We start from the raw sequence: 117,068 nt of genomic DNA, 5'->3' as shown, positions 1-117,068 counted from the left end.
CACACACACACACACACACACACACACACACACACACACACACACACGGAGACCCAGCGCTCCCCAAACGGGGACCTTCGCGGGCGGCATCTCAGGGGACGCACCGCCGTTCTTACCTCCCCGCCAGTCGTGGGGAAGAAGAGAGAGGCCCACCGAGACCCCCTCAAAGCCACAAAACCTAGGGAGAAGCGTACGCGGGCCATCGCACCGTCAGGGAGCCCCGGGTGCACAATGAGGGGGAACTCTGGGGTTGATTGGGGGCCGGGGGTGGGGAGACGAGCTAAATCCAGAAGGTTGGAGGCGGAAAGCAGAGTGTGCAAACTGTGCATTCATGTCCCACTTTTCACCCCACCGCCTGCCTACCACCGCCTTCACTCAGGGAGCGCTTCCCCCTCGGCGCACACCGAGCCTCCTCCGGTTTGAAACTCAGCAGCTGTTTTAACAATTGAAAAGCGGCCCTACAGGACCAGTGAGAGACGGAGCAGAGTGTGTGAAGCCATTAAGGCTGACTAGGTAATTATGATAAGAAGTTACCTAATTAGCAACCTGGCCAGGGCACAGAAAAAAAGGCGGGGGGCGAGGGGAGTAGTGAGTGATTTAGTGATCTCATTTTCCCAAATGCGAACCTAGTTTCCAGCAAACCTGGTTTTTAGACTCTCAAATTTTATGTTCTCAGAAAACAGTTTATTAAGATACAGTATCAGTATTGAAAGCATGAAGGATACTTGCCCTCTTCTTGCCACAGAGAAATGAAGATAAGTAAGATGCAAATCAGCCTTACCGAGGTCATATGAACAACTATGGTCTTTTTGTTAAATACCTGGTCACAGAGGGCAGTCCAATGAGGCTCCCAAGGTTTTGTGGCTCCTAGGTGAGAATACTGCCATAGATGGATTTATGGAACCGTTTATACTCCACAAAGTAGTTTTGCAAAAGCCATAGAATGTTTAAACGGCTGAAAGGGTTGTTGACATCACTGTGCAAGATTTTTTTTTTTTTTTTTTTTTTTTGCATATGGGACAATCAGGTGGGAAAAAGGGATCTCTTGGTGTCTGTTCAGAAGATCTGGAGAAGTGACTCCAACACTTAACAGATATGACCCAGAACAGGTCATTGGGCATTCATTAACAAACATTTATTAAGTGCCTACTGTGTACTATGTAGATATTGGTGCTGTGATTTCAAGGTAAGTCATAGTGCTTGCTGATTTTGAGGAGCTCACAGCCTGGTGGGGAGACTGAGGCATAAATGGAAATGGGATTATCACTATAATAAATATGTGTACCTGTTCCTGTAGGAACACTGGAAAGGAAACAGCTAATTCTTCTTTAGAAGGTACTCTTGATAGAGATTTTAGTGTAGAGTTCTGAAGGATGAGGAAGAGAATGCCAGGCAAATAAGGATAGAGAAGGAAGGGTATTCCACAAACCGAGAAAAGCAAGTGAAGAGGTTAGGAAATTGTCAAATTACACAGTGTGTCCTGGGAGCTGGGAGAAGTTAGGTGTGGCTGGATTGCAGGTGGAAGTAAGCATGGCCAGGCCATACCAGGATCTGTGGGCCCAAGGAGCCAAAGCTCTCCTGAAGGGGGTGCATAGTTGGGAAACTAGTAAGGGCTTTAAGCAAGGACAGATTTTATGGTTTCTAACTGTCATCAGATAAGAGTTTTAAAAAGTTTTGTCTGCTGTTGTTGTGGAAGACAAATAGGAGAGAGATGGCAGTGAGGAGGTTATTTCCAGAGAAATTTAGGTCAGAACTAAGGCAATGGCAGTGCCCATTGAGAGGTTGGGACAGCTCTAGAGATACTTAGGAAACAGAACATGCAGGACCTAGTGGTTGATTGAATTTGGAGGGTAATGGAGAATAGGAGAAGTTTAGACTGAGTTGGAGATTTCTGGGTGGGGCAAGAAGGCAAATGATGGTGCTGTTTGCCAAGAGGAACAACATATAGAGAGGGGCAGTTTGGGGAAGAACGTAATGCATTCTATTTTGTTCTATTTTAAACTTGTTGAGTTGGGGGAGATTGTGGAATATCTGAGTGCAGCACTATGTAGTCCACTGGAAGGAGTGTGTCTTCTCTCTGTTCCTAAAAGAGAAGACCCAAGCTGGAGGATCATCAGGAATCATCAGCATTCGGGTGTTTCTTGAAGCCAGGGAGAAGAAGACAGCCAGGAAGAGACTTAGGATGGAACATGGCAGAACACCAATGTTCTGTTCCTGCAGGGGTTGATGGGAGAAGAGGAGCCTGCCAAAAAAAGAGATGCAGACCAGAGAGGGAGGAGGAAACGAGGCGCAACTGGGTTGATGAAGCCAAGGGAGGAAGGGACCGTTGACCAGTGCAGAATGTGGCAGAATCACGACAGCCAGCCTGAGAAGCAACTGCTACTCTTTACCGATGTCTCTGTGATCTTCACCTAAGCAATTGTAGTTTATGGTCTACAGATGTGAAGGATCCAGATAAGAGCGGGTAGAGAAGGTGGGATCATGGGGAAGAAACTCATTTACCTAGCAGTTTGGACTTGAGGGAAAGGACAGAGAGTTCTAAGAAAAGCATTTGTGTGGAGGTTGTATGCTTGTTTGCTTTTCTTATGTGAGATACTTGGTCTTAATTGCATGAAGTTGAGGGAAAAGCAGGTGGAAAGGGAAAGGCTGAGAAGTTCCATGAAGTTCTCTGAGCATCGGTTCCCTCCTCAACATGGACAGGGCACCCTAACTAGTCTATGAATCTCACAGGGTTGGTGGGGAGTTTGAATAAACCAGAGGCGGAAATAGTGCTTTAAAATTGCCACTGAGAAGAAACCGAGTCTAAAAGATGTTAAAGTGACTTATCATTAATGCAGATGATTGTGACAGGCCAAATCCATGTGTCAAGTTCTATAAGAACTCTATGAAGAATATTTTTATGAAAGTTCCTAAAGATATTTTTGTTTTGAACAGAACATCACGATTTGCATGTATCAATATGCCTATCTTCTCAAAATGTATGTGGTGTGTGTGTGTAGATATCTTCAGACTTGGGTGATATGACATATTAGAACATGCGTTAGTCAGACAGACTTACATTTAATTCTAGACTCCGATAATTATTTGCTATGGAGTAAATAGGTTAGCCTCGCTGAGCTTCAATGTTTTCATTTTTTCAAGTATAAAAAAGGAACGAATTATATTTGACTTACAGATGTTTTGTGAGGGTTAGGTAGTATACCCTATTCAAGTGTTTGGCAGAGATTTGATTATTTATATCTGAAATTACTTTTAAACTATGATTTTATGATGATTCAATTGGGGGGGAAGCTCAAAATGATTATAAAATTAAGAATATCATTCAAGGCTATTTAAGAGAACTCCTAGTTCAAGCCTACATCCCTTAGGGGTTCATGAGACCCTTTCAGGGAGGTCTGCAAGGCCAAAGCTACTGTTACATTAATTCTAAGATTGTATTATTGTATTATTACATCAATTGCTTGTTTTACTGTGTTGATCTTTGCACTCACAGCACAGAAGCAATGGCGGGTAAAACCGCTAGCACCTGAGGATGGCCCAGGGCAGTGCAGCCCAACCATGCTAGAAGTCGTAGTGCCCACTGCCACAAATGTCACTTTCACTCAAGAATGTCTTTGATGAAGCAGAAGGATTTTTTATTTTATTAAATTTAAACTCTTGACTCTGTCCTCTTAGTATTCTGTGTGGTAAAATGGAAAGTACACAGAAAATTCTTCTGCGGCATACCAAAGCACAGTGTTGGTCTTGAATTGAAACACTTGTGTAATTAGGTTGTGAGCTAAACTAGCTGTTTTTTATTTCTTCTTAATTTTTTTAATGTTTATTTATTTTTGAGAGAAAGACAGAGCATGAGCGGGAGAGGGGCAGAGAGAGAGGGAGACACAGAATCTGAAATAGGCTGCAGGCTCTGAGCTGTCAGCACAGAGCCCCGTGCAGGGCTGGAAACCAGGAACAACGAGGTCATGACCTGAGCTGAAGTTGAACGTTTAACTGACTGAGCCACCCAGGCGCCCCTAAACTAGTTGCTTTTTAAAATTTTACTTATTTATTTTTTAGAGATGGAAAGAGAGAGCGAGAGAGGGAGAGGATGTTAAGCAGGCTCCACATTCAGTGGGAAGCCCAGAGTGGGGTTCAATTCCAGGACTCTGGGATCATGACCTGAGCCGACTGAACCACCCAGGTGCCCCAAGCTGTTTTCTTTTTTACTTGAAAGAGCAACTGACAAACTATAGGTATTCACACTTGGATATTTTGCAAACATTTTTTTTCAAAACAAGTTAAGTGAGCCTTGTCACTTCAAGGTAAACAACTGGAAGTATTTATTTTCAATGAAAAATATGAGCTTTCAAGTAAAAAATAGAGAATTTAGAAAACTTGTTTCTGCCATTATGAGCTTGGTGGCTTTCCCATATTTAAAATCTTTTGTAATTAGATTGTGATCATTTTAATTAATGTGTTTTTTGATATTGTGTAATGAAATATGTTGACATTTTGAAGATCTGCATAACTCATTGAACCAGTATTTTCCAAATGGCCAATTACAAATGATGTTATAAAATCATTCACGAATTAAATGTCCAAAGTACAAGATAGATCAAAAAATGGTAATATAATGGAGTATGAAATATTAACCAATTTGGTTTCATACTCCGCACTGCAATTACAAAGTTTAAGAAACTTTGTAGCATCAAAGAAGAATATTCAGAATTATTAAGAATCTTATTAAAATGCTGCTGTTTTCCAACCACGTATCTGTGTGAAATGGGATATTCTTCATCTATTTCAAACAAAACAACATATTGCAATACAGAGTAAATACAGAAGTGATATGAGAATTCAGCTGTCTTCTACTAAGCCAGACATTAAAAAGACTTGCAAAAATGTAAACAATGACACTTTTCTTACTAAATTATATTCTTTGGATAATATAGTCATTTTCAGAAAAAAATGTTATGTTAACATGTAGCAGATATACCACAGTTATTTTGAAATAAATTCATAAATATTTTTAAAAATTTATCTTTTAATATATGATATAATGAACACTGATAGCAATAACCCACATAAACCAAAGTTCCTTGTGATCCTCAATAATTTTAAGACTATGAAGTGTTCCTGAGGACCACCATTATACGGAATAAGTTCAATCATGAAAATAGATAGAAATATTATCAATAGATGGAAAATAATTGTTTAAAAATGGAATACACTGAAGATCATCAATACTATGATAGTATTCTGCCTATAGATTGGCCACCACCTCAATTATACTTGTACAATATATATCTCATTTTATACATATAGTTTCTATATGTATATAGTATATGTATAGTTTTTATATGTATATAGTATATGTATAGTATATGTATATATACATAGTTCTATATGTATATAGTATATGTATAGTTTCTACATGTACTTAACTCCATAGACTATTGTGGTTGGCATCACTACTCTGGGGACCTGAACAAAAGAACTGGAAGAAACCATTGTACAAATCCTGAAGCTTGTATAAACCAGTGTCATAGTCCTGGCCATACCACTGAATCATTACTGGGCATTCTTTTGTTTGTTGACTCACTTTCAATCCCTTCCCCATCCCACCCTCTCCATGGCAAAGATGCTTACACAGTTCTTGAAGTAGTTCTCAAAAATTCTTTTGAAATTAGTGATAACCTCTGATTTGATGACTCTTACACTGAACTAATGTAAAGTTGAAACGTTAAGCCACCTTTCATTCTTCTTAAGGGCAATCATTCTCATAATAAATATTTGTTAAGCTCATACTATATGCCATGCATTATGCTAGGTGCTGGAATAAAAGAATAAGCAGAGCTCTTGTTCCCCAAAGGCTGTAGCCTAGTGGAAAAATAGGTAATTACCATGTAATATAATAAGGGGGTGGGCTTGCTGTTCAAGTCCATGAGGAGGGTGGGAATGGGACGTTAGGGAAAAATTCTTGAAAAAAGTAACACCCAGAAACCTAAAAAATGGATCAGTCATCTTGGGTCAAAGGATAGACATGTGGAGTCAATGGGGTTTGAAGGAAGTAAAAACAGATATAGGGAATGTTACCTATTAGTGACATATGTTACATTAGGGAGTAACATATTTAGGGAATGTAACAAAGAGACCATTACTATGGAAAATTGCCTTAATTAAATCGCCTTAATTATAAAGGTGTAGATAAGATCAACATATTTTCCTTGAGTTTTAGTTTGTTTAAGAAGTTGAATGGTATATTTAAAAATTGCTATATTACATTTAAATACAATATAACTTACATCAGAATTACCATTATCTTACAAAATATCACTGGGTTAAAAAAATATCTAAAATTGTATTAAAAACCTCAAACATAATTTTGCATGAATTTTCAAAAATTAAGTTAGTACATGGCAAAGAAAAATTATTCTTTAAATAAATTCATGCTTTAAAATAAATTCATAAATTTGTTTCATGAAATTTGTTTATGTAGCTTTGTTCAAGGCACTGTACTCACTGCTGAAAGACATACTGAAAAATACATAGAATAGTAATTGTCCTGGGGCGCCTGGGTGGCGCAGTCGGTTAAGCGTCCGACTTCAGCCAGGTCACGATCTCGCGGTCCGTGAGTTCGAGCCCCGCGTCGGGCTCTGGGCTGATGGCTCAGAGCCTGGAGCCTGTTTCCGATTCTGTGTCTCCCTCTCTCTCTGCCCCTCCCCCGTTCATGCTCTGTCTCTCTCTGTCCCAAAAATAAATAAAAAACGTTGAAAAAAAAAAAAAAAAAAAAAAAGAATAGTAATTGTCCAGGACGACATTGCAAGAAGAGTTCAGACATTTTTTCTTTCCTTTCTTGAGACATTCAATAAATATTCATCTGCCAGATCCTGAGGATGTATTATTAGAAAGACAGATGTTGCCCCTGCCCTCAGAGTGCTTACAGCACAAGAGTGCCAAATTAGTTGGCTTTCAAATATCAGTCACAGCATCAGATACCAAGGGATAATTGTCAAGGGAGTAATAAAAATTATAAAATAGAATTTATTCACTTTAGGAAAGGTTTGAATTGACGGCAAAGAGGGTGAGAACATCAAAGCCACAGAAATGTTTTTGGGGAAGGTTCAGAGGAAGGAAATACCAAGATGCATTAAGAGGCAGTGAAAAGTATAGTTTGGCTAGGATTGATTTTGTTAATGGAATTAATATAGAAAAAAAATTGGATACATAGGCTGGGCAGATTGTAGTGACCATGTTAGAGGAGGTTTGGACTTGATCCTTTTGGCAATGGGTAAAACTTAAAACATTTAAAGCAAGCACTGTTTGCCATAGTTAAGAAGGACACTTCTGGTTTGCACAGTTTAAATGTTTTTTTTTTTTTTTTAAGATTTTAAGTAATCTCCACACCCAACTTGCAGCCCAAACTCACAACCCCAAGATCAAGAGCTTCCTGCTCTACCCAGTGAGCCAGGCAGGTGCCCTGAGGACACTCTTGATTTGTAAAAGAGAGATTCTTTTGATTGTAGTAAATGGGTTCCTGTTACCGAAAAAAATAAATAAATAAAAAATAAAAAAAAAAATAAAAATCCCCTATCTGTTTTACTTTAAAGTATATATTTGTTCATTCATTGCATTTCAATATATCTGTGCATTTCAATATATACATTAATATAGCAATTAGTAAAAGCAGCATTTTTGATATATTACACTTTATCAGTTATGTGCTGGAAAAACTAAAATATTTTTTAATGTAAATCCAGAAAACATTTCCTCCTATGTTCTAGAGGAAGGAATCTATTGATGACCTTGAGTCTCAGCCTTTGGTATTCCCTCACTATTCTTTGGTCCAGGTTGTTGACCAAATCAGCATGGATTGCTGTTTTCACTATCCTGAACTGGATGTATTATAAAGCAATGAAGAACAATGCAAGCCTAAGCTAGCAGCAATATTGTAAGGGTGCAAAAGATACATGCACACAAAAATAGAGAGATGAGAAAAGTCTGGAGTATAAAAAGGGCCGAAAGAAACAGGGGTGAGGATGCATTCTGAGCTGTAACAGGGAGTCCAGGGGCTTGCTTTTAATACGTTCCTATAATTTGGGATCATTTAAGAATTGCTGTGTTTAGGCACAGCTAAAAAGAAAACTCTTTCATGTGAGTAATTTGGCCCAAGTGCCTGACAGTTCCATGGTGGTGATATCATACTGCCTTAAGGCCACACAGACACAAAGCCTGGTTAGTTTTTAAATGTTGTGAAGCCGAATGGCATGAGATATACTGGAAAATACACAAGCTTCTGAGTCAGAGGTCTTGGGTATGATTTCCTACATTGCTCTTAATAACTCTGTCACTGTGTGAACTCGGAAAATTGTTTAATTCCTCTGAGGCTCTGTTTTCTTATCTGTAAAATGGGGATAATAAAATTTCCCTGATGGGGTTATTGTCAGAATTAGACTTTCAAATATGTAAATCGCCTGCTACAAAAATAGGCACTAAATAATTGGCAGTTCTTAATCCCTGAATTTCATTTGCCTTAAAATGCATAAATCATTTGCCCCTACCTAATTAGAAAACCATTTTTAAGCGAAAAAATAACATGAATGGCACATACAGGACTTGCTCATCAGGATGACCAAAATAAGTGATTTCATGTTTGACAAAATGTATTATATCTAGTACTTTCTCTTTATAAATTTATCTAGCTTATTACTTAAAATATCCAGTGTAAAGGACATAACTTTCCACATTTCTCAGATGAGAAAACAGATTTAGAGACGCGAGTGGCCAGGCTGGGGTCTGATCCAAAGCCTCTGCAGGCTGTCCTGATATATTACTTGGAGCCTTTCTAGTAACTATTTTCACAGATTCATTTTTCTCCTTTTGGTGCTGTCATGTTAATGGGCAATTTTTAAGAGAGAATTTTACCACAGAATTTGATTTGGTGGCTCCTTGTTGGTGCTCCACAAGAGCAAATGTGACCACACGTACCGTCTTCACAAAAGTGTGCCGGTTTATCGGCTCTAGCCACAAACCTCTCAGGTCCCAAGTTGGGAAAAGTAAACCAGAGGGAGGTGAAGTAGTCCAGACTGATTTAGCTGCCTGAGTCTTGTACTAGACAACCATTTAAACTCTCCCCTTGGGGCGCCTGGGTGGCGCAGTCGGTTAAGCGTCCGACTTCAGCCAGGTCACGATCTCGCGGTCCGTGAGTTCGAGCCCCGCGTCGGGCTCTGGGCGGATGGCTCAGAGCCTGGAGCCTGTTTCCAGTGCTGTGTCTCCCTCTCTCTCTGCCCCTCCCCCGTTCATGCTCTGTCTCTCTCTGTTCCAAAAATAAATAAACGTTGAAAAAAAAAAATTAAAAAAAAAAAAAATAAAATAAAATAAACTCTCCCCTAATGACACAGTATGGGTCCTTCCCTAAAGGTACTTAACAAATTAGCTTGTCTATGAAAAACAGTATGGATAGGAGAGTGCACATAATTTTTGCAGTCTTATCATGCGCAGCTCATAAAAAGTAGACATATAGACTATATGTACCTTTGACTCAACCAGTTTCCATTACTAGTAATTTGTTAACCCTAGAGATCAATTATTAAAAAAAAAAAAAAAAGTCATCCACATTAACCTTTTGACTGTCTAATCCTTATATTCCTTGAGTGGTTTCTATGTGCCTGCTACTGTTACTATTCAGTAGTCCCCACAAGAACCATTATCCAGAGGTATTATTATGATCCCCATTTTAGAGATGAAGCCACTAAGGCTGTCAGAATTTGTCATATTTCTTGCCAAGAAGAAATTTGAACCCAGGCAATACTTTTTTCTATGACACGCTCTTCTCCCCTTTTGGAATAGATTCAAGGTGTTCCCTCACAAATGTGGGGGAATGAACTAAATAATTAAAGAATGAGTCAACTCCAGTCATATCAACATCCATTTTTAGCTATTTCTCATAAACATTTTCCCTTTCAAAAAATAAAACTGTTCTTGAATAGAATAGCATTATGGAAAAATTCCATTCAGCTTCTTTGTGTGTGCTATCAGACTGAAATATAGTAAATTCCTTATTGGATTAGAGCAGTTAACACCGGATTTTGTCACATTTCTACTTTTAAATACCATGTCTAGGAAAGAAATGTCTTAATATTTACTTCATTGTGCCAAATCAGATCCTATTGTAAAACTAGATCAAATATGAATCACTACTCTGTAAAACTCAAAATCTGTATGTTCAAGGTAATGAGAAACAGAGGTGGTTCTCATTTTCCAAGCATAACTTCTCAACTCTCATTATGCTGTACTGAAGAAAAAAAATTGCATTATTTCAGGTCCTATAAAAGGAGTAAAGCCATTTTTTTTTCCTGGGCAATAAATTGTAATTTAATCACTGAAATTATTTTGGGAAAACAGCTTTCATTCCAACAGAGTCTGATGTGACTCTGAAAACTCCTGGTGTTCTAAAGGAAAATTCTGATTTTTGCTAATGTAAGCTTAGATGATATAACCTAAATCATCTTCATTCTTCAGATTAATCCTTATATGACATTTTCTCTCTATAAAATATAATCAATATGGAACCTTGATTTTTTTTTTTTGTCTTCCTAGCATTTTGTCAGTAGCTCTCTTTCTAAGTACATACATTTGTATTAACATGATAAACAGTGGTGGTGTATCAGTTCCAGTCCCCAAACCAACTGCACAGTCAAAATCTGAGGGAATTTCTGGTGTGATGAAACTGCAAGCCTAGGGGTTGGACATTTTTCTGAAATTTGAGGAAAATAACATCGTGAACAAATAGGTTAGAAACTCAGAGGTCATTTGAAATACCAGCCTTCAAAGAACTCATTTGTGCATCTGTCAAAACATAGGAAAATCATTCTGATTTTGAAAGAACTTTTCAATGACCTTATCTATGGAGGAAATTTCACATTGACTTATGAGGAATATGTAATTTGTGTTAAACACCAAATCTCATTCAAAAACTAAAGGTAATCTTATATCCAATCAATTCTAGACCAGAATTTTTGTAATTTGACAGAGAAAGTTCTTAACGGAATAAGTGATACAAATCCAGGAGGATCCAAGTGCACAAAGACCTTCAAAAGTGCTAAAATGTTTGACTCTATCTTTGCATGAGCAAACACATTTACAAACCTCCTACTCGCTCTTCCTCTATATTTTGAGGCAAGTCCAGTAAGACACATGTAGGAGAAGAAACACAATAAGACGAAGAATAAAGGCAATGGGAAATAGGGAGATAGAGGACAGGAGAGGGAAAAGAAGAAGAGATAGTGGTTAAGAGTTTAAAATAGAGAGCCAGGAGAAAGTAAAGACTGGTAGTAAACTGGTTAAGGTGAACAACAGTGGTAAAGACATGAGGCAGAAGATTTAAGAAGTGAAGAAGGCAGGAAAATAAAGAGCAAATGCATCAGAGAGGTGGAGAAATCCAAGAAAAAAAAGGGGTGATATACGACTTAGCACCAAATCTAGAGGTACATCATAAAGCCGATGATTATACAATGGAAAACAAAATGGAGTAGGTATTCCCTACAGTTGGGAAAGCTTCAAAGAAGAGCTTGATTTTCATCTGAGTGAAAGGAAAAATGATAGAAAGCTGGAGCAGGGAGGATCTTGAAGATCGAGGAGTCCTCTTGGTAAAAGGAGAGAAAGAAAATTGGATTGTATATTTGCACCAAGTGGGATTTGAGCCAATATGCCTTAAAGCAGAACTTCCCAAAAGTTTTCCATATTTAAACATAGCTTCTACTATTACTTGATTTGTTTAAAAATTTTTTAAACATTTTTATTTATTTTTGAGATAGAGAGAGACAGAGCATGAGCTGGGGAGGGGCAGAGAGAGAGGGAGACACAGAATCCAAAGCAGGCTCCGGGCTCTAAGCTGTCAGCACAGAGCCTGACACAGGGCTCAAACTCATGGAGTGTGAGATCATGACCTGAGCTGAAGTCGGATGCTTAACTGACTGAGCCACCCAGGCACCCCTTACTTGATTTGTTTAAACTGGAGACCTTCTGTTTTACTAAATAGCTTATTTAAAAGGGAAATTAACAACCTAATAAGTAATATCTGTTTCATATACTGGTTATGTTCTTCTTTTCTCATACACATTAAATAAATAAAATATTTGCTATGGATCCAATCTAAAGTGATATCTCATGCCATTGCTGCTTTGCATGCAAGGGAAGTGAGATAGCCCGAGGTTGAGAAGAAGCCAGAAGGGATCTCCTCTAATCCACAGTATTGGGAAGCTCCTGAAAGATCTAAGAAGACAGGAAATACAAGAGAGCAATGGGAAGTTCACCCCAAGGCTTGGAAGAAAGAGTGCAGAGATGAGAAAATGACCCCTTGACATCTGGTATTGAGGTCATTTCTGTCTCATTCTACTGATCAAAGCAATTCAGATTCAAGAGGTGAGGAAGTAGACTCCACTCCTTGATGGGATGAACTGTAAAGAATTTGTGGCACCTCAACTCATATAATCACAAGTTCAAAAACTCAACAGAGTCATCAATAATTCAAAAGAGGTGATATTAGTTTGGAAAGCCATTTTCATGTTCTTTTGACAATATAATATGTTTGGGGCTGACTTTTACAGAATTAGGTCAGGTAGAAGAGGACTATATCGACCGTTTTATTCTAACTCTTATTTTGGGGTGCCAATTCTCGTAGATCCTATTTGACATAAGTACACATATTTTACGGACACACACACCCCTCTAGTCTATTGTAGGTTTTTTGAACTATCTTTGTTCCAGTGAACCAGAAAATCTTTTTTATTATATGAGAGGGAAGAACCAAATTAAAGGCCAACTTCATTTATGTTAACGTAAACGCAAAATATCTTCTTTCTACATGACATCTTTCTGTGGGTGAAACACCTAATTCAAGCATCTAAAGAAACAAATGTTCATTTAAGAAGGAAAAGTAGTTCTACTTTAGAAGGGAGATGGAGAAAGGATTTATATTCCACTAATTCTTAACTAAGAGCAATACCGTAGTGTTTTATTGAACACTTCCAGAATATTATTGTTACCTCAAAAGTATAGAAGAGATTCATTTATACACTCTATTGACCAATGTTTAAGAGGCAGTAGAAAGTTCACAAGTCTTCCTAAAACAATGAAAGAAGTTTCATTTATTATCTCATTGCTAGGGCTTGGAAATGATGCTTTTCCTGAAGTCTAAACATATATGAGGCTCCCTTTTGAATACAAAAATGTGCATGTTGCATATCTATATATCTATATCTATATCTATATCTATATCTGTATCTATATCTATATCATCTATCTATATAATTTTGTGCCTGGTGTTTAGTTCTTTTCACTCCATTTTGTACCCACCTTCCTCTGCCTCCCCTGCTTTGTGGTGTTGAGGCTGGGACCCTGAATAACCCGCTTCTGCTTCCCCAGCTGCTCCTGGTCAGGTTTTGCTGCTGGGGGGTTGGGGGGAGAAAGGGAGGAGAGTGCAAGGCTGAAGTGAAGGGGGGGGGCGGAGCACATTCCTTCTGTGCTTCCTGTCTCAGCTATTTTCCTTCCTGTGCCTCCCTGCCTCACCCAGCGCCACTTCTAGCCTTGGCAGTGGAGGTATTTTGCAGTAGCAACAGTTGGTCCCAGTTCACTGTGTTCCTGGCCTGTAGAGCAGTCTGGTACACTCCCTCAGGGACACCAGGCCACCAGTCCTCAAGTGGTTTGGGTCGTGGGCGAGGGGGGCTCTCTCCCACATCTCAGAGACAGTGGTCTGAGCCTGACTGTAACTCCTCCTCGGAGTGGGCATCTCAGCTGCATCAAACCCCTCCATGCTTCTTCTATTCCAGGTTCTTGGCTTCAATTCCCCCTCTTCTCTTTGTGCCCAAGGGAACCCACTGATTTCTAACTTGCTACCTCTGTGAGACCTCAGTGTGCCTTTTACATCTTTTTGCCCAGTGTGCCCTTTCTGGTTCTTTAATACCTGTTTATATTAAATTCTGTCTTTTAAAAACATATCTGATTTGTGTTTTCTGATGGACCCTGACCGGTACACGTTATTTCTTGTATGGAAAGAAATTTGAATTTTACATTGGCTCCATTCTTTTTAAAGTTTATTTATTTTTGAGAGAGAGAGAGAGTGTGAGAGAGTGTGAGCTGAGGAGGGGCAGAGAGAGAGGGAGACACAGAATCCGAACCAGGCTCCAGGCTCTGAGCTGTCAGCACAGAGCCTAATGCAGGGCTCAAACTCATGAACTGGGACATCATGACCTGAGCCACCCAGGCGCTGTAATCGGCTTCATTCTTATTGAAGAAACTTTGTTAGTAAAGTGACTGAAGGGAAGCATAAATAAAATAATGACATAACGTGAATCTTGATCATTTCAGGCATGATTTCTGAAATTCAGGATGTCCCTCCTAGAAGGGTTTAAAGAAAGAACACAGTCTTCAAGAAGTTTCAAGGTTTACCACATTCACTTGGAGTGTAAGATTAGGGAGACTCCCTAATACGAAAACTGCATACTTGACATAATGCAGACCTCTCGCCTAAAGATTTGGAAGAGCTTTGTAATGTGGATACTTAAATTAATCTGCACAATAATCTCGTGCATATGGCAGGATGTAAATATCACATATGTGTCAGCCAAAGATTAAGATTGTTTCAGGGACTCTTGGGTGGCTCAGTCTGTTAAGAGGCTGATCACTCAGGTCATGATCTTGAGGTTCAGGAATTGGAGCCCCGTGAATTCCAGCCCCACATCGGGCTCTGTGCTGACACCTCAGAGCCTGGAGCCTGTTTCAGATTCTGTGTCTCCCTTTCCTTCTGCTTCTCCCCTGCTCAAGCTCTGTCTCTCTCTCAAAAATAAATAAACATTAAAAATTAAAAAAAAAAACAGGAAAAAGAAGATTAAGATTGTTCCAGGTATACTTGTTTCAAGCAAATGTAAGGGAAAATCCAGATACATCATTTTGTATACATCCAAGTTAAGCAAGGGCATGCAGAAGAAAAAAAATAAAACAATTGATTTCCAATGGATTGCAGCTGCAGTTAGAATGTGTGAGGATAGGGACCATTTAGTTGTTATGGTTCTGAGCAGAAGATGTAGCAACTTCGGGCTTCACTGGGCCCTGTGCTCCCTGTGGGGATCGTGTGCCGGGAATGATGGCCTTTTCAGACTTGTGACAAAATTGTTCTCAGTGACTAAGAGACTCTTAGTAGTAAATACAGTTAACAGTGTGAGTAGGCCAACTGTGGGTGTCAGCCCTGGGTGTTGCTGGTGTCAGCGGTGGTAAGTGGAACCTTGGGCTGGAGGAAGGTGTGGGGGGGGAAGTTGAAGAGTTTATTAATAGGTACATAATCAATTTCATATAAATATAATATCTATGGAAGTATGAATTTAAAACATGATGACGTCTGTTGTCCTAAATGAGAGATCTGAGTGGCTGCAAACAAGACTGGGAGAGGACTTACCTTTTACTGGGCATTTGTAGTTTTTGAATTTTATGCATAGTTTATTTATTAATTTATTTTATTTTTTTTAATGTTTATTTATTTTTGAGAGACAGAGAGAGACAGAGTGCAAGTGGGGGAGGGGCAGAGAGAGAGAGAGGAAGACACAGAATCTGAGGCAGGCTCCAGGCTCTGAGTTGTCAGCACAGAGCCGGACGCGGGGCTCGAACTCACGAACTGCGAGATCATGCATGACCTGAGCCGAAGTCAGGTGCTTAACTGACTGAGCCACCCAGGCGCCCGTATGCAAAGTTTATATATTGCCTAGTCAATATAAAAAAAACCACCACCAAATGTTTAATTCATACTTGTATTGCTCTCTTCAGTTTCCAAATGGCTCCAACTTACATAATTCTCTCTGCTCCTTTTAAAAAGTCTGTGAGGAAAACATCACAGGATTTCTCATTTTCAGCATGTAATAACTGACAGTGCAAATATCTGACTTCTTTCAGTATCATGCAGTCAGTTACAGTGTAGGCTAAAAAAAGGTTTTCTTGCTCCAAATTGTTCTTTCCATTATCTTGCACTCCCTTAGGTGTGCTGAGGATTATAAAACAGATTGGGTAGAAAAAAAAAAATCTGTCTTTACAAAACAGAGTTTACAGGCCAGTGTCTGGGCCACGTATCCCTGGATGCCTGGTGGAAACACAGTTACTGAAGCCAGAGTGACCTTCAGATCAGAAAACCATGCTATGTGAATTAAACTAATAATGTATTAAGTAATCATATCCCTCCTTTACTGGTCCAAGGCTGAGGACCTTATATACATTATTTGCAGTCTTAACCAACGTATTACAGATAGCTCTTCTCCCCATTTTGCAGTTGGGGAAATTGAGATACAGAGAAGTTAGATCACCAACACATTAAGTTAAAAAAAAATTGTAAGGCTAGGATTTGTCTTCAGTTTGTCTTTCCCAAAGCCCATTCTTATTTTTCAAAGTGCTGGGCTGGTTGCTCTGGTGGATTCACAGGTAAGTAACAGAACAACTGCCTTAAAGATAGAAGTGTACATTATAGAGAGGAGTGGATGACAGAGCAGAGAGAAGACAAGTACTGCGAAAACTGTATGATGAACCCGAATATAATAAAAGGAGTCTGAGCAAATGCCATAAGGGTTTAAGGGAAGAAACAATCTCAGCCTCCTTTAGATGAGCTGGATCTGGCTTCAAGAGAGAGCTAGGAGGGGCACCTGGGTGGCTGAGTCGGTTAACCTTCTGACTTCTGCTCAGGTCATGATCTCATGGTTCATGAGTTTGAGCCTTGCGTCGGGCTCTGTGCTGACAGCTCATAGCCTGGAGCCTGCTTCAGATTCTGTGTCTCCCTCTCTCTGCCCCTCCCCTGCTCACTTTCTCTCTCTCAATAATAAATAAATATAAAAAAAATTAAAAGAAAGAGAGAGCTAGGATGTGAAATAAACATTGAAGAACTACTGAGAAATTGAAATATGGAGTAGACCTGGAGTCATGAATAGGAGGAAAGTGACACATTGCAGATGAAATGTGTGGATGCTTTTATGGCTGGCCAGTGCCTGAAACATAAAGTATGCTAATAAAAATAAAATTTTGCCTGTTGGCCCCCACGGTCAGGCCTCTAAGCTGTGGGAGTAAGAGCTGAGATGCTGGTGAACAAAGACCCAAATAGTACAAAAATCAATCAATAAATAATAAAAAAAGATGTTGAATGAATGCATGTAAGTGACAAAGAAGGAAGAAAACATGAAAGCCCCTCTCCCCCAATTTTTTATCATTTTGTCTTGGATGAACTCTGAGTTACATTAGTATCTTATTGTGGTAATTATTTACTGCTTGATTATGATAAAAACAAAACAAAACAAACCTTAACACAATGAAGGCACATGAGCGTGCCAAAGTCATGCTTTGTTATGTTGGCCAGCTCTCTTCAAGCTCAAGGAGAATGGCAGAATCCAGAACTCCTGTTGCCAAAGTTCCACTTCCCTCAGGCTAGAGTAGTATTCCAGCTCTGCTCTCTAGATATATGGGACCTTTGAAAAGACTTTGGGGGTTCCACAATGAAGAGTTAAATTGCCTGGAAAACTCATCCATTGATTGTATCTGTTTTTTGTTTGCATGTTTGTTTTGTTTTGTTTTGCTTACCGTGGTTCCTGATAAGATTTTATTCTTTTTTTTTTTATTTGAGACAGAGAGACAGACAGACAGAATGAGGGTGGGGGAGGGGCAGAGAGAGAGACAGACAAAGAATCCGAAGCAGGCTCCAGGTTCTGAGCTGTCAGCACAGAGCCCTTTGCGGGGCTTGAACTCACGAACCGTGAGATCATGACATGAGCTGAAGTCAGATGCTCAATCGACTGAGCCACCCAGGAAGGTCTTATTCTTAGTAGTAGTGGTATTTCTTTACAAACCTAGCTAGACAAAATATGTCTGTCATTGAAATATATTCTCAATGTTGCAAGACTTAGAAATTCTGAGCCAGGTGGAGGGCATTCACACAAGGTGCAAATGATGGGAAATGAGGGTGGTAAACCACAACACAATGTAATGAAAAGCGTCCTGGGTAGGAAGGTATGGCAGTGGTTTCCACTATGATCCCACTAACGAGATGGGAGATTTGCTTCTATGTGGTAGGGTGACCTGAACAATGAAATCTGACCTCTTGGGACTCCTTTTTCCTCATCTGTACAATGAAAACTCGAGCAAGTTGACCCTCTTTTGTCCAGCTATTGGCAATTAGGTACTGAACACTTTCTAGGATTAAAGCACACTGCTACTAACTTATTTCTTTTATGCAGTTAGCTATTTTAGGCACTTAAAAATGTTACATTTGATGTGAAGCTATAAACTGAGTTGAAGAACTCACTTTAATTTGTGAATGACTAGAATTGTACACAACAAAGTAAAGTGATTTCTCTAGTAATTCAGTATAACTTATGATAAATTGCTTCTTCAATATAAATGTTACAATGTGTAAACACATACACAGTCTGGGTTTAAATTTATTGCACATACAGACTGTCCCCCAGCCAGTTCATTTATTCTGATCCTCTTAAAGGTGTGTTGACTACCGTAGGCTGACCCAAATGTTATGATGTGGCAACCTGTGCCGACTTGCCCATCTGTGTATTTGTGAAAATATAGTTTGATAGAATTGCCCTACTATTCCATGATATGACTTATGTGTATGACCATGTAATTGACTCCTTAGATGAAATCACTTCTATTGTCTTCTAGTCACATTGCAAAACAAAACAAAACAAAAAACCATGAACCAACCACAGATGGCCTTTTTCTCCAGTGTGGTAGGTTTTATTACTTTTCAAAATTCACCATATATTACATGTATATATATATATGTATACACACACACACACACACACACACATATATGTATATAATCTCTGCAATACATATTGTTCACTGCTATGTGCCAGGCACTGAATTTGGTACTGTGGTTATGGCTGTGCAAAAAATAGACACAGTCCCTGTATACCAATTCCTGGGCCTACTGGTGTTTGTAAATAGGCAAGAACAATTCAGTATAATCTATAAAGTGTAAGATGCCATTGGAGATACGTGGGGGGATAATCGGATCTGTATTTGTCAAGTTTACTCAACCTTCAGTGTGGAAAATGCATTGCCAGAAACCAAGACTAGAGGTGGAGTATCTGGAAGTGGAGTTAGAAGACATGGTAGAAATATAGGTGAGAAATTATGGTGGTCCTACCCAAGATAATGGGAAAGAGATTAGAAAAAAGGGGGCATATTCAAAAGCTTTGTAGTTGGTAGAATTGAATTTTGGAATTAAAGAGAAGAACAATCCAGGGAAAATACTCTGGTTTCTGGCTTGGGAAGCTTGATGACTGCTACTGCCTTTCAGTGTGATGAGGAACTAAAAAATAAGCAACAGGAGGGTGAAAATGAGTTTGTCTTGGAACATGTTGCACTTTGGGTTCTGGTGGGCCATTCAAGCAGAAAAGTCTAGTAAGTTTTATGTGGGTATAAAGCACAGAAGAAAAGTCTAGGATGGAGATCAGACAAAGATATTCAAGTCCCCAATCTAGTAACATCTGCAGTTGTAGATAAGACGACCATTCAGGGAAAGTGTGTAGGCTTAGAACAGAAGGCCAATACCAGAACACTGATTGAAGTCCACATTTTAACAGACAGGTTAAGACACAAGGAAATCCAGAAACATAAAAATGTCACAGAATTTCAAGGTAAGAGGGCACTTGAAAGAGGAAAAAATGGCCAAGTGTCCGTTGGTATAGAGAGGCCAAATAAGGAAAGGTTTAAGAAGTACCCACTGGATTCAGCAACCAGAAAGTCATTGGTGTCTTCTGTGGGAACAGTTGCACTTGAGTGATGAGGATAGAAGCCAGATCACATAGGCTTCAGAACTATGTGAAGGCTGTAGACATAGTGACAACATGTGTAAAAAACCCTCTCGAGAAGTTCAATCGCTAAAGAAAGAAAAGAGATAGAGTGCTAAAGTGTGTATAAGAATGAAAAGAAGGCCTTAGGAGAGACTTAAGCATCATTATATGCCCATTTGAAGAAGCCAATAAGGAAGGAGAAGAAAACAGCCAGTGGCAGGGGATCCCTAAGTGGATCGAGGGTATGAGATATTGGTAGAAGCATTAGCCTTTACCAGGAAGCGACAATTCCTCCAAGTAACAGGAGGAATGAGTGATGAAGGTTCAGATGGTTAGGTAACAGGAGTTAGTGTGATAAGAGCTTTCAAGACACAAAGATGAATATGCCAGGATTCTAGTCCTCTCTTGGTTTGGAGGAGGGAGATAAAATATATGCATATAAATCTGTTATTAAGTAGAAAGTGAGACATGACACAAATGACTTAGAAATAAAAGGCAATGCATGTCAGCCTAGAGAATGAAAAGGTTCTTTCTGAATTGGGATGGAGTGGAATCTCATAGAGGAGGTAAAATCTAAGACGTCTTGAAGTACGCCAGAAACTCAGAGGTGTAGACAATTATATAGCAAGAGAACAGTTTAAGCAAAGGGCAAATATCAATAAAATGAAGGTGGTGTTTAGAGAACAGTGAGTATATAATATTTGAGTGAAATATAAGATACATGGAATAGGTGATAAGTCTCAAAATGTAAGTGGGAGTTATGTTGAAGAAAGCCACTCACGTCAGACCAAAGAGTTTGGAGTTGGACTTGTTTTCAGTGACAGGTGGGAAGCTGTAGAAGAATTTTTTTTAATGTTTAGAAAGTTAAATATTTGGGAATCATATTAGACAGGTATGACAGCATATTAAAAACAAAGACATGGAAAACATGGAATACAAAAATAGCTATATTAGGAATTTGATAAATATTGATTGATGAGTGAAGGGGTAATTGGATGGATAAAAAAATAAACACAATTATTTTAACACTGGAATCAAGGGCTTGTGCTGTTTTGCATTTACTACTAGAATCATGTGAGGGGGCTGACTTCTGTTCTACATCTACCATATACACCAAACACCAACAGTGTGCGGTCATTTCTGTAACCAACTGTAACAACTGGCCCACAATCCCCTCGTAGGCTAATTTAGTTGTCTACCCTTAGGAAAATAAGCTTCTAGATGTTTCAAAGTAAAGTTTACAAAGTATGAACTGCTTTTGTATTTGTACATATAATAAAGTAAGTGAAAAACTAATATTTCAAACTTCATTTTGACAAATGATTTAAATGAAAAGTATAAAAATACTATGTTAGTTTTTGAAGACCTTAATATATTTGCTAAATTTTACTGTTAGGTAAATTATGCAAGGAAGAATATTTACTCTTAAAATTTTTTAAATATTTTTCAGTGGTGAAGGTTTTGAAAAACACTTTAAGAAAGCATTGTAACTATTTCAACTTAATTAAAAAAAATTTCGCTCAGCTTCTATAAAGAAAAAAACCACAGTATTTTTAATGACATCATGGTGACTCAGATTGCTTTATGAAATACCTACTCTTTGATATTTCCTATTATAAAGAGTTTGCCAAGGGGCTGATTAATTTCTCTTTATCAATGATCAAAACTATTACACTTGTGGGATGACATGTAGAGGAAGCTTGTCATTAAGTTGGAGGTTTGAGGGCGCCTGGGTAGCTCAGTCGGTTAAGTGTCCGACTCTTGGTTTCGGCTCAGGTCATGATCTTGCGGTTTTGTGAGTTCCAGCCCTGCATCAGACTCTGCATTGACAGTGTGGAACCTGCATAGTATTCTCTCTCTTTCCCTCTCTCTGCCCCTCCCCTATTGACGCTTTCTGTGTATAAAATAAACTTTAAAAAAAAAAAAAAGTTGGAGTTTTGAAGCCTTCAAGTAAAATGCTTTTATACTGCATCATAACTTGGTTTCCTCAGAATTGTACTTCTTAAAGATAAGTTAGTAATTAATTCTAAAGCTATGTTTAATTATAAAACATAAGATATTAAGTATATGCTTGAAAAGTATTAGTCATAAGTATTATAGTATGAAAACAAAAAAAAATGCTTTAGAAGCTGCCTTAAGTTTACTAAACTAAGGGCAAACCATGACAAATTTCAGTTAATAAAGAGAATTTTTATATTCATGTCAGCCACTGCAAACAGGAGCAGAATGTGATTTGCAACTCCACTGTGCCATTTGCATTAGCCAGTAGTCAAATAAGCCCTTTAAATACAGTTGTGTTGGGGCACCTGGGTGGCTCAGTGGGTTAAGGGTCTGACTTCGGCTCATGTCAGGATCTCATGGTTTGTGGGTTTGAGCCCCACATTGGGCTCTGTGCTGACAGCCTGGAGCCTGCTTCAGATTCTGTGTCTCCCTCTCTCTTTACCCCCCACCCCCACCCCAGCTCACATTCTGTCTCTCTCTCTCAAAAGAAAATAAACATTAAAAACATTTTTTAAATAAAAAAACAAAAATAAATAAATACAGTTGAGTTCACTGGATAAGAATATGTGAGTGGACAACAATACTGTGTTTTTGAGGATTTAACAGATATACCTAATAGACACTCATATTTAGTCTCTATGTGTGTGTTTCCACACTTGAGAGTTTTTTATTTTATTTTGTTTTTGTTTTTGCTAAGCCTTTCAGCTTTAAGATTTTTATTTAAGCTCTATGAGTTATTTTTGACTCATTAAACAAGTTCCTAGGATTCTCATTTTAAAGCAGGTTTTATAGGTAAGATATTTTCCTTTGTTTTCATTAAGCCTGTAAAGTATACAGGAAAAAGAAAATTAAAATAGAACTCAGCATGGAGGCATCTTTGCTAAAAAAGTCAGAGATGCAAAAGTTTTCAGAAGGTAAGCTGTCAAATGGCATTTGTTTTTAAGTGTTAATGTCATTTTTATAAAAAAGTTAGTTAAAAAAAAAAAGTAAAGAAAAGATATTATCTGTCAGTTTTTATGGTGTAACTTCCAGTGGGAAAGTTTTAGAAATGAGCTCTTGCCAAGGCATCACTCTCATTCTTTTGAGACAATAGTTCCATCTAGTGGACATTTTACTTAGAAACAAACCTTTGATTTCAAATTTTTCTTTTTCTTTTAACTAAGTCAACATTAGAAGAAACTAACTGAAATAATAGCAGAGATAACTTGTTGAACGAGAAACTAAATGATTAAGTTGGAAAACAAACAAAAATACCTACTTTTACATAAAACCCTTTCCTAAAAAAATTGGCTAATTTAATCAATCTAGATAGTGCTGGGGTGACTGAGGTGAGAAATAATTACAACTTGGTTAAAAAAAAAAAAGTCTGGTACAAGTGTTAACAAAAATACAAAGCAATAGAGATCTTTTATTTATTTATTCATTCAGCAATAGCATTTTATTGGATGCCCACTTAACTACACGCTCGTCACTTTCTAGCAAGTGGGATACTGACAGACAGTTGCTTTAGTCATATGGCAGGGGAGGGGCCACCTACTAATATCCCTGGCGGTCCAAAGTGAACCACTGGGCATATCAAAACTTGACCTCTCATTAATGGCTTAATTTGCAACACAATAGCAAAATAGCCAATCTATTTAGATGGTTCATTCAAATATTAATCATCTGGACATATTCCAAAATATTACCATGGTTGGATTTTTAAAATTGATTTGGCAAAGTGTTACTTCTAATTACATTATCTTTAAAAGCAGATTGAAGTCCTACAAAGTAAATGTCTGAACACTCGGAAAAAAAAGTAAGCCTGAAGTCATAGCTCTTGTTATGGTTATCCTCATGAACTTAAATGATTCTATGAATGGCTCTCTGTTAAGTAGATTTTTTTTTTTTTTTTTTTTTTTTTTTGGGACAGAGAGAGACAGAGCATGAACGGGGGAGGGGCAGAGAGAGAGGGAGACACAGAATCAGAAACAGGCTCCAGGCTCCGAGCCATCAGCCCAGAGCCCGACGCGGGGCTCGAACTCACGGACCACGAGATCGTGACCTGGCTGGCGAGATCGTGACCTGGCTGAAGTCGGACACTTAACTGACTGCGCCACCCAGGCGCCCCTCTGTTAAGCAGATCTATCACTAATTTCATTTCAAAAGACCCAAATGGTTGATTGAATCTTTATTTACTTTTAATTTGGTTTAAAATTAAAATGATTAAAGTTTGAATAAATCTTTCAAAATACACAGATAGTGTTTTGGGTGCAAGGGTGTTTGGATCTTAAGGCAGGGCATTTCTGGCTTTCTTTTATCCCTTTTATAACTTGACTATGACTGGCTCAACCCAGAGCAGACAAACTGACTACCAGGGGTAGTCTTAGGTTAAGTAGCATTTCTGTACCTCTTTTGCATACATTGGGACCAATTCTAGAGCCTCCCCATGCTGATCTTCCATTTAGATATATCCGATATCCCTCCTGGAATTCTCATATATTTGTATGGTGACAAAATGCCACTTTGCAATTGCAAGACAGTGGCTCAGTGATACTGGGCCTTAGAAGTCTTCTATCTAGGTGTCAGAAGTTAACTATCCTCACCCTTTCACCAGGACAGGAGGAGTCTTACCAACTGTCTTTGATGCCATTTAAGTACTGGAAAGTACATTACGATGTGAAAGTAATTCAGACAGATGTGGATAGGAGAGTCTTGAATCTCTAAAAATGTCTTCTCTAGTGATCTTTCTCTGTAGTAGAAGTTATAGCCTAGACCTGAAGGTAAACTTGCTGAATAGAGCTTTTAATAAAGTGTCAAACAGGTTAGAAACTTAAGCAGTGTTATTGTGATCTATGCAAGCGATTAAAATCAAACTCTTATGAGCCACAAGAGGAAACAGTGAGAACAAAGCCCAGACCTGTGACAAGCGGGGTGAAGGAGGCAGCGTGGTTGAATTAAAAGTGTAGGGGCTGGAGTATGTAGCCATTTGAAGATAATACTAATGGCTGTCAGTCACTAGCATCTTACTTGGCACCAAAGATTTGACTAGGTGCTTTCGGATGTTGTCTTATTCGTTCTCACAAAATTTTGTGCAACGGATATTATTACATTGATCCATTTAACAGATAAAAAACTTGAGGGCTATAGAAATTAAATTAGTTGCACAAGTTCACACAGAAAATAGGAGGCAAAATGACATTTTCTGTCTGACTCCAAATCCTTAGTTTGTTCTGCTCTACCAGTGAAACTATTATTTTCAACCTCAAATGAATATATATATATATATATATATATATATATATATATATATATAAAACTAATGGAACTTTATGGAAAGTAGTTGAAACCACTGCAGTATTCTATACAGAAAAAGCTTTACTACTCACAACAGCATTATTCACAACAGCCAAAAGATGGAAACAATCCAAGTGTCCATCAATAGGTGAATGGATACACAAATGTGGTACGTACATACAATGGAATCTGATTCAGCCTTTAAAAGGAATGAGACTTTTTTTGTTGTTGTTGTTGTTAAGGTGTGAAGTTCTGGCACATGCTACAACAGGGATGAACCTTGGAAACATGATGTGAAATGAGCCAGACACAATAGGATAAATACTTTGTGATTCTACTTACGTGAGAATAGGCAAATTCACAAATACTGAAAGTAGAATAGAGGTCAGCAGAGGCTGGGAGATGGGGAGAGATAGGAAGCTATTGTTAATGAGTACAGCATGGGATGATAAAAAAAAATTCTGGAAATGGATAGTGATGATGATTATGTAACATTGTGAATGTACTTCATGATACTGAACACTGAAAAATGGTTAAAACGGTACGTTTTATGTTGTATGTATTTTACCACAATTAAAAACAAAAAGAAAAAAGAACACTTTGTTGAGGATGAAAGAGATTTGAGGAACGTTGAAAGATAAAATCAGGAGCAGTGGAGGGGAGTAAACTGCACTTGTACATCCAGAAAAGTCAGAGGATAGAACTTGGAAGTTTCTGGTACGGAGTTGGGATCCACAAATTCAGCCAAGTCTGAGTACAGATAATCAAAGGGAAAAGGATAGACAAACAGGCATCGACCTACCTAAGAAAGTGCATTGATTGGCCTGTTAAGATGCAAATTAATTGCTGAACCTGCTCCCAACTCAGTCCAGGAAGAGGAAACATGTTACTTTGTTTTGCATACATTATGGCCTCAGTTATGTCTCCCCTCCCATTCACATGGAGGACCCTGACCTCCAGTACCTCAGAATATGACTGTATTTGGAGATCCTTTTTTAAAATTTAAAAAGAATGTTTACTTATTTGTTTTGAGAGAGGGAGAGAAAGGGAGTGCATGAGCGGGGAGGAGCAGAGAGAGAGGGAGGGAAAGAGAGAAAGAGAGAGAATCCCAAGCAGGCTCTGCACTTTCAGCACAGAGCCTGACACAGGGTTCAAACTCAATCTGTGAGATCATGACCTGAGCCGAAATCAAGAGTCAGATGCTTTACTAACTAAACCACCCAGGCACCCCTGGAGATAAGATCTTTAAAGACGTGGTTAATTTAAAATGAGGCCCTTATAATGGGCCCTAATCCAATCTGGTATCGTTATAAGAAGAGAAAATTTGGAACAAAAGAGACACCAGGGATGCTCACATGCCACAGGAAAGACCATGTGAGGCCACAGAGAGAAGGTGGATTTCTGCAAGTCAAGAAGAAACCAAACCTACTGACACATTGATCTTGGACTTCCAACCTCCAGAACTATGAGAAAATAGAATTTCTAATGTTTAAGTCAACCAGTCTGTGGTGTTTTGCTGTGATAGCCCCAGCATATTAAAACACTAAAGCAAGTATAAAACCTGTTTCTTGAGGTATTCTTGGTCTATGGTAGAGTAGTTTTATTGATGTAGGAGCTAATCCTTCATAATGCTATGCTGAAGAGAGACATCAGAAGGCAAAGGAAAGGTATAACTCTAATAAAAATGACCTTTGGGTAACTTAAAAAGCAGTTGTCTAGACAGGGAGGTGCTGGGACCATTTTCTACAGTTGACACACATTCCCTCCTCTGGAGTTTGACCCATATAAGGTGAACTTCCCTGCATCCTTGGACTCTTGCGGCTGACTGGATCAGCATCTCAAGGATCCAGGCATGTTCATTCCCTTACACCGTTCCTATGTAGACCTAGAAGTGGAAGCAAATGCCACCCTTGACAAATCACAAGTGGCTTGAATATTTTAATAAACAAATATTTAAACAAATTTGTTTAATAAACAAATAGTTATTATTTAAGTAGGAGTAAGCAAAACAATTGAATGAGAGGAAATGGCACATTACTTCAGGCACAATAAGAAAATATCTTTTTGAACATGAGTTTTTGAACTGATTAGAATTTTATACAAAGAAAACTGCTAGCCCAGGACCCTTTGGGGAGGGACAAATTCCTGTCTGGTGACTACCTTATTCTTTGCCTGGTTACTTGCTTGTGTCTTCCTTTGCTTCCTTCCATGAGAACTGAGTTCCTATTGTGGACTAAACACTGTGCTGAGGAGTACAGAAATGAAGTCTAGAAGCACAGTTCCTACCCTCAAGGAGTGCCAGTTGAAGTCATGGGAAGAGCCAAGTAAGCCAGTGATTTCTTGCAGGCCATTGCATCCCATCACACAGTGATACAGAGTCTTGTGAGAACACAGAGGGGGCACAGCCAGATAAGATGGAGGCTGGGGGAGGCTATTCTTAAGGCAGGGAGGGGGGATGCTTGAGCTTAATTTTCATGGAGAAATGCATTTAGTCATCCAACCTACAAACATTTACCAAATACCTATCATATACCAGGCATCTTCTAGTGTTTCCGAACTTGGGAGAGCATCAGAATCATCTGGAAGGGTTGTGTAAACACAGATTGCTGCTTGCTGAGGCAGAAGGTCTACAGCCAGGTTTGAGAATTTGCATTTCTAACCCATTTCTAGGTGATAGTGCCACTGGTCCAAATATTAGACTTTGGGAACCACTGCTTTAGACAGAGCAGTAAGTAATGGGGGAAAAGACAAGCAGCACCATGGGTAGGGTTGTGCAGTTTCAAGCAAGAAACAAAGCTTCAGGATGGGCTTTGGTGGCAATGAGCCTTGAAAGCCCCTAATGCACTTGTTAAGTCCTGAAAGCTACCTGAGGAAAGAAACACTTGTTCATTTAGTCCATTCAGCAGGGGCCCTTTGCAAAATATCTATCCTGTGTGTGAGTTTTAATCGTTGGTCTGCTAAAGGGACCACTTCTTTTGTAACTGGCACAAAGGCTTGGGGTATGCCAAGGCTGGAAACGATGTGCAAAGCAGGGCATGGGAGATGGAATTAGAGATCCGAGATCCTTCAGAATGTTCAGAGCACATAAACGATGGTGTAGCTAGGGCTCCACACTGACCAATCTGACTTCCATCTGTTGTCTATTACACTTAGCAACCTGGATCCCCTTCCACACACAGATGTTGTGTTAAAATGTTTCACACACACACGGGAACTGCCTCATCTCATCCTGCTTGGATCCATCCTATCACTGTGGACAGTTCTGGAGCTTACCTATTTACAGGCCACGTGATGCTGCTAGATATTAAATAGATGTCAGAAAAAGGCAAAGGTATGGGACGCAAAGGACCAATTGAAGGACACTAATAAAATAATGGCTTAGGTGGAAGATAGTCAATAAACAACGAAGACCACACAGGACCAAAATGCCTGAAGAGGACCGCAAGGACATGTGGGCCCAAGGTCTGAACTTGGGAATTTGTGTGAAAAGATTAAGGGGAATGACTGGCATGTCAAATCAATAAACAACAATAGAACAGGTGATTAGAGTGGCTGTATTTAGAGTTGACCTGAGAGGATTAAAGAAACTTTGCTTGAGAAGAAAGCCTATTAGGAGAAGACTAGAGTCCTTGGGCAAAAACCATTCTGAATAAGAGATTTAGCTTCAGTAACGAAGAGGGAAAAAATCCTGCACATGGAGATTTGTACGTTTAAAATATTTAAAAGAGGCACACAGCCTGCGGGTCATTTTGTGGGAACCATACTTGCTGTTCATCTCTCTGGTGTTTCCACTGCCTACAATTGTTCACCCCCATATTTTCAACAGGACTTGCAATGTCAAAGAATATGATTGTTAAAATGGATTTGGGTGAGAACAAGAAAATATTGAAATTTCAACATTTCTGTAGTGAAGGCAAAAGGCTTGAAAAAGATCATTTAACATCTTCTCTGCATTCCTTTATTAAGACTTCCAGCAACACAAGACTGTTTGTGTTAATGTGCAGGTAAAATCTGCTGTCTGCTAAGTATATCACACATGAGAGCTCAGCCTGCATCAGCTCCCTGGGGGATTGTTCAAACAGATCAGTAGACTCCCACTCCTGGAATTTCTGATTCAACTTCTGGGGTGTGACCTGAGAATTTGTGTTTCTAACAAACAAGCTCCCAGCAGATGCTGATGCAGCTGGCTTGGGGACGACATTTTGAGAACCATTGTTTGTAAACATTAATAATGTCATTTCTTCCAATGAGAAAATCAGTGTTTAAATGGCAAAAGTCACAGCTTGTGGACAGTTTGTGAAGCATTGAGGTAAAGGCACTGAGTTCAGACAACGCTTGAGCAAATGTGAGCACCTCTCACCCTGCAGGGAAGAGATCTTGCCAATTTTGCCCAGCCTGCTTACCAAAGATTTCATGCACAAGACGACAGGTGCAATATGGAAGCGTTTCATAAATTGTACCTCAGTGGAAGAGAGTTGATTACAATCTTAGGCAAGGCTGATTGGGTCATGCCAAGTAAATGGAAGACGTGAAAAATATAAGCATTTGTTGTGAATTTTCCATTAAGTGGTAAAAAAAGATTCCTTACAGGTAAATTTGAGAGCATATATTTGCTCCAATCACCAATCAGAGCAAACTTTGTACTACATATATCTTTGAACATGCAACTCTTTGAAGAACGCTGTCAGTTGGAAACAAGCACAAAGAGACTAGCACAGAATAGACTTCCTGGTGATGTCCACAAGCAGGTCTGGGAACCCATACAGATCTTAAATCAAAAGAGCCACCACTGAGATTCAGCAAGCTAGGCCTCACCCGTGCATTACTTAAGCATTCCTAGATTAAGTGGCTTGTTTGGCCCCAAAGAAATCACTGAAATAATTGGAAACTGAAATAGCTGTTACACACTGTCCTTCTTTCTCTGACTGCTGAACGCATCTCCTCAGTATCAGGTTTAACCCGATGAAATGATAAGTAGATCAGAACTACTATGGAATAAGCTCAAACCGGTGAAGGGGTTTCCAATATTCATCTGTGAGTGAGTGACCAACCTTTCCTTAGTATATATCAGTTAGATAAACTGGTCTATTAATAGGTCACTTTCAATCTACAAGCTCATTTGGGAAAGCAGTAGGTAATGGAGGCCTCATTCAAATGGGAGAAGCGTAACATAACACTTACTCTGAAAAATAGCACTGTTGGTTCTGAAAAAGAAAATGTGTAGGCACTGAATAAGTATCATAGGAAACATGACACAGTCTTATTAGGAATGCCGTTGGAAGTAGCTGTGGTGGAGGGTGGGGCTCAGTCCCTTTAAGAGGAAGGTTGGGACTATTGAGTTCCAGCGGCTCCTCTCATTAAAAGGGACTTAAGTGAGGACTCCTGACTGCGAAGGGGAGGACAGCCAGGCTGGGTGAAGGAGGAGGCTTCTGCTAACAAGCCTGGTATGGGGCCTTACACAGAAAAACCACACAATTGACTTCCTTTGTTGTTTCTACATGGACTGATGTATGGGAGAGAAGGCCCTGATGGGTTAGTTAGGGATATCCCTTTTGAGGAGCCCTAGAAAAGGAGCCAGATGGTAAAATAAAGCCTAGCCGAGATCAATGTGACACAGCCTCCCCAGCACCCTTTAGTTGTGGCTCTGTCGTTCTGGAAAAAAACGTGTTTGTTCCCCTTCGAGCCACATACTCTGCGTGTATGGTGTGTCTTGAATGTGCCCATATAAATGCAAAATGCTAAGGCCAATGTAGAGCGCTATTTAACTGTACACACAAAGGCACCTCGATTAGCCCTCCTCCCATGACGTAAGTATTTTCAAGGTTGCCATTCCTCACTCTGCATATGGGCTAGAGCCAGGTAGCCACAAATCTCAGATGGACTGATCAGGAAAGACTCACTCAGAGCCCACTTCAGTCAAGCAGCTTGTGTTCTGTTAAGCACTTACGGTGTGCTCAGCACCCGTATGTTGTCAGCTCATGTGAGTATTTGGGCTTCTCCACCATGGAGGATGATCTGGTCCTTACAGTTTAGTCCCTTCTGCTTTGCTTTCAGAAGATGTGCTCATCCTAAGTGAGTCCAAGGAAAAGAACAGATTCAAAGCTGGATAGTCATTATTGCAGTATTGTTTTCATCAGGAAAGTCTGAAGATGTCATGCATAAATTTGTTTGTCTCTTTTAGACCGAATAATGTTTTGGAAGGTGTGTGAAATCAATGGGTATAACCTGAAGAAAAAGCGGCCAGATGAGGGTCCTGGAGGCTGGAAATAACACGATGATGGTGATTGTCATTTTTATGGCTTCATTTTCATTGCTTTGAAGGGATTCCCTAGAGAAGTTTGCTTATTTTATCCAAGCAAGACAGCTGACTTTGTTTCAGAGTATCTATTGCCGACACTAACACTAGCTCTCCAATTTGCTAAATAAGAATTCTTGCCATATGTTTGGCATCTTTAAAGTAGCTTTTCTCCTTATCTTCTATCAGTGCCAGAAGTTCAGGGATCTGATACAATTTGCTACAAGGCTCTAGCTGTGGTGGTCTTGATCTTGCTGGATAGTATTGTGTCGGCCATTCAACATGTTTCCCCTCTGCTTTCACTTCAACTATATTGCAATTTAAAAAAAAAAAAAAAAACTTGTTGATGTTGCTTTTTTAAATTGTTAAAAAAAATCCTTAACTTTGGGGGTCAGTCAGAAATTTTATGTATGATTCCATTTTGTGAAGAATCACATGTAATCAAGGTAGTTATGACATTGTTTATTGCCAGGTAGACTGCTTCTCAAGACTTAGGCATCATTATTAATTTTGTTCATGACAAACCTAACGTGAGCATCCACAAAGGAAAACCACCATTATTACCACTACCAACAGCAAAATACTAGCTAGGGGATGGGGAGGTTACCACATAATAAGCTAAAAATAAACAAGGTATTCCAATAAGAAGATTCTGGAATGACTGAAAACAAAATATTGGGGGGGGGGAGGCAAACTTGTTCTACGAGAACTTCTGTGACCAAAAGCCCTGCACAGGCATGTATATGACTTTGTTTTCATACTTGAAAATCTCACTTTAAGTGTGGAGATCTTAACTATTTGTTAAAGCATTTCTAAGGACATCTGAAAAGACTTTTGGAATGAGCTTTAGAAACGGAGCTCACAAAATTCAATATGTCAGGATTGCGTTGTCTTGCCAGCTAGTCCTCAAAATATTTTTTTCAACGTGGTTTTGGTCAACTGTCCAATAAGGGTTGGACTAGCCAGTGCCTGAGCTATCACCCTAAGAGTACACTCTGCCCCCAACCTTTGTTCATCACTATCTGATTGACCTTTTCCACTGGCAGGACTTTTGCTGAGGGAAAGTCAATCCCAGGTGGAGGCCTGCTTCAAAACTCTGTTTTCTGTGGAGTTCACTAGGTGTCTCAGTAACATTCCACAGATCGGGTGCCTCATAAACAAGAGAAATTTATTTTTCACAGTTTGGAGTCTGAAATCCAAGATCAGGGTGCCAGCATGGTTGTATTTTGGCAAGACCCTTATTCTGGATTATGGAACTTCTGCCTGCTTCTCTCTGTGTCCTCAAATGGTGGAAGGGCGAGCTAGCTCTCCAGAGCCTCTGTTGTGAGGGCACTAATCCCATTTATGAGGACTCTTCTCTCATCACCTAATTACCTCCCAAAGGCCCTAATACCATCACCTTGGGTATTAGGTTTTCAACAAAGGAATTTCGTGGTGGGCAAGGGGCACAAACATTCAGACCATAGCACCAGGGTATTTTTAAGATGGAAAGGGACACTGTTATGGGTTGAATTGTATCTCTTCAAATTTTGTATATAAAAATTCTAACCCTAGCACCTCACAATATAATTTTATTCAAAAATAGGGTCATTACAGATATGCTTAGTTAAAGTTGGAATGAACACATACTGGAGTTGGATGAGCCACTGATCTAATGTGACTAATGTCCTTAAAAAAAGAGGAATTTGTGGGGCACCTGGGTGGCTCAGTGGGTTAAGTGTCCAAGTCTTGATTTGGGCTCAGGTCATGATCTCACAATTCGTGTGCTGACAGTGTGGAGCCTGCTTGGGATTTCCTCTCTCTCTCTCTCTCTTAAAATAAATAAACTTGAAAAACAAAAAATAGAAATTTGAGCACAGACAGGCCCACAGGGAGCACCATGTGCAGATGAAGAAAGAGATGGAGTGATGTTTCTAAAAGCCAAAGAATACCAAGAAAATGGCCAATTAACCACCCTAAACTAGGGAAGAGGCACAGAACAGATCCTTGCTCATATCCCTCAGAACTAACAACCCTGTTGGCACCTTGATTTCAGATTCCTGGCCTTCAGAACTGTGAGACAATACATTTCTGTTGTTAAAGCCACCCATTCTGTGGCACTTTCTTATGGCACCCCTGGCAACGTAACACAGATGCCATTGTCTTCATTCCTGCTGATGCTATGCACTGCGGATGATCAGCCACTTGTCAGGATTTCTCTGCAGATGGTAGTGGTGCCATATAGCATATTGGGAAAGATCCTTCGTAGCAGTGGGCCGAGTTCTTCCTGTTCGTCTTGCTCAGGTCTAAGCCCGCTGAGAGTTTCTGAGATAGTTTTACCTCAGAACTCACCTCAGATGTCACCTCAGATGTCACCTCTGAAGGCCTTTTTGCTTTCTGGTTTCTCTACGCCTGAACAAAATTCTGTGAGGAACTCTAGGCTGAAGTTGTTTACCGAGTCGGGGGGTGGGGGTAGAGAAGGGGATATTCTTTTTGTTCCTCTGAGCTCTGACCCCCAGTGATGCCAAAAGGCCTATCTTGGAGGATCCTGGAAGCAGCAGCAGAAGTACACGCAGAGGGCTGTGGGAACCCATTGCTTTAAATAGTTTTGCTTCAGACATTTGGAATTAGTCTTTTTTCTTACCTCAAGGTTTGTCACCAGATTAGTTAATCTAAGTACATTTTCAGTTTCCAATGAAAGAACAGTTAAATGGAATTTGATTTGATATGGAAATATATTTACCACTTAAATGTTAGATACATAGTGCACTGGAACATATTAAAATTAATATTACAGGTGTTAATAATACTGTTCAACCCCACCATATTTATGCCATGGTGATAATGTAGTTTCTGAGGCTTTGCTGAAACATGACTACTGCTAATAACTACTGCCTTTTGAATGACTACTATGTGTCAGGTGATTTATATGCATTATTAATCTTCCAAAAACTCTGTCAGAGGTGGAAGCCTTGCAATTAAGATATACAAATTCTATGGTTTAAAAAAAAAAGTCAAGTAAATTGTTTAAGATTGTTGAAGTAGTCAGTGGAAGAGCTGGGATCAAATGTAAGTCTGTCTGACTCCAAATCCCATGTGTTTTCCACCACGACACTTTGCTGTTATTTCTTTACTTCTTTAAGAAGAGAGAATGATTTTCATATATTTGGAAACAATCAGATCTTTTCGTTAAAAAAAAAGTTCAAGGTTGAATACGGTATAATCTATCATAATAGAAAGTTTGGTATCCCAAACTAGGAAAATAATGGATGCTTTCCAAAAATGCATTCATTATCCTTCATTGATTTCATTAAATTTCACAAAGCCTTTTTTACAACATTTATCCAGACAACTTAACTTCTAGATTCCTTATGGAAAATGCCCTTATTTTAAATAAAGCTACTTTATGCATCTTCACATTTATGATGCTATTTTAAAAATGTACTAATTAACTTATGGACATTGAACTAAATAATTGTCACATTCTAGTAAATTCTATTAAGTGGTGGCACCTATTGACGATCTATGATATTGCAGTCTAACATCATTAGACACAAATTCTTAAGATTTTAGAAGAGAAAGAAACTATTTTGTCAAGTTTTAAAACTACAGAATGTATATTCCTTGAGAAATATGGTATATCTGGAGTAGAAGTAGAGTGTGGTCACAGAATATGTATGGCACATCTTTCTGACATCTCAATTTTATTCAATATTTATATATGAAAACAAATTATATCATGATTTAGATGACAACATTGGCCTGAATGTTCTATCTATGATGGAAATCTTTCACAAAGTGTCTATATTGCAAAGGCAAAGGTATTCATTGTTGCTTTGTCATTAGAGGTTCTTCAGTGGGAAACTTTTAGAAACATTGGGTCAAGTTCATTTTACTTGTGTGAAAGGTGAGAAAATGATGTTCAGTGCTGGGTGTAGGCTCAGACACAAGTGCGAGGAAGACAGAGTTCCAAAATCTTATTCAACATTCTTTCCTATTGAATTCACCACAGGATCCTCATTTATATAGTATAAACCCAATTAAAAGTAGAAGAAGTGTTAAATTTAGAGAATCACAAACGTGTGGTCAAAAAAATTTGGGAAAATGTGAGAAGTTCCATAACTTTGGAGTTACTGAAATTGGTAGCAACGCTAGAATAAAATATCCCATCTGAGAAATCTTTACACGTTCTCAAATGACTGTGAAGGATATTAACAAGCACGTTTTTGAACCTGACAGTTTCTTTTTGCTGGAAATTTTAAAATTCAGTTCTCCTTGGAGGAGTTTTTGGTTGGGAATATGCCTTTAATTTTATCATGCCAAACAACAAATAAATCACCAGCATTAGTTTCATAACACAGTCATCATTCTGAAACACATCTATTCCATATGATGAAGAATATTCAGGGGCACCTGGTTAAGCGCCCAACTTTGGCTCAGGTCATGATCTTGCGGTTCATGAGTTTGAGCCCCGGGTCCAGCTCTGTGCTGACAGCTCAGAGCCTGGAGCCTGAATCAGATTCTGTGTTTCCTTCTCTCTCTGCCCCTCCCTCATTCACGCTCTCTCTGTCTCTCTCTCAAAAAATAAATAAACATTAAAAAGTTAAAAAAGAGAATACTCAAATTTAGGCCAAATTTTAAGTTCAAAGAATAGCTTTGAAATAAGACTGTGGGTGAGTCTATTATTTGATTTGTAGCTAGTTAGATCTCCAGGTTTTTTTTCTCATATATGCCTTTTGTAGTCTACTTTTTTTTTTTTTTTCAAAAAGCAAAGGGACTTAGGTAATAGACCACTTCAAAAATTCCAAGTGATTGCTCAAAATGAAATCAGACCGAGGTTGGCAAAGATAAGAACTGAAAACTTACAAGGATGCATTATTATTGCAAATAGCCAACCTGTCTCAAAAAAATTGCAAATTAGCTTGCTACCATATTGCTGAAGAGGCATGCCTTTAGCTTTTACTCAAAGTGGCTGGGTTAACACGGAAACTTTATTGTTGCACTTTACTAGTGTTTCAGATGTAGAGAGACTCCAGGGTTTGGTAATTTAGCAATTTAAGAATGCCATTAAATAAATATTTAGAGTCTTTCCTTTTGTTCTACCAACCTTGGTATCTCTGACAGGCCTCTAATGTTTGCAAAATGATTCCATCTGCAAACGATACATCCTCACAGATCAATGTCCAGGGGCAAAACAAGCACAAGAGCTCTCTCTCTCTCAGGTCCCTTTTTAAGAGCATAGAATCTTTCCCTACAAGGTACTCCAGCAGATTTCCATTCTTGTCTTATTACTTAGAATTGGGTCAGGTGCCTCCTTCTGACTCAATTTCAAAATGGCAAGGGAAATAGAAGTACTGTATTATGGTTGGTTGAAGGTAATCAAGATTTGCCCTCTGGGGCTGAGACTGGACAGGACTAATCTTCCCTGAGACTGAATACCGGTGCCAAATATGGGTTTTACAATAAGTAAAGGGCTCAGTAAAAAAAGCAAGTGTCTGCTACACAGCACAGCATAGAGCAACAGAACTTTTAGCATGGCAGGTACCATGCTAAAATAGAATGTATAAGTGAAAGATATACTTAGAGGAACAAAAGAAAAGGAAAAAAAATCAATGTTTTCCTCTATCTCTTCTGCTATTTGGGAATTTAATCTCTGACTTTATTTTTTTTTTAATGTATTTATTTTTGAGAAAGAGAGAGAGAGACAGAGAGAGAGAAAGGGAACAAGCGGGTGAGGGGCAGAGAGAGAGGAGACAGAGAATCCCAAGCAGAGCCTGATGCGGGGCTCAAAACCCACAAGCCACGACCTGAGCCAAAGTTCAAAGATCCTGAGATCACGACCTGAGCCAAAGTCAAGAGTCGGATGCTTAATCGACTGAGCGACCCAGGTGCCCCTTAATCTCTGACTTCAGGTTGTCAAAAGCAAAAGCAGCCTAAGATCTTATGTCCACTTTCACTTTCACAGCTAGTGCATACAAAAGTATCAGAAGGATTATGGCTTGCCCTGAAGAATGCTGGGAGAGCAATCGTGTTTGGCTCAGCTGCCTCTTTCCCCTGCACAACTCCATGTGTTCTTTGTGTTTACACATACACAAATTCATGAAGGCTACATTTAGCGTTACTGTGTGCCTGATCCTAGGATTGAAGTACCCTGTGGGAGAAAAGGCACAGGTAGATGAGAAGGAAGCCATTTTTTCTCAGGAAGAATCATAAGCTCTTTAGGTTCTATGAATTCAATTTAAAAGTACTGTCAAATGAAGTAGATTATGAAGGTAACACAGTGGAAACTAATGTAGATAATTTTGTTCATATTGCATATTCTAATTATGCTCTACATTACCCTTGAAAACTAGATGATAGGATTTTTTTTTCTCCGACAAGATTAAAAGGGTCAAAGGGATATATTTTAATAAATCACCAAGCCAGAATTACATGATAGTATCACTAGAAGAGTTCTCAATCTTCTCTTTGGAAACTTGAAAAACATTAAAGAAAAGGAAACCTCAAGAAAATTTTCTACTAGAAACTGGTTATAAACATTTCTTAGCATAAAATAAATAATGTACTCGGATAGCCTATCTAATAGTGAGTAATGTCCTAAAACCATGTTCAGCTAAGCCATATATATACTAAAGAGAGCTCAGGCTTCCTTCAGATAATATGATTCTGATAATGAAGCGATTCTATGAATTATTGAATGTGTGTTGTTCTCTTTGTTATTGAGTATATCAGAATTATATATATTTGTTAATTCAGCAAATATGCACTGAGTGCCTAATATGTTCCAGGCACTGTTCTGGGTACTTGAGATACGTTTGTGAACAAATTAACAAAAGATCCAAACCCTGATGAGTTAACATTCTAGCAGGGATGATAAACATAATAAATTAATGTACTATGATAGAAGGCGGTAAGTGCAATGGGGGAGAGAAAAGACGTGATAGAAAATGTAAATTTGTGATAACTCATACACTAAATTGGTTAAATATTTTATTTCTGTGTTTTCCATGAAGAGCTTCTAATGTAAAATAACTCCAAAATAATATTTTTGTAATGTTTTTGCTTTTTCTTGGTTCTAATATCTTGCTTATTTCAGAACATTCAAAACGTTAAAGAGAAAGAAAATAAAACCATCCATAATCCTACTGCTTATAGATAACTACTAATATTTTAGAAAAATTCCTTGCTTTCCTATGCCTGTACTCTTTCCTTTTCCCTTCCTCCCGCCCTCCTTTCCTTCCATCTATCCATCTAGATAGAATTAAAAATAAATATACAGATGAATAAATTTTTTTCAATGTTTATTTATTTTTGAGAGACAGAGTGTGAGTCGGGAAGGGGCAGAAAGAGAGAGAGACACAGAACTCAAAGCAGGCTCCAGGCTCTGAGCTGTCAGCACAGAGCCTGACGTGGGGCTTGAACCCACAAACCGTGATATCATGACCTGGGCTGAAGTCGGACGCCCAACCAACTGAGTCACCCAGGCACCCCGGATATGTGTGTGTGTGTGTGTATGTGTGTATATATATATATATATATATATATATACACACATTTATATATATATAAATATTTATATATTATAAATAAAATAATATATATATTATATATTATAATAATATTATATATAATATATATAAATATTTATATATATATGTATTTATATATATATAAAGGCTGTAGCATAGGTCTTCTATCCCTTACCTGAATTTTTGGAGCCAAAGTGTGCTTGGGAATTGAGAATTGATTGGCTATAAAAAGATAATGAGGTATAAACTGTGTATTACATAATAGCCCTAGTGTGGTCTGGGGAAGGACCCTGCAATCAAATACGTTAATACTGAAATTTTGATTTTTACAATAAATAAGATGAATAAAGACCATAAATAGCCTCATATAAATTCAGGTTATATTTTGCTATTAAATGCCTTACAAAATAGTTTTTGCTATTTGGAAATTCTTAGATTTCAGAATTGAAGATGAATTGTGAACCTAAGTAGTTTTTTTTTAAGTGGTGATTTTTCTTTACTTACATAGTTAAGTTAAATTAACATTCTACTATGTTAAATTTTTGTAGATGATTTTAATAATGACAAAATGGCTCGTGATGTGTTTCTTAACTTATTTAACAATTCTCATATAGATCTTTGATCATATCACTAACTCTTTAGATTCTTAGAAGAGGACTTTACTGGATCAAAGAGTAAGAGGGGCACCTGAGTGGCTCAGTTGGTTAAGCATCCGACTTCGGCTCAGGTCATGATCTCGCGGTCCGTGAGTTTGAGCCCTGCGTCGGGCTCTGTGCTGCCAGCTCAGAGCCTGGAGCCTGTTTCAGATTCTGTGTCTCCCTCTCTCTCTGACCCTCCCCCGTTCATGCTGTCTCTCCCTGTCTCAAAAATAAATAAATGTTAAAAAAAAATTTAAAAAAAAAAAAAAAAAGTAAGAGCATTATTAAAACACATGGTACATGGCAGCAACTGCTTTCCAGAAAAGGTAAACTAATTTACATTCTCACTAGTAGTATATGAAGGCTCCAGGCTTATTTTAGATGGAATAGAATATAAGTGCTTAATCAATATTTGTTAAATAAATGTGCTTTTAAAAATTTATTTATTTTTGGCGCCTGGGTGGCACAGTCGGTTAAGCGTCCAACTTCAACCAGGTCACGATCTCACGGTCCATGAGTTCGAGCCCCGCGTCAGGCTCTGGGCTGACGGCTCAGAGCCTGGAGCCTGTTTCCGATTCTGTGTCTCCCTCTCTCTCTGCCCCTCGCCCGTTCATGCTCTGTCTCTCTCTGTCCCAAAAATAAATAAACGTTGAAAAAAAAAATTAAAAAAATTATTTATTTTTTATTTATTAAAAAACAATTTTTATGTTTTTATTTATTTTTGAGACAGAGAGAGACAGAGCATGAGCAGCGGAGGGGCAGAGAGAGAAGGAGACACAGAATCTGAAGCAGGCTCCAGGCTCTGAGGTGTCAGCACGGAGCCCGATGCGGGGCTTGAACTCACCAGCCGTGAGATCACGATGTCACTGAGCCGAGGTTGGACGCCCAACCGACTGAGCCACCCAGGCACCCCTAAAAATTTATTAAAACTATTTATACATTAGGATGTTAGCCAACTGTCCATCATATGAGATGTACATGTATATTTCTGGTTTATGTTTACACATTTATGTTGTTTATAAGATATTCACCTATATGTTACATGTAAATACCACATATGCTATTTATGGTGTTTGCCTACACGTTTTCCTACTTTATAGTTACATATTTATGCTAGCATTTTATAAATCAAATATATTGGTTTCAGTTGTTGTTTCTTCCATTATGCTAAATATTGCTTATAGGGTTTTATGTATATATATATACATTTTTTTACTGTTTAATCCTTCTAGAATGTGTTCTTTAGCTACAATGTATGTTTAAAATATTTTTATTTAGACATTCACATGGGTGATGTGTTTTCTGAGCTCCTGTATATGGGAGCTCGTGGTACAAGATTTTGTCAAGTACATCGGGTCACAGTATTTTCTTTTTGCTATTTTATGAGGATCATCTCTGACTTTTGAGGGCTGGTGTCAGCCATGTAGAAGGCGAGGGAATATAGTCCTGACCCTCTGAGGGAAGGACCACATGGTTTAGCATTGCTGGTGTTGGGTCAATATGAGGAGGTCCTCAATCCCGTACCATCTTCAAAAAACCAAAGACAGTAATTGTGAGTAGATGAAAAAGTGAAGGGGGGGAGAAAAGCAGCTTTTTTCTTAAGAAAGTTTGTGGAGAATAAAAGAAGAAAATCCAGTGATTTTGGTAAATGCCAGTATAGCAGAGCAAAGACAGCCACTTTCTGTTGTGGGCTCTCAGAGCTGACCTGATGTTAGCAAAGAACAGAGAAACTTCTTAGGCTGTGAACTGTGTGCTCAGGTTCAAAAACTCCAGAAAAGAACATGATGACTTTTGTTTCATAAAGAGCCATACAGATGGCATTTCACAGAAAAGTTTCCTGGTGGCTGGCCCGGTTGATGGTCACAATGTAGCTTGTAGTGGATGCTAATTTACCAGAGGACCTCAGTGCTTCAAAGACATTGGCACTTAAGTTGACTTCAGGCTGTAACGTTCCCAGGGTTTGCAATTAAGTGAAGCTGTTTTGTTTTGCTCATAGATGCATCAGATGATGGGTGTTCTTTGATGTTACCTTTCCTCCACCTCATCAATCAACCCTTCATCTCTTTGTCTGCCAACTCCTTACCCCTTACTTTACAAGCCTAGTAAAATCAGAAGGTTGTAAAGGGGGCAGATTAGATGAAAATGGGAGAAGAATTTCCTTTAAGCTTACTACACTCTGAGTTCTGCTTCTGATTCTAGCAATCTTCTGTCCACGAACATGCAAATGCCCCACCAGCATGACTGTTTCTAACTTTTACGAGCTGCATACAACATCCTTAGCAATCAGTTTGGATATCTCTTATAAAGATTCTTAAAGGGGCACTTGGGTGGCTCAGTCGGTTGAGCATCCGACTCTTGGCTCAGGTCATGATCTCACGGTTCATGAGATTGAGCCCTGCGTGGGGCTCTGTGCTGACAGCATAAAGTCTGCTTGGGATTCTTTCTCTCCCTCTCTCTGTTCATCCCCCTCACAAAATAAATAAGTAAACTTTTTGAAAATAAGTTCCTTCTCTCAGAATAAATAAATAAACTTTTTTCAAAAATCTGAAATGAAATGCACCAGGTGGCATGTTTATTGGTACAAAAGAACTTTTGGAAAGCTATCAAAAGAAAGAAAAATATTTTTATCAGAAGCTTAGTTCTTCTTTCATTATTACATTTCTGTTAGAATATTTTAATTGTCTATTTTGTGTTACACTTAAGAAATATATGCATTATTTAATATATATAAATTGTATATAAGTTGTTTTGACAGATTAATTATAAAGGAAAAACATTTGGATGTTAGGCTTTTTACCACTGATTTCCTCTTACTTAAACAAATAGCTTCAGGTGTATCTTTGGAATACTTATGCTTCTAATTTTTGAAATAACCTAATTAAGAACTTGGATACATATTCTGTTGAAACTAATCAACGATCCAATTGTCTTTTGGAATTGGAGGTGTCTTGCAGACATTACTATCACGAATGTGCCCGAAGCTGCTTTACCCTGGAATATTGTCAGATCTCCAAAATTCCTCTATGTAAGGTGGCATATGTAAGTTTGGCTTCATTGAGGGTGGCTACAAACTAGAAAATTATATAAAAAGCTGTAGTTCTGCTAGGTTGGTAACTCTATATCCACATCTGTGATTTAGTTTCTCCTTCCATGAGATGATTTGTTTTTCTAAGGGATATAAACACGAAAACCTGAAATCTGAGTTTTACTTGAATTTCTTCTGAACTGCAAGGTAGAATAAAAAATTATAAAAAAGGATTTTGTGCAATGGCCAAAATGTAAAATGCTGTTAGGTTTCAAAAATAAAACATTTCTTAATCAAGTAATCTTTGGCTTGAACTTTGACCTATATATTAGAACAGTAATACAACCTTCAGATTTTCATAACTGAGACATAAACTCTCAAGGAGGCAGGCTCCTTGCATTGTATCATTGCCACACTCTAACTAACCCTAGATATGATAAAACTTACATGTATTTTTAAAAGTACAAATATATATTACTAAGAAATAAGGTATTCATAAGTGCCTTATAATAAGTTATTAGGAATTACAGAGTAATTTATATACAATTTAATATCATTCCAGTGTATTATTTATATACATTCAGCATGTTATTTACATTGATACCTGAAAGGTGAGTGAAAAAGTAAATGAAAAATAAAAGTATCATGCAAAGAAAAAATGGCAAGTGCTACTCCATCAATGTTTTCCTGTATGTCGTGTTGTCCAGAATTGGTTGGTATCCCTCCATTGTTCCTTTGTAAACCAATTGATTTTTTTAGCTTGAAAACTTGTATCAGAATTATTTTTAAATTCATGATTATTATATTATCTTTGCAATACAGTTTGTTTTTTTTTTTTTTTTTTTTTTCAGAATGTGTCCAGATATTCGGCTTCATTCTTTCTGGATCAGGATGAGCCCTTTTGATTTGCATGCTTTGATCTATTTTCAGTCACGTTCAGCTTGAACAAAATTCAAAATTGTTACTCCTTGTTGGAATACATATTCCCTTGTCTCTGTCTCCTATTTGGCATATCACACCCATTCACCCATATATAATATCATAACCCTTCCTGGGTGTGGTCTTATCTTTTAATAAACATAAAATATCTAAATTTAGTAAAGAATTTAGAATTTTATGCCTCTTTCTTGCAGAGATCAATCTTGACTGGCATCTGATTTTTGTGTGAATTCTATGTATGTTCTCCTTACCAACACAACTTAAAATCTTTACATGTTGGGAGAAATTCACAGTGTAAGTTTTGCAATTTGCAATTTCACGTGAAGAGATATGAGAGGTGTCCTACAGTAAAGGCTGAGTTGGATGAAACACATCTTACACTCATGGGGATGGAATCCTTTCCTGTACAGCTCCTATTTCCCTTCCAACAAGCACATTTTAGGAATGTTATTCGAGAGAGATCTCTTTAACCATCACAATAAGCAGAAGGAAGTTAATGTATACTGAATACCACCCAGGGCCAAACATTATATATTTGATATGAATTAATTTTTATAAAAATCGTCTGAGATTGTTTTCTTACTGTCCTTTTTCAGTTACAGAAACTGAGGTTCACTGACTTACACACACTTGTTCGTGTTCACACCTGGTACAACCAGGAGTAGAATCTGTACCTGACTCCAAATCCATGCTCTTTCTACAAAATTTTGCTATACCCATTCATCATACTTTTTTTTGCTAAAAGTGGATCTCCTGAAGGATTTAGAATAAAATCTCTTAAACTACCTTGGCTACTTCTATCGGCAAAAAACAAAAAAACAAATGAAAAAAAATCACAAAAACTTATTTTACCTGATTATTTTTTTCATCTTACTGGAAATCAACACACGCTGTCTCCCCAGTTGGTAGAGGAGTGAAGGAGATAGATCCTAAATTATCTGGTGATGAAGCAAGAAAGAATGTCCAAAGGAAAATTAAAAGTTTGCCAAATAGTATTAGTAATAATTTTCTTTAGGGAAACATGATAAAACTGGAAAAAAAATAAATTAATTTATGCCAGAACATTGGCTCTCCACTTCATTGAATCTAAAAAAGAATCCATTTTAACTTATAAATTTTCTTAATAATTAATCTACATTTTGGGATTAACTTTTAATGTCTTATGAGAAAGGTGGATTTCTGTCATACTGCTAGAGCCGTATCGAACTAATAATACTATAAAAATAAATCAAAGGCTAGTTGTCCTTTTGGAGAAAATTATTCTAGATTTTGCCAATTATTAAAATAATACATTTTTGTAAGAAAATTTAAAAAATTTGCTAGAGCACTTGAATATTATAACATTTTGCTTAATATAAATTGCTAAATTCTAACTATCTTTCTTCTGTGCTTTCTATAAAAGGATGATACTTCCAAAGATGTTGAAAGGCCGAAATATATGTTGAAAATTAAAAGGAGCTTCACTCTCCCTGGCTTCAGTCCATCCTCCCTACAACTGCTAGAATAATTTTCCTTAGACAATAGAAAGAATAGAAAGTGCCTCTATTTCTTTTACATCACCCATCACTGCACACACATTTTTATGCAAACAAAACATGTTTCTAGTGAGTGACATTGACAAATAATAACATTCTAAATAGATATTTGATCAAGATGAGAGTTAGGATATGTGTAGAATTGAATGTACTAACTCAGATGATTTTGAAGCCATCAGCAATGTTACCTTAACTTCTCATTGAGGAGCTACCCTGTATCTCAATTAACATTCTGTTACAGAACAATCTGAAGTTTATAATGTTAGAGTTTAACTTTGCTGGGGGAAAACAAAACAAAACATCATCCCACTGAGATGTTAAAGCAGATTTCATTTGGTATAGTTCCTACACAAAGGAATTCTATTTCCTATAATTTATTAATTAATACCTATGAAAATGTAAATTAACAGTTATATCCAGGTTAGCACTTCAAAAAAAGAAATAGGAAAGTTAGACATGGGCTTTGGTGGTTTTACTTCATTGGAACTTCTCCCAAGTTTGCCTCATTAAAATATCTTCTTAAAGGGCTTTTCGGATTTAGGAGAAAATTCAAATGAAGAGGTATATTTTATTTTTCATTGTGGTATTTCCACTTTAAAAGATTAAAATGTATTGCACCATGATCCGAGATAATATTTTGTAAGACTGGCAAGCATGACATTTATTTTATTTATTTTTTTTTTAATTTTTTTTTAACGTTTATTTATTTTTTTGGGACACAGAGAGACAGAGCATGAACGGGGGAGGGGCAGAGAGAGAGGGAGACACAGAATCGGAAACAGGCTCCAGGCTCTGAACCATCAGCCCAGAGCCTGACGCGGGGCTCGAACTCACGGACCGCGAGATCGTGACCTGGCTGAAGTCGGACGCTTAACTGACTGCGCCACCCAGGCGCCCCAAGCATGACATTTAAATTAACCCATCTGATTATATTATTATAAGGTTGACTTTCCATTTTTAAAGATATAAAAAATGTGTGTGCATAACGTATATTTATTTCTCACAATATACTTGACGGTTACTTTCTGACCTTTAACTCTCTCACTTGCAATTAATTAAGATTCTTTTCTTTCAAACTCAAGAAACTCTGACTTAACAAATTGATTGGAGAGATACTGGGTTACTCACATCAAAGTGAGTAGAACATGATCTACAATGTGTTGTAAAACATGACCAATTCTAAGGTGCCAGGTAATGACCACAGCCGCCCCAGGACTATGCTGGCTTAAAGTTCAAATTCCAGCAATGGAGTGTCCACATAGCCTGGTTCGGATCACATGGTTGCCTCTTACCTAGGAGAGGGCAGGGCACTTTATGTCAAACCGGTTCCGGTGGGGGAAAGATAACTCTCCTAAAGGATACTGAGGTGCTATTCCGACAAACAAACAAACAAACAAAGATGGAGTGGGCATTTGGAAACCAAGAAACAAACAAGTCTCCCAAGTTCATTTTTCTTTTACTTCAGCATTGCGGGATCTGCCTGCAAAGTAATCTCTGAATAGAGGGGGTCTCGTTCTTATTCTTGCCCTCTGTGTGTGTGTCTGTGGTTGACTAATGTGGGTCATCATCCTTTGGCTGTAGATATGAGAGAGGGAAGCCGTGAGGTTCCCCCATGGATGTGCAAATGAAATCACCAGTCCATCTAAGCACACCCCTGCCAGTCAAGAGCAGACTCAGGAAAATCAGTTAATAAGATGGATTCTCCCAGCAAATTAATTCTCAGTAATAAGCACACGAGGAAGCCCTAAGGGTTGGGTTTAGTTTACCAAACAGTATTTCCTGAGTCTCATAAATTGCGCTCTTCCTTCTGTTGTTGGAATGGAATAAAGTCAAAGGAGAATAGAGAGGAATTATTTTAACTTTCCGTGCAGTACACAAATTAGTGAGACTCACATGCTCCCATGAACATTAAAAGTCCCCTCGTATTAGTCAGCAGTTACTGGCAAATTATTTGGTTCTAGATCTCAACATTATCACTTCCTGCAGGATTTAGGATAGAGTTTGTCAGTATTCTTGGCAATATATTATGCACACAGGGATTTGAGGCAAAATGGAAAAAAAAATTAGCTTTATTATGCAAAATTTCCCATTGAATAAATCTACCCAGACATAAATGGAGAAACTAGAGGTCTAAACTGTTGCCTGTAAGGTACAGAGGTAGAGGCAGGGTGTGTGTGTGTGTGTGTGTGTGTGTGTGTGTGTGTGTGTGTGTTATATGTGGGTGTGTGCATAGTGCGTGCTGGTAGAAGTCTCCTTTTCTATAGAATCACAAATGGAGTCCCCCAGAACACCTTTCTTCCTTGGACCAAAGACTGATGAGCACGAAGAGGTAGATAGGTAAAATGGTGATGAAGCAAGAGAAAATATTTCTAAAATTATTAAAAGTAGGGATTATAGAAAATATTTTCCTTTCTTTCAAGCTGTATAATTGGAGATTAAGCAATTTTGAGGCAGGGAAGGAAGACCATAGTGTAGCTGCAACAGCAACGCAAATGATTCTGTATCACCTTCGGATCTAATATTATTGGGGTCCCTGGGAAGATGGGTAGAAAAGTGGCAAAAAGGAAAAGGGGGCAAAGGGGCTCTCAAATTGAGGAGAATAAAAGCTGCTAAATGACTCTGCCTCTCCCCACCCCCAAATACGTATTCAACCAAAAATAGTGCACAGAGGCAAAAGCAGTGTGAGATGTTTTGTGCTGCCTAGACATTTTTGAAAATAAGCCTGTATTCATATAATAATTGTTGTACTCACTTAAGCAGTATATATACTAAGATTAGAATGATACAGAGAAGGACAGCCTGGGTGGCTCAGTCAATTGAGCATCTGATTTCAGATCAGGTCATGATTTTGCAGTTCTTGGGTTCCAGCCCTACAAAGGGCTCTGTGCTAACAGCTCAGAGCCTGCAGCCTGCTTCAGATTCTGTGTCTCCCTCTCTCTCCCCTTCCCCGCTTGCTCTGTCTCTTTCTGTCTCTCAAAAAAAGGAATAAACATTGAAAAAATTAATTAAAAAATACTGTTAAATTGAATTATTGAGTTGGGAGGTCATAGGTCTTTTAGATTTGATTTCACTAGTGACTGAGCTATGTTATGGGGCACATGGATAGCTCAGTTGGTTAAGCGTCTGACTTTTGATTTCAGCTCAGGTCATAATCTCACAGTTCGTGAGACTGAGCCCTGGGTTGGGCTCTGCACTGACAATGTGGAACCTGCCTGGGATTCTCTTTCTCCCTCTTTTGCTGCCCTTCCCTGCTCTCAAAATAAACAAACATTAAAAAATGTATTGATACATGAAAGCAACCATTCAGGCCCATACTTGTACCATGTAATGCACTTTATTTTATTTTAATGTTTATTTATTTTTGACAGAGAGAGACTGGGAGAGACAGAGTGGGGGTACACAGAGAAAGAGGGAGACACAGAATCTGAAGCAGGCTCCAGACTCTGAGCTGTCAGCACAGAGTCCAGCATGGGGCTCAAACCCATGAACTGTGAGAGCGTGACCTGAGCCGAAGTCAGATACTTACCTATTGAGCCCCCAGGTGCCCCTCATGTCACTTTAACATTAAGTGTATATTTTTCTTTTCCCATGTAGTTGCCTAAATGAGATACTTCTCGTATTTATTTATTTATTTATTTATTTATTTATTTTTGAGAGAGAGAGAGAGAGAGAGAGCAAGCAGGAGAGGGGCCGAGACAGAGGGAGACAGAATCCCAAGCAGGCTCCACAGTCAGCACATAGCCCGAAAGGGGTTTGAACCCACGAACCGTGAGATCATGACCTGAGCCAAAACCAAGAGTTGGATGCTCAACCAACTGAGCCCCCCAGGCACCCCAAAATGAGATATTTCTCTTCACTCCAGGGGTAACTTACTAAATTCTATACAATATACAGTATTTTCCTTATTAAAATACTTTGTCCTAACAAGTATGTTCTTGTAATGCAATTTTGTGAAAACCCGAAAGAACTATAAAAACAAGGAGAACTTGCTGGGGTAACCTAGAAAACAGAATTACAGCGTGCACAGAACTGGGTGGCCCTGGCCCACAATTTTGAATCCTGGCTCGGCCATTTCCTTGCCTTGAGACTTTGCAGAAATGACTGAATCTCTCTGTGCCCTAGATTAATTATTTGTAACAAGGCAGTAATTATACCTCTCTTGCTGGGTGATGGAGCTCAGTAAATAAACTAAAGAAAATCATGTGGAACTCTGCCCATAATTAATAATATTAGCAAGTTAGTCTGAAATGTCCTTTTTGTTGAAAAGAAAATGAGGTAAAACTCTATGCTAGTAGCAACAGAGGCTGGCCTAACTCCCAGACCTAACCAGACCCCAAGGAAGGTTTTCTTTTGACTTCACATCACAATCAGGACAAAGTGAATGTGATACCTTCAAGATCAAATTCTCCACGATCATCAAAAACTTAAAATGTGCCCTAGTTGTACATTTCCTAGATAAAAGAGACTGTGTGGTAGGACTTCTTCCCCTCAGCTATTCCTCACACAATTTCCACAAATTGTGCTGTGATAATGAAGCAAATGCCACAGCTGAGGATGACCTTTATTATGGGCTGAGACAGAAGTCCCCAAACAAACGATTTGGGGAGAAGGACCCAGGAGGGACTGGCTGGCTCTCAGGCCATGGCCAAGGCTGTAGACATCTGTCTTCTTGGAAACGCAGGTGTATTCAGAGCAAGGGGTCCCCTTCTCACATTTGCAGTCACCCGCTGGGAATTCAAATTAAATTAGGTCTCACTTAAATTGGAGTTTTTCCCATTACATTAGCATCGGTGCCATCTTGCCAATGTTTGCCAATTTGCTAATTAATAATAGGAAGACTTCAGTGATAGTAATGGGATGGTTAAGTCTTGTTTTATTGCTGTTGGATTGACTTAGAATGAGTCCATCAAAGGGTACTTCTTGTATGTGTGTTCCGTTCTTATTCTGACAGGCACATCTCAGTTGGTAAACTTAATCCACCACTCAAAGTTGTTACTGCAATGACTTTTCCACTAATCCGAGGAAACAGAAATTTAAAAAAAAAAATGTGTTTCCATGAAACTGACTTATAAACTCCATTGTTTTCCTGATTCACTTATGCTGAAGTATTGCTCAAGAATGGTTTGTCTCTTTAATAAGGAGCAGCGAAAACAAAAACAAAGCTTCAGAGAATTAACGTAAGAGAAGGAGAGTTCTTTCTCAGGAATTGTGGTTTGAGTAGCTGGACTCAGGCTGAAAGTAGTTAACTTTCTAAAGCTCTTTCACTTCTCCATTACACGAAGTTTCAAGTATATTCAGAAACTGAAAAAGAAAAGCATCTGAGCTGGAATTAAGTAGTATAACTTCGGGAAGTCGGAGCTAGATAGTTTCGGCAGTATCTTGGATTGTTTTATGTGACTTCAGGTTCAGCAGATGCTCCCGGTTTTCTTTAGATACGTCTAGGATCACAGATACCTGTGGATCTCACGCTCCTGTTATACATCTCACAAAGAGGATCTCCGGTTGGTCGTAGCAAAACCCTTATTAAATGGATGAACGGAATACTTTTAAATCTGCTTAGTCTTTAGACATCTGTCATGCCACTGTACAATTTAATTGCCACACAATTAGGATACATTCATTTTCCATTTTAATAGGTTCGAGAAGTCACACATGTTTTTCATCAATAGTTACTCAAATCCACAGGAAGAAAAAACAGATTTAACTACAAATCCACGTATCTCCGAACTACTACTGGACGTGTATATGAACACAGCCAATACCATCATCATCACAGTAGGGTTTTCTTTCATAATCTAGTCCACCTAGAAATGAAGTAGGCTCACAATTTCCCATCATCTTAAAGGAATGATCTGTTTAAAGAACAGTTTCAAGTTTATATGTTATTCAGATTGAACCATTCATTGAGTTTCAGGAAGTATATACACCTCTTCAGTCCTATTGACAAGTTCACTGAGGCCAACAAGGATGAACACAGTATCTAATCAAACAGGGTAAAGAACCAAGCCCCTATACAACTAACGGGAGCAATGTTACAAATTTACCCCTGTAGATGCTTTTCCCCCAGGGAATACATATTTCAATCAACATATAACACCACTGCACCAAAAGTGGAGTCGCTGAAATTGGGAAATCACCTCTGTAAAATCTGAAGCGATATGCTGAAGAGAGTTTCAAAGAATGGCGCATAATCTGTCTGCTCAATCTCATGCCGAGGAAACTGGAAGTTGTGTTTGGTTGTGTCACACTGGCTTCTCAGACTTGATCAGGATCTTAGCCGTCACAAGTCTTCCTCTATCCATGCCACAGGGAGACACTGCCGGGCACCAATAATGGAGTAGATGGTACGCAGTTGTGCAGACGCAAGCCACGGGAAAAAGAGAAATGAGGGCCCTCGGCCAAGCTCTCCCTCCGCCCGTACGCTCTGCACGTGTGTGTGCTTCTACTGATTGACTTTCTTTTCTGAGGAGAAGCCTATGAAAAACAGCAGGAAAATGTTTCAGATTAAAAACTGAAAATTCATTTCTTTTCTTCTGGCTTAACGCTAACATAAACATTGAGGCTGGCCGGAAAAAAAAAAAAAAAAAGGGAGAGATTTTATTCATGAGTTCCCATCAGTTTACACCGAGAAATCAAGGGGTGGGAAATGGAGGGCTATTATTTTAAGCACTGACATATGCTTACCACTTTGTGAAATCAGCTGTGGCCCCGTTCTACTCACGCCTGAAGAGGAATAGTCGGTACTACTTCGTATCCTTGCTGGCATTTTGGTGGCTCAGGCATTTGCTTGTGAAAGTAAGTCATATATGATACTATGGGGTTCAGTGCGTAGCCCACAGAATGACAGCTGTCACCTAAACTACTTTAAGTGTGGTAAAGGGTATGTTATTGTCAAAGCAATAGAAAAGATCACAGTTCTTAAGATGTGTTAATGGCCCATGAAGACCAATATGAAAAACACGGCATATTTTAGTACGACTACAGGAAAGCACTATAGGGAAGACAAAATCAAAGATCTCCTCATGGCAACAGAAAAAATATTTGTAACTTTTAAAATATAAAAAAATAAATAAAATATATACAATTATATAAATTTCAGGAAATAAGGTGTTTTCCTATTCATGATAACAATTTTGAATATATTGAATGTTTTATTTTTGCTGGCCTGCATTTGGTATTTCAAATAAACAAACGTTTAAATGGACTCACTAACAGTTTCCTTTCCAGGTTAAAAAAATATTCTTCTAAGCATGGCGGCCATTACATTAAAAAGGTATCCAATATGTTAAGAACATAAATTTGGACCCAGAAGCATAGTCCACAGGTCTAAAACAATCTAAAGTTTAGATTTAATACATTAATGATATCTTAAACATTAAGAAAAATTAATTCTTCTGTAGTTTTTACAGCACTCTTGTGAAATAGGTACAGAGGCAAGGGTCATTATCTCCATGTTTTAGATGGAGAGAGGTTGTGACCCACGAGATGATCCATGGCAGAATGGAAATCTGAACAAAAGCAAAAACAGGTCTTCAGGTCCTTGAAGAGAAGGCAGAGTGTCCCCATATAGTGAATGTGGAAGAGACATCTGTCATCAGACTTGGCTCCACAGTTCTGATGGCAGGGCAAGAGAAATGCCACAAGGGAATCATGGGTTCTCACAGTGCTAGACACAGTCTGCTTTGCCTTATTGGTTGGTAAAGTATTCTACTCACTAATGTGTGGCTTATTATCTATTAATGGTATGTGTTACACTCCATGCTTTTATGTTCACAAGAGTGCATGTTAAATAGCATGATGCTGAAGTGATCTGAATAGAACCCAGAGATCTTGGTGGCAGAGGCCATGTCTGACTCTACATCAAGGATTAGCTGAATCTGAAGTCCCCTGAGAGGAGAGGGTGCACCAGTGCAGCAGAAAGGTTAAAAGGATTGAGGGGACTTTGCTTTCTCTTTCTCTCTTTCTCTCTCTTTTGAAGACACAAAACTTAATTTAATGGAAATTTTGTAGCTCTTACATTCTCAGTGCGAACTGAGCTGTAACCCACTGCCCCATGCAGAAGTGGGCCAGTCTTGGGAGCAGGGAGGAAGGGAGATGGTGGGTAGTGGTCAGAGCTCAGGCCCTAGGAGCCCTGTTCTTCCTCACTGCTGAGGGTTAGGGATGCCACCCTCTTCCCCTGTCCCCCTCTGGGATCCAGGAAGGAGAGCAGATGGAATCTTGGGCCTGGGACCTCTCCCCCACACTCCCCTGTCCCCTCAGGTTGGAGGGGAACTAAGGAATCTGGGGAGAGAAGGGGACAGAGAAGGCAAAGATATCAATCAAGAAAGAGGAGGATCATGCCCACTCACCTCTTAGAATGTGGGTGCTTACACATCAACAGTAAGGAAACCTAGGGAAGTAAACATTCTTCCCAGTTGAGACGCAATATGAAATATAAACCCCGCTTCCCTATAGAATTTTATCTTCCATTTAGGAGGTATATTGCAATACCTAGTGGAATTGTGACTAGTCTAGCCTTATTGTGTGCATTTTTCTCATCTAGGTTCTATCTACCTACCTATATCTATATATAATGTTAACTAGAATGTTTAGTCTTTGCTTATAAATCAGTGTCTGCATAGGAATATATTTACCACCTGCATTTTCATATGTTCCTGTACATATAAATATACATTTACACTTTATTTAATATTCCCTTAGCAAAATCACTTAGTTTACCAATAAGCTGAACTTTATAGCATTATAAGGTGAGGACACCTTATAATTTCTCCTGCAATTCTTCTCTGAAACTCCAGAAATGAAATAGGCATAAAACTATCTGTCTCTAATTGATTAATACTCTTTATTAACTCCTGGTAAGATAATTATGAAAGTAATATATTTAAAATTTTTTTTCACATTTATTCGTTTTTGAGAGAGGAAGAGAGAGAGAGAGAGAGAGAGAGAGAGCGCGCGCGCGCGAGCATGGGTGGGGGAGGGGCAGAGAGAGAGGGAGACACAGAATCTGAAGCAGGCTCCAGGCTCTGAGCTGTCAGCACAGAGCCCGATGTGGGGCTCGAACTCACCAGCCATGAGATCACGACCTGAGCTGAAGTCAGACACTTAACTGACTGAACCACCCAGGTACCCCAAGTAAGTAATGTATTTTATAACAGAAAAATATTCTTAATATTTTACCCATCTGTAGTGAAAACCACCCAATGTAGCCTCTAACTTTCTTCTGTTTCTTACATCTCTTAAGTAGCTTTTACTGTTTACACTGGTTCCTGTATCTCCTCATATCACCAGGTACTAAAAAAAGTCCAACTAATCCAGCCGTCTTACCAATGTAAAATTACCAGTAATGGTTAGATACAAAGACAGTTATAAAAAGACACAAAATGAGAAAGATTCTGGCTTTCAGCACAGGGCCTTAGAATTTATTTAAATAGGGGTGCCTGGGTAGCTCAGTCGGTTAAGCTTAGGTCTTGATCTCAGGTTCATGAGTTCAAGTGCTGTGCTGGGCTCCCTGATGATAGCACGAAGCCTGCTTGGGATTCTCTCTCTCTCCCTCTTTCTCTGACTCTACTCTGCTTGCCTGTGCATGCATGTCTGCTCTATTTCTCAATAAATAAATAAATATTTAAAAAATGAATTTATTTAAATAAAATATATGAAAACGACAACACTACTATATTTTAATGTATAGCCAGGGGTTGTCCATATTGCTCAGTGGTTACAATGTGGGCTTTGGAGCTGGACTGCTCGGGCTTGTCTATGTTGTAGGCAATAGCCAGCTATGTGGATTTGGACAAGTGACATTACGTCTCTGGTCCTCAGTTTCCACAATTATAAAACAGGAGCAACAGTGGTACTCATTTCATAGGGTTGCTATAAGGTTTTGAGCAATCCTGTGCCAGACACAGGATTAGTGATATGGGTTGAATTGTGTCCCCCCAAAAGATATGTGTAAGTCTTAACCCCTGGTACCTGTGAATGTCACCTTTTTTGGAAACTGGATTTTTCATACAGAATCAGGTTAATATGACATTATACTGGATTAGCCTAATCCAACAGGACTGGAGTCCTTACAAGAAGATGAAAATTTGGACACAGACAGATAAGAGGGAAGACAGCCATGTGAAGAGCAAGGCAGAGATTGGTGTTCTGCTACCACGAGCCAAGTACATTCTGGGGCTACTAGAAGCAGGAAAAGGCAAGAAAAGAGCCTGCCCTAGAGGATCTGGAGGGGGCATGACCCCAACACTGGGATTTCAGACTTCTAGCCTCCAGAGTGTGAGAGTATAAATTTCTGCCATTTTTAAGCCACCTAGTTCTTACTCCTTGGTTATGGTAGCCCTAGGAAACGAATTCAGTAAGTGTTCAGTTAATGAGTTATTATTAGACGTTAGTAAAGGCCAATTATAATAGTTGGACTTTGATCTTCTGTATTGTAAAGAAATAATTATGTTTTCTCACAACACAATCCCACATGCCTACATTTCATGTCTTTCCAAATATGTAAGAATTGAGCTCTAGCTCATTAGGCAAAGTTCAACTCTGCACCATATGAAAAATTTGGAAGGTACAGAAGTGACTGGCAGGCAAAATAGTTAGAAAACATAGCCTTTTTGACATTTCACAAGGAAGAAACAAAACAAGTTTTCAAAGTTATACTAACTCAACTATGTCATAATTGTTCTAGAAACATGGAAGTCATTTTGCATCCCATTCTGATAACAGATGAAATGAAATTAAAATGTTCTCTGTAAAATCACATTTAAAAAAATTTTTTTTTAACATTTATTTATTTTTGAGAGACAGAGAGAGACAGAGCATGAGCAGGGGAGGGGCAGAGAGAGAAGGAGACACAGAATATGAAGCAGGCTCCAGGCTCCAAGCTGTCGGCACAGAGCCTGATGAGGGGCTTGAACTCACAAACTGCGAGATCATGACCTGAGCCAAAGTCGGACGCTTAACCGACTGAGCCACCCAGGCACCCCCGTAAAATCATGTTTCTAAACAGAAACTGTAACCCCTTAACATCTGTGTACTTCAATATATTAAAATGCTATATTAAAATCTAGTGCTATGAAGAGAGAAAGCCAAGCAAGTCTTAAATGTCTTGAAAACCTTTATTTAAATCTTTAGTTTTTGAAAAAAGAATTTTCTTTTTGTGTGTGTGCATTCTTTTTTTTTTTTTTTTTTTGAGAGAGAGAGAGAGTGTGCATGTGCAAGTTGGAGAGAGGGGCAGAAGGAGGGAGAGAGAATCCTAAGCAGGCTCCACACTCAGCACAGAGCCTGATGCAGGGCTCAATCCCGTGACCCTGGAATCATGACCTGAAATCAAGAGTCGGGTGTTCAACTGACTGAGCCACCCAGGTACCCCAGAAGACTTAATTTTGAATGCATCCCCAAAGCATTCTAAAATAACCAGAGACAGTAACTGAGAGCAAAGATGGAAATTAGTTTACTCAAAGACTGTTCAATAGACTAATCCTTGGCCAGGGAGTCCTTCATTAGGTCTACACTTATAGAGGGCCCTGCTGTGGTCCTCCTCTAGCCATCTCTCTCCCACGCCTGAGTCTGCTTTCTTCTAGAACAAGCTGTTGGTACCCACATGCAGATCCCCAAATTTCCTGCCCAACCGACCCTATTTCTGCTTCTAGGCCTCATGTGGTCCTCTTTCCCAAACCTGAAGTCAAGGGGTGATGTTGTAGCATAATGAGGGGTATATGGATGAAGCTGGGATGTGCAAATGGGCTGTACTCAAATTCACACTCAAGACCCCTCCCACTGGAAAGGTGGGAAGAGAAGGGGATGGGCCATGGCTCAGGTGTTCCTGTGCCACTGTTTCCTGGAACAGAACTGGTTGGAATATGAGCATTTTAAATTTCACTCTGCCATTCCAGGTATATTTATCAGTAGGAGGATAGACTATAATAGCTTCTACGCTTGATTCATGACACTTAAATATTTAACATGAAGTATGCAGCTCTCCATGTATTCTTGCCTCAGGCCCTGGGAATGTTAAAGGAGGATCTAGTGGTGTCAGAGCAATTTAATCACTCATTACCCACTGTACCTTTGAGAAATCACAAGGCTACTGCTCTACAAACACTTCATGCATAGACATCAGAGCCGCTATTTCAGGTTAGATGATCTTAAGAGGAATAATTATAAGGATCAAAATATAATGTGCTATATATATTGCGGTAAAAAAGTAAATTTGTCAGGAGTCACAGGAAATTAATAAAAAACTGAGAACTAGGGCAATGTACAAAGCACACATACAAATTAGTATTAATTTAAATACCATATTTCTGAAAGGATCATTTTCATTTAAATACAAGTAAATTACTTACATAGTTATTATATGAATAGAATTTATATGAGTTTTAAAAATACTTTCTGGGGTGCCTGGGTGGCTCAGTCGGGTTGAGTGTCCGACTTCGGCTCAGGTCATGATCTCACAGTTTGTGAGTTTGAGGCCCGCATCAGGCTCTGTGCTGACAGCTCGGAGCCTGGAGCCTGCAGCCTGCTTCTGATTCTGTGTCTCCCTCTCTCTCTGCCCTTCCCCCGCTCATGCTCTGTCTGTCTCTCTCCCTCTCAAAAATAAATAAACATTAAAAAAATACTTTCTGTTTATAATTTATCAGAAACAGAACCTGATTTTCCACTCATTTCTCCTTCCATTGTTTGATTGTTGGTATTTATAGCCCAAAAAATAGGGTATATTGGCTAGCAGTATATTCCTGAATAGTGAAAGATAAACATATTAGCCATATGGTAAGACAATGAGTACTATTATTTAAAAAATCTGTATAATAAAAAGATTTCTAAACTCATATTTAATAATACCACAAAGCTACTTTTAAGGATTTTGAGCAACTGGGAGCACCTGGGTGGCTCAGCTGGTTGAGTGTCTGACTCTTGATTTCGTCTCAGGCCACAATCTCATGGTTTGTGGGATCAAGCCCCTCATTGGGCTCTGTGCCGAAAACTTGGGATTCTCTTTCTCCCTCTCTTTCTGCTGCCCCTCCCCAACTTGTGTGCACATGGTCTCCCTTTCTCTCTCTCTCTCTCTCTCAAAATAAATACATAAACATTTGAAAAAAGGAATCCTAGGGGCACCCGGGTGTCTTAATTGGTTAAGCATACAACTCTTGGTTTTGGCTCAGGTCAGGATCTCACGGTTTGTGAGTCTGAGTCCTTGCATCAGGCTCTGCAATGACAGTGCAGATCCTGCTTGGGATTTTCTCTCTCTCTCTCTCTCTCTCTCTCTCTGCCCCTCCCCTCCTTGTGCTCTCTCTCTCTCTCTCTCAAAATAAATAAATAATATTTTAAAAAAAGGAACTCTGAGAAATTGGGTTGGACTTACAAATCAAAAGGAGCTTTCCAATTAAATGAAAGAAAAAATAAGAAGAATCACCACTGGAATTAAATAATGGCACATGAGATGTTTTTGTTCTTGTTTTTGTTTTTTGACAAGAGCGATTCCAGAGTTTTTGCCAATTTTTATGACCTGGCTTGAACTTTAAAATAGCATTAGCTTTGGAAGCTAGAAGAGGAGCAACAGAAATCAAAAACAGGTAGATTTCTGAGTAGGGAATTTCTTTCTATGGCCTGGCCCATGATCAGGCCTCTTCTCTGCTACAGAGAAGCCACAGTTAGCTGCAGAGCTGTGTTGGTATGGAGAAAGAAAGGTTTCAAATGGCAACACATCCCATCAGTTTCTACCAGGGCTGCCCAAGCATGAACTCGTTGATAGCATTTATTATGTATTTAACCTTGCATTGTACTGTGTGTTTTATCTATGATATGCAAAATATCAAATGAGTAGCACAAATAACGTATGTTACAAGTTCATAGGAAGAAAAGACTATTCATGGTTAGATTCTGGTCATATAATTATCCAAGTTAAAGCCCCATTCTCACTTTATATCAATCATTTTAGAAAATTTTAATATAGTGAGAGGGGGGTTTTCAAGAGAACGATAGGATGTGATTCAAAGATAGGTTTTAAAGTTCTATACATTTGGAATCTCATCTCAGGGCTAATTTTTACCAACTGCGTGATTTAGGCATGCTACTTAAATTCTCTAAGCCTCAGTTTCCTAATCTGTAAAATGGCATAATAACAAAACCTATTTTATGGCATATTGTGAAGATTTAAACAACATTTTAAAAATACTCAGGTTGCTACATAACAGAGGTTTTTTTTTTCTTATTATAGTTTTAAATCTATAGACTGTCACACAACATATTACACACCACAAATTTCATTATGTTTCTTCCCAAGTAGACAAAAATCTGTGGGTCTTGCACACTGACTATAATATTCTATTTTTGCATAATTTTATTTAGTTTCTGAAGGTCATGACAATTCATTTCTATTTTACATAATTATTAGGTTCTATTATATTAGTACAAGAAGAATCTAGTAGTGATATATATATGGCTTTATGATGTTACTGAATTCTCTATGCATAATTGTATTTTCTAGTGATTAAACTCCACCTCAGAGAGAAGATATCTTTAATATTCATTCTGGACCAATATAATATGAAGTGGAAAATTATAATTGGGTGGCAGTTCAGCTATTATACAACAATGGATTTCAAAAACACAGACATTATACAACAATCATTATGGTTAATAGTATGCCATTCTAATAAAAGCTCTCTGTTATGGCTGGAACCCAAGAACTTCATTAAAGCCAAGGGCTATATTCATAGTAAAAAGAAAAGAAAAACAAAGACCCACAGTTTTCTGATAAATAACTAGACATTTTATTATACAGCTCTCACTTTTTACCTTTTTTTTTTTTTTTAAGCCTTCTGTAAGCTATGGCATTTGCCATTCCTAGTGCTGCTGGGTACAGATGTCCAGGTTGTATAAAGCACAACTCTTTGTTGTAGGGGGCTACATTTGCATAGACTACTATGAAGAACTCTTTGGACTGTGAAGTATACAACCTGGAAGACTACATGTTATCCCTAGCTTTCTATTTCCACTCCATAATGGGCTCCTTATACTAAAAACCAGAATTCTATGATCTCAGATCTGAACTAAATGAGATCAAGTTTCAAGTATGACCTGAAATTGGAATATGGCTCATCTTCAGCTTTTGTGGATAGATTAAAATCTCTGGAAATTAACAACATAGAGTCACAAGTGTGTGTCACAGGAGATTTTTAAGCATGTAGCAGGCATGGCTGACTTTTTGACGATATGTGATGAAAACAGAGGTAAGATTATGGTTATAGCACAGTTTATACAGCCCATTCCTAGATGGCCTCCTGAGACCATAGAAATAAGTAGTAGAAAGTATGGCAGATTCTGGAAAGAAGAGGAGAATGGTAAACCAAAGAAAAGTAAGATAAAAGAGTAGTTAGTTGTGAGTACTTTCTAGGTGCCTTTTTAGGTTTTTTCCAGTGTACTTAGAGGTGGGTGTTGTGGGCTACCTTGGCCTAAACTTGGAGTCTGACATTTAGTCACTAGGGAACACAGTTCTGAGTCTTTGTTTCCTCTGTCTGTCTGCCAGTGACATTTAAAACATCTGTCTAGCAAACTCAACCTGGAAGAGTGGATGTGCATCTGCCCTTTGTAGTGGAATCACAGAGCTTTGTTGTTGTTGTTACAGTATAGCTCTACTTGAAGTTTTCATTTCTAACCCCAGATGGGATACTGACTCTGAGACTGGAATGGGAACAGAAGCCAGGACTGAGATTCATGCATTTCTGCATTTGAACATTTTCTTTTTCTGAAGGAGTTCAATTTAACCCCAGGTGCATCAAATTAGAGTTGTGTATGCAACACAACTTTAGAGAAGGCCCTCCCTGAGTACGAATGAATGTATGTTGAGTAAACATCCCGAAAAGACCCCATTAAAATGTAAACATGAAAGAATGCTCAATACAGCTGTGGTCTTACCATTTGCCTTGTGCTGCACATCTGGCGGAAACTGGTCAGGAGCATACCACTGATAGTCTGGCTGTGTAGAACAATACAACATTATAGCAATATGGACTTCAAACAAAACATAGAGGTGCATTAAAAATATAATTATACTATGTGGCTTTTATTATGCAGGCAATACAAAAGGAATTTTTGTCCAAACCTGTTGCCAATCACGCTCATCTCTCTTACCTCCGTCATCACTATTACGATCTCCCAACCCCCCTCTAAATCCACACTGTGCACTGTGCTGGCCAGAATTTCTCGTACTTTGGGGTTGTGTCATGGTGTTTTTTGTTTTTTTGTTTTTTGGTTTTTGTTTTTTTTTTTTTTTTTGAAGCAGATGTGTTTTGGATATCTGCAGAAGTATAAACACTTCTGTAAAACTTACTACAGCCCATAAACAAAACAAAGCAGTTTATCATCAATAAATACTATGTTTAAATCCTTCACACAGGAGGCAAAAGAAAGACCGAGAAAACAATTACAAGCTCAACGTTTTCTGATACAAGGAAGAAATCTAAGCCGTTAACTGCGGACATGGCTTGTAGAGGCTCAGGATGGTGAAGCAGGGCAGATCTTTCTCTTTGTAGTGTTCCTCCGCGGAAACTCTTCTCTAAATCACTCAGGTGGTTTAGACTAGAGAGGCAGTGAGAGAAAAGGGCAGACTTGGATTTGCCCTGGGGGATTTTCTTCTAGGTTTCACCAGTTAAGAACATCTAGATATTGAATATCAAGGAACATGTCAAACAAACTGCATTGAATAAATCATGAGCTATAGACCTGCATTTCAAGATTCAGTTCTAAGATGAGAGTCTCTGTGTTGAGCCACTTGGAACACAGCAATCTCAGGTTCACCTGCCCCTGAGGATGGTCTGTCTTCCTGCTGCCAATGCTCACCCCTGCCCCCTTCCTCCCCCAAGACACGGAGAATACAGACCTTTTGTTCTATTATTCAATTACCTCCAGAAAATAACTCCGGGAAATTTTCTCTAACAATGAGCCAACAGGGAGCATTTACAGGGCTGCCAGACCACTGAAAGTAGCCTTAAAGTTCAATTATCTGACAAGACACTAAGAAATGCTGCATTTAGTACAGTCTGACCCCACTTTACCCCCACTCAGACACCTAGACTCTTGGCTCCTTTTGGTCCACGAAAAAGCTAAAAGAGGAAATGAGATCACCTCTGTTTTTTATCTCCTCGTTTATTTTTAGATGTCTCAAATAACACGTAGGATAAGTGACGTGAGCCTCAGTTTTATATTCCAGGAGAGTTGCCAAAAGAAGGCAAATATACTGTAATTTTACAAACACTATCGCTTGTGTTTTAATTCAGGCTTAGAAATAAGCATAGAACACTAAATATTCTTTTTAAATGAACCCTGGGAGTTAAATTCTATTGTTATAGCAAGATTGTGTTTAACTGAATACTGTTTAACTGAATACAAGCCATTATATACATGACTCAGAATCTTTTTTCAAATACAGACCTTTATTTCGTGATAATTTTACAAGGTCTGGACCACTCCTCTTATAACTGATCAGGAAAGTTTGATGAGCTTTTAGACTAGGTGAATTTCTGCCTTCTTTCCATAAATGAATATTTGAAGACAATAGTCATTTTTACTTCTAGATGAGCTTGCCTGACTCATTGGCTTTATAAGTTAACCTTTCACAAGAATAATTCTACAATTTCCCAACCTGTAGGAGATAACTCCAAAGTACATTTCTGTCACTTTCTGTTTCCCCCAATATTAATTTACTTCTACATTATGAAAGCAAATTTAGGGAATTATACCTATGTTTGGGAATTCCAAGGAATGTTTCTGGTGAAGACTGAAAAGTAAGCAAGCAGGTAAAGAAAAAAGGATATGGGGGTGGGTCACAGAAGTGACATGGGGCAACAACACAAAATGAAACAAATTCTCAGCAGTGTGCTGTGTCACACCGGGGTCAACTAAAGGATGCTCATTAAATTCTGACATCCTTCTGCCACCCGAAGAGTCATTACCTCCTCCCTTGGGAAAAGAGCTTTGAGTTACACTCAAATACAAAACTATGGCAATCAAAAGAATCATGCTCTCCATACATGTTCTGCTAGGAAAATCCCAGGTAAAGGGATTCTCAAGATTCTTTGCATAATTAAAAACACAGCTAATAAAAACTAAGGAGGAGGGGAGTTGTCTGAACATTTCCAAAATGCAAAAAAATGTATGTTTTTTCCGGTATAAAGATTCTGTCTATGTAGCCAAAACACAAATTAGAGATGCATGCAGACCATGGGGGAGGGTGGGTGGAATACCGCTATGGAGAAAGGAAAGAAGGGTGCTTTGGTTCTGACTTATTCAGGTTGACTGTCCAAATCAATTCCACTCACAAATAATTGCTCCACTATTCGTTTCATTTTGCCTGGGTAGACACAGTCACAGAGAGCAACTTAAGTGGGTCACTTTTTCTTGGATGCTTTAGGAATATCCTTTTAATTGGAAAATGTCAAAAACTCTGTGGCACAAATGTAGCAATGTCCACAGTAGTTCAACATAAGTTTATAACTGAAAAAGGCATCTCTCAGACTTGCTATATTCACTTTGCTTTTCTTTATAGACAAAAATGTCCTCTTGGAAGAGTCAGGCATTTCATTTAAAAGGACCCGTATAAAATGTTATATGTTCGTTCAAAGAATTACAGCTTAACTTGATACATTTCAGTTAATTCATTCATATCTATGTGTGGTCTGTGGGCCCAGTGTCCCCAGAAGATGATTATAGTGTAATTGACCACTGTAACTGTAACATAGAGGCTGGGATTAAAAGAGGCTCTTTCTGTGGAGAATATTACATGCTCAGATTACAGAGACAGACATGATTTCTTTTTTTTTTTTTTAATGTTTATTTATTTTTGAGAGAGACAGGGCATGAGCGGGGGAGGGCAGAGAGAGAGAGAGAGGGAGACACAGAATCCAAAACAGGCTCCAGGCTCTGAGCTGTCAGCACAGAGCCTGATGTGGGGCTCGAACTCACAAACCGTGAGATCATGACCTGAGCTGAAGTCGGACACTCAACCGACTGAGCCACCCCGGCACCCCTGAGACAGACATAATTTTTACCAAAAAAAAAAAAACAAAAAACAAAAAAACAAAAAAAACAAACAAAAAAAAAACCCCCAGCACTTATTAGATAATATAAGCACTTATATGTTGAAATGCAAGCTGTTACTTACTGGGTGCTTATGTAGATCTTGTGCAGTCCCAGGGTCTGCCAGTGTGCATGGATCCCACAGATGGAAATTCAAGCCACAGTTACAGATTGGGAAATACATCTGAGGAGGATAATATTGTCCGTTCACTGGAAGTGGGTAGAACTGGGGAGCCACATTGACACTTCACTGATACTTGCTTCATACAACCACAGGTTTGGCTTAAAACTTAAGGTTTAGTCTAACTCTTGCATAATCCTAACTCGACAGAGTAGATGTATCAATGTAGACTCTGGACTGATATAGATAAGGCTCGTGGGTCAAATTTCACTTAGGGTGAAACTCTAATTAGCTTTTCATTTTGAAGAAGTTGGAAACACTTGAAAAGAATTGAGTTAACATGATGTTTTTGAGTTATCTTCAGAGAGGATCCTTGCTTAAGAAGAATCAGCCAGTAAGCCATAAAACAAGTGTTCTTAAATTGTAGCCAGAGATTCCTACAGCATAACTAAAGTCCAGAGAGGAAATCAAGAATTAAGAGAAGAAATATTCATTCCTGAAGGCTACTAGAGAACCAATGGGACAGAATGCTTCAGTGCCCAAGAAGATACTGTATTTTCTCAAAAAAAAAGGCACAAATAATTGATTTAATTTTTGAAATGTAAATTGTGTAGGCAATTGCAAAAAATACCAAGGAAATATATTTCCCAGGTGTTTGTGGGTCTGTGACGAGATCTCCTTAGTGTGAACACACACTAAGGCTTGTGCTACTGCTAACACGTTCTGAAAAGCATGTGTTTTTCATGCACATTAGGGTTGAGAAACTTTGGATGTGCCTAAGCATTATGTGTCCACTGACATTTTAGTTGATAAGGAAAAGCAGGGGTGTTCTGGGCCATCTTTAGCAGAGCTTGAATATGTCTTTAATTGGAACCATGAAGAACTGCTGTGCTTGGAAATACATGCGGGGGTGGAACATAAGGTTGCCATTTCAACTATGACAAGAAGATTGTTGAATTCAGGTCAGGAGCAACATACCTGTTTTAACTGCTTTTCGAGTTTTTCTTTCTCCATCTGACAAGCTTTTATCTATGGACAAAACAAAGACATCTGTTTGTGAAAGAGTTCACATGGTTTGTTCTAAAGTTACTCTTTACCATCTTTTTTAACGTTTACTTATTTACTTTGAAAGAGAGAGAGAAAGAGCGCATGCAAGAGAGAGGGGGAGAGAGAGAGAGAGAGAGAGAGAGAGAGAGGCGGGAGGGGGGCGCGTAGAGAAAATTCCAAGCATGCTCCACACTCAGCATGAAACCCGACACAGGGCTTGATCCCATGCACCGTGAGATCATGACCTGAGATGAAATCAAGAGTCAGACACTTAACAGACTGAGCCACCAAGGTGCCCCCTAAAGTTACTCTTGCCTGACCCAGCCGTCAATGACCTGCTCAGATGCTCAAGGGGTGAAGCACTGATAGCAGCAATGCCAACGGTGAAAACAGTCAAGTTTTGGATTTTCTAGAAGTGTACTGGGTCTATCTTGAAATTCCCAAATGAAGTTTTGGAAAGTTGAATACAGTTTTAAACTCTTCTCCCTATTTGTTGAAAGTATTGTAAGTCTAAGTTTTAGGCTGATATACTGGGATATAGATATAAATATCTAGAGACATAGGAATAGATACAGATACAGAAACAGCTTCCACTGCCAATTGAATGTACTGGAACTGGTCAGCTGTACACTCAAAAGCGTCCATCATAAACGTTAGAAGTTGTACACGTACTTAATCCATGCCAGGCACTGATCTAAGTGCTTTCCATATAGTAACTCACCATATCCTCCCAGTGCCTCTGTGTGATACTTAAATATTATTTTTTTTTTTAATTTTTTTTTTCAACGTTTATTTATTTTTGCGACAGAGAGAGACAGAGCATGAACGGGGGAGGGGCAGAGAGAGAGGGAGACACAGAATCGGAAACAGGCTCCAGGCTCTGAGCCATCAGCCCAGAGCCTGACGCGGGGCTCGAACTCAAGGACCGCGAGATCGTGACCTGGCTGAAGTCGGACGCTTAACAGACTGCGCCACCCAGGCGCCCCGATACTTAAATATTATTATCACTACTTTGCAGATGAGGACGCTGAGACATGAGATGTTGAGTAACTTGTTCAGAGTCACACTACTGTACTTTCTGGCTTCTCACTGTTTAAGACCCAACCTCTTCAGTCAGAGTCCCCCACTCTGGATTCCTTCAACCTCTGACAAAACGACAGAAAGCTGTTTTTTTCTTGGACTCATTAGTCATGCTATTGTCACCCCTCCACAGCATAGTCCACAACCCTGTGAGGCATATATCCCCACTGAATGATACCATTCCAAGTCTCACCTATCAGAAATATTCTCTACTTCCTTCGTCCTCCCATTTAACATTATACATTTTCCGTGTGACTTTTTATAGTCTGATGTGTATTGTGCACAGTCGACTTTCATTATCTGCGGTAGTTATGTTCTAATAAAGTCACCATGAACACTAAAGTGGCTAACTGAACCAGTGTTCCTAGAGAAATGCAGGGTTAGGTTGCTATGAGCCTCTGGTCATACCATTTTTGTTAACCGATCAATATATAATTTTGTTTTATGCATGATTCTGTTAAAGACATCTCACATATACCGTTGATGCATTAACATTGAACTCTTGGCCTACAGCACTATGTTAATCCCTAACCAAAGCTTATCTAGCATGTGTCTTTTCTCTGTAAGGCACAGCACAGCCTTCCTGTGCCAAGGAACACTAAGTAGTACTTCAGCACTACGTTCGAGGGCCATGTTAAGCAATGAAAGAACCAACAAAAAGAACAAGAATGAGAAAATGTGACACAAAATAAACCATAAAAAGGACATTTTTTATAGTCTGAGAGCCAAATCGAGGAGGCAAGGACTTATTGGACCTCAACTGGGAACAAGCATATAAGGTGACTCAAGTTGTTCACTGCATGTTCACAAATGACTTTAGGTGGCACTAGTATTGATTTTGGTGTGACAAATACACCTTCGTGAGTAGGCAAATTCACAAACATGGAGTCCACAAATGATAAGGATAGACTATATAGGTCCCCCTCATTGTACTGTGAGTCTTTAATAGTAGCAAGGATCATTTTTTTATTTCCTCATAGTATATAACAAAGTGCCTTGCAGAAAGAAAGTGAGCATCAAAATTAAATTACAAGGAACTAAAGGTGTCATGTTAATTGTACAACTAAACTCTATTTAAAAACGTCCCCTTCCAATAGACAAAAATCATTTGTGAAATACCTGTGATCCATGATCGAAGCTAGATGTTTTTGTATAGATTGTTTTCATTTAACCCTGAAAACAACATTGCAATGTCTATGAGGTAGGAACCATCATCCATATTTTACAGGTGAGTATAATGAGAATTAGTAACTCACTTTTAGAGACAGAGCTTTTAGAGTTATAAGAAATATTTTAGAGGTCATCTGGTTCAACTTTGTCATTTTACAGATGAAGGAAGAAAAAGGAAGCACAGAAAAGTTTGAGAACTTGCTCAATGTCATTCCTGATTGTCAAAGCGGACACAAACACAAAGCTTTTACCCCTAAATTTCTCCTACTCCTAAGTATCTCTAAGTATCTTGGCCTTCACCACACTTTTATTTTATCAGTCATTGACTTAAAATATCCTTAGTGATAGAATGAATAACCTCTGGTATGTAAGCAACTAGTGCCAGAATGATTTGACCTAAAAATTCCTTTTTGGTCAAATGGCCCATTTGGACCACAGATAATATGCTATTCAAATAACATCATGCCAATTCTATTATATCATGGCATTTAATCTGCTATTAATACATTTAACATAGATTGTTAAGCCATCTACCAGTTCCCTTTGTGAACTCTACCATCGTTTTACCAGAGTGAGTGAGACTTTAGAAAAATAAATGTTTGGACTATCATTATTTAAAGAAAAATGTTGGTAGTTTTAAGATATCATTAAGATTATCCCGGGGCGCCTGGGTGGCGCAGTCGGTTAAGCGTCCGACTTCAGCCAGGTCACGATCTCGCGGTCCGGGAGTTCGAGCCCCGCGTCAGGCTCTGGGCTGATGGCTCAGAGCCTGGAGCCTGTTTCGGATTCTGTGTCTCCCTCTCTCTCTGCCCCTCCCCCGTTCATGCTCTGTCTCTCTCTGTCCCCAAAAAAATAAATAAACGTTGAAAAAAAAAATTAAAAAAAAAAAAAGATTATCCCTTAGTTCATTAACACAGTTATCCCATACTGTATGTAGACAATGCATTATTTTGTTAATATCAACAGAAAGTTAGTTTGCAGATGACACAGAAATGAAAATTACTTGTGGATTATAGTCTATAGTATAATTAGATGGTTATGTGTTCCTGGATGCACTAGACCTTCTACAATGACAAGGACATTGCCAATTTCAGACATAAACTTATCATCAGTCTAAACTTAATACAGTAGAATGAATCAAGTTAAAATATGGCTGGAGGTAAGATAACTTGTGCAGTGACAACTTAGAACAAATTAAGGGAGCTCTGCATATAAAGGATACAAATTCAGAGTGATTTCCTTACCGAGAGTAATCAGAACTGAACTATTTTCACTATTTTCATTTTATTATATTTTTACCACGATTTTATTCCTTTCCATTTCTTGGAAAATAGTTCTGCCAAATGATTTTTGCATGCAAAATTAGGAATTTCAAGTGAATCCTTGAAAAACATCGGAAAAGAAATTAAATTTAATTCACAGTGTACTTTCTATCAGGAAGAAGGGGATGACAAATAGTTAAAAATTTCTTTGGAGACTAAGAATCTTGCGGCTCCAGAGCTGTCACACCATGTCCCGCAACAATTTCCTATTTACTTAGAAGTATTGGATGATTTTGCAAATCAAAAATTCTGTGGTTCATTTTCTTTTCTTAAGCCAAAATTGTGTTAGCTACATCTTCCTCATTAACATCAATATTTACCCATAGTGGCAACTTGCTGAGTCTACTCTTAATATATCCCATTGCATTTAATTGTAATGTGCTTATATTTAATATATTTTATTTCAATAAACTGGCAAATGCTATGTGGCTTCCTTGAGAGTGTGCCAGTCACATTTAGCTGGGGAACCCAGCGAACAAAATTCTCAGTATTTTATATATATAAATGACATTCAGAGATATGTATGTTTTTGGAAGACAGGAACATTCCACCATAGACCTTCGAAGAAAATGACAAGAGTTTAGAAACAACTTCAATGTGCTGGCGCATTTTGGATTTGAATTTTGAGTACTAGGTAGTTCAACTCCCATTCCACCAAGATAAATATTATGAGAAAAAGATCAGAAGAACTGGATTTTATACACGACTTTGGAATCCAAATTCTTAGGTTACTCCTTAATATACTTAAGTTAAAAGAAATCTCCAGTCATTTTCATCTCTTTATGAGATTGTTTAAGAGTGATTTCATCCCAGGTGCTTACCTCTCAGAGAAAATCAATGTCAATTAACAGAAGCCCAAAGTCTTGAAAATTTTTAATGAAAAAAATTAAAAACAATACGCATGAGCTGGTAAAGATTATTTTTGTTTTGACTGATACCTGAGAATTCAGCCTATTCAACTCGGATTGAGAAGTTTGAATAATTTGCTGTAGAGTCTCTTTCTCTTGATTAAGTCTTTCACGGTCTGATCGTTCTTTTTTGAAGTCTTCTTCATATATTTGCACCTAGGAAATATTGATTTACTGTTACTGTGAGCATCCTTTTATCCTAAGTCATTGTAAATGAACTTCAGAAGAGGTACTATCTGGGTTTGTCCTATCTGAATAATCCCTATCCTCTTCATGAATATTTTTTCATGGTGAGACTCTATTCTAATGAATATAGCCAAAATTTCATCTCTTGCTTTGTTTAGAATGGTAGTTCTCAACTTTTTCCTCCTTGAGTATGTGTCAGGAATTCAGAACTAAGGTAACAGCACAGATATTTTGGAAAAACAATTCCCCTCACCCATTATCCTCACCCATTGTCCTCACCCATTATTCTGCTGCACATTTCCTTATTGTGATGAGCCCCGCCCCCCAGGGTTAAGTGTCACTATCCTGGAGCAAGTCACCCATCCCTAACACAAGGCTTTGATGTATCAAGGGTGCTTGAAGTTCTAAAAGACAGTTTACTGACAATAGCTGTTAAGTGAAGCCAGTAAATATTGGCATGCTAGGTTCCAAATATAACAATAAGTTGAACACAAGATAGAAACGAAAGGCTCATGGATGTGGAAAAACAAAATGATTGTTAAAAGGTATTCACAATTTGCCCCAGTAATTTTGGGGGTATATCATTAAAAACAAACAAACAAGCATAGTAATATTTTAGTGGAGTGCCTCTCATGAAATACTCCAAATACTCCAGAAAAGCAATCAAACCAAAAGAAAAACAGATTTAATCATTATTGTTTTTAATTGGCATAGTGTCGACTGATGGCTTGGAGGCTAGTATATGGAACTATGAAAATAAATGAGGCTTAGGGAATGAGTTCCTTTAAGACAAGGATTTAAAGTACAACTTACATGGGAACTTAGTAGCTAGATTTCTGTCTATTGGTACTAATGCACACTGCACCTTCACCCCCAATAATGCAGCACATTTTAACTAGAGGATGATTAAAGTTAATAATAATAGAACAGAATATAATAGGCAAGAGAGGATGAAATCAAACATTGTATATATATCTAGATGAAGATATACACATTTAATTTTGAAGGTTTTATTCACCAGAAGCATTGCAAGGGAACTACACCCAGCTAAGCTGACATTTTGTTTTGGTTTTGGTTTTAGTTAAGGGCTGAGGCTCATTTCCAGACAGAGTCAAACCAATGCTCTGTAAACAATTACCAGAGGCATTTGAAATGGGAGAAGCTCATCTGATAAAACTGAACACTCTTTATCAAATACAATATGATAGCGTTGTCATCACGTCAGTCAGGTGGCCAAGATTCCAACTCAGTTTCTTTGTGAATTTAACTCCTTTAGTGTATCATGTGACATTCAGTGAAACAGTGATTGTGGCTGAGCATTTAGAAATATGCACAGTTAAAATGTGTATGCATAAAGTTAGCAAAAGAGCCACAGAAAAACTAAGAAGATGGATTCTGGACCTCTTGAGGATAGTGAAAAAAAGGATACCTGCCACTGTCTGCATCCAACATGAGCTAAACCCTTGCTGTGAACTCCATGCATGTGTAAGAGTGACTCACTTGCATGTGGGATACATTACATGAGAGCATCCAAGATGATTCAAGTGTCCGAACATAAGAAGTAGTTTTTTTTCAGAGGAATCCTGGCTAGTGCCAATGGTACTTTAGGAGTTGAGAATTTGGCAGAGTTTTAATACTCTTACTCTCTTCATAGGCTTATTTTAAACCATGCATTTGAAGCTAAATGTAATGAGGCAGATTATTCAAATGGGGTTGACAGAAGAAAAAAATTCAACTTTAACATCAGCTTCTCTGAATTTTTTACATTTACAGATAGGTTACTTCCTATGAAGTAATAACAATACACAGCAACAACAATAATACAATTGCTTAATTCTTTGGTGTGTTGCATCAAAAGTCCTTGTAAATGGCCTTGCTCAGAGCAAAACAGTCAACAAATCAGTTCCAGGGACATACTTCCCAGCCCTTTGTTCCATAACATCCTCTCCCCCACTGCTAATATATTACTGACAATGCGTGCTTCAGAGATTAGAATTCCTGCATGTATCCTATATTTATTGACATCGCCATGAACTGTCCCAGCTCTTTACCTTCATTAGTTTATTTAACCTTCTACAGGAAAAGAGATGTGTTATGCATGGGTGGCCCCTCGGCTAAGCTAGCTCCAGCTGGCTGAACTAAATTTAGACCCAGATAGGTCAGGCAGTGCCCACAGCCCTATGTTGCTGATATATATAGAAGCTTAGAGAAAGCCTCCTTTACTCTTCTGTCTACTTGGTGACATGGAGTGAGGTTGGGTGAGTGGGGAAGAGGAAGGAGAAGTGCATCAATAAATTGCTAGGTGGTGCCATCCATACGTGGCAGTAGATGAGCAGATCTGGCTCTTCAGAGATTATGATCACTGCACAGTATTTCCCTTTAAAACTGTCCTCATTGTTCAAAGGCCTGGAAACCAGCGGCTACGGAGTAACAGCGTGGCTGCTACCATTTGCTGAAAAGGTCCAGGGTTTGGGTTAATAGTGTTTTCAAAATAAATCATGTCTACATGAAGTTCTCTGGACCAGTGCTAATTAAATCTCACCAAAAAGGTTAATTAGTAAGTCCTTCTTTTAACCGTATGATCTTGGACAAGCCATTCAACCCATTTGAAATTTAATTCCCTCTTTCATAAAGTGGAAGTTGGGCTAGCCGATGTATATTCTCTTATTAAGCTTTAAAATTACATAATTCTAATGAAAATAAATGCAATAATTTTGGACACATTTTGAATAGGAAGACTTCCAAAACCATCCAAAGGAGCATGAACAATGGGCCCTGTGTTCTCCACATGATCATGTCACTTTCCACTTCTCACCTGCTGTTTGAGAACTTCCATTTCTGTTCTCATCTCCTTATGTCTGCACTCCAGTTCAGATTTTCCCAAACAATCCTCCGGAAATGAAGAACACTCGATTTTCAAGGCATCTTGAAGAGCCTAGGTTATAAGATAAGCACACCGTTGAACTGAGAGTTACCACATCTTATGAATTCTTCTATGATTATTAGAATTATCTCAAATGCCCCCCCCCACAAGAAAGAACTCCATTTTGATGCCCCTTTTATGACTGAATTACTTTTCTTCCTTCTCATTTTCTAGCATATGATTTTTTTTTTTCAGAATCTGTCTTTTCTCCATGATGATGCTTATGTTATTCAACTGTCATTGTTATTAAGGAGGGCTTCCGATACTGATGTCAGGGATGTCCTGCTCCACCAAGCCAACCATGAAAAGAAAACATATCAATAGCCCTTTTTCAGATTTCCTGCTTCAATCAAAAGCAGACTCTATCAATAATGTTCAAACATTAGAGTATCAGAATCAGCTGGAGAGGTAGCAAATCCTTGGGCACCTTCTCCAGAGATCCTGAAACAGTTGATCTAAGGAGATGGTCTAAGAATCTGCAATCCTCAAAAGCTGACGCTGCTGGTTCCAGATGACATTTTGAGTGATACTATTTTCTACAGCCCTGCTCCCAATGGGAGAGAAGAAAACCCACAGAAATGTGAACCTGTGCAGATCACTATTCCTTAGATCTATTGTACTGTCCTCCTCAGTATACCATGCCCTGGCTTAGCCACAGTCATATTTATTCTCCAATAAAACATGCATGAACTCACTACAGGGTGTAGAGAAGCTCTGCTTTCTTGACATTCAGTACAACTTATTGGTTTACTGTGGGGTGAGGAGATGAAGGAAACAAGAGTCTCTTAGACAACCATCATTATTCACTAGACCATAATACCTTACATATCCTATACTTTGTCAGATCATATAGAATACATTCTCTCTATCCTGAAGACCTTGGTTCATGATCGAGTTCAATAAAATGGCCGCCAAAATTAAGACACAACACACCTCATCCTGGTGTGGTCTCAGCGCCCACATACGATATGACTACTTGCTCATTATCAAATGATCCCTTTATACAAACAGAAAAGTTTCGCTTTCAGAACTCCAAGACTTCACTTCCTCTGAATTTCTTTAGTAGCTTCAGTGACGTTCATTCAGTGGTACTATTTGTAACTTACTTTCCTGCATTACTGTACAATATGATCATAAAAGTAGGAAAAACAAAACAAAGTTATGGTCTTAAATATTGTAGGCAGGCTAGGAATTTCCTAATAGAATGTGTTTATAGTCTATGGATACTGTCTAGCCTAATGTATCATTTTTCATGAAGTTGCAAGAGAAACAAGAACTTTTTTCTTCCTCCAAGAAGAATTTAAAGAAACAATAAAAGTTGTTTCATAATTTATGTTTTGTTAGAACTTGTTGTAAAGCTACATGATTTTAAGAAGTAGTATATTAGTTACAATTTTTAAAAGTGGAGAAAATCTAGGATGGGGTGAGCCAAATGAGTTAAAGACAATCAACTATGCTGATTTCATATTCTACACCTATGAACAGACTATTTTTGTGGGTGTTGTTATATTTGAATTTCCTGGTCTACCTTTCATGCTATTCAGGCTTCTAGAAAATTTTCAAATGAGTCATAACTGAAAGGTAAGTTTAATAGACATTTATTCCATCTTGAGGTTTTTTAACTTCCTTGAACAAATACCTGTAACCTATTCCAGAATAGTAATTTACTATCAGCACAGGCATACTAAACAGATCTACCCATCTCACAATGGTGAGATGTTGGACAAATCAATTTTGCCCATGGGTGGCATTGGCTGATGAGCCTCAGGTAATTTCTCTCGCTTTGGTTAAACATCTGGCTTCTCTTTAAGAACTCAATGAAAACAATGCCCTTGGGTATTTCCTTCAAAGCAAATAAGCCGAATTGAGTACACAGAGTTGTGTGAACTTCTGAAAACCATATGTTAATTACTAAGCTGATATGCTACAAATTTCTGCTGTGGTGAATGGGTCAGCAGGGGGTCTGCTAGTGCAAGCAGGGTGGGCCCTGAATTCCAGCTGTGATGGAGGGTGTGCAAAATCAACTACCCAAATGAACGTTTTAAGTAACTTTTATTTATTCCTGTGCTAAGAGAAGAAACAATCCACAGTGTATGTATGAATAGTAATTGCTTACGTTTCATTAGATACTAATACATTCACTAAATGAGAAAAAAACCTTTCATAGCTCATCACTTTCTATCTATGCTTTTTAAATGATATTTTAAGGTATAGATGTAGTTCTGGAAGTACAGCTGGCTTAAAGTATCCTTTTATTACTTTTTTTTCACTACTCATAAGTAATGTGTTATGCCTGCTAAAGCATGAATCTTGGGGGGGCGCCTGGGTGGCTCAGTCGGTTAAGCATCCGACTTCAGCTCAGGTCATGATCTCACGGCTCGTGAGTTCGAGCCCCGTGTCGGGCTCTGTGCTGACAGCTCAGAGCCTGGAGCCTGTTTCAGATTCTGTGTCTCCCTCTCTCTCTCTGACCCTCCCCAGTTCATGCTCTGTCTCTCTCTGTCTCAAAAGTAAATAAACGTTAAAAAAAAAATTAAAACAAAAAAAAAAAGCATGAATATTGGGGCCAGAATTGGCTACGGAACATATTATGTGCCAGCTAAATTATTTAATTAATTTATCCATTCAATAAATATTTAAGAACATACTGTGAGCAATGCCCTATTGTTGGCATCCAGAACACAGGAATGAAAAAATTAGAAAAACTTAGGCTACATTATGTTGTATTTGTGAGTCCATTCCTCCAAATAAATGCATATTAAAATTATGTTTCCTACTTACATTCTTACAAAGATGAATATATTTCATATTAATATGAAAATGTTTTTTTGACTTAAAGGTCCATTTTTTTTCAGATTTTGAGAGAAATTAAACATATTAATAGGCCACTAAAAGTATTATGAGCCCTCAATACTGTGCCTACTATGCCAAATAGAGAAGTCGATTGTGCAGTCCTACCCTCATGGAGCTTACAATCAAGATTGGGAGACAGGAAACAAATGGGGTAATTAATATGAGACATTAAATATATATCAGATAGCAATAAATTCCAATGAAACAAAATAGGAATATCAGAGACAGAATATGTAATTTTAATTAGGGTAGCCAGAAAAATCCTCTTTGAGAAGGTGACATTTGCATAAAGGCCTGAATTTTACTCAAATTAATTTCTCTCATTTTCTCAATTTTATTATAATCACAAGAGTTAAAAATATTTTACTAACTTTGAAAATATTAGACTATAAATACAGAGACACAAAAATTAAGGGTACACATAGGAGCAAAAAACGGAGTTCATGGCTGTTCTAATTTCTATAGGGTGTATATTCTTGTGTCAACATTTACAGAAATGAATTAGAGAGCAGAAGAAAACTTATCAAATAACATATCACAGATGGGAAAGATTTCAAGCATAATCCCAACATTAGTTCCTCTAATTCATCTGTGGAGGATTTCCAACAGAGGATAAAAGGGAAAATTTATTTGCTCTAAATTTGTATCTCTGAACACTGTTTCCTCTCATAGAGGATAGAGAAGTGCATTGTTTATGATGTTAGTCTCTACTTTCCCATTTTCTCCTGACCAGTAACTTGCCCCACAAACAGATCAAATGCAGCATCACATTTGTAAAGCATTCTGTCAACCATACAGGCACATACTCAACCCTTTGGGGATCTTTAAATGATCCTCTGAACACTAAAATATACACAGTCCGAAAAGCACAGGCACTGACCACTTTTTCAAGGCCAATCACCCACTCTTGTTTTGGAAGTCAATTTCTATTACTTAGGTCAAGAGATATCTAACTTGAGAGATGAATATCTTGACTCAAACATGTACTACCAGTGCTCCTATGGTCCACATCTGATGTGGCCCTTTGAAAAATCAACAGCAAAGGATTTAATTGCTAACTTGAATAAGTGAGCAATCCCTTCCCCAGGGAAATTAAGCTATCCGTCCATAAAACTCTCTCTCTCTCTCTCTCTCTCTCTCTCTCTCTCTCTCTCACACACACACACACACACACACACACACACACACACACACACACACACAAATGCACAGATTCTCCAGAGTCATCCTTTGGCAGCACTCCACAGGTAGCCCCTTCGAATAGTTAAGTTGAAGCCAAGGCACTTAACCACTTGTGTTTTTCTAACACACCTACCTCCATTCCTCCCCCCCATCCCCCAGACCCCACACCCTAATTAAAAATGAGTTTTAGGCTTCTTCTCTGGAAGGCCACCATATCAGCCTTGGGGCTGGCCTTTAGCATGATTCCATACAGTCTGCATCATACCCAGCTCCATAGTGATGATTTTAAAGAGCAGCCTGTTTCCTCAGGAAACTTTTGTGGTTGACCAAGAGATATGCTATTGTTCCCAAACACCCACTTGCTTTACGTGGTTCTTTGAACTAAAAAAAAAAAAAAAAAAAAAAAGTTCTTACTGTCTTCTGAAGTTACTCCTCATTTCTCTTTTTCATGATGATTTTTTGCAGGGACATGTATTCCTTAAGGCCTTGGCTGAAAGATGCAGCTACGAGTGACTTATAAAATTACAGAGAAACTCCTGTGCAGGCTCCCAAGACCAGGAGCTGTACTGCTGCACAGATTGTGTTGTGACTCTCAGTTAGGAATGTGCTCTTTCTACAGGGACCTTTCCTTCCAGCTCCCCAGATTGACCTGGACTGGTACCTTATTGAGGCGCTTTATTTCACATTCATACTGTTCCTTCTTCTTGCTCGCAAGAGTGTTTTTTTCCTTCAAAAGCTTATTTTCTTTCTTCAATTCATGTAATTCTTCACTTAGGCTCTCCTTTTCCTTCTGAAATAAACAGCAAGAAAACAAAACCGAAATCAATAAAATTCAGATGAGATAATGTTGTAGGAATACTTCTGAAATACAATAAAAACAGAACCTGCTAGATTTTCACTTAACGTTCCTTAAAATTTTTTTTTTTTTATATTTATGTACTTTTGAGCGAGAGAGAGAGAGAGACAGAGCATAAGAAGGGGACGGACAGAGAGAGAGGGAGACACAGAATCTGAAGCAGGCTCCAGGCTCTGAGCTGTCAGCACAGAGCTCAAGGAGGGGCTCCAACTCATGAACCGAACTGTGAGAGCATAACCTGAGCAGAAGTTGGATGTTTAACCAATTGAGCCACCCAGGCACCCCTTGACATTCCATTTAAGCAATATTCTTTGGTTGGAGGACAGGGTTCAGATAGAAAAAAATCTTTCTCTACTTCTTAGTGCTACTAAGTAAGTTTCATGACCCCAGAAAAAGCTCAAAATCCTCAGTCCTCACTTTCAAGGGTCAAATGGGTTCAGAGAATAAGCAAGTTCCCATGTACTGTTACAGAGTGATGGCTAAGCAATTTAGTAAAAGTAAGTAAAGTTCTACAAAGAAAAAAAAAGTATGATTGCAATAAAAAATATGAAATATCTCAAAGACCAATCCTGCCTGCATCATTCTGAACTGGAGGGAGAAGAGGATAAAACCTCAGGCAAATAAGACCCTTCACTACAGATAATTACTCAGAGCACTGTATTGTTGTGTTCATTGCTTTGAAAAGGGAGAGATCAACAAGTCCAAGTGCCATCACTCCTCCATGTTTCCGATTACCTTCAAGAAGTCCTCTGTTTTACATAACTGAAGCAAGGTTAGTTGACAATATCTATCTTTTAATTCTTAATTTTATATTTTAGATAGTAAATTTTTTGTGGAGTGAATTGCATTTTTTTTTAAGTTTTATTTATTTTTAAAGAAGGAGGGGCGCCTGGGTAGCTCAGTCAGTTAAGCGTCCGACTTGGGCTCAGGTCAGGATCTCACAGCCCGTGAGTTCCAGCCCCTCGACGAGCTCTGTGCTGACAGCTCAGAGCCTGGAGCCTGTTTCAGATTCTGTGTCTCCCTCTCTCTCTGCTCCTCCCCTGTTCATGCTCTGTCTCTCTCTGTCTCAAAAATAAACGTTAAAAAAAAAAATTTAAAAAAAAAAAAGGAGAGCAAGCTCACGTGAGCCTGGTGGGGAGGGGCAGAGAGAGCGAGAGAGAGAGAGAATCCCGAGCAGAAACCACGCTGTCAACACAGAGCCCGATGTGGGGTCAATCCCACCAAACTTGAGATCATCACCTGAGCTGAAATCAAGAGTCAGACACTTAATGACTGAACCACCCAGGCACTCCTGGAATGAACTGAATTCTTAATGGCACTGAAACTTTAACCTAATAAAACAAACATCCCGGAATTTAAGTAAATCAAGATGAGAAAATAGCTAACACACATGTTAGAATATGTTGTTTTAGTAATTAATATTTCCCAAAACAATAATTAGATTTAAGATATCTATGTGGGGTGCCTGAGTGGTTTAGTCTGTTAAGCATCCAACTTCAGCTCAGGTCATGATCTCACCATTTCTGAGTTCAAGCCCCCTGTAGGGTTCTGTGTTGACAGTTCAGAGCCTGGAGCCTGCTTCAGATTCCGTCTCCCTCTCTCTCTGCCCTTCCCCACGTTCACCATCTCTCTCTCTCTCTCAAAAATAAATAAATGTTAAAAAGTTTTTTAGGGGCGCCTGGGTGGCGCAGTCGGTTAAGCGTCCGACTTCAGCCAGGTCACGATCTCGCGGTCCGTGAGTTCGAGCCCCGCGTCGGGCTCTGGGCTGATGGCTCGGAGCCTGGAGCCTGTTTCCGATTCTGTGTCTCCCTCTCTCTCTCTGCCCCTCCCCCGTTCATGCTCTGTCTCTCTCTGTCCCAAAAATAAATAAACGTTGAAAAAAAAAAGTTTTTAAAAAAAAGATATCTACGTGATTTTTTTTTTAAATGAAAACATTCCTATTTGCTTTCACTTAAATAGAGTGGGCTTATATACACTTAGAAAATGAGCCAATCATTTTCTAATTTGACATAATCTAAAAGTGACTTCAAATTGTAAATGGTTCCAACTTCATGAGCGAACAATTGTCATGATTCCTGGTCAGGAAAAGGAAGGGACTGCAACAAGGTCAGAAGGGAGTTGCTAAACCTTGTTTGTTTTCCTCTGACTCACTGGGACAGGGAGAACCTTATCGAGGTAAGAAAATCTACACCAACGGCTGTCTGCATTGATTTCAGCTATTGCCTTAAGATTGGTGCACGGGTTAAAATACAGCCAATGCTTCATGATATCTGCCACAAGGCTGAGACTATTTACACTTCTTATTTTTTCTTAACATACATAAAAAAAACGTGCATCCATTAGAGCTTAAGATTTTCCTCCCATTTTGTATAATATCCATTAAGCCCCATAACTAAGAGTAAAACCGAGAGTATTTTAGAAGAAGACTGTCACCTTAATGGCCACCATCTTGTTCTCAGTGGGGATTAATGGAGATTTCAAATTTGGAGGCTGGGTTCAAATCCCATTTTCCCAGGTACTAGGTTGGCAAGCTTGGCAAGTCCTGTAACCTCTTCACATCTCAGCTTTAAAATGGCAAAAATAGGGGGCACCTGGGTGGCTCAGACGGTTTAGGGTGGGGCTCCTGATCTCAGCTCAGGTCATGATCTCCCCATTCCTGGGATTGAGACCCACATCAGGCTTTGTATTGACAGTGCGGAGCCTGCTTGGGATTCTCTTTCTCTCTCCCTGTCTCTCTCTCCCTCCCCCCCTCCCCCCACTCTGCCCACTCACACTGTCTCTGTCTCTCTCAAAATAAATAAGCTAAAAAAAAAAAAATTGCAGAAATACCATTTCCCTCACAGATGGGCTGAGAATGTTAAATGAGATCGTGAAGGTGAGGCAGTTTTTTAAATGTTTTATTTTTTATGATTACAAACGCAATACCTATTTGTAAAACTATGTAAGCTCAAAAGCAGCTGTACAAACACAAGGTAGTGTCCCATTATTATTAACACTCAAAATAAAAACTGTATCTGAGTAAAAGCAAAAGGGTAAATTTAATCTCCTAGGCTGAAATGCTCTAGAAAGATGGCACCAAATCTATTGATCAGCACTCTCTGCGGGTAGAGCCTGGCACACAAAGGCCTGCTCATTTGGACAACAAAGGAGGACGCAAGCTGGGCATCTCCTTCCTTCAGTTCGCAGAGAATCGGCCCGGGGACTTGCGTAACCCATCCGCTCCTACGCACACCAGTCTCCGCCCACCAGTCTCTGCCCACCACTCTCCGCCGAGCGCGCTCAGGCCCCGGGGCCAGGAAGGTCTTCCCCCTGAGCCCCGCCCACCTCCTCGAGCTGCAGCCGCTGGCGGGTCTGGTCGTGCAGCCGGTCGCTCTCTCTCTGACTTTGAAGCCGCTCCTTCTCCCGCGAGCTGAGGAACCTTTCTGCGGCGTCCAGTTTCATTTTCAGCTCTGCGACCTGAGGAAGTCGTATACACAGTGTGGCAGACACCACTTCTGAAATTCACACCCCCTCCCACCCCCGGATTTATTCCCCCACCCCGTGCACGCTGGGACGGACACGCCCCCACTCCTGGGTGGCCCCTAAGAGAGGTTCTATTTCCCACCAGCCTTAGCAAAGGTCAGGACCTGTGCACTTAAGGAAGAGCTTCCCCTACCGGAAAAAGTAAACACCGAAACAGCCTTAAGCCCCTTCCCTCCTTTCTCCAAACCACACCACTTCCGAGAGAATAAAGATTTAGATCTTAGACGGGGACGCTTCTGAGCCTGTCATTCTATTCCTAACTCTCAAAATGTGCCTTGCCTGACCTGAAAAGGGCAGCATGGGGTTAGGGGGTGAGTGAATTTGCCTGGGCCAGAGAAAAACAGACATGGATTTTTAACTCCTCAGTAATCTGCAATGCTTGACGCCCTACGAAATGCCAAGCTAGTTCTCAGAGCGATGACGGTCCAGTAAGAGAGGCCTTAGAAAAGGTTTTATCAAAGATGGGAATTATGCCCACTGTTAACCAAGGGTCTTCACACACCTGCAGGCCGTTCTTCCTGAGCAGCTTACACATTTTCTCTGGGACCATGTTCTTTAAAATTTGGAGACCCCAAAGCTGCCCCAGACTGAATATAACAGGCCTGCTGTAGTGGGAGCATTATCCTGCACTTACTAAATTTAACGCTTCGGTGTATCAAAATGGGGAAGAAGAGGGCAATACTGCTCTGTTACTCACTTGTGGTCAGGTTTCTTAATTCTGAATTATTTAGGGGAATTTACTTTCTCCTTTTCTCTATTTTTGAACGTGGAATAATTTAAATTACAAATTGACTTTGACCTATTAAAAGATATTCTCTCCAAAAAGTTCTTTCTCATCAAAGCAAAAGATTCTTGACAGAGAATATGCTGTAGGGGGAAGAGGGAATGCCCCACTTCTCCTCACACTGTCACTGTTACCATTGTTCATTTCTTTATCTGTGGAAATAGCTTATGCCAACTAATTAAAGAATTAGAGAAATGGCCTTGTATAAAACAGTATGAACTTTAAGCCATATCCTACCTCACATATAACTTTGTGTATTTATGGCTGCTAGTAACAAATCCAAAACAGGTTATTCCATGAGCTATGATGAATGTGCATAAGAACTCTAGAGACATCGCCAGAGGCTAAAGGCTATTTTTAGTACCTTTTTTTTTTTTTTGTCATGCTCAAGATAATTCACTGATATCCTTCACTAATCTTCAGTACCAAGAGACCAATAATGCACTCAGCACCTTCTCCCGACCCCCCCCCCCCCCCCCATCATTTTTTCAACAGTTGGCTAGCCACATGTCTCCTTCAGCTGAAACCAGTGAGAATCTTCACAGACTTGGTCCCCCAGCTTACTGATCTAAAGCAAATACTAAACAGAGATGTGTTTACCTTTCGTTCATATAACTCTTTCATACTTCTAAATTGCTGATCCCATTGCTGGTTAACTTCCAGGAGCTGAAATTATTAAAATTTGGTGAATCAATATGGATTTCTGCCCATTTGGAAATTTGGCCAAAATGAAATCACTTTTGGGGGGCTAGTAAGATTTACAAGCCACGGTTGAACACAATATTCCTTCCACCAAGTTCTTGTAGGGCTGGGACGATTGAATTGAGCACACTCCGTCTTTTCATAACTGGCTAGCATATGAAAAACCATTTAGCCTTACGTACATCTTGACTAGTCAGCTGAACTGTTATTAGAACTTTCAACTTTGCTTGTTATTTGAAATTTTCATCTTTGTTTAATACAATCAAAATCCAGTAAAACTTTAGGAGTATTGATGGTTTTCTGTAAGATTTATTAATATATGAGGGTCTTTTTCAAACCTTTCATATTTTTCTGTGTGCTTACACTGATTATTATAATTAAATATTTCTTCTAGCTTTTCTAAAGCAGAATTTATATTAACAAATTCCAAATCCCGATAACTTACCATCATGTGCTTGCAATATTGTGCTTTTTAAAATCAACACATGACTTGTAATGTATATGTAATGAATGGATAATGTCACCGTTTTGAAATTATAGATTTTCAAGGAATAATAGTTTTGTCATAAGAATATTTAGAAATAATTTAGGCTGCAATTTAGAAGCTTTAAAATTATGTGCTAAATAAAAGGAAGAAAAAAAACTATGTCCTGTGTTTTAGTTTTCTTGTAAGGGAAGCCTGTAACTTCCTACATCAAGAGAAATTCCAACACTTTCAACATGGGACAGAGATTGAGAAGATAGTTACAATGACTAAAAGGAAGCAACATATTCTCCTAATTATAAAACAAAATATCTAATCCAGACACCCAGTCCCTAGGTAAATCTTATGCTGGAAATAGCTATGGGTATTTAGTAGAGACTATATTATATTATTATATAAAGATATCTGTTGGCATTTTAAGGATTAACATTTCTATGCCATGGTAACATTACCCTGTTATAGTTCAATAATTTTCCAGAAGGATACAATATTTTATGTAATATCAAAGAGGAGTAGAAGGCACCATACAGAAGAACATGAAGGATAAAACATATACAATGGTTGAGGAAACTAATTTAAAATTTGACAACATACACAGTGTTAACATTGTTACACTTTTCACTTCTTCATCTTCAAGAAGAATAAAGAGGTTCTAACATTCATTAAACTCAGAAAAACAGAACTCATAATAATATCCATCACATTCCTAATGGCATTTTATAAACAACAAAAAAATTTTTTTTCAATAATGCTCCTTAACCCCTATGTGGCTGGATACCCAGTTCATGAAATCATAGCACCTAAGTCAATTACACCTAAAGCCTTTGACAGTTTGAGTTTCAAGGTATATCAAGTTGCAAGGCATAAGGCACAGGTGATAAGCTCACATAGTCCATGTGCAGGAAACATCTAAGTTTTGAGAAAAATTAAGATAATTATTAGATTTATGACTTTGTCATTTTTCACTCATTTACACAAACACTGGAAGACTGGGTAAGAGAAATGTAGGTGAATAAGAAAAAAGTACTTCCTCTCAAAATAATGCAGTCCAAAATCCTAGAGATAAATACTGTGACCCAATAACAAAAATAAAAGACTCTAGACTCTATTTTATTCTCAGCATTAACTCATGATACATGTTGCTTCAGCTAATATTTGTAAATTACCTCTTTTCTCTGTTTTTCCAAGCACCTTATCTTTTGTTCAAGAGAACTTGTCAAGTTCTTTCTGCTTGATGATTGATCATGCTTAAAACAAACAAACAAAAACAAAAAAAAAAAAAAAAGAAAGAGAAATTGTGAAACAAAATCTTCTATAAAATAAACAGGAGAAATGTTGTCCTTCACAAACTCTATGCATTTGGCTAACTCTCCTATTGTGATTTATAAAAATATCTTATTCTAGGGGTAACAATCCTCACACCATTATTCCTTCATAGAGACCTGTTGATGAAGAAGCGTTATATTATATTTCAAATTCCTTTATATGAATTAATTAACAAAATAATTCTCTAATAAATTATAAATGTATACATTAGTCAAACAAGAAATTAGGATTTTATGAGTTTGGATTTCAATCCTTTTCCCAAAAAATGGAAATTCAGAGTATAATGCTTATGGAAATCAGGTAAGTTTCATGAATACATTTTGGGTATTTACATAGTAATAAACATTTCTAAAATGTCATTTCTGTAGACATGTCCATATCTGAAGAGTGGCCTGACAAAAGTCAGAGGAATGACAGAATCATCAAGAAAAACAGACAAAGACATAAAATTAAAAGGCAGCAAATCCATTCTAAGACTGTAATGAACTAGCTACCTCAGTGTCCTTCATAAAATTATGTTATACAGAGATTGACATAGATTATCTGGTATTGTGCAATTTTAACCAGCCCTTTGAATAAAGCCAGTAGGTTATAAGTTTAAATAATAAATCATTGGCACAATGAAAAAGTTAACCACCTTTCTTTTCAGTTTTTTTTCCCCCCTCAGTGTTGGGGGTATTTATTTAAAGAAAGCACAAATGCTCTGGAAACTGTGGGCCATCTGTCTAAATGGACCACCAACAAAGCTCACTTAAGTGCTGTTTTCTCTATAGTAACTCAATAGTCTTGTTACCATCTCATCTCTGAGTCATATAAACAGTACAACAAATCTGGTGATGAGGGTAGTCCTAAATCTGCTACTTAGTTTCAAGCTCAATAGTTATGGAAATTAATTAAAGATATTCATGAACAATTAAATATTTTCAAAACATGTTGGCTTTTGCCAATAGCACTTACAGGGAGTGTTCTTTTACAATCATCATGGGGTTTCAAGGGCTTTTTTCATTAGAAATGATTTATAAAACTATTTTTCTATCTTTTCTCTGCTTACCTATGACTCACTCAATATTTTAGCGCTGGATCATATGCTACATCTTTATAGAAGCTGCCTTTAGTTTTCTTAGCTTCTTCCTAGACCCATGTACAGTTAAGACCTTATTTTATTTTAATTTTTAATTTTTTTTAATGTTTACTTATTTTTGAGACAGAGAGATAGAGCGTGAGTGGGGGAGGGGCAGAAAGAGAGGGAGACAGAATCTGAAGCAGGCTCCAAGCTCTGAGCTGTTGGCACAGAGCCTGATGTGGGGTTTGAACTTAGGAGCTGTGAGATCATGACCTGAGCTGAAGTTGGACACTCAACTGATTGAGCCACCCAGGCGCCCCTAAGACCTCATTTTAAAAGATATTCTTCCATGTGTCTATAAATTCAGAATTATTCTATTTGCTTCCGACCTCAAGAAGCTGGTTTGTCTGAGTTCCAGAAGTAACATCAAAATCAAGGTGACAAATATGTTGGGTCTTAAAATTGGGCTTTCCCTTTTTTAGGAAGTCTAGACTCATTCTGGATCAGAACAGATTGAATATTAGGTACCTTTGATATGGAAAATGCTGTGAGCCAACTGTATGTTGTGTAACCTGAGCTCAGCAAAGCAGAGATACAGTGAGACCAGATTCCAGATCAGTGGTTCTTACTATAAGAACGCATAGAAGTCACTATGGAAGCGTGCAAAATGTAGGGCACCACGAACACTGAAAAAGAATTTCTGAAAAGGGAATCATAGCGCCTCCATTTTTTTTAATAGACTTTATTTTTTTAGAGCAGTTTTAGGTTCACAAGCAAATCTAGCGGAAGGTGACAGAGTTTTCCCATATGCCTTCTACCCCCACACCTACACCTTTATCAACATCTCCCACCAGAGTGTTACATTTGTTACAATTGATGAATAGTTACTGACACATCACCCAAATCCATAGTTTACTTTAGGGTTCATTCTTAGTGTTGTACATTCTGTGAGTTTGAACAAATGTTTAATGACATTATAGTATCATATAGGATAGTTTCACTGCCCTAAAAATCCTCTGTGCTCAGCGTATTTATCCCTTCTCTACTTTAAATAAATTTCAGAGGTTATAGTGATTCACACTAAAGTTCAAGGTTCTCCTATTTCAGACCTTTCTTGGGAACACAGATTTGGGGTCCTTAAAAAGTTCCCTTGCTATTTGTGATAGAGACAAAAAAAATCTGTGTCTAGCAAACATTTGTATGATTTAGCCTTCGGGGAATCCAGATTAAGATTAATTATATACTGTGCATTTTTTTTTTTTTGCCATATATAACTTTCTCTGGAAAGAAATAGTAAAACTTTTGGACTTTGATTTTTTATTTGTAAATAAGAGTTACTGAAAAGCTAGATACTAAATCTGCAAGTGAGAGAGAGAAAGCACAGTAATAAGAATTGTTTAAAAGCCATAAATGTATCACCAGGAGTTTCTCTGGAGATTAATCAACATTTATTTTACTATGGTTCATATGTCTCAGGTATGTATTAAAATGGAACAAAGTCATGGGGCGCCTGGGTGGCGCAGTCGGTTAAGCGTCTGACTTCAGCCAGGTCACGATCTCGCGGTCCGTGAGTTCGAGCCCCGCATCAGGCTCTGGGCTGATGGCTCAGAGCCTGGAGCCTGTTTCGGATTCTGTGTCTCCCTCTCTCTCTGCCCCTCCCCCGTTCATGCTCTGTCTCTCTCTGTCGCAAAAATAAATAAACGTTGAAAAAAAAATAAAATAAAATGGAAAAAAGTCAATCAAACACAAAATTTGGGGAAATTTTTCATCTGTATTTGCTTTGCTTTCCAGTTGCTAATGAAGGTATCTGATGTTTCAATAAACACAAAGATTTTTAGTCATTAGTTCTACTAAGGGCCCCACTTACAGAACAATTATTCCTTATATGGTGCAATGTGTGTTTAAAGTGTCTGGGCATTTCTTTCTCATTTACCATAACACCTGGACCAACTTCTAAGATATTCAAATCCTGACACGCTAAATTAAGTATCTAAAGAACAAAAGAGTTCCCTTAATTTGCTATTATATCTTGGCTTATCTCTAAATAGAACTTTAAGAAAGAACATTCATTCATTCATTCATTCAGTTGGGTAAGTGTTGCAGTAACCAGTAACCAAACAAAAACTATGGTATTCATTGTACATCCATAAATATTTTACTAGGGATACTTTATTGCTATATTGTATTCTATTTCCAACTGTACAAATATTCTTTTTGAAATTTATATTGAACCAAATTTCTTTAAATCAAGAGCAAAATATGGAGCCCACAGAACTGGGGAGCTGTAGGGCCTTTGCACAGGATTTAATCTCACTTTGTAAAAGAAGAAATGGAGCTCAGAGGGATCAAAGAAAATGCAACAGTCACCCAGATACTTTTTCCTCCTTAAATAACATTGATTAAATACAAAGCAAAGGGGTGCCTGGATGGCTCAGTCCGTTGAGCATCCGATTTCAGCTTAGGTCATGATCCCCCTGTTAGTGAGCTTGAGCCCCAGGTCGGGCTCTGTGCTGACAGCTCTGAGCCTGGAGCCTGCTTCAGATTTTATTTCTCCCTCTCCCTCTCTCTCTCTCTCTTTCTCTACCCCTCCCAGGCTTGTGTTCTCTCTCTCTCTCTCTCTCTCTCTCTCTCTGTCAAAAATAAATAAACATTAAAAAAAGTTTAAAAAAATACAGAGCAGCTATTATCTAAAGAAAGCAAAGTAGCCGTTTCTACTCTTATCCATCATTGCATAATTAACCATTAAAAATGCAATTGATGCTATATATGGTCAATTCATCCCCTAAAGATGTATTCTTACCTCTCCGTGCTCCGAAGAACTTTCTGCAGCACTCATTCTAGTTGTGCCCTGTACGCAATATGCCATGGAAGCTGTTTTTCCTGGAGTCTTGGAAGACAGAAGGAAAAAGAGAAAGAAAATGTCTCTTGTGGTATCTTTTAAAGTGAAACCAAATATACAAAATTTTTAAAAGACCGCACTGTTAACTCATGGTGGAAAATCACAGCAATTGTTTTTCATTAAAAGTGAACAGAAGTGACTCTGTATATGAATTACACAGAATAAGGTTATAAGCACAGCATCTGTGATTTTAACTTTTCTTCTCTTCCAAATAGGGATTTCCCAGGATGTCTCAAGTAGGCAGGCTGTGACTAAGGGAGAGGCCGATTAGCCTCACTATGGTATGTAAATTGTCATTCTTCCTTTACTGGCAGTTTCTCCCACTGGAGGAGGAAGTTACCACAGAAAGCCTGGGCAAACCAAGTCTTTCCTCAGTAGCCAGACTGCCATAACTTCATTGTATTTCCCAGAGAGTTAGGTAACTATTGACTTTTTGACAACTAGGTTACTTGCTTCCCTGAAGGCAAGATTTTCTGGCAATGCCTTCTAACTGTGAGCTTAGCTGTGTGGAACTTAATGAGTCATACGTAATTCTGTACGTGCTACTAATTCCTATGGAACTAAAAGAGAAAATTCATTAGAGCAAAAATGGGCATTGTTTGGAAAGCTAATGTTTTATATTGGCAGAAAGTTTAAACTTGGTTCTCAAGTTTAAGACTGTCTTGATGATAGTTTGTTAAGTCCAGATTTCTCGATGATCCATTTGCGGTTCAATCTTTTGTTTTTTTTGGCACTAATATTTTAGTGTTCATGAGTTGACTCCTACGGTATTGAGGTAATGAAATACTGCGTAATGCAGATAAAAGTGTGCAAAGATGATGCTTGGAGCTACACAAATGAGTCATGGTAGAACAGAAGACCTCATTCCAGACTTGGAGGAGAGGGACCACAGAAGAGCCAGGAATACAGAAAGAAAAGAATGTGTTGCTGAAGGAAGAAAACAAAGAATTTACAGTCAATTACTTAATTTACATTTTTGTTTACACCTTCCTATGAGATAGCCACTTGTATGCAGGATAAATCCTACAATTCCTGAAATTCAAATTCTTTAAAAGAGAATGATGAGTATCTAAGATGTGGCTGTTGTCTTTTTTTTTTTTTTCCTACTTCATATCTAGCACCACTTTCTAACTCTGCCTGTGATCCAGCCATCCTGAACCCCCTTCATGTCCTGAAACAAGCCATGTACCTACCACCTGCTGCTTTCTCTGGCTGGAACATTCCCCTGTCTGGGCCCCCTCCAACCAGTTGACCTGGGAAATCTGCCTAATGCTTCTCTTACCCCATAACCTTATTTGATCTCCTTTTACCAACCAGAGCCTTTACTTAGCATTTACATAGTGTATTTACACGTTTGTAAGTTCACCTCCGTATCTACAGTACTGTGACACATAGCACATATTCAACACATTCTGCTGAGTGAATAAATTGATGAATATCTACATGCCACATTTACAGACTTTTTGCTGTGTGTGTGTATGTATACATGGTTTTGTTTTTTGCTAGTTTCTTGGTCTGGTTTGGGGGTACCCTTGTGAAATGGAGTGATATTTCCTTAAGGCAATATCCAAAAATGCAGGTGGGAATCAAATTGTTCTGATTTCTAAAAGTAAGAGTTATGACTCACATATGATCTGATTTTAGGGGACATAAGCAGAGATTTCCTGGAGACTGACACTTCATTAACACTAAAACCTGCTCATCCAAAAAGAAAAAGAAAACTCTAACATGAAAATAGTTTCTTCCAGGGGTGCCTGGGTGGCTCAGTTGGTTAGGCGGCTGACTTTGGGTCACGTCGTGATTTCTCAGTCTGTGGGTTCGAGCCCCACGTTGGGCTCTGTACTGACAGCTCGAAGCCTGGAGCCTGCTTCAGATTCTGTGTCTCCCTCTCTCTCTTTGCCCCTCCCCGCTCCCACTCGGTCTCTCTCTCTCCCTTAAAAATAAATGAATATTAAAAAAAATAAAATATTTTCTTCCAAACGCTATCCCCCACAACATAGTTATAGATAGATAGAGATAGAGATAGAGACAGAGATAGAGATAGAGATATATAGATGTAGTTCAAGGTTCCTTTCAGCCTTATCTGTGTATTTGGTAGTAATAACCCAGTGGATATGGTAACATTGACCTAGAAAAGTAGTTGGAAAGATCATTTCTTGACAAAAAGTACAGTGCTTGGCCTTGGTGCCTCTTGGGTCTCCTCTGTACAGTATCCTGATGCATACTCAACTGTTTCAGCACAGTGTGGTGTGATGGCTTCCATTGAATGGAAATCCTATACCATTACATTTTTCATTACAATTCCTTTGTGTCTTCTGCTATGCAGTTTAACAGCAAACAGATTTTCTATTAGCTTCAGAGAGACATGTGGTAATTTATGAATTAACAATAACTCTTCTGGAGAGCCCCAAGTTTGGATTGAGAAAATAGGAGCTTGCACTAGGCCAGTCTTAGAAATAAACTGGACATTTTCTGTTACATATACCCTTCTTACCTCACCTCCAGCCCACTTACATGCACTATGTACTTAAGAGGATGATTCTTAGGGGTACCTGGGTGGCTCAGTTGGTTGAGCATCCAACTCTTGATTTTGGCTCAGGTCATGATCCCATGGTCAGAGGATCAAGCCTTGTGTTGGGCTCCACCCTGAGCATAGGGTCTGCTTGAGATTCGCTCTCTCTCTCTTTCTCTCCCACTCCCCTATTCATGCTCTCTCTTTCTAAAAAAAAAAAAAAAAAAGAGTCTGGCTTTCAGTCAAGCTTTGTTTTGTGAGAAGTCTTACTATCTGCAATAACTCTCAGAGAAAAAGACGTGTTTCCAAGGGGATTCTGAAGAGCCTTCATTTTTCAAGTCACTAAAATATTACGCAGAGAAAAATAATTAACAAAGAGAGATATGGTGAAGAAAAAGGACCAAAGAACTACCAGCCACTAGTTAGTTTGTAACTCTCATCTGAGTTGATGATAATTCTCTCAGAACTAGTCTAAGACAGATCATCACAGTTCTACAAATGCTAGGAGGCATTCTTTATCAGGTAAAATAAACATACCCCCCCTTTTTTTATTATCCTTTTAAAATGAGGGTTGAAAACCTCTTTTGCTTCCTGAATCTATTTGCATGAATTTTTAGGTGAGTGTGTTATCCAGGCAGGACTGAGAACCTTGGCTGGTGACAAAAAAGTCTGACTCTTGACTCAGGTCATCTAGATTCATATGTTGGCTCTCCCATTCACTACCCGTGACATTGGGCATGATGCTTAAGGCCTCTAAGGTGCAACTTCCACATTTGTAAAATGAGAATAGTAATAGTGTCCTTCTCCTAGGGGCCTAATAGTGTCGTCTTGCTACTTGTGAGAACACATATAAAAACTTAGATACTACTGCTAATAATATGATCTTAAAGATAGGGGGACATTGATCAAATTATTTGTGCAATAAATAATATGAAAAAAGGAAAGGACCATCGATCATTTATGTTTCACTTGGCACTGAATGGATGCCAAAGGAAAATAAGCAAAGGTCCCTGCTTCTAATTAAATTAATATGTATACACATAATATATATCCGCTTGCCTGCAAGAATTCAGAGAGAGAGCTCACTCCCAGCCTTAATCCTTATGGAAGGAGCTGTACTTTCTGCTGGGCCTTGAAGGGTGGATTGGATTTTGATAGATGGTAAAAGCTGAGGTATATTGCCATAACGTGAACAACATAAACGGAATGGAAGTGGACAAACCTAAGTATGAAGAATTGTAACAAGCCCACTGTAACTAGAGTAGAGCTCATCTAAAGTTGATTAGGATCAAATTGTGAAAGACTTCAAATTTCACATTAAGAAATTTTGAGATTATTGCATAGGCCAGGGGGAGCCACTGAAGATCCCTGAGAAAAGGAATTTTACATGATTTAAGTAGCATTTTCATAAAAATAGACCTCGATATATGCATTATGTAACAAATGAGTGAGATTGAGAACTGCAATACCACTTCGTAGATATTATCAAAAACAATATTTGAAATATTTAACAGCATGTGGTAATCCAGATATTTAACAATCAGTTCATCTAGGGCACTCAGAATGAATCAGTAAGATTCCTATATTAATTGTCTTCTTGTCATCTCTATCTGAATTTACCTCTTTCTCTGCTTGCGTAAAACCTATTTCCTGATCTTCCCCATAAAACTTGTCTTCCCCATTACAGTCAATGGTGACTTTCATGCTCTATATTACAAATCTTGGAGTTTATATATTTGATTCCTCTTTCTCACGCAACCTGCATCCAATTTATCTGAACATTTTGCAGGCACTTCAAAAGTATACCAGAAAGGAGAGCAACACATTGGCACAAGACCCAATTTAATGAGAGAGTGGCAAGGTGAAATAAACATGCCTTTTAATAACTTTTTCAAAATGAGAACTTTAGGGTTTGTGTCCTGATTTTATTCACATGAAAATTTTTAGAGAGCATCCAATAGGGGCTGAAATCTGACTTCGTGTCACATCCTACCTCTATGTTTACTAGTTATGTGACCTTGGGAAGACGCTTAGCATCTTTGGACTGCTCAAGCCACCTGCATCCCTTACATGGATTATTGCAATAACCTAATAGCCTCTGTGCTTCCACTCTTGCTCCCTTCCTCCATCTATTATCAATATAGTAGCTATTGTGAGTCTTTAAGAACATGTCATTTCATGTCACTTCTCTGCACAAAACCTTTCAGTGACTTCTCATCTCACTCAGAGATGAAAGCAGAACTCTGTAGAGTGTCCCACAAGACCAAATACACTGTAGCCTGTGCTTCTCTGGCCTCTTACTATTCTTCCTTTTGCTCACTCTGCTCTGTGTCCTGTACACACTGCTGCCCCATGAGCCTGTTATGCACACTCCTTGTTCTCTCTGCTTAGAACTTCTTTTTCCTAAGTATCCACATGGCTCATCCCTTCACCTTCAATAGGTGATTGCTTAAATGTCACCTGTTTCTTGAGTTCTTACCTGACCTCCCAATATAAAATTGCTCTCCAACCCAGCGTTTTCTATCTACCTTTCCTTCTGTGTTTTTCCATAGTACTATATATAAGATACTATATATTTTTCTTCTTTGTTGCTCTCCACCATTAGAATGTAAACTTCATTGACAATAATTTTTGTCTCTTGTGTTCATTCCATATTTCTCAAATCTGAAATAATGCCAATTATTTTAGTACCTACTCACATGCACATAATGTTCAGACACACATAATGGCCCCTCCCTACCCAAAAACTAAATCAAGAATATTCCTGAATCAGCTATCTTCTTAAGAGACTATGAAAGATATAAAGATCAGAATTTCAGCTTCTTAGCCTCAAAACTAGTAAATCACCTCTCTTTCAGACCCCAAGCCTGGGCTTGGACTAAGAGAGTTGGGTGAGAGAGGAGTCCCAAATCCTATAACTTCATGGGGGCTAAATGCTTATGTGTCTCCAGCTTGTAACTCTGAAGCAATTTTTTCATGCAGTTTACAAGTGTTGCTTGAAGTCTGTTTCCACTATATACTTTTAGTTTTTAGTGCATCTCAGATACATCTTAGGGCAAATTGACTTTTGCCTACTAGTCTGTAGTCTTTACAAAATTGCAGACTTTATGCAACTTCCATGTCTGAAGATTTCTCAGCACTGCACAAAGTATTAAAGGATCTGAGCCAGTTTGACCATCAGTCCCCCTCTGAAGTCTCCCTTGGCTCTCCAAAGTAGTGTTAGTTACTTCCTCCTTTGTGATCCCAGGGTGCTCTGTGAAGTATCACTTCCAGTATTTACAGTAAAACAGTCATGAATTTTATGTACCTTTCTTTTTGTGAGGCTGTAAGCTTCTTGAAGGTAGTAGACTCAATTTTTATCACTTGAACATTGGGAACTAACATAGTACCTTCAGAGTTCAGAGTAGTGATACTGTTCATTTTTATTGAATGAATCAGTTTATGCATGAATTTTCAGTAGGAAATCATAACACACCTCTGCTTCTCGTAATACAGTTCAGAGGACAACGACCACAGTGATATACAAAGTTATACACTTTGCCTCAAAATCAAAAAAGATCAAGTAGGAATATCAATGTATTTTTTTTAAACTGTTCTATTTCATTCACTTTTTATTCACTTTATTCTCTTTATGTATAAATATTTTACCCTTTCCTATTTTGGTTATATGATCTATCTCTCTATCATTTATCTATATCTTTCTACCTATCCATATCTATGTATCTATATCTATATCTATATCTATATCTATATCTATATCTGTATCATCTATATCTATCTCCATAAAAATCCCCCTTTAATTTTCTCTTACTCTTGATTACTATGTAATAAATAATCAATATAAATAATTGTACAAGCTATGGGGGAACTTTTGTTATTTTTTTAATGTTTATTTATTTATTTATTTTGAGAGAGAAAGAGTGTAAGTGGGGGAGGGGCAGAGAGAGAGGGGAAGAGAGAATCCCAAGCAGGCTCCAAGCTCAGCATGGAGCCAGACCTGGGGCTTGATCTCACTACCATGAGATCACAACCTGAGCCAATATCAAGAGTCAGATACTAAGTGACTGAACCAGCTAGGTGTCCTACTATGCGGGAATTCTTAAAAGGCATAAATGTGATCTTCAGTAATATTTCCTAAATGTGCACAGTGCTTTTTACATCTTAGGAGACAAGTTAATATCTTGAAATATTAACTGATGATCCCTCCAAATGAACACTGCTCTTTGTTTTATGTAACCACTCCTTTGTTTACTTGGTTAATGGTATCTTTTGTCTCCAGCACTGATTAAATTTGCTGTAAATGCAAAGGGAGAAACAGCCCTGTTCAACCTGTCATTTTCAAAATAGACTCTCCAAACTCTGGAGACCAAAACCAACTTTGAAAACCAAAGCTTTGAATTGCAAAAGCTAGTATTTTTTTCCTGAAAATTACGTTAAAAAATTTTAAAGACTAATTCCTTTTGTTCAGTTTATTTTGAGATACCTCAGAAAATAATGTGGATTTTATTTGATTGATCCAAAATCAAATGTGGATTGATAGATGGAAAGAGGGGTGAGTAAGTGGATAGATGTGTGGTAAACAAGTAGAGAAAAACATTGGTGGCAACACTGAGGTTGTGGACATATAGATGTATGTCATAAAATCCTTTCAAGTGGCTATTTATTTGAAACTTTCAGGGCAAAATGTTTGAGAAAAAGTTGTAATCCAGGCATAAATGCCATTAACAATTGATAGAAAAAAATGGTAGATGGTAAGTCAATATAACCTATTCTTTATCTCTTCCCCCCACCCCTCATTGAATAATAGGGAAGGGTTTCATGGCATGAGGGAAACGAGGAAGATCAGAGTAAAAGAGTATCTGGATGGTTTTGAGGGCTCATGAAGAAATGGAGCCCCATTCCCCTACTTCTAGGGACTCATCCATCATGTATCCAATTGCCCATATTGAAAGAGCAGAGACAGCTTTAGCCTCACCCTTGGGTGAAGCCTGGACAAAGGGCAAGTCTTGAAGAGAATTTCTCCATCCCATCATGGTACCTTGCTGAGATTTTGTGGCATGTTTAGGTAGAGAGGTCCTAAGACAGGTCAACCCTAATGTGCTGTGGAAGCAGAACCAGAAATTCACTACCTTCTTGAGAAGAATGTAAAGGTGGTCAATTGAGGAAGATGGAATATTTACCATATGGCCCTGAGGATAGGAGATGAATTGAATTGTATGGAAGCTTGAGTGACTGCAGTGAGGATATAGGTCAATGAAAATACCATAAAGAGTACTTTAGATTAGTCCCAATGGCATCGTGAGATGGCGGATTATTGAAGCCTAAATGTTTTCACCCTAAAGTTGTCAAAAAAAATGCAGGACTTCCAGATAAATATGGATTCCAGATATAGTTTTTGTTTATGTATAACTATGCCCCATCCAATATTTTGTTGTTTGTATGAAATTCAAAGTTAACTGGGTATCCTGTACTTTTATTTGCTACATCTGACAATGCTACTCCACTTAGATTATGTCACAAAATCTGCTTCACAGACCCTAGGTTCCATTATGGTGAGAAGGAGGGAGAGGAGAGAAGTTTTGCAATATAAAATTGCCTGAGAAAACAATAAAATGACTGACATTTCCTGTAGCCAACCAGATTAAATTATCTTCTATGAGATAGGATGGGGGTCCTAGACCAAAGGTAAATTCAGTTTAGAAAAAAAAATTTAAAAAAAATAAATATATATATATATATATATATATATATATATATATATAATATTATATATGTATATATATATGTATATATATATAATGTCACACACATGAGCTCTGTGGTTTGGAACATTTTATTTGCTTTAATTTGAACTACATAACAGCCCTATAAGCTTGTCAGGAAAGGTGTCTTTGATGGTAACAAAGATTAAGTTGAAATTTAGAGATGGTAACTGACTTGAATTTAATCTTTTCTCTTCTCCCTTACCACTCCATATTAATGCAGATTGCTTTATTTTTATCCTACTTAGCTCATGCATTGACCTCAGTTTCATTCATGTATATATTCTTATAACAAATATTTATTGATTATGAACTATGGATTTGGGACTATGCTAAGTACTAAGATATAAAGATGCACAAAACAGACATGTCTTTCACATATTTTCTGTTTTTTGACTATAAATCTGAAGATCAGAGGGACCACTGCATTGATGATGACATTGTTTCTGTGTCATTTCATAATTACCAAGTAATTAACTTGGACATTTTACATAGAAGAGACTACTTTCTTCTTGAGACAATACATTCCAACATCATATACATAGATTTAGGTACAATTCTTAAATAAAAATATAACTAAGTATAATTAAGAAAAAGCATGTGTATATAAAGGATGATGCTGGAATCGGAGGAGCCTGTGGTGACAACTCAGTGGAAACACAGGCGATGCAAAGAGTGTGTATTAGGAAGGTTTTGTCTGAAAATGAGCCTGACTCAAAAGAAAATATGCTAGTCTGAAAAATTGCAAATATTTTCTAATTGCTCTTTAGTGATGAAAAAAAAAGTATTTTAAAAAGTAAAGCTTCCTCACTGAAAGGGAAAAAAAAAAAAGAATTGATCTCAGTTTTTGCTACTTACCCCAGAATCCTGTAGGAAAATACATCTATAAACTTTATGGGTCGAGCCTTATTTTCCCCACAAGTACAATATAAAGTAAAACAAAGTCTTAATACATTTCATCTAGAAGGTAGCCATTATAATGATATGAGCATTCTTCAGTGAGAGCTGACAGTGCCCACTTGGCTAGTACTTTTCCCACACTTGTGAAAAGAAGTTGTGATCAACCAAACTAGAAGTGGGAAGTCTTGCTTGAGAAACAAGGCTTTTGAGACATTGGATTCCAAAATCCAGCCAGGCAGGGTTTAGAAGTCCTTATGAGTGATCTACAAACTGTCACAAAACTAAACAGATCACGAACATAAAGAACACATTTGCTTAACAGCTCTTACGAACATATGACTCACAATACCTCCAAATATTTCACTTCTTTAATACTATCACAAGTTTTCAAATTTCTTAACCCAGAGGCTTATGTTATTCTTCTTGCATAATAAAGAAGACATATCTAAAGTTTTTTTTTTTTTTCAGATTTGCTTGTTGAAATCATACAAGTGTGGGAGGAGACAATCAAAGTCAGAGTAATAATTCTAAAAGAAGGATAACACCTTTGACCTGTTCAGTAGAAACCCTGAGATTCTGAATTCTCTTTCTTCTCTTTGCAGACTCCTGGATACCTTATATTCTTTTAATCAGTTGGAATTATAAAATCAATTATAATTTCCACCCAGTTATCACTCTTCACTCCAAGTCTTGGTGGCTTCCTCCAGCGGCCACCCCGCCTCCACCCCAACTCTCACCCCATCTTGTCATGCTGTTCTTCCAGACCCAAGTGATCAAAACTGGAGCTGCCAGAATTATTATTTTCACTGAGGCAGAAAGAATACTCTTCCACCTATTGCTTCCGTCTTTCAAAGGACAACCTGCATCTTCCAGTTTTCTGTAACTCCCTTTCTTGTGGAACTTGGGGCAAATCCTCCCAGCAATGGAATGAGCAACATTTGAGTAAGGAAAAGAGTGTCCTTCTCAAAAGTGTTTCGGTTTATTGCTTCACTTCTCTTACCCCAAATGGATGCCTCTCAAATGTTAGGGAGAGCTTTTGCCTTCCTTCTTTGGTAAGAGTTAATTCTTGCATCTTAGAGTGCAGTTTTAGCTTACAGACCCGTGTCTCTATTTTCTGTTGTGCCAGGTGATATACTTTACTATAAAATAGAGTTCAAGATGGGCATACACAGCAAGATCTCTGTATCTGGACATGTACCTGATAATCATGCATTGTGGAAGGCTTTAAAAATCCTTGTTATTAATGGAAGAAAGAATAAGTCTTAGACTAGCCATGGAATCAATTTAACTCTGGAAATACTTTTGGGAAACATAACTTGGCTTCTTTACCCACTAACCTGTTTAGTTTTGAAGTTTGATTATACTTTGAGAATTAGAAGACTCAAAACTAATAGCTGCACTTACATATGGAGAAAGATACATGGCTCATGTAAGTGACTTCAGCCAGGTTGCCAACACTGAGCTTCAAGCACAAGGTGTGGCAGCTGAGCTAAGATAGGCCTTCTTGGTGCCTGGGAACATGCAGGCAGAGCTTAGCTAGCCAACTGTGCAGGCATTTCCTAATGAAGACTTAACAAATACTCATGTAACAACACATATTTTTCTGTTAGGAAGAAAAAAAAAGGATTAAAACATTCCAAAGCCATCACTACTGAAATTAGATAATGGGATTCAAAGAAGCTACTCATTATATGAGAAAAATGGAAAAAAAAAATGGAGGGGGTTCAAGGTCACCCTACTACCATAAAAATAATGGTGATGGTGATGGCAATAATGCTATACTTGTTCAGTTTAGCTCTTTATACTTATGAAATGCTTTTACTTTTTCACTCACTTTGTATTCTTATCAGAATCCAATTTACAAATGAGAAAACGAGATTTAGATCATCAAAATTGCATTTTGATAAAGAATACTAGCTTAGCTTTCAAAAAAAGGGAAATAAGGAAGAGGAAATTAGTTTTTTTTTTTTTTTAACAATGTGGTTACAGAAAACGTGTGTCAGCTTACTGTATTTTGCAGGAAGTTTTTCCTTTATTGTCTTTCCAAGTGTCATAAGTTTATATTACTCTCTGAATCATCAAAAGAATTTTCCCAGGGCTTTTTACATTGGATCTAGAATTTGTTCTCAGTTACTGGGAAATCCTCCCTCAACTTGTGCAAAGTTACTAAAAGCCAATTTGGGGTACTGCCTCTCAGTTACAACAAAATAGAATCCAGAGACAAAACAAGTTCTTAAGCAAATTCAATTCTAGTGAATCTTATTAAAATTTGGACAGTTTTCTTTCTCACTCCCAAGTTGCATCCTTGTTTCTAAGAATTACTGGAAATAGGGGTGCCTGCGTGGTTCAGTCAGTTAAGCATCTGACTCTTGATTGTAGCTCAGTCATGATCTCACGTTTCATGAGATACAGCCCCGTGTCAGGCTCCATGCTGATAGTGCAAAGCCTGCTTGGGGGTCTGTCTCTCCCTCTCTGTCTGCCCCTTCCCTCTCTCTCACTCTCTCAAAATAAATAAACTTAAAAAAAAAAAAGAATTATTGGAAATATATTTGTCCAAAAAATACACTTTAATTCTTCTCTCATTTTCTTTTGTATTTAAAGACCTACAATTATAGGGTCCCAAATTAATATTCATATATTAATTTTCTCATAGCATTAGGACCGTGTCTTGGCTTAGTGTAACTCGTACTCAACATGCATTTTGTAATTTGAATATTTTTCTTACTTAGGCAATTGTTTTTCTTTTGTTTACCAGACTTTTGATGCCCTTTGTTTGCCAACCGTCTACTTCAGTGTCCCAGCATGCTCTCATATTGATGGAGTTTCTCATGGTCATCAATGTTTCTCTGTTTCCTCAAAGTACAGTCCCCTTTCCTCAAAGTACAGTCAGTCTGTTCATTTTCTCTTCTAGTAATCCTCCTTCTTATTCTTGGCAAAGGTAGTTGGGCAAAAAGGGAACTTGACATATGTCTCAGGTTCTTTCATTAAAACATGTCCCCTTCATTCAGCAACACTTTTCCCATCTCATAAACTTATAAAGAAATTCATTTTCTGCTCCTGGAAAGGAAGTATACTGTACTATTATTCTTATTGTTATTTCATCCAGTGGAAAGCAAGAGACACCCCCAACTGTCACTCTGTCATTGGCTCACTCTTGTCTTACACCAAAAAGAAATTTTCTTATACTTTTTCCAGTTCTATCAATATCTCAGTGAGAATGTAAAAGTTTTCATTTTGTTTTGAATGTAGAAGTCCCCCTGTAGAGTGCTTTTGGGTAAATAGTAACTCAGCCAAGATTCCAGCTGGAAATTAAACTATGTTTACTCAAGGAGTCAAATATTGGAAGATACTTTCAGACGACAATTGAGAAAGATATGCCTGAAATCTATTGGGATGAAAAAGGACTCCCAGGGGTTGTTTTTGGCAAACTTTACTCATAGAGAGAGTAAAAGCACAAGTTTGTTTGTTTGCTTGCTTTTGTCTTTGTGGAACATTTTATTAGGGAAGGGTCACACATTCTGACTCTGTCTTAGGCCAGAGGATGACAAGAAGGTGCCAGAAGCACTGGGACCCTGATGGAAGCCTCAGATGGAAGCTGTAAGAACCATATCCAAAGGGCTGCTCCTCAGTGCCTCAGTTTCCCCTTCATGATATGGGAGGGTTATGTTCCCTACTGGGTTTGAAACACTGTTTCATAAGATAAAAGTAGGTCAAAAGCTACAAAGAGTTTCTGCACTCCCAGGACCTGCTCTGAAGCTCCTACCTCATACTATGGAGCCAGAAAAAGGGAATTTTCCCAAGAAACCATGTTGCTCACTGGTCCCTGCTGCAGGGGTAGGGGGAGTGCAGCTGTCTCTGAATACCTGGATGCTGGGGCAAGGACAAACGGAGATTCTTGTCTGGACAACATCTTGGTTTTCCAGGAGGGAAAACTGACCTTCCTGAGCCCTCAGGGCAGAGGCAGGGAACCCCAGCCTTGTTCATTCGTCACAGTGGCTTGATCCAAGGAATAGCTTCAAGTCCAGAGAAGAGGGGTTGCTCTGACAACAACATCACTCCTGATAATAGCTTGAGGTATGGCCCAGTTGCCAAATGATTTATGTGAGGGAGAGGGAATTAAGAGCAGGAAGTTCAATTCAGGATATACAGAACTGAGTTTAGGTTCAGAGTCCAATTTCCATTAGACCGTAGGAAAATGATTTAGCCTCATTATTCCCATCTATAGATGGGTAAGGATTGTATATAAATGCTTTTCAAAGTGCTGGCCCAAAGTAATCACTCAGTAGATGGTAGCTAAAACACCCAAAATAGAAAACCATATACATATCTCTGTGAAACACTGGATCTGTAAGGGAGCATTGGGAGCCTGTGTAGCTAAAATTGGGAAAGAAAAAGCCTTCCCACTGAGGTGGAGACAGGAATAGTGTTTAGCTGTATTTGGCACCCTGGAGGCCATATCCCATGCTGGGCATACTTAGTACAGTGAGTGGTGCCATAGCAGTCCCAAGGGTGGTACAGCTGACATCTAGAAGTAGCAGTGATAGGTGAGCACCTGACAACCATTGACAATAATTTAGGAGACCAGAATGGGCAAGAACAAATGGTACTTTCCACACAAAGGATAAGACTCTGGATCTATGAGTATACCTTTGAGATTCCCCCACAAACTTTGAGAATTACTTGTGGATGGACTCTAGAGGCTGAGTGAAAAGCTAGCTTTATCAGGGTTCATGAAATCAAACGTGTTGTTTCATACTGATACCTCCTAGAAAAACCTACTTCATGTGACATTTTATACCTCATTCTCAAGAAGTCTGACTGGTGGGGATGATATATCTATACATAAAGGATTAAACACCCAACATGACAAAGTCTATGAATGACCTATTAGGAAGGTAAATTGTTTAGGACAGAGCAGGAGGGGCTCGAGCCACTCTGTGGGACTAGAGAGAGAGGTTAACGGTACAATGAAAAGTTTGAATTGGCATAACAGACAGTTCACCAAATAGGTGGGGAGGCAAGGGTTTCCATAAAGAATAAACAGCACATGAAAAGGCATAGCATATGAAGCTGCATGGTCTCCTAAGGGATTATGGGGTGGCTAGAGCATAAGTTGCATTTTGGAGAGTGGCAGAATATGTAGAAGACAGCACGACACTGTAAGAAAAATATGCACAGGCTTGGCTTCCTATCTTGAGACTAGAACTTTGCAGCTTCATGAATTTAGGTAACATTTTAAAATTTCTATGAACCTTAGTTTTTTTTTTTATCTGGAAAATGAGGATAGAGATAGCCATATTTAAGTGTTGTTATAGTTATCAAACATAATATAAAACATCTCCATATCTGTTATGGTCATTGACCCACAAATATTAGATTCTATTCCTACTGTTTTATTCTAAATGTAGGCCAGGACTAGACCCTGGAGGATTTTATATATTAAGTCAAGGCATTTGGACTTTATGATGCAGGTCAGGAAGTCTATTTTTAAGTTCTAAGCACTTGAACAGTAGCAACATCTATATTGGTCAATATGAATTAGTGTGGAGCAACGCTTAAGAAGGACAGCCAGTTAGGCATCTTCTGGGGATAGTCTAGCAAGAAATAATATCTGAACCATGATATGGTAGTAAGAATGAAGGAAAAGAAACAAAGTCCAAAGATTTTATGAAGGTAGAAGAGGCAAGAACTTGAGGGTCCAGGGTGAAGGCTGGCCATTATTCTAGGAATGCCTCCTGGAGTTGGGCAGCATGGTAGCCCTGGAGGAATACAGGATTATACTCAAATTTGGATGACTGGGTGAATAATGATCCATTAACTAATGTAGGAAATGTAAGGGGGAAGGAACAAGGAGTTTTAGCAGAAAGGATACTGAATTCACTTTGGAAAATACTGAGTGAAATAGATGTGCATGGAGAAAAGAGCTCCATGTTTAGGAAGTTATGTGTGTGTGGAGTCATCAGCACATATTTTGTAGTTTAATACCCCAAGGACTACATACAGATCCCTGGGTAACACTGATATAACATAAGCAGGTTATGGAAGTGAAAAAGTGAAGGTGAATGAGAAGGAAAGATCAGAGGAAATAAAAGTGTGTGTATAAGGGAGGGGAGATGATGAGAGATTGATTTTATAGTTGTTGATGGAGTAAGACATTTTTAAAAGATTCAATTAGTAAATAGCATCAAATGCATATGAGAAGACAAGTGAAAAATCAGATGCAAAATGACCATTGGATTTATCAAGATAGAGCTTATTGGTGGTGTGACAAGGGGCAGAACAGCCCTGGACACCCTGATCAATAAGCTTGGCTATAATGCCCAAGAATGAGATAGAACATTCCCCATAAAATAATGTGGGATCTCACATATGTTTAAAAGTGGAGAAGGTAGAAGAGGCAAGAACGTATTTTAAGCTGGTGAGAGGTGATGGAGATATGGAAGATATAGGAACTCAAATACCATGCAGTGACCGGACTTATCATAAAGTGGTGGCCGTGAAGCTTAACTCCATCCTCACTGCTATTCAGCAACTCATTGCAATTTTATGCTTCTTTTCTGTCTCCCACTGCCTACTTCTTACCATCCCAATTTCCATATACACTGGATCTCACCTCTCATTTTCTCGCTTTCTCTAAATGTTTTTTCTCACACTTCACAAGGAAAAGGAAACAAAAACAAAAACAAAAACATCAGCTAAGAATCTTCAATCCTTTGCCTGGATGTGTGGTATATAGGAAAACGAGCACATTTCATCAGGGAAGTGATGAGAGAAGCTGTATCTTAAAGATAAGTACAAGTTTTAGTTAACTCTCCAAAATAGAGGAAACTAGTTACCAAGAGGATGGCAATGAGGATGTAGAAGAGGCCTTTACCATATAAGGAGGAATCCAGAAGACAAAATGAAGAGTTGAGAGGGAAGTCAGTCATGAGCAAATAAATCTCGGGGCTGATAATCAGAGCATATGAGGATTAGGGTACTGGAGGGGATTCAAAGTCTCACCATAAAATCTTATTTTCAGGAGTAGACAAGAAGGCCACTTGAGAAAAGCATACATTTCTATGAAGAAAGAAAGTCCTAAGTGGCAGTTAGATGTGTATGTGTGAGGGTTGGGAGGATGGGGTAAGATGAGAAGAAAGAAGTGGAGAACTAAACCTTCCTTGGCTCTTAACCATCAGCAGATACTCATTTCTAACTTTAAAAATAGATACTACTGGGGTGCCTGGGTGGCTCAGTTAAGCATCCGACTTTGGCTCAGGACCATGATCTCGTGGTCTGTGAGTTCAAGCCCCGTGTTGGGCTCTGTGCTGACATCTCAGAGCGTGGAGCCTGCTTTGGATTCTGTGTCTCCCTCTCTCTCTGCCCCTTCCCCACTCATGCTCTTTCTCTCTCTCTCTGTGTCAAAAATAAATAAACATTAAAAGAAAAATAAAAAAAAATAGATACTACCTTTTCAGGAAGAAGTGGATTTCTAAACAGGAGTACATAGATACCGAACAAACACACAATACATGTATAAATGCATATTTACACATATGCATTTATTAAATGCATGCAAAACAGTTACGGGAGTGACCATAACATATTTTTAAAGTGAAAAAAGGTAAGTTCAACAAACCTCTGTGTGCCTGTGTGCGTGTGTGTGTCTGTGTGTGTGTGTGCCAAAAGGAGAGACACAGAGAGACCCCAAATGCTAAGAGATGCTCTCTGGGAGTGGTGGGCCAAAAGGAGATTTCAGAGACAGATATAAGTGTAGTGAGGCCAGAAGTTTATACCATATACAATTCTAGGGCCTCCTTTAAAAGAAAAAGATACAAATGTATGAATGTAAATTAAGTACCTAAGTAAATATTTGGCTATGGGGATCCAAGCTTCACTAGGTCCACCAGAAATCCGTTTCCACATGATTTTTATTGTTTTCTCTCTCTATGCTTATGATAACTTTTTCACAATGAACATGAGTTATTTTAGAAATAAGGACTAAAGAAGTTATGTAAGTTGTTTTTGTTTATTTTTTAAATATTTCTTTTCTTTTTTTTTAATGTTTATTTATTTTTGAGAGAGAGAGATAGAGTGTGAGCAGGGGAGGGGCAGAGAGAGAGGGAAGGATACACAGATCTGAAACAGGCTCCAGGCTCTGAGCTGTCAGCACAGAGCCTGACGCCAGGCACAAACCCACGAACCATGATATCATGACCTGAGCAAAAGTCGTATGCTTAACCGACTGAGCCATGCAGGCACCCTTGTTTTGTTTTGTTTTGTTTTGTTTTGTTTTGTTTTGTTTTTTTGTCTTTTTTTTGTCAGCCATGCTTTCAAACTTATTTCTATTGGATTTTTTTAAAAGGTCATTAGAGATGGTTTCTAATCAGAACGGCTATGGGTTCGTATTGTCATTTATGATGCATTTCTAGGAAGTTATCCACAAAGTTCCTAGCTTGAGCTTACCCTGGAATTTTATTTGCTTCCATGAAGCACTGTAAACAAATATCCTGAAACAAGAGGAAACTCAAAGTCGGACCACTCCTTTTATCCAGAAAACCTGTTTTTTCTTTAAAAAATGGACAACGGATTATGCTGATTTTAGTAACCCAAGGTAAGAGAGTTTACACAAATTGGGTTACTTCCTCTCCCCAAAAGAGATGTTGCTGTATTAAACATTATTTTTCATAGCACAAGTTTGTTCCTGCTTCCCTGTTGTCACAGTTGCCTGCCTGGTATCAAGCTTTAAATGGGAAAGTGTTTGTGCTGAAGGGTTTCCTTAGTAACAGGAAGTGACTGTGTAAGAGGGTTTTAGAGTGGGTTGGCTTTATAACCTCTCAGTCATCAAGGAAGCACATTACTGTAAATGATCTGGGGACTGTCCCAAACTCTTCTGAGTGAACACACTGTTGAAGGGTGTTTTGAGAAAAAGTAGAAAAAAGGTGGTTTCTTACCTTTAGAGAACATGAATTTCTGTGACCTGGTGTGGCTCCTGGGGTGGCCCCTTTAAGATCAGGAGAATCATTCCTCTCGATCAGATCTCTGATTTTATTGTCCAACTCCATGCTTTCACATCTGCTTGGGGACATGGGAAAGTCACATTTTACAAAGTTAACTACAAACTATTCAGGGGTACAATGAGTTTGTCAATGGCACGGAGGTCTTATCTGTGTACAGTACCTCTCTAGAATCTCCAGGTCTCTAATCTCATTTTTATTCATCAGTCCATGCCATTGGAACGCTTTAAGGATTATTGGAGTTTAATTTTCACTTACTTGCACATTTATACAAAGTGATAGAGTAAGATGCAGACAAGCTTAGGCATTTTCACAGCCTGATAACAATGACCAGAATTGAGTGCTCACGGTGAACCCAGTGACCTACACTTTCTTATTCGGTGGCACAACAATCCACTGAGGTCACCCATACCTTCATTTTGTAGAGAAGCAAACTTGGGTTTAGGAAATTAACTAATTTGCTAATTTATGCGAAGTCAAACACTGGCAGGGCCAAAAGCAAACTCAAATCTATAGGATTCTATAGCCTGTGTATATGTTTTGGTTTTTTTCCTCCGGTTTTATTGAGAAATAAATGACACACATCACTGTATAAGTTTAAGGCATACAGCATGATGGTTTGATTTACATATATTGTGAAATGATTACCACAGTAGGTTCAGCTAACGTCCATCTTCTCATACAGATACAATAAAAAGAAAAGAAAGAAACACTTCTCCTTGTGATGAGAACTCTTAGGATCTACACTCTTCACAACTTTCCCGTATATTCTACAGTGGTGTTAGCCCTAGTCATCACATGGTACATCACATCTTTAGTACTTATTTATCTCATAACTGCAGGTTTGTACCTTTTAATCTCCTTCCTCCAATTTGCTCCCCCCACACCCCCTCTGGTAACCACAAACCTGATCTCTTTTTCTAAGAGTTCTGTGGGGGTTTTCTCATTTCGTTTTGTTTTGCTTTGTTGTTACATTCCACATATAAGTGAGATCATATAGTACCTACAGTATTTGTCTTTCTCTGTCTGACTTATTTCACTTAGCATAATGTGTTTAAGGTCCATCCACGTTGTCACAAGTAGTTGAATTTCCTTGTCTTTGTGTGGCTGAAAATACTCCAGTGTGTGTGTGTGTGTGTGTGTGTGTGTGTGTGTGTGTATACACACTTCTTCATATATTCATTACTGACAGTTAGGTAGTTTCCCTGTCTTAGTTATTGTAAACTATTCCCTATCTTAACTATTTTGCTGTATGTTTGCAATTAATCTGAGAACAAATTTATAAGCAATTATTTGCTACCAAATGGAAATATTATATTAGAGTCAAAGAATATTTGCCTTAAGGAGAATCTCGTCCAATTGTATCATTTATCTGAAAACCAGAATGAATTGCTTACATTCTCATGACCATTAATTAACAGTGCCAAGATTTAAACCAGATTTTCTGACTTAAGTCCATTTTCTTTCCTATTATGCCATCTTGCCATGATGGAGAAATTTTCTCACCAAAACCACAATTCACAAGAAAAATGCATACATTATGTGATTTTTCTTCACATACATTTTTTTTTTTGCCTGCCTTATCATTTCTCAGCCCCTAAAAATAACACCTAGGATTGGGGTAGGAGATCTTTTAGGAGGACTTTTCAAAGTTGTCTGCACATAAAATGAATGTGTAGGTGGATGACCTAATTGTATACCTATGTGGCTGAAGTTACTTGATTTGTCTGCCCAACCCACTACTTTCTTTGAGAGTAACTCCCAGGAGCTTGTTGCCAGGCTTGTTGACACTTCTTGATCTCACGTCTTTGGTTATAATTGGACCAAAAGAAAACAACTGATCCCAGCCAAAGAGATTTTCTTCTGTGTGTGGAGGGAGCTAAGAATGAAGCATATGAGTAGGAAAATGCAGGGCTGTGAGATGGAGAGAGTCCTGACAATTTTCTAGTTCTGAAAAAGCCCTTTCTAAGGCATAACTGCCTTCCCACCCTTGTATTCTGGGAACCTCTCCATGTCCTTATAATGAATTGTCTCCATTTGTTAAAACTATCTAGTTTTGCTTGATTTCTGTTATTTGTGATATGAAATCCCTAAATAATATACCTTGACCTTCATATTTATACTCTTTCTTTCAGGCTGTGAAATGTCTGTACCTCAAGCCCTCCATATGATGTCACTGTATTTTATAAGTCACTGGGTCTACAGTAAAATCCTTCACAGCCCACATCATTGCATATTCATGGCATTGGGGCTTCAAAGTTTCCCACAACCCTCTGAGAAGTGTCACAAAATTCCTTTGCCTCAAATCCTGCAGATTATCTAGATTCCCAAATAGCACTGGAATTGGACTAGACTGAATAAGTTCCTGAGGTGGCTTTCAGACCTATTCTAAACCAGACTTGCCCACCATAAGCTCACAATACTTTCTGGTACTATATTCCTTTGTGGCAAACTTGTTAATGAGCCATTTCAAACCCCAGACAGGATCACCACTTTGATATGACCATTATGACCTACCCCCAAGTCCCATGATGTTCTGGCTCCCTTGCTATGTTTCTGAGCTCACCTTCTATTCTTCCTCCTGCTTTTTCCTTCCAGGAACACTTGCCCCATCACAGTGTACAGAACATGCTATGCAAGACTTCCACTTTAGGGCCTTGATATTTGCTATTCCCTCCACATGACTTGCTCCCCCATTCAGGTCCTGTCTCAAGTGTCACTTCATCAAGAAAGCCTCTGCTGAGTAAAGCATCTGAAATAGTTTTTCACACCCATCACTACTCCCCCTTAATTCTGTTTTATTTTCTTCTTAGAATTTTCTATTTTCTATTATTTTGATTTCCTATCTGTTTACTGTTCTTCTCTCTGACACTCATCTAGGCCCTATACATGTCCCCTGAAAGAAGGGTCTTCATTTTTATTTACTGTTCTGTTTCCTTGGCGCATAGTATGAACTCAGTAAACACTTGTTATTAAATCAGTGTGATTCTATGATGAAATTTAACTCAAAATACCTGTCATTAACTCAAATCCAATCATTAGGTTCGATGCTTATTTAAAATGTATGCAAAATAACTTCAAACTCATAAGACGGATAAAGTTGAGACATAAATCATTCAGCAAGGAAACACTAACAGCAGCTTTAGAATGCACACCCTAAGTCAGTTATTACTGTCTTCATGGCTGCCTAGTTCATTTATACTTCATTTATGTGAATTCTTCAATGTTCAACAATAATTCATTGAGTGTTCACTATTGCAGGGTTCATGTTTTGCAGAAATAATTATATGCGGTGATGATTCTCCAATTGTCATAATTTTAATAGGGAACATGCTTAGAGGCTTACAGCCACCCTTTCCTTTTTCATTCGGACAAGTGAGTAAAGGTTTTGCTTTGAAAGAGGACCCTGTTCCCTCTTTTGAGGGTGGGGTTCAGCATATGTTCCTCGGAACAATGGCCAAAGAAGGATGGTCTTATAGGGGTGATGGGCCCTGGACTTGGTACAGTGTGAGCCTCAGTGGGTAACTTTGACCACTATGGGAAGAGGAGAAGTGACAGCAAAGAGGAAGAGAATCGTGTGTTGGTGACCAGAAGTGAGGAGCTTCTGGTAAGATCTATGGAGATGGTGGGTCTCAGTATTGACCGCTGTGGCAGGGACAGGGTTTGGGCACTCAGGAATCCAGCTGGGAGTCAAAAGAACACAGGATGGGTGGGACTCCAGACAGTGTACCTCAGTTAGGATTTGAGTTTATTTCTCATTGCCATGGTTATAGCCACTGCTGTCGCTGTAATGAGTGTGCCTCAGAACTTAGATGTGAAGCCTCTGAAAGAAGCATTATGATGTAGTAGAAAGTAGAAAATAAGCTTTTAGAGTTGAACCTAGTGGTGGGACCTAGGGTAAGTCCCTTAACATCTATGAACCTTATTGGTGTGGTTTATAAAAAGAGAAATAATGTTACATTGGGAGACCATCAATAGGCTTAGTCATAACATATGTGCAAGGGCTAGCACAGTGCCAGACATGTGGTAGGCGCTCAATAATTGAGAGCATGGTTAGTATTCTGAGGGCCTGGCCCAGTTACCAAGCATTCTAACAAATGAGTTTGGAAAGTAGGAACCATACATTATGTATATTGCTGAAGAGAAAAATAATTTTAAAAACACAGAAAAATTTCAATTTGGTTCAAAAGATAATCAAAAGTTTAGTCACACCTTGGATAAAAAAAGGTAACCATATTCCCTATTTGGGTTTTATGACATTTGTAGCAAATCTTTTTACAGTATTCTTTTAATATAAGAATTTGCTGGATAAAAATATTTTTTGTTGTTTGTAACTAGTGAAATGTATTGTATATAGTTCATGAATTTCAATTGGCCTTAGATTTATTCTACAAAAGAAAACATATTTACTAAGGTTTATTTCTTGCTTATAAAGCTCAACGTTCTGACAAGTGAGAGGCAGAATGAATTATAGCTGATAAACTCTGCTTTTCCCTTTAGATCACTAAATGCATGAAACATAGTTATAATCTTAATATAACATTTTGACTTAAGATTTAGAGTAGAAAAAGAAAAACATTCTACCAAACTTTTACATACAAATAGAACAAATCCTACATGACCCTGCATTACTGGGTATGTATATCCTCAACTTTGGATCTGTTTCCTGATTCTACCCAGCAGATTAAAAAAGGGTTATGGTTCCCGTGAGCTGTGCTCTGGATTCTGCTCCTTAATCATTCAGATGAGTAACTTGAGCCTTAAGAAAGGAGTACATTCCATTTTAGGTTTATTTATTTATTTTTGAAAGAGAGAGAGAGAGAGAGAGCGAGCATGAGAGCAGAGGAGGGACAGAAAAAGAGATGGAGACAGACAATCCCAAGCAGGTTCCAGGCTGTCAGCACAGAGCCCGACATGGGGCTTGATCTCATGAACCATGGGATCATGATCTGACCCAAAATCAAGAGTTGGATGCTTAACTGACTGAGCCACCCATATGCCCAAAAGAAGTCTCTTTCTTAAAGTCATTTCACTTATAAAGGGCAAGACAAGGGTGCACTCTGAGGCCCATGACATTTCACTCTACGATTGGGTTGTTTACGATTTTAGGAATTGTCAATACAGCAGGACCGTAAGAGGGCTAGGTTATCCCCAAATGATTGGGTTTAGGTTTTCCATTCGTTGGCTGTTGTCTGCTTCAGCTTCAAAGAAAACCTACTAGTGTCTACAACTGAAATGTAGCTGATTTATAAGGTCAGATGTTAGGACAGGCTTGGGAGTCAAGCTATGAGGATCAGTGTCTCACCTGCCACATATCTTTTATGCAGCTCCTTATTATGCAGCTTATATATGCAGCTTAGGAAAGTAAGCTGTGAGTTCTTGACCAAGGTGCATGAATGGGATGAATCATCCCAGATAAAATGAAATATGAAATAATGTATGTGTTATATGCTCATTGTCTCTTTCTGAAAGAAGGGCTTATGGTTTTTATCAAGTTCTTGACTTCCCCTAAAAAGCTGAAAATCACTGATCCAACAAGTTATTGTCTTGAGTGACCACTTTAAAATCAAATTTCACTGTGGCTTTCTCTAAGAGGACACTTCATTTATTTGTTTATTTATTTATTTACCATGAAGGAGCCACAGAAATTCATAAATGACTCTTTGACTCAAACACTATTACTAAAATGTTTATTTGAGGAGGCCCCCCTACTCAGTTGCAAGTGGACAGAGAATTACATAGACTATTGTTAAACCAACAGTTCTCTGAGGGGAGTGTGACAGAATTCAATGAAGTCTCGTAAATCCCTGTTAGACCTTGGCTTATTCATTGTTTATTTAGAATTAAGTGAATATAAACCTCCTGCATTATTACCCCTCATTCTTACCTTTCACTTACAAAAATAAACCAACATAGAAAGCAAACAGAAAAGGTATGTTTTTTAGAAATGGTATTAATATGAATCAGATTTTACCAGTAGGATAGTAGGTTAATCCAATATGACAATGAAGCTTTAAAAAAAAAAAGAAGCTTTTTAAAATGATGTAAATTGTGTAAATTATGTCTAAATTATCTAAATTATGTGAATTGTGTGAGCGGATTTCCCCTAGACTACCATCAGAAAATTATGATTCACTAGTGGCCCAACCAGAGAAAATAGGGAAAGAGATGAATGGATTTCAGGTGTATTTGGAGCCTTTGGACATCAATTACATATTCAAGAGTCTCCAGTACAGAAGCCTTCAAAAAATTATTGTTAAGGAAAGGATATAGCATGTCTTTGAATGCCATGGTTTAATAGGCTCATCCAAGGATTATTTAATGATTTAAATTTTACTATTTGATTAGAACCTAGACATTGTCATTTGTAAAATCCTTTCTGGTAGAAAAGATAATATCAAAGGTTACGGTTTCCTGCCTTGTAGGGCATTAACTGTATCTAATCTAACCATCTTATTCTAACATTCCTTTATTAAATTGCCTGTACCTACCCAGCTCCTCGAATACTCTTTGAATGTGCCTTTTTATCTTTTTGGGTATTATTAATTAATTAGTTGAATTAAACCACAAACAGAGGTGCCTGGGTGGCTCAGTCGGTTAAGTGTCCAACTTTGGCTCAGGTCATGATCTCAGGGTTTGTGGGTTCGAGCCCTGCGTCAGGCTCTGTGCTGAGGGCTTAGAGCCTGGAACCTGCTTCGAATTCTGTATCTCCCTCTCCCTCTGCCCCTTCCTCACATATGCTCTGTCTCTCAAAACTAAATAAACATTAAAAATATTAAAAAAACACAAACAGGTTCATTTTATACCGTATCATGGTCATGTTTTTAACATTTTGTGCATTGATGTTAACATCACTGGATATCTATATTTTAAAACCTCAAATTTATAGTTTCTGATACTGAGTCATGGTGAACATGCAACCCAAATCCACCAGACTTGGTTTTTATGGTTACATGCTATGGTTGCATCATTGCTATTGGCAAGTAGTGTAAATTCCTGAAGAACAAACAAATAACTACAATCTTAGAAATAACCTGAAATTCATTTAATTCAAGTCCTGCATTTAAGACAGAAAAAGGAAGCTCAGGGGAGTCAAATGACAGCAAAGCCAGGGCAAGAATGAAGGACACTAATGTTCTTCCTTTCTCCACACACTTGCCCACCTCTTATGTTCACATTTCCTCCCGGCCTGCTGCCAAGGTCACATTTTACGCTTTGATCTTACACCGTAAGCCAAGACTTTTTAGGAAAGATTCCGGAGAACAAAGCATATTTGCAAATATAAGACAAGGAAAAAATCGATAGTGGGTTCTTCTATAACGGAAATGCTTCCAGATGTCCAAAGCCCAGGAAGTGTAATCTTTGGTGATTCGGAATGAGAAGTGTTGTCTAAAAGACTATAGCGAAGGAGTAATTTTTAGGTTTTACTTTTTGTTATTATGATTAGTACTCTGAGCATATTCTTGGCCAATTTGGAGAGAAATAAATTACTCAATAAAGATTACTTTGTGAGGGTGCCTGGTTGGCTCAGTCGGTTAAGTGTCTGACTTGGGCTCAGGTCATGATCTTGTGGTTCATGAGTTCAAGCCCCATGTCCGGCTCTGTGCTGACAGTTCAGAGCCTGGAACCTGCTTCAGATTCTGTCTCCTCTCTCTGCCCCTCTCCCGCTCATGCTCTGTCTCTCTCTCTTTCTTAAAAAATGAATAAAAATAAAAAAAAGATTACTTTGTGTATATGTGTTTCCGATGAATAAAGTCATGGTGTCTTAATTACTTTCGTAATTAGGAACTTTAACACTTGTGGCTTAAGAAGGTAGTAGAAGAGAAAGGTTTGCTCGGAGAATTTAAAATAAAATTTGTTTTAACATTTATTTATTATTGAGAGACAGAGAGACACAGAGCATGAGCAGAGGAGGGGCCGAGAGATGGAGAGACACAGAACCTGAAGCAGGCTCCAGGCACTGAGTAGTCAGCACAGAGCCCGACACGGGGCTCGAACCCACAACCCGCGAGATCATGACCTGAGCGGAAGTCGGATGCTCAACCGACTGAGCCACCCAGACGCCCCTCGGAGAATTTTTGAAGTTGCATTGGCCTCAGGCAAAAATGGATATTTCTAAAGTTTTACCTAAGCTATGTACTTTAATAATTTAAATAGTGTCTAAAAATGGTCTTTGCATGTCTAATACTCAAGCCCAGAGGATAGGGGTATTTCTTATAAACATGGCCTCTGTTGTAGCACTCAATTTGCATTCTTGTCTGTATCCCTATTCATTTCCTCTCAGCTTCTGTAACGTGTTAGGTTGCTGAACTGATGTGCCACGTGCCCAAGTAAGTCAAACCTCTTGTGGCTGCAGCCAGGACAAACATGCGGGCAGAGAAGCCAGGTTGGAGCAGAGATGTAGTGACCTGCAGGTGCTGTTCAGGCCATGAAAGGGCACCAGTGAGCAAAGTTACATCGAAACCACATCCTCCCACAGTTATCCTACTGAGTTGGCCTCTTCGTTGGAACTGTTCCGCACAGGTGAAACACTCTCATTCACAAGGGCAGAGTGACAGATTGAGAGTAGCATATAGTTTCCATGAGTAAACACAGTTTTGTCAGAAGATACTCTAATAAGTGCATACATTGGCCTTTTTGCCAGGCTTAATGTTAGCCATCCTACGATTTTCACCTTAAATATGGGAGGGAAACTGAATCCTAGATTGCATGAGACAGTCCAACTATGTACTTCCATAGCAACCTTTATTTCTCCCGTTACAAAGCTTATAACACTTTATTGTAATTGTGTGTTTACTTGCATGTATTCTCCACTAGATTATTCACTTTTGGAAGCAGGACAGCTTCCTTATTATTATTCCTTCCTTATTATTAGCTTGCTTATCCTTGCAGTTCAGATCCTTGCTGGGATTATTAAATAATGGATAAGAGGACAAAGAGTCAAGAACAACTAGATCTGAAGTCCATAAAGATAAAAGGTAGTACTGAAGAAGGAGAAGCTTATATTAAAAAGTCATGTGTAGGCTTTTCCTCTATCTTTTTTAGATGCATTTTCCCCCATGGTAGTTACGTTATTTCTTCCCTCCTCATTTCAATACATCTGCCTCTGAGCAAAGGAACCAACAAAGACTTAAAGGCTATGAGTATTGTGACAGGGACACATCTTTCTGCTACAAAGTATAGTTTCAGGGATCAGTAAGCAGGGTTCAGGAGGTATTTCTGATTTGGGAAATCCTTTCCAATTCCCTGGAATCAAACTCACAGATCAATACTTGAGAAGAAATATAAATAGGGGTAAAACCTTATCCAAAGGCAAATATTAAGCATGATTCTCTCCTAACAGTACTTCTGAGATTTTATTAAGAGGAAAATGACACCATACTAGATCTCATGAACAGGCTGAGCCCGGAAGAGCACAGAATGTTAAGATGTGAGTTTCTCTACTTCTGGAAGCATGGATGGTAGGAGAGGAAAAGGAGAAACATGAAGAGGTCATGCAAACATCATTACTCTGCTTACCATTTATTACAAAGTTAAAAATAACACAAAATGCACCCACTGACAGGGATACAGGAAGAGCATAGCTTGATAGCTTTATGGATCAATAGGGGGGTAGATTCTTTGGTATTTTTGTTATTTTTGTTTTAATATGGGATACTATCATCAAGGTTGGTTTTTATTTGTTTAAAATTCCATTCTCTTGAAGAAGCAGACTATAAAAAGCGAATAATTTTAAAGATTGAAGCAATAGAAAACACAGTTCCTAACCAGCATTATGAACAAGTTAAGCTTTCATTTTTAAGTCAAGAAAACCTTGGCACTTACTCTAACATTTGCATCTATCTAGTCAATGCTTTTGAACCATTGTTCTATAGTGTAAATATATTCGTATTGGCTTATTGATGAACACCTGGAAGAGAACAAAATTAAACTAGCTATACATGCACAGAAAAGTTATATATTTTATCATTAATTTTGAAGGGTGGCTGACTATCCACTTCAAAATATGCCACTTCAGCATCAGAATTATTTTTTTTTTAATTTTTTTTTAACGTTTATTTATTTTTGAGACAGAGAGAGACAGAGCATGAACGGGGGGAGGGGCAGAGAGAGAGGGAGACACAAAATCGGAAGCAGGCTCCAGGCTCTGAGCAGTCAGCCCAGAGCCCGACGCGGGGCTCGAGCTCACAGACCGCGAGATCGTGACCTGAGCCGAAGTCGGAGGCTTAACCGACTGAGCCACCCAGGCGCCCCTAACATCAGGATTATTTTGAGGTTAAAGTCACTTGAAAAACAGTAGATGTAAGAAAAGCATTCTGCTCTCCCCTTTTCTTCCTGAAAACAGGATAAGACCACCCCCCCCCC

General features: G+C 38.5%; 1 protein-coding gene across 2 annotated transcripts; it reads right to left on the bottom strand.

Annotated features, from left to right (window-relative positions):
* Window positions 1–49,583: 49,583 nt before the first annotated feature.
* TNIP3 (TNFAIP3 interacting protein 3) lies at window positions 49,584–106,659 on the bottom strand. Of its 2 annotated transcripts, none has more exons than XM_040474707.1 (12): window positions 106,641–106,659; window positions 88,435–88,521; window positions 84,412–84,492; window positions 82,660–82,725; window positions 81,078–81,209; window positions 77,559–77,687; window positions 72,758–72,877; window positions 69,787–69,912; window positions 65,208–65,258; window positions 64,194–64,292; window positions 60,950–61,010; window positions 49,584–51,508 (listed from the first exon to the last, which is right to left on the bottom strand). In XM_040474707.1, the coding sequence occupies exons 2-12, from the start codon at window positions 88,498–88,500 to the stop codon at window positions 51,477–51,479; spliced, it is 963 nt and encodes a 320-aa protein (XP_040330641.1). In that variant the 5' UTR covers window positions 88,501–88,521; window positions 106,641–106,659; the 3' UTR covers window positions 49,584–51,476. The 2 variants fall into 2 exon arrangements, with proteins under 2 accessions (XP_040330641.1, XP_040330635.1); XM_040474701.1 differs by lacking the exon at window positions 106,641–106,659 and adding an exon at window positions 98,445–98,568.
* Window positions 106,660–117,068: the final 10,409 nt, after the last annotated feature.

The sequence above is a fragment of the Herpailurus yagouaroundi genome, unplaced genomic scaffold (genome assembly GCF_014898765.1).
Source record: "Herpailurus yagouaroundi ecotype Mexico unplaced genomic scaffold, PumYag 28, whole genome shotgun sequence".
NCBI lineage: Eukaryota > Metazoa > Chordata > Mammalia > Carnivora > Felidae > Herpailurus > Herpailurus yagouaroundi.
The sequence above is the reverse complement of the archived record's forward strand: the minus strand, read 5'-3'. Positions and strand labels throughout refer to the sequence as shown.

Excerpts from the sequence above, each read along its gene's own strand:
- TNIP3 (XM_040474707.1), bottom strand. The coding sequence starts at position 88,500 with ATGGCATATTGCGTACAGGGCACAACTAGAATGAGTGCTGCAGAAAGT. Across the intron at positions 82,726-84,411 it reads TGGAAAAACAGAGAAAAGAG|CTCCTGGAAGTTAACCAGCA; the intron begins GTAATTTACAAA and ends TAATAATTTCAG. Across the intron at positions 51,509-60,949 it reads TGTGCAGCACAAGGCAAATG|GCTTCTCCTCAGAAAAGAAA; the intron begins GTAAGACCACAG and ends TGTTTTTCATAG.